Source organism: Leptosomus discolor, chromosome 25 (assembly GCF_034619465.1).
Source record: "Leptosomus discolor isolate bLepDis1 chromosome 25, bLepDis1.hap2, whole genome shotgun sequence".
In the NCBI taxonomy this organism is placed as follows: domain Eukaryota; kingdom Metazoa; phylum Chordata; class Aves; order Leptosomiformes; family Leptosomidae; genus Leptosomus; species Leptosomus discolor.
The window spans coordinates 76,812-220,990 of record NC_141415.1 but is presented as its reverse complement, the minus strand read 5'-3'; positions in this window follow the sequence as shown (position 1 = coordinate 220,990).

The window sequence follows — 144,179 nt, the reverse complement described above, 5'->3', positions numbered from 1 at the left end:
TCCCGACGTAGAGCCCAACGCACGTCCCGACGTAGAGCTGAAAGTTAGCTAACTACAGACGTAGAGACCAACGCACGTCCCGACGTAGAGCCCAACGCATGTCCCGACGTAGAGCCCAACGCACGTCCCGACGTAGAGCTTAAAGTAAGCTAAATCCCGACGTAGAGCCCAACACACTTACAGACGTAGAGCCCAACGCACGTCCCGACGTAGAGCTAAAGTAAGCTAAATCCCGACGTAGAGGCCAACGCACGTCCCGACGTACAGGCCAACGCACGTCCCGACGTAGAGCTGAAAGTAAGCTAAATCCCGACGTAGAGGCCAACGCACGTCCCGACGTAGAGGCCAACGCACGTCCTGACGTAGAGCTGAAAGTAAGCTAAATCCCGACGTAGAGGCCAACGCACGTCCCGACGTAGAGCCCAACGCACGTCCCGACGTAGAGCTGAAAGTAAGCTAAATCCCGACGTAGAGGCCAACGCACGTCCCGACGTAGAGTCCAACGCACGTCCCGACGTAGAGCCCAACGCACGTCCCGACGTAGAGCCCAACGCACGTCCCGACGTAGAGCTGAAAGTAAGCTAAATCCCGACGTAGCGCCCAACGCACGTCCCGAACTAGCGCCCAACGCACGTCCCGACGTAGCGCCCAACGCACATCCCGACGTAGAGCTGAAAGTAAGCTAAATCCCGACGTAGAGGCCAACGCACGTCCCGACGTAGAGCCCAACGCACGTCCCGACGTAGAGCCCAACGCACGTCCCGACGTAGAGCTGAAAGTAAGCTAAATCCCGACGTAGCGCCCAACGCACGTCCCGAACTAGCGCCCAACGCACGTCCCGACGTAGCGCCCAACGCACATCCCGACGTAGAGCTGAAAGTAAGCTAAATCCCGACGTAGAGGCCAACGCACGTCCCGACGTAGAGGCCAACGCACGTCCCGACGTAGAGGCCAACGCACGTCCCGACGTAGAGCTGAAAGTAAGCTAAATCCCGACGTAGAGCCCAACGCACGTCCCGACGTAGCGCCCAACGCACGTCCCGACGTAGCGCCCAACGCACGTCCCGACGTAGAGCTGAAAGTTAGCTAACTACAGACATAGAGCCCAACGCACGTCCCGACGTAGAGCCCAACGCACGTCCCGACGTAGCGCCCAACGCACGTCCCGACGTAGAGCTGAAAGTTACCTAACTACAGACGTAGAGCCCAACGCACGTCCCGACGTAGAGCCCAACGCACGTCCCGACGTAGAGCCCAACGTACGTCCCGACGTAGAGCTGAAAGTAAGCTAAATCCCGACGTAGAGGCCAACGCACGTCCCGACGTAGAGCTGAAAGTTAGCTAACTACAGACATAGAGCCCAACGCACGTCCCGACGTAGAGCCCAACGCACGTCCCGACGTAGCGCCCAACGCACGTCCAGACGTAGCGCCCAACGCACGTCCCGACGTAGCGCCCAACGCAAGTCCCGACGTAGCGCCCAACGCACGTCCCGACGTAGAGCTCAACGCACGTCCCGACGTAGAGCCCAACGCACGTCCCGACGTAGAGCTGAAAGTAAGCTAAATCCCGACGTAGAGGCCAACGCACGTCCCAACGTAGAGGCCAACGCACGTCCCGAAGTAGAGGCCAACGCACGTCCCGACGTAGAGCTGAAAGTAAGCTAAATCCCGACGTAGAGCCCAACGCATGTCCCGACGTAGAGCCCAACGCACGTCCCGACGTAGAGCTGAAAGTAAGTTAAATCCCGACGTAGCGCCCAACGCACGTCCCGACGTAGAGCCCAACGCACGTCCCGACGTAGAGCTGAAAGTAAGCTAAATCCCGACGTAGAGGCCAACGCACGTCCCGACGTAGAGGCCAACGCACGTCCCGACGTAGAGCTGAAAGTAAGCTAAATCCCGACGTAGAGCCCAACGCACGTCCCGACGTAGAGCCCAACGCACGTCCCGACATAGAGCCCAACGCACGTCCCGACATAGAGCCCAACGCACGTCCCGACATAGAGCTGAAAGTAATCTAAATCCCAACATATCGCCCAACGCACGTCCCGACGTAGGGCCCAACGCACGTCCCGACGTAGCGCCAAACGCACATCCCGACGTAGAGCTGAAAGTTAGCTAACTACAGACGTAGAGCCCAACGCACGTCCCGACGTAGAGCCCAACGCACGTCCCGACGTAGAGCCCAACGCACGTCCCGACGTAGCGCCCAACGCACGTCCCGACGTAGAGCCCAACGAAAGTCCCAACGTAGAGCCCAACGCACGTCCCGACGTAGAGCTGAAAGTTAGCTAACTACAGACGTAGAGCCCAACGCACGTCCCGACGTAGAGCCCAAAGCACGTCCCGACGTAGAGCCCAGCGCACGTCCCGACGTATATCCCAAAGCATGTCCCGACGTAGAGCCCAACGCACGTCCCGACGTAGACCTGAAAGTAAGCTAAATCCCGACGTAGAGCCCAACGCACGTCCCGACGTAAAGCCCAACACACGTCCCGACGTAGAGCTGAAAGCAAGCTAAATCCCGACGTAGAGCCCAACGCACGTCCCGACGTAGAGCCCAATGCACATCCCGACGTAGAGCCCAATGCACGTCCCGACGTAGAGCCCAACGCACGTCCCGACGTAGAGCTGAAAGTTAGCTAACTACAGACGTAGAGACCAACGCACGTCCCGACGTAGAGCCCAACGCATGTCCCGACGTAGAGCCCAACGCATGTCCCGACGTAGAGCTGAAAGTAAGTTAAATCCCGACGTAGCGCCCAACGCACGTCCCGACGTAGAGCCCAACGCACGTCCCGACGTAGAGCTGAAAGTAAGCTAAATCCCGACGTAGAGGCCAACGCACGTCCCGACGTAGAGGCCAACGCACGTCCCGACGTAGAGCTGAAAGTAAGCTAAATCCCGACGTAGAGCCCAACGCACGTCCCGACGTAGAGCCCAACGCACGTCCCGACGTAGAGCTGAAAGCAAGCTAAATCCCGACGTAGAGCCCAACGCACGTCCCGACGTAGAGCCCAACGCACGTCCCGACGTAGAGCCCAACGCACGTCCCGACGTAGAGCCCAACGCACGTCCCGACGTAGCGCCCAACGCACGTCCCGACGTAGAGCTTAAAGTAAGCTAAATCCCGACGTAGAGCCCAACACACTTACAGACGTAGAGCCCAACGCACGTCCCGACGTAGAGCTAAAGTAAGCTAAATCCCGACGTAGAGGCCAACGCACGTCCCGACGTACAGGCCAACGCACGTCCCGACGTAGAGCTGAAAGTAAGCTAAATCCCGACGTAGAGGCCAACGCACGTCCCGACGTAGAGGCCAACGCACGTCCTGACGTAGAGCTGAAAGTAAGCTAAATCCCGACGTAGAGGCCAACGCACGTCCCGACGTAGAGCCCAACGCACGTCCCGACGTAGAGCTGAAAGTAAGCTAAATCCCGACGTAGAGGCCAACGCACGTCCCGACGTAGAGTCCAACGCACGTCCCGACGTAGAGCCCAACGCACGTCCCGACGTAGAGCCCAACGCACGTCCCGACGTAGAGCTGAAAGTAAGCTAAATCCCGACGTAGCGCCCAACGCACGTCCCGAACTAGCGCCCAACGCACGTCCCGACGTAGCGCCCAACGCACATCCCGACGTAGAGCTGAAAGTAAGCTAAATCCCGACGTAGAGGCCAACGCACGTCCCGACGTAGAGCCCAACGCACGTCCCGACGTAGAGCCCAACGCACGTCCCGACGTAGAGCTGAAAGTAAGCTAAATCCCGACGTAGCGCCCAACGCACGTCCCGAACTAGCGCCCAACGCACGTCCCGACGTAGCGCCCAACGCACATCCCGACGTAGAGCTGAAAGTAAGCTAAATCCCGACGTAGAGGCCAACGCACGTCCCGACGTAGAGGCCAACGCACGTCCCGACGTAGAGGCCAACGCACGTCCCGACGTAGAGCTGAAAGTAAGCTAAATCCCGACGTAGAGCCCAACGCACGTCCCGACGTAGCGCCCAACGCACGTCCCGACGTAGCGCCCAACGCACGTCCCGACGTAGAGCTGAAAGTTAGCTAACTACAGACATAGAGCCCAACGCACGTCCCGACGTAGAGCCCAACGCACGTCCCGACGTAGCGCCCAACGCACGTCCCGACGTAGAGCTGAAAGTTACCTAACTACAGACGTAGAGCCCAACGCACGTCCCGACGTAGAGCCCAACGCACGTCCCGACGTAGAGCCCAACGTACGTCCCGACGTAGAGCTGAAAGTAAGCTAAATCCCGACGTAGAGGCCAACGCACGTCCCGACGTAGAGCTGAAAGTTAGCTAACTACAGACATAGAGCCCAACGCACGTCCCGACGTAGAGCCCAACGCACGTCCCGACGTAGCGCCCAACGCACGTCCAGACGTAGCGCCCAACGCACGTCCCGACGTAGCGCCCAACGCAAGTCCCGACGTAGCGCCCAACGCACGTCCCGACGTAGAGCTCAACGCACGTCCCGACGTAGAGCCCAACGCACGTCCCGACGTAGAGCTGAAAGTAAGCTAAATCCCGACGTAGAGGCCAACGCACGTCCCAACGTAGAGGCCAACGCACGTCCCGAAGTAGAGGCCAACGCACGTCCCGACGTAGAGCTGAAAGTAAGCTAAATCCCGACGTAGAGCCCAACGCATGTCCCGACGTAGAGCCCAACGCACGTCCCGACGTAGAGCTGAAAGTAAGTTAAATCCCGACGTAGCGCCCAACGCACGTCCCGACGTAGAGCCCAACGCACGTCCCGACGTAGAGCTGAAAGTAAGCTAAATCCCGACGTAGAGGCCAACGCACGTCCCGACGTAGAGGCCAACGCACGTCCCGACGTAGAGCTGAAAGTAAGCTAAATCCCGACGTAGAGCCCAACGCACGTCCCGACGTAGAGCCCAACGCACGTCCCGACATAGAGCCCAACGCACGTCCCGACATAGAGCCCAACGCACGTCCCGACATAGAGCTGAAAGTAATCTAAATCCCAACATATCGCCCAACGCACGTCCCGACGTAGGGCCCAACGCACGTCCCGACGTAGCGCCAAACGCACATCCCGACGTAGAGCTGAAAGTTAGCTAACTACAGACGTAGAGCCCAACGCACGTCCCGACGTAGAGCCCAACGCACGTCCCGACGTAGAGCCCAACGCACGTCCCGACGTAGCGCCCAACGCACGTCCCGACGTAGAGCCCAACGAAAGTCCCAACGTAGAGCCCAACGCACGTCCCGACGTAGAGCTGAAAGTTAGCTAACTACAGACGTAGAGCCCAACGCACGTCCCGACGTAGAGCCCAAAGCACGTCCCGACGTAGAGCCCAGCGCACGTCCCGACGTATATCCCAAAGCATGTCCCGACGTAGAGCCCAACGCACGTCCCGACGTAGACCTGAAAGTAAGCTAAATCCCGACGTAGAGCCCAACGCACGTCCCGACGTAAAGCCCAACACACGTCCCGACGTAGAGCTGAAAGCAAGCTAAATCCCGACGTAGAGCCCAACGCACGTCCCGACGTAGAGCCCAATGCACATCCCGACGTAGAGCCCAATGCACGTCCCGACGTAGAGCCCAACGCACGTCCCGACGTAGAGCTGAAAGTTAGCTAACTACAGACGTAGAGACCAACGCACGTCCCGACGTAGAGCCCAACGCATGTCCCGACGTAGAGCCCAACGCATGTCCCGACGTAGAGCTGAAAGTAAGTTAAATCCCGACGTAGCGCCCAACGCACGTCCCGACGTAGAGCCCAACGCACGTCCCGACGTAGAGCTGAAAGTAAGCTAAATCCCGACGTAGAGGCCAACGCACGTCCCGACGTAGAGGCCAACGCACGTCCCGACGTAGAGCTGAAAGTAAGCTAAATCCCGACGTAGAGCCCAACGCACGTCCCGACGTAGAGCCCAACGCACGTCCCGACGTAGAGCTGAAAGCAAGCTAAATCCCGACGTAGAGCCCAACGCACGTCCCGACGTAGAGCCCAACGCACGTCCCGACGTAGAGCCCAACGCACGTCCCGACGTAGAGCCCAACGCACGTCCCGACGTAGAGCCCAACGCACGTCCCGACGTAGAGCTGAAAGTTAGCTAACTACAGACGTAGAGACTAACGCACGTCTCGACGTAGAGCCCAACGCATGTCCCGACGTAGAGCCCAACGCACGTCCCGACGTAGAGCTGAAAGTAAGTTAAATCCCGACGTAGCGCCCAACGCACGTCCCGACGTAGAGCCCAACGCACGTCCCGACGTAGAGCTGAAAGTAAGCTAAATCCCGACGTAGAGGCCAACGCACGTCCCGACGTAGAGGCCAACGCACGTCCCGACGTAGAGCTGAAAGTAAGCTAAATCCCAACGTAGAGCCCAACGCACGTCCCGACGTAGAGCCCAACGCACGTCCCGACGTAGAGCCCAACGCACGTCCCGACATAGAGCCCAACGCACGTCCCGACGTAGAGCCCAACGCACGTCCCGACGTAGAGCTGAAAGCAAGCTAAATCCCGACGTAGAGCCCAACGCACGTCCCGACGTAGAGGCCAACGCACGTCCCGACGTAGAGCTGAAAGTAAGCTAAATCCCGACGTAGAGGCCAACGCACGTCCCGACGTAGAGGCCAACGCACGTCCCGACGTAGAGCTGAAAGTAAGCTAAATCCCGACGTAGAGCCCAACGCACGTCCCGACGTAGAGCCCAACGCACGTCCCGACGTAGAGCTGAAAGCAAGCTAAATCCCGACGTAGAGCCCAACGCACGTCCCGACGTAGAGCCCAACGCACGTCCCGACGTAGAGCCCAACGCACGTCCCGACGTAGAGCCCAACGCACGTCCCGACGTAGAGCTGAAAGTTAGCTAACTACAGACGTAGAGACTAACGCACGTCTCGACGTAGAGCCCAACGCATGTCCCGACGTAGAGCCCAACGCACGTCCCGACGTAGAGCTGAAAGTAAGTTAAATCCCGACGTAGCGCCCAACGCACGTCCCGACGTAGAGCCCAACGCACGTCCCGACGTAGAGCTGAAAGTAAGCTAAATCCCGACGTAGAGGCCAACGCACGTCCCGACGTAGAGGCCAACGCACGTCCCGACGTAGAGCTGAAAGTAAGCTAAATCCCAACGTAGAGCCCAACGCACGTCCCGACGTAGAGCCCAACGCACGTCCCGACGTAGAGCCCAACGCACGTCCCGACATAGAGCCCAACGCACGTCCCGACGTAGAGCCCAACGCACGTCCCGACGTAGAGCTGAAAGCAAGCTAAATCCCGACGTAGAGCCCAACGCACGTCCCGACGTAGAGCCCAACGCACGTCCCGACGTAGAGCCAAACGCACGTCCCGACGTAGATCCCAACGCACGTCCCGACGTAGAGCTGAAAGTAAGTTAAATCCCGACGTAGCGCCCAACGCACGTCCCGACGTAGAGCCCAACGCGCGTCCCGACGTAGAGCTGAAAGTAAGCTAAATCCCGACGTAGAGGCCAACGCACGTCCCGACGTAGAGGCCAACGCACGTCCCGACGTAGAGCTGAAAGTAAGCTAAATCCCGACGTAGAGCCCAACGCACGTCCCGACGTAGCGCCCAACGCACGTCCCGAACTAGCGCCCAACGCACGTCCCGACGTAGCGCCCAACGCACATCCCGACGTAGAGCTGAAAGTAAGCTAAATCCCGACGTAGAGCCCAACGCACGTCCCGACGTAGAGCCCAACGCACGTCCCGACGTAGAGCCCAACGCACGTCCCGACGTAGCGCCCAACGCACGTCCCGACGTAGAGCTGAAAGTTAGCTAACTACAGACATAGAGCCCAACGCACGTCCCGACGTAGAGCCCAACGCACGTCCCGACGTAGACCCCAACGCACGTCCCGACGTAGAGCCCAACGCACGTCCCGACGTAGCGCCCAACGCACGTCCCGACGTATAGCTGAAAGTTACCTAACTACAGACGTAGAGCCCAACGCACGTCCCGACGTAGAGCCCAACGCACGTCCCGACGTAGAGCCCAACGCACGTCCCGACGTAGAGCTGAAAGTAAGCTAAATCCCGACGTAGAGGCCAACGCACGTCCCAACGTAGAGCTGAAAGTAAGCTAAATCCCGACGTAGAGCCCAACGCACGTCCCGACCTAGAGCCCAACGCATGTCCCGACGTAGAGCTGAAAGTTAGCTAAATCCTGACGTAGAGCCCAACGCACGTCCCGACGTAGAGCCCAACGCACGTCCCGACGTAGAGCCCAACGCACGTCCCGACGTAGAGCTGAAAGTTAGCTAACTACAGACGTAGAGCCCAACGCACGTCCCGACGTAGAGCCCAACGCACGTCCCGACGTAGAGCCCAACGCACGTCCCGACGTAGAGCTGAAAGTAAGCTAAATCCCGACGTAGAGCCCAACGCACGTCCCGACGTAGAGCTGAAAGTAAGCTAAATCCCGACGTAGAGCCCAACGCACGTCCCGACGTACAGGCCAAAGCACGTCCCGACGTAGAGCTGAAAGTAAGATAAATCCCGACGTAGAGGCCAACGCACGTCCCGACGTAGAGGCCAGCGCACGTCCCGACGTAGAGGCCAGCACACGTCCCGACGTAGAGGCCAGCACACGTCCCGACGTAGAGCCCAACGCACGTCCCGACGTAGAGCTTAATGTAAGCTAAATCCCGACGTAGAGCCCAACGCACGTCCCGACGTAGAGCCCAACGCACGTCCCGACGTAGAGCCCAACGCACGTCCCGACGTAGAGCTGAAAGTAAGCTAAATCCCGACGTAGAGCCCAACGCACGTCCCGACGTAGCGCCCAACGCACGTCCCGACGTAGAGCTGAAAGTTAGCTAACTACAGACGTAGAGCCCAACGCACGTCCCGACGTAGAGCTGAAAGTTAGCTAACTACAGACGAAGAGCCCAACGCGCGTCCCGACGTAGAGCTGAAAGTTAGCTAACTACAGACGTAGAGCCCAACGCGTGTCCCGACGTAGAGCTCAACGCACGTCCCGACGTAGAGCCCAACGCACATCACGACGTAGAGCTGAAAGTAAGCTAAATCCCGACGTAGAGGCCAACGCACGTCCCGACGTAGAGGCCAACGCACGTCCCGAAGTAGAGGCCAACGCACGTCCCGACGTAGAGCTGAAAGTAAGCTAAATCCCGACGTAGAGCCCAACGCACGTCCCGACGTAGAGCCCAACGCACGTCCCGACGTAGAGCCCAACGCATGTCCCGACGTAGCGCCCAACGCACGTCCCGACATAGAGCTGAAAGTTAGCTAACTACAGACGTAGAGCCCAACGCACGTCCCGACGTAGAGCAGAAAGTTAGCTAACTACAGACGTAGAGCCCAACGCACGTCCCGACGTAGAGCCCAACGCACGTCCCGACGTAGCGCCCAACGCACGTCCCGACGTAGCGCCCAACGCACGTCCCGACGTAGAGCTGAAAGTAAGCTAAATCCCGACGTAGCGCCCAACGCACGTCCCGAACTAGCGCCCAACGCACGTCCCGACGTAGCGCCCAACGCACATCCCGACGTAGAGCTGAAAGTAAGCTAAATCCCGACGTAGAGGCCAACGCACGTCCCGACGTAGAGCCCAACGCACGTCCCGACGTAGAGCCCAACGCACGTCCCGACGTAGAGCTGAAAGTAAGCTAAATCCCGACGTAGCGCCCAACGCACGTCCCGAACTAGCGCCCAACGCACGTCCCGACGTAGCGCCCAACGCACATCCCGACGTAGAGCTGAAAGTAAGCTAAATCCCGACGTAGAGGCCAACGCACGTCCCGACGTAGAGGCCAACGCACGTCCCGACGTAGAGGCCAACGCACGTCCCGACGTAGAGCTGAAAGTAAGCTAAATCCCGACGTAGAGCCCAACGCACGTCCCGACGTAGCGCCCAACGCACGTCCCGACGTAGCGCCCAACGCACGTCCCGACGTAGAGCTGAAAGTTAGCTAACTACAGACATAGAGCCCAACGCACGTCCCGACGTAGAGCCCAACGCACGTCCCGACGTAGCGCCCAACGCACGTCCCGACGTAGAGCTGAAAGTTACCTAACTACAGACGTAGAGCCCAACGCACGTCCCGACGTAGAGCCCAACGCACGTCCCGACGTAGAGCCCAACGTACGTCCCGACGTAGAGCTGAAAGTAAGCTAAATCCCGACGTAGAGGCCAACGCACGTCCCGACGTAGAGCTGAAAGTTAGCTAACTACAGACATAGAGCCCAACGCACGTCCCGACGTAGAGCCCAACGCACGTCCCGACGTAGCGCCCAACGCACGTCCAGACGTAGCGCCCAACGCACGTCCCGACGTAGCGCCCAACGCAAGTCCCGACGTAGCGCCCAACGCACGTCCCGACGTAGAGCTCAACGCACGTCCCGACGTAGAGCCCAACGCACGTCCCGACGTAGAGCTGAAAGTAAGCTAAATCCCGACGTAGAGGCCAACGCACGTCCCAACGTAGAGGCCAACGCACGTCCCGAAGTAGAGGCCAACGCACGTCCCGACGTAGAGCTGAAAGTAAGCTAAATCCCGACGTAGAGCCCAACGCATGTCCCGACGTAGAGCCCAACGCACGTCCCGACGTAGAGCTGAAAGTAAGTTAAATCCCGACGTAGCGCCCAACGCACGTCCCGACGTAGAGCCCAACGCACGTCCCGACGTAGAGCTGAAAGTAAGCTAAATCCCGACGTAGAGGCCAACGCACGTCCCGACGTAGAGGCCAACGCACGTCCCGACGTAGAGCTGAAAGTAAGCTAAATCCCGACGTAGAGCCCAACGCACGTCCCGACGTAGAGCCCAACGCACGTCCCGACATAGAGCCCAACGCACGTCCCGACATAGAGCCCAACGCACGTCCCGACATAGAGCTGAAAGTAATCTAAATCCCAACATATCGCCCAACGCACGTCCCGACGTAGGGCCCAACGCACGTCCCGACGTAGCGCCAAACGCACATCCCGACGTAGAGCTGAAAGTTAGCTAACTACAGACGTAGAGCCCAACGCACGTCCCGACGTAGAGCCCAACGCACGTCCCGACGTAGAGCCCAACGCACGTCCCGACGTAGCGCCCAACGCACGTCCCGACGTAGAGCCCAACGAAAGTCCCAACGTAGAGCCCAACGCACGTCCCGACGTAGAGCTGAAAGTTAGCTAACTACAGACGTAGAGCCCAACGCACGTCCCGACGTAGAGCCCAAAGCACGTCCCGACGTAGAGCCCAGCGCACGTCCCGACGTATATCCCAAAGCATGTCCCGACGTAGAGCCCAACGCACGTCCCGACGTAGACCTGAAAGTAAGCTAAATCCCGACGTAGAGCCCAACGCACGTCCCGACGTAAAGCCCAACACACGTCCCGACGTAGAGCTGAAAGCAAGCTAAATCCCGACGTAGAGCCCAACGCACGTCCCGACGTAGAGCCCAATGCACATCCCGACGTAGAGCCCAATGCACGTCCCGACGTAGAGCCCAACGCACGTCCCGACGTAGAGCTGAAAGTTAGCTAACTACAGACGTAGAGACCAACGCACGTCCCGACGTAGAGCCCAACGCATGTCCCGACGTAGAGCCCAACGCATGTCCCGACGTAGAGCTGAAAGTAAGTTAAATCCCGACGTAGCGCCCAACGCACGTCCCGACGTAGAGCCCAACGCACGTCCCGACGTAGAGCTGAAAGTAAGCTAAATCCCGACGTAGAGGCCAACGCACGTCCCGACGTAGAGGCCAACGCACGTCCCGACGTAGAGCTGAAAGTAAGCTAAATCCCGACGTAGAGCCCAACGCACGTCCCGACGTAGAGCCCAACGCACGTCCCGACGTAGAGCCCAACGCACGTCCCGACGTAGAGCCCAACGCACGTCCCGACGTAGAGCCCAACGCACGTCCCGACGTAGAGCTGAAAGCAAGCTAAATCCCGACGTAGAGCCCAACGCACGTCCCGACGTAGAGCCCAACGCACGTTCCGACGTAGAGCCCAACGCACGTTCCGACGTAGAGCCCAACGCACGTCCCGACGTAGAGCCCAACGCACGTCCCGACGTAGAGCCCAACGCACGTCCCGACGTAGAGCTGAAAGTTAGCTAACTACAGACGTAGAGACTAACGCACGTCTCGACGTAGAGCCCAACGCATGTCCCGACGTAGAGCCCAACGCACGTCCCGACGTAGAGCTGAAAGTAAGTTAAATCCCGACGTAGCGCCCAACGCACGTCCCGACGTAGAGCCCAACGCACGTCCCGACGTAGAGCTGAAAGTAAGCTAAATCCCGACGTAGAGGCCAACGCACGTCCCGACGTAGAGGCCAACGCACGTCCCGACGTAGAGCTGAAAGTAAGCTAAATCCCAACGTAGAGCCCAACGCACGTCCCGACGTAGAGCCCAACGCACGTCCCGACGTAGAGCCCAACGCACGTCCCGACATAGAGCCCAACGCACGTCCCGACGTAGAGCCCAACGCACGTCCCGACGTAGAGCTGAAAGCAAGCTAAATCCCGACGTAGAGCCCAACGCACGTCCCGACGTAGAGCCCAACGCACGTCCCGACGTAGAGCCCAACGCACGTCCCGACGTAGAGCCAAACGCACGTCCCGACGTAGAGCCCAACGCACGTCCCGACGTAGAGCTGAAAGTAAGTTAAATCCCGACGTAGCGCCCAACGCACGTCCCGACGTAGAGCCCAACGCGCGTCCCGACGTAGAGCTGAAAGTAAGCTAAATCCCGACGTAGAGGCCAACGCACGTCCCGACGTAGAGGCCAACGCACGTCCCGACGTAGAGCTGAAAGTAAGCTAAATCCCGACGTAGAGCCCAACGCACGTCCCGACGTAGAGCCCAACGCACGTCCCGACATAGAGCCCAACGCACGTCCCGACGTAGAGCTGAAAGTAAGCTAAATCCCGACGTAGCGCCCAACGCACGTCCCGAAGTAGCGCCCAACACACGTCCCGACTTAGCGCCCAACGCACGTCCCGACGTAGCGCCCAACGCACGTCCCGACGTAGCGCCCAACGCACGTCCCGACGTAGAGCTGAAAGTAAGCTAAATCCCGACGTAGAGGCCAACGCACGTCCCGACGTAGAGCCCAACGCACGTCCCGACGTAGAGCCCAACGCACGTCCCGACGTAGAGCCCAACGCACGTCCCGACGTTAAGGCCAGCGCACGTCCCGACGTAGAGGCCAGCGCACGGCCCGACGTAGAGGCCAGCGCACGTCCCCACGTAGAGCCCAACACACGTCCCGACGTAGAGCTTAAAGTAAGCTAAATCCCGACGTAGAGGCCAACGCACGTCCCGACGTACAGGCCAACGCACGTCCCGACGTAGAGCTGAAAGTAAGCTAAATCCCGACGTAGAGGCCAACGCACGTCCCGACGTACAGGCCAACGCACGTCCCGACGTAGAGCTGAAAGTAAGCTAAATCCCGACGTAGAGGCCAACGCACGTCCCGACGTAGAGGCCAACGCACGTCCCGACGTAGAGCTGAAAGTAAGCTAAATCCCAACGTAGAGGCCAACGCACGTCCCGACGTAGAGCCCAACGCACGTCCCGACGTAGAGCTGAAAGTAAGCTAAATCCCGACGTAGAGGCCAACGCACGTCCCGACGTAGAGTCCAGCGCACGTCCCGACGTAGAGCCCAACGCACGTCCCGACGTAGAGCTGAAAGTAAGCTAAATCCCGACGTAGCGCCCAACGCACGTCCCGAACTAGCGCCCAACGCACGTCCCGACGTAGCGCCCAACGCACATCCCGACGTAGAGCTGAAAGTAAGCTAAATCCCGACGTAGAGCCCAACGCACGTCCCGACGTAGAGCCCAACGCACGTCCCGACGTAGAGCCCAACGCACGTCCCGACGTAGCGCCCAACGCACGTCCCGACGTAGAGCTGAAAGTTAGCTAACTACAGACATAGAGCCCAACGCACGTCCCGACGTAGAGCCCAACGCACGTCCCGACGTAGACCCCAACGCACGTCCCGACGTAGAGCCCAACGCACGTCCCGACGTAGCGCCCAACGCACGTCCCGACGTATAGCTGAAAGTTACCTAACTACAGACGTAGAGCCCAACGCACGTCCCGACGTAGAGCCCAACGCACGTCCCGACGTAGAGCCCAACGCACGTCCCGACGTAGAGCTGAAAGTAAGCTAAATCCCGACGTAGAGGCCAACGCACGTCCCAACGTAGAGCTGAAAGTAAGCTAAATCCCGACGTAGAGCCCAACGCACGTCCCGACCTAGAGCCCAACGCATGTCCCGACGTAGAGCTGAAAGTTAGCTAAATCCTGACGTAGAGCCCAACGCACGTCCCGACGTAGAGCCCAACGCACGTCCCGACGTAGAGCCCAACGCACGTCCCGACGTAGAGCTGAAAGTTAGCTAACTACAGACGTAGAGCCCAACGCACGTCCCGACGTAGAGCCCAACGCACGTCCCGACGTAGAGCCCAACGCACGTCCCGACGTAGAGCTGAAAGTAAGCTAAATCCCGACGTAGAGCCCAACGCACGTCCCGACGTACAGGCCAAAGCACGTCCCGACGTAGAGCTGAAAGTAAGATAAATCCCGACGTAGAGGCCAACGCACGTCCCGACGTAGAGGCCAGCGCACGTCCCGACGTAGAGGCCAGCACACGTCCCGACGTAGAGGCCAGCACACGTCCCGACGTAGAGCCCAACGCACGTCCCGACGTAGAGCTTAATGTAAGCTAAATCCCGACGTAGAGCCCAACGCACGTCCCGACGTAGAGCCCAACGCACGTCCCGACGTAGAGCTGAAAGTAAGCTAAATCCCGACGTAGAGCCCAACGCACGTCCCGACGTAGCGCCCAACGCACGTCCCGACGTAGAGCTGAAAGTTAGCTAACTACAGACGTAGAGCCCAACGCACGTCCCGACGTAGAGCTGAAAGTTAGCTAACTACAGACGAAGAGCCCAACGCGCGTCCCGACGTAGAGCTGAAAGTTAGCTAACTACAGACGTAGAGCCCAACGCGTGTCCCGACGTAGAGCTCAACGCACGTCCCGACGTAGAGCCCAACGCACATCACGACGTAGAGCTGAAAGTAAGCTAAATCCCGACGTAGAGGCCAACGCACGTCCCGACGTAGAGGCCAACGCACGTCCCGAAGTAGAGGCCAACGCACGTCCCGACGTAGAGCTGAAAGTAAGCTAAATCCCGACGTAGAGCCCAACGCACGTCCCGACGTAGAGCCCAACGCACGTCCCGACGTAGAGCCCAACGCACGTCCCGATGTAGAGCCCAACGCATGTCCCGACGTAGCGCCCAACGCACGTCCCGACATAGAGCTGAAAGTTAGCTAACTACAGACGTAGAGCCCAACGCACGTCCCGACGTAGAGCAGAAAGTTAGCTAACTACAGACGTAGAGCCCAACGCACGTCCCGACGTAGAGCCCAACGCACGTCCCGACGTAGCGCCCAACGCACGTCCCGACGTAGCGCCCAACGCACGTCCCGACGTAGAGCTGAAAGTAAGTTAAATCCCGACGTAGAGGCCAACGCACGTCCCGACGTAGAGGCCAACGCACGTCCCGACTTAGAGGCCAACGCACGTCCCGACGTAGAGGACAACGCACATCCCGACGTAGAGGCCAACGCACGTCCCGACGTAGAGCTGAAAGTAAGCTAAATCCCGACGTAGCGCCCAACGCACGTCCCGACGTAGCGCCCAACGCACGTCCCGACGTAGATCTGATAGTTAGCTAACTACAGACGTAGAGCCCAATGCACGTCCCGACATAGAGCCCAACGCACGTCCCGACGTAGAGCTGAAAGTAAGCTAAATCCCGAAGTAGAGCCCAACACACGTCCCGACGTAGAGCTGAAAGTAAGCTAAATCCCGACGTAGAGGCCAACGCACGTCCCGACGTAGAGGCCAACGCACGTCCCGACCTAGAGGCCAACGCACGTCCCGACGTAGAGGCCAACGCACGTCCCGACGTAGAGCTGAAAGTAAGCTAAATCCCGACGTAGAGCCCAACGCACGTCCCGACATACAGCCCAACGCACGTCCCGACGTAGAGCCCAACGCACGTCCCGACGTAGAGCCCAACGCACGTCCCGACGTAGAGCCCAACGTTCGTCCCGACGTAGAGCCCAACGCACGTCCCGACGTAGAGCCCAACGCACGTCCCGACGTAGAGCCCAACGCACGTCCCGACGTAGAGCCCAACGCACGTCCCGACGTAGAGCCCAACGCACGTCCCGACGTAGAGCTGAAAGTTAGCTAACTACAGACGTAGAGAGCAACGCACGTCCCGACGTAGAGCCCAACGCATGTCCCGACGTAGAGCCCAACGCACGTCCCGACGTAGAGCTGAAAGTAAGTTAAATCCCGACGTAGCGCCCAACGCACGTCCCGACGTAGAGCCCAACGCACGTCCCGACGTAGAGCTGAAAGTAAGCTAAATCCCGACGTAGAGGCCAACGCACGTCCCGACGTAGAGGCCAACGCACGTCCCGACGTAGAGCCCAACGCAAGTCCCGACGTAGAGCCCAACGCAAGTCCCGACGTAGAGCCCAACGCACGTCCCGACGTAGAGCTGAAAGTAAGCTAAATCCAACGTAGCGCCCAACGCACGTCCCGACGTAGAGCCCAACGCACGTCCCGACGTAGAGCTGAAAGTAAGTTAAATCCCGACGTAGCGCCCAACGCACGTCCCGACGTAGAGCCCAACGCACGTCCCGACGTAGAGCTGAAAGTAAGCTAAATCCCGACGTAGAGGCCAACGCACGTCCCGACGTAGAGGCCAACGCACGTCCCGACGTAGAGCCCAACGCAAGTCCCGACGTAGAGCCCAACGCACGTCCCGACGTAGAGCTGAAAGTAAGCTAAATCCAACGTAGCGCCCAACGCACGTCCCGACGTAGCGCCCAACGCACGTCCCGACGTAGCGCCCAACGCACGTCCCGACGTAGCGCCCAACGCACGTCCCGACGTAGAGCCCAACGCACGTCCCGACGTAGAGCTGAAAGTAAGCTAAATCCCGACGTAGAGGCCAACGCACGTCCCGACGTAGAGGCCAACGCACGTCCCGAAGTAGAGGCCAACGCACGTCCCGACGTAGAGCTGAAAGTAAGCTAAATCCCGACGTAGAGCCCAACGCACGTCCCGACGTAGAGCTGAAAGTAAGTTAAATCCCGACGTAGCGCCCAACGCACGTCCCGACGTAGAGCCCAACGCACGTCCCGACGTAGAGCTGAAAGTAAGCTAAATCCCGACGCAGAGGCCAACGCACGTCCCGACGTAGAGCTGAAAGTAAGCTAAATCCCGACGTAGAGCCCAACGCACGTCCCGACGTAGAGCCCAACGCACGTCCCGACGTAGAGCCCAACGCACGTCCCGACATAGAGCCCAACGCACGTCCCGACGTAGAGCTGAAAGTAAGCTAAATCCCGACGTAGCGCCCAACGCACGTCCCGAAGTAGCGCCCAACAGACGTCCCGACGTAGCGCCCAACGCACAACCCGACGTAGCGCCCAACGCACGTCCCGACGTAGCGCCCAACGCACGTCCCGACGTAGAGCTGAAAGTAAGCTAAATCCCGACGTAGCGCCCAACGCACGTCCCGACGTAGATCTGAAAGTTAGCTAACTACAGACGTAGAGCCCAATGCACGTCCCGACATAGAGCCCAACGCACGTCCCGACGTAGAGCTGAAAGTAAGCTAAATCCCGAAGTAGAGCCCAACACACGTCCCGACGTAGAGCTGAAAGTAAGCTAAATCCCGACGTAGAGGCCAACGCACGTCCCGACGTAGAGGCCAACGCACGTCCCGACCTAGAGGCCAACGCACGTCCCGACGTAGAGGCCAACGCACGTCCCGACGTAGAGGTGAAAGTAAGCTAAATCCCGACGTAGAGCCCAACGCACGTCCCGACATACAGCCCAACGCACGTCCCGACGTAGAGCCCAACGCACGTCCCGACGTAGAGCCCAACGCACGTCCCGACGTAGAGCCCAACGTTCGTCCCGACGTAGAGCTGAAAGCAAGCTAAATCCCGACGTAGAGCCCAACGCACGTCCCGACGTAGAGCCCAACGCACGTCCCGACGTAGAGCCCAACGCACGTCCCGACGTAGAGCCCAACGCACGTCCCGACGTAGAGCTGAAAGTTAGCTAACTACAGACGTAGAGAGCAACGCACGTCCCGACGTAGAGCCCAACGCATGTCCCGACGTAGAGCCCAACGCACGTCCCGACGTAGAGCTGAAAGTAAGTTAAATCCCGACGTAGCGCCCAACGCACGTCCCGACGTAGAGCCCAACGCACGTCCCGACGTAGAGCTGAAAGTAAGCTAAATCCCGACGTAGAGGCCAACGCACGTCCCGACGTAGAGGCCAACGCACGTCCCGACGTAGAGCCCAACGCAAGTCCCGACGTAGAGCCCAACGCAAGTCCCGACGTAGAGCCCAACGCACGTCCCGACGTAGAGCTGAAAGTAAGCTAAATCCAACGTAGCGCCCAACGCACGTCCCGACGTAGAGCCCAACGCATGTCCCGACGTAGAGCTGAAAGTAAGTTAAATCCCGACGTAGCGCCCAACGCACGTCCCGACATAGAGCCCAACGCACGTCCCGACGTAGAGCTGAATGTAAGCTAAATCCCGACGTAGAGGCCAACGCACGTCCCGACGTAGAGGCCAACGCACGTCCCGACGTAGAGCCCAACGCAAGTCCCGACGTAGAGCCCAACGCACGTCCCGACGTAGAGCTGAAAGTAAGCTAAATCCAACGTAGCGCCCAACGCACGTCCCGACGTAGCGCCCAACGCACGTCCCGACGTAGCGCCCAACGCACGTCCCGACGTAGCGCCCAACGCACGTCCCGACGTAGAGCCCAACGCACGTCCCGACGTAGAGCTGAAAGTAAGCTAAATCCCGACGTAGAGGCCAACGCACGTCCCGACGTAGAGGCCAACGCACGTCCCGAAGTAGAGGCCAACGCACGTCCCGACGTAGAGCTGAAAGTAAGCTAAATCCCGACGTAGAGCCCAACGCACGTCCCGACGTAGAGCTGAAAGTAAGTTAAATCCCGACGTAGCGCCCAACGCACGTCCCGACGTAGAGCCCAACGCACGTCCCGACGTAGAGCTGAAAGTAAGCTAAATCCCGACGCAGAGGCCAACGCACGTCCCGACGTAGAGCTGAAAGTAAGCTAAATCCCGACGTAGAGCCCAACGCACGTCCCGACGTAGAGCCCAACGCACGTCCCGACGTAGAGCCCAACGCACGTCCCGACATAGAGCCCAACGCACGTCCCGACGTAGAGCTGAAAGTAAGCTAAATCCCGACGTAGCGCCAACGCACGTCCCGAAGTAGCGCCCAACAGACGTCCCGACGTAGCGCCCAACGCACAACCCGACGTAGCGCCCAACGCACGTCCCGACGTAGCGCCCAACGCACGTCCCGACGTAGAGCTGAAAGTAAGCTAAATCCCGACGTAGAGGCCAACGCACGTCCCGACGTAGAGCCCAACGCACGTCCCGACGTAGAGCTGAAAGTAAGCTAAATCCCGACGTAGAGCCCAACGCACGTCCCGACGTAGAGCCCAAAGCATGTCCCGACGTTAAGGCCAGCGCACGTCCCGACGTAGAGGCCAGCGCACGTCCCGACGTAGAGCCCAACGCACGTCCCGACGTAGAGCTTAAAGTAAGCTAAATCCCGACGTAGAGCCCAACACACTTCCAGACGTAGAGCCCAACGCACGTCCCGACGTAGAGCTGAAAGTAAGCTAAATCCCGACGTAGAGGCCAACGCACGTCCCGACGTACAGGCCAACGCACGTCCCGAATAGAGCTGAAAGTAAGCTAAATCCCGACGTAGAGGACAACGCACGTCCCGACGTAGAGGCCAATGCACGTCCCGACGTAGAGCTGAAAGTAAGCTAAATCCCGACGTAGAGGCCAACGCACATCCCGACGTAGAGCCCAACGCACGTCCCGACGTAGAGCCCAACGCACGTCCCGACGTAAAGCTGAAAGTAAGCTAAATCCCGACGTAGAGGCCAACGCACGTCCCGACGTAGAGCCCAACGGACGTCCCGACGTAGAGCCCAACGCACGTCCCGACGTAGAGCTGAAAGTAAGCTAAATCCCGACGTAGCGCCCAACGCACGTCCCGAACTAGCGCCCAACGCACGTCCCGACGTAGCGCCCAACGCACATCCCGAAGTAGAGCTGAAAGTAAGCTAAATCCCGACGTAGAGGCCAACGCACGTCCCGACGTAGAGGCCAACGCACGTCCCGACGTAGAGGCCAACGCACGTCCCGACGTAGAGGCCAACGCACGTCCCGACGTAGAGGCCAACGCACGTCCCGACGTAGAGCTGAAAGTAAGCTAAATCCCGACGTAGAGCCCAACGCATGTCCCGACGTAGAGCCCAACGCACGTCCCGACGTAGAGCCCAACGCACGTCCCGACGTAGAGCCCAACGCACGTCCCGACGTAGCGCCCAACGCACGTCCCGACGTAGAGCTGAAAGTTAGCTAACTACAGACATAGAGCCCAACGCACGTCCCAACGTAGAGCTGAAATTAGCTAACTACAGACATAGAGCCCAACGCACGTCCCGACGTAGAGCTGAAAGTTAGCTAACTACAGACATAGAGCCCAACGCACGTCCCGACGTAGAGCCCAACGCACGTCCCGACGTAGAGCTGAAAGTAAGTTAAATCCCGACGTAGAGGCGAACGCACGTCCCAACATAGAGCTGAAAGTAAGCTAAACCGCGACGTAGAGGCGAACGCACGTCCCGACGTGGAGCCCAACGCACGTCCCGATGTAGAGCTGAAAGTTAGCTAAATCCCGACGTAGAGCCCAACGCACGTCCCGACGTAGAGCCCAACGCACGTCCCGACGTAGAGCCCAACGCACGTCCCGACGTAGAGCCCAACGCACGTCCCGACGTAGAGCCCAACGCACGTCCCGACGTAGAGCTGAAAGTTAGCTAACTACAGACGTAGAGCCCAACGCACGTCCCGACGTAGAGCCCAACGCACGTCCCGACGTAGAGCCCAACGCACGACCCGACGTAGAGCCCAACGCACGTCCCGACGTAGAGCTGAAAGTAAGCTAAATCCCGACGTAGAGCCCAACGCACGTCCCGACGTAGAGCTGAAAGTAAGCTAAATCCCGACGTAGAGCCCAACGCACGTCCCGACGTAGAGCTGAAAGTAAGCTAAATCCCGACGTAGAGGCCAACGCACGTCCCGACGTACAGGCCAAGGCACGTCCCGACGTAGAGCTAAAAGTAAGCTAAATCCCGACGTAGAGGCCAACGCACGTCCCGACGTAGAAGCCAGCGCACGTCCCGACGTAGAGGCCAGCGCACGTCCCGACGTAGAGGCCAGCGCACGTCCCGACGTACAGGCCAGCGCACGTCCCGACGTAGAGCCCAACGCACGTCCCGACGTAGAGCTTAAAGTAAGTTAAATCCCTACGTAGAGCCCAACGCACGTCCCGACGTAGACCCCAACGCACGTCCCGACGTAGAGCTGAAAGTAAGCTAAATCCCGACGTAGCGCCCAACGCACGTCCCGACGTAGCGCCCAACGCACGTCCCGACGTAGAGCTGAAAGTTAACTAACTACAGACGTAGAGACCAACGCACATCCCGACGTAGAGCTGAAAGTTAGCTAACTACAGACGTAGAGCCCAACGCGCGTACCGACGTAGAGCCCAACGCGTGTCCCGACGTAGAGTCCAACGCACGTCCCGACGTAGAGCCCAACGCACGTCCCGACGTAGAGCCCAACGCACGTCCCGACGTAGAGCTGAAAGTAAGCTAAATCCCGACGTAGAGCCCAACGCACGTCCCGACGTAGAGCCCAACGCACGTCCCGACGTAGAGCTGAAAGTTAGCTAACTACAGACGTAGAGACCAACGCACGTCCTGACGTAGAGCCCAACGCATGTCCCGACGTAGAGCCCAACGCACGTCCCGATGTAGAGCTGAAAGTAAGCTAAATCCCGACGTAGAGGAAAAACGGACGTCCCGACGTAGAGCTGAAAGTAAGCTAAATCCCAACGTAGAGGCCAACGCACATCCCGACGTAGAGGCCAACGCACGTCCCGACGTAGAGCTGAAAGTAAGCTAAATCCCGACGTAGAGGCCAACGCACGTCCCGACGTAGAGGCCAACGCACGTCCCGACGTAGAGCTGAAAGTAAGCTAAATCCCGACGTAGAGCCCAACGCACGTCCCGACGTAGAGCCCAACGCACGTCCCGACGTAGAGCCCAACGCACGTCCCGACGTAGAGCCCAACGCACGTCCCGACGTAGAGCTGAAAGTAAGCTAAATCCCGACGTAGCGCCCAACGCACGTCCCGAAGCAGCGCCCAACACACGTCCCGACGTAGCGCCCAACGCACGTCCCGACGTAGCGCCCAACGCACGTCCCGACGTAGAGCTGAAAGTAAGCTAAATCCCGACGTAGCGCCCAACGCACGTCCCGACGTAGAGCCCAACGCACGTCCCGACGTAGAGCCCAACGCACGTCCCGACGTAGATCTGAAACTTAGCTAACTACAGACGTAGAGCCCAACGCACGTCCCGACGTAGAGCCCAACGCACGTCCCGACGTAGAGCTGAAAGTTAGCTAACTACAGATGTAGAGCCCAACGCACGTCCCGACGTAGAGCCCAACGCAAGTCCCGACGTAGAGCCCAACGAAAGTCCCAACGTAGAGCCCAACGCTCGTCCCGACGTAGAGCTGAAAGTTAGCTAACTACAGACGTAGAGCCCAACGCACGTCCCGAGGTAGAGCCCACCGCACGTCCCGACGTAGAGCTGAAAGTAAGCTAAATCCCGACGTAGAGGCCAACGCACGTCCCGACGTAGAGGCCAACGCACGTCCCGACGTAGAGCCCAAAGCACGTCCCGACGTAGAGCCCAACGCACGTCCCAACGTAGAGCTGAAAGTAAGCTAAATCCCGACGTAGATCCCAATGCACGTCCCGACGTAGAGCCCAACGCACGTCCCGACGTAGCGCCCAACGCACGTCCCGACGTAGAGCTGAAAGTTAGCTAACTACAGACATAGAGCCCAACGCACGTCCCGACGTAGAGCAGAAAGTTAGCTAACTACAGACATAGAGCCCAACGCACGTCCCGACGTAGAGCCCAACGCACGTCCCGACGTAGAGCTGAAAGTAAGCTAAATCCCGACGTAGAGGCCAACGCACGTCCCGACGTAGAGGCCAACGCACGTCCCGACGTAGAGCTGAAAGTAAGCTAAATCCCGAAGTAGAGGCCAACGCACGTCCCGACGTAGAGGCCAACGCACGTCCCGACGTAGAGCTGAAAGTAAGCTAAATCCCGACGTAGAGCCCAACGCACGTCCCGACGTAGAGCCCAACGCACGTCCCGACGTAGAGCTGAAAGTAAGCTAAATCCCGATGTAGAGGCCAACGCACGTCCCGATGCAGAGGTCAACGCACGTCCCGACTTAGAGGCCAACGCACGTCCCGACATAGAGGACAACGCACGTCCCGACATAGAGGCCAACGCACGTCCCGACGTAGAGCTGAAAGTAAGTTAAATCCCGACGTAGAGCCCAACGCACGTCCCGACGTAGAGCCCAACGCACGTCCCGACGTAGAGCCCAACGCACGTCCCGACGTAGAGCCCAACGCACGTCCCGACGTAGAGCTGAAAGTTAGCTAACTACAGACCTAGAGCCCAACGCACGTCCCGACGTAGAGCTGAAAGTTAGCTAACAACAGACGTAGAGCCCAACGCACGTCCCGACGTAGAGCCCAACGCACGTCCCGACGTAGAGCCCAACGCACGTCCCGACGTAGAGCTGAAAGTAAGCTAAATCCCGACGTAGAGGCCAACGCACGTCCCAACGTAGAGCTGAAAGTAAGCTAAATCCCGACGTAGAGCCCAACGCACGTCCCGACGTAGAGCCCAACGCATGTCCCGACGTAGAGCTAAAAGTTAGCTAAATCCTGACGTAGAGCCCAACGCACGTCCCGACGTAGAGCCCAACGCACGTCCCGACGTAGAGCCCAACGCACGTCCCGACGTACAGCTTGAAGTTAGCTAACTACAGACGTAGAGCCCAACACACGTCCCGACGTAGAGCCCAACGCACGTCCCGACGTAGAGCTGAAAGTAAACTAAATCCCGACGTAGAGCCCAACGCACGTCCCGACGTAGAGCTGAAAGTTAGCTAACTACAGACGTAGAGGCCAACGCACGTCGCGACGTAGAGCCCAACGCACGTCCCGACGTAGAGCTGAAAGTAAGCTAAATCCCGACGTAGCGCCCAACGCACGTCCCGACGTAGAGCTGAAATTAAGCTAAATCCCGACGTAGAGCCCAACGCACGTCCCGACGTAGAGCCCAACGCACGTCCCGACGTAGAGCCCAACGCACGTCCCGACGTAGAGCTGAAAGTAAGCTAAATCCCGACGTAGCGCCCAACGCACGTCCCGACGTAGCGCCCAACGCACGTCCCGACGTAGAGCTGAAAGTTAGCTAACTACAGACGTAGAGCCCAACGCACGTCCCGACGTAGAGGTGAAAGTTAGCTAACTACAGACGAAGAGCCCAACGCGCGTCCCGACGTAGAGCTGAAAGTTAGCTAACTACAGACGTAGAGCCCAACGCGCGTCCCGACGTAGAGCCCAACGCGTGTCCCGACGTAGAGCTCAACGCACGTCCCGACGTAGAGCCCAACGCACGTCCCGACGTAGAGCTGAAAGTAAGCTAAATCCCGACGTAGATGCCAACGCACGTCCCGACGTAGAGGCCAACGCACGTCCCGAAGTAAAGGCCAACGCACGTCCCGACGTAGAGCTTAAAGTAAGCTAAATCCCGACGTAGAGCCCAACGCACGTCCCGACGTAGAGCCCAACGCACGTCCCGACGTAGAGCCCAACGCACGTCCCGACGTAGAGCCCAACGCACGTCCCGACGTAGAGCCCAACGCACGTCCCGACGTAGCGCCCAACGCACGTCCTGACGTAGAGCTGAAAGTTAGCTAACTACAGACGTAGAGCCCAACGCACATCCCGACGTAGAGCAGTAAGTTAGCTAACTACAGACGTAGAGCCCAACGCACGTCCCGACGTAGAGCCCAACGCACGACCCGACGTAGAGGCCAACGCACGTCCCGACATAGAGGCCAACGCACGTCCCGACGTAGCGCCCAACGCACGTCCCGACGTAGAGCTGAAAGTAAGTTAAATCCCGACGTAGAGGCCAACGCACGTCCCGACGTAGAGGCCAACGCACGTCCTGACTTAGAGGCCAACGCACGTCCCGACGTAGAGGACAACGCACGTCCCGACGTACAGGCCAACGCACGTCCCGACGTAGAGCTGAAAGTAAGCTAAATCCCGAAGTAGAGCCCAACACACATCCCGACGTAGAGCTGAAAGTAAGCTAAATCCCGACGTAGAGGCCAACGCACGTCCCGACGTAGAGGCCAACGCACGTCCCGACGTAGAGCTGAAAGTAAGCTAAATCCCGACGTAGAACCCAACGCACGTCCCGACGTAGAGGCAACGCACGTCCCGACGTAGAGCTGAAAGTAAGCTAAATCCCGACGTAGAGCCCAACGCACGTCCCGACGTAGAGCCCAACGCACGTCCCGATGTAGAGCCCACCGCACGTCCCGACGTAGAGCCCACCGCACGTCCCGACGTAGAGCTGAAAGTAAGCTAAATCCCGACGTTGCGCCCAACGCACGTCCCGACATAGCGCCCAACGCACGTCCCGACGTAGAGCTGAAAGTAAGCTAAATCCCGACGTAGAGGCCAACGCACGTCCCGACGTAGAGGCCAACGCACGTCCCGACCTAGAGGCCAACGCACGTCCCGACGTAGAGGCCAACGCACGTCCCGACGTAGAGGCCAACGCACGTCCCGACGTAGAGCTGAAAGTAAGCTAAATCCCGACGTAGAGCCCAACGCACGTCCCGACGTAGAGACCAACGCACGTCCCGACGTAGAGCCCAACGCACGTCCCGACGTAGCGCCCAACGCACGTCCCGACGTAGAGCTGAAAGTTAGCTAACTACAGATGTAGAGCCCAACGCACGTCCCGACGTAGAGCCCAACGCACGTCCCGACGTAGAGCCCAACGCACGTCCCGACGTAGAGCCCAACGCACGTCCCGACGTAGCGCCCAACGCACGTCCCGACGTAGAGCTGAAAGTAAGTTAAATCCCGACGTAGAGGCCAACGCACGTCCCGACGTTGAGGCCAACGCACGTCCCGACTTAGAGGCCAACGCACGTCCCGACTTAGAGGCCAACGCACGTCCCGACTTAGAGGCCAACGCACGTCCCGACTTAGAGGCCAACGCACGTCCCGACGTAGAGCTGAAAGTAAGCTAAATCCCGACGTAGAGCCCAACGCACGTCCCGACGTAGAGCCCAACGCACGTCCCGACGTAGAGCTGAAAGTTAGCTAACTACAGACGTAGAGCCCAACGCACGTCCCGACGTAGAGCCCAACGCACGTCCCGACGTAGAGCTAAAAGTAAGCTAAATCCCGACGTAGAGCCCAACACACGTCCCGACGTAGAGCTGAAAGTAAGCTAAATCCCGACGTAGAGGCCAACGCACGTCCCGACGTAGAGGCCAACGCACGTCCCGACGTAGAGCTGAAAGTAAGCTAAATCCCGACGTAGAGGCCAACGCACGTCCCGACGTAGAGGCCAACGCACGTCCCGACGTAGAGGCCAACGCACGTCCCGACGTAGAGGCCAACGCACGTCCCGACGTAGAGCTGAAAGTAAGCTAAATCCCGACGTAGAGCCCAACGCACGTCCCGACGTAGAGCCCACCGCACGTCCCGACGTAGAGCCCACCGCACGTCCCGACGTGGAGGCCAACGCACGTCCCGACGTAGAGCTGAAAGTAAGCTAAATCCCGACGCAGAGGCCAACGCACGTCCCGACGTAGAGGCCAACGCACGTCCCGACATAGAGGCCAACGCACGTCCCGACGTAGAGCTGAAAGTAAGCTAAATCCCGACGTAGAGCCCAACGCACGTCCCGACGTAGAGCCCAACGCACGTCCCGACGTAGAGCCCAACGCACGTCCCGACGTAGAGCTGAAAGTTAGCTAACTACAGATGTAGAGCCCAACGCACGTCCCGACGTAGAGCTGAAAGTTAGCTAACTACAGACGTAGAGCCCAACGCACGTCCCGACGTAGAGCCCAACGCACGTCCCGACGTAGAGCCCAACGCACGTCCCGACGTAGAGCTGAAAGTAAGCTAAATCCCGACGTAGAGGCCAACGCACGTCCCGACTTTAGAGGCCAACGCACGTGGCGACGTAGAGCCCAAAGCACGTCCCGACGTAGAGGCCAACGCACGTCCCGACGTAGAGGCCAACGCATGTCCCGACGTAGAGCTGAAAGTAAGCTAAATCCCGACGTAGAGCCCAACGCACGTCCCGACGTAGAGACCAACGCACGTCCCGACGTAGAGCTGAAAGTTAGCTAACTACAGACGTAGAGCCCAACGCACGTCCCGACGTAGAGCCCAACGCACGTCCCGACGTAGAGCCCAACGCACGTCCCGACGTAGAGCCCAACGCACGTCCCGACGTAGAGCCCAACGCACGTCCCGACGTAGAGCTGAAAGTAAGCTAAATCCCGACGTAGAGCCCAACGCACGTCCCGACGTAGAGCTGAAAGTAAGCTAAATCCCGACGTAGAGGCCAACGCACGTCCCGACGTACAGGCCAAAGCACGTCCCGACGTAGAGCTGAAAGTAAGCTAAATCCCGACGTAGAGGCCAACGCACGTCCCGACGTAGAGGCCAGCGCACGTCCCGACGTAGAGGCCAGCGCACGTCCCGACGTAGAAGCCAGCGCACGTCCCGACGTAGAAGCCAGCGCACGTCCCGACGTAGAGCCCAACGCACGTCCCGACGTAGAGCTTAATGTAAGCTAAATCCCGACGTAGAGCCCAACGCACGTCCCGACGTAGAGCCCAACGCACGTCCCGACGTAGAGCCCAACGCACGTCCCGACGTAGAGCCCAACGCACGTCCCGACGTAGAGCTGAAAGTAAGCTAAATCCCGACGTAGCGCCCAACGCACGTCCCGACGTAGCGCCCAACGCACGTCCCGACGTAGAGCTGAAAGTTAGCTAACCACAGACGTAGAGCCCAACGCACGTCTCGACGTAGAGCTGAAAGTTAGCTAACTACAGACGAAGAGCCCAACGCGCGTCCCGACGTAGAGCTGAAAGTTAGCTAACTACAGACGTAGAGCCCAACGCGCGTCCCGACGTAGAGCCCAACGCGTGTCCCAACGAAGAGCTCAACGCACGTCCCGACGTAGAGCCCAACGCACGTCCCGACGTAGAGCCCAACGCACGACCCGACGTAGAGCTGAAAGTAAGCTAAATCCCGACGTAGAGGCCAACGCATGTCCCGACGTAGAGGCCAACGCACGTCCCGAAGTAGAGGCCAACGCACGTCCCGACGTAGAGCTGAAAGTAAGCTAAATCCCGACGTAGAGCCCAACGCACGTCCCGACGTAGAGCCCAACGCACGTCCCGACGTAGAGCCCAACGCACGTCCCAACGTAGCGCCCAACGCACGTCCCGACGTAGAGCTGAAAGTTAGCTAACTACAGACGTAGAGCCCAACGCACGTCCCGACGTAGAGCAGAAAGTTAGCTAACTAGAGACGTAGAGCCCAACGCACGTCCCGACGTAGAGCCCAACGCACGTCCCGACGTAGCGCCCAACGCACGTCCCGACGTAGAGCTGAAAGTAAGTTAAATCCCGACGTAGAGGCCAACGCACGTCCCGACGTAGAGGCCAACGCACGTCCCGACGTAGAGGCCAACGCACGTCCCGACTTAGAGGCCAACGCACGTCCCGACTTAGAGGCCAACGCACGTCCCGACGTAGAGGACAACGCACATCCCGACGTAGAGGCCAAAGCACGTCCCGACGTAGAGCTGAAAGTAAGCTAAATCCCGACGTAGCGCCCAACGCACATCCCGACGTAGCGCCCAACGCACGTCCCGACGTAGACCTGAAAGTTAGCTAAATCCCGAAGTAGAGCCCAACGCACGTCCCGACGTAGAGCTGAAAGTAAGCTAAATCCCGACGTAGAGGCCAACGCACGTCCCGACGTAGAGGCCAACGCACGTCCCGACCTAGAGGCCAACGCACGTCCCGACCTAGAGGCCAACGCACGTCCCGACCTAGAGGCCAACGCACGTCCCGACGTAGAGCTGAAAGTAAGCTAAATCCCGACGTAGAGCCCAACGCACGTCCCGACGTAGAGCCCAACGCACGTCCCGACGTAGAGCCCAACGCACGTCCCGACGTAGAGCCCAACGCACGTCCCGACGTAGAGCCCAACGCACGTCCCGACGTAGAGCTGAAAGTTAGCTAACTACAGACGTAGAGCCCAACGCACGTCCCGACGTAGAGCCCAACGCACGTCCCGACGTAGCACCCAACGCACGTCCCGACGTAGAGCTGAAAGTAAGTTAAATCCCGACGTAGAGGCCAACGCACGTCCCGACGTAGAGGCCAACGCACGTCCCGACTTAGAGGCCAACGCACGTCCCGACGTAGAGCTGAAAGTAAGCTAAATCCCGACGTAGAGCCCAACGCACGTCCCGACGTAGAGCCCAACGCACGTCCCGACGTAGAGCCCAACGCACGTCCCGACGTAGAGCTGAAAGTAAGCTAACTACAGACGTAGAACCCAACGCACGTCCCGACGTAGAGCCCAACGCACGTCCCGACGTAGAGCTAAAAGTAAGCTAAATCCCGACGTAGAGCCCAACACACGTCCCGACGTAGAGCTGAAAGTAAGCTAAATCCCGACGTAGAGGCCAACGCACGTCCCGACGTAGAGGCCAACGCACGTCCCGACGTAGAGCCCAACGCACGTCCCGACGTAGAGCCCAACGCACGTCCCGACATAGAGCCCAACGCACGTCCCGACATAGAGCCCAACGCACGTCCCGACGTAGAGCTGAAAGTAAGCTAAATCCCGACGTAGAGGCCAACGCACGTCCCGACGTAGAGGCCAACGCACGTCCCGACGTAGAGCTGAAAGTAAGCTAAATCCCGACGTAGAGCCCAACGCACGTCCCGACGTAGAGCCCACCGCACGTCCCGACGTAGAGCCCACCGCACGTCCCGACGTAGAGCCCACCGCACGTCCCGACGTAGAGCCCAATGCACGTCCCGACGTAGAGCTCAAAGTAAGCTAAATCCCGACGTAGCGCCCAACGCACGTCCCGACGTAGCGCCCAACGCACGTCCCGACATAGCGCCCAAAGCACGTCCCGACGTAGAGCTGAAAGTAAGCTAAATCCCGACGCAGAGGCCAACGCACGTCCCGACGTAGAGGCCAACGCACGTCCCGACTTAGAGGCCAACGCACGTCCCGACTTAGAGCTGAAAGTAAGCTAAATCCCGACGTAGAGCCCAACGCACGTCCCGACGTAGAGCCCAACGCACGTCCCGACGTAGAGCCCAACGCACGTCCCGACGTAGCGCCCAACGCACGTCCCGACGTAGAGCTGAAAGTAAGTTAAATCCCGACGTAGAGGCCAACGCACGTCCCGACGTTGAGGCCAACGCACGTCCCGACTTAGAGGCCAACGCACGTCCCGACTTAGAGGCCAACGCACGTCCCGACGTAGAGCTGAAAGTAAGCTAAATCCCGACGTAGAGCCCAACGCACGTCCCGACGTAAAGCCCAACGCACGTCCCGACGTAGAGCCCAACGCACGTCCCGACGTAGAGCTGAAAGTTAGCTAACTACAGACGTAGAGCCCAACGCACGTCCCGACGTAGAGCCCAACGCACGTCCCGACGTAGAGCCCAACGCACGTCCCGACGTAGAGCTAAAAGTAAGCTAAATCCCGACGTAGAGCCCAACACACGTCCCGACGTAGAGCTGAAAGTAAGCTAAATCCCGACGTAGAGGCCAACGCACGTCCCGACGTAGAGGCCAACGCACGTCCCGACGTAGAGCTGAAAGTAAGCTAAATCCCGACGTAGAGGCCAACGCACGTCCCGACGTAGAGGCCAACGCACGTCCCGACGTAGAGGCCAACGCACGTCCCGACGTAGAGGCCAACGCACGTCCCGACGTAGAGCTGAAAGTAAGCTAAATCCCGACGTAGAGCCCAACGCACGTCCCGACGTAGAGCCCAACGCACGTCCCGACGTAGAGCCCACCGCACGTCCCGACGTGGAGGCCAACGCACGTCCCGACGTAGAGCTGAAAGTAAGCTAAATCCCGACGCAGAGGCCAACGCACGTCCCGACGTAGAGGCCAACGCACGTCCCGACATAGTGGCCAACGCACGTCCCGACGTAGAGCTGAAAGTAAGCTAAATCCCGACGTAGAGCCCAACGCACGTCCCGACGTAGAGCCCAACGCACGTCCCGACGTAGAGCCCAACGCACGTCCCGACATAGAGCCCAACGCACGTCCCGACGTAGAGCTGAAAGTAAGCTAAATCCCGACGTAGCGCCCAACGCACGTCCCGAAGTAGCGCCCAACACACGTCCGAACGTAGCGCCCAACGCACGTCCCGACGTAGAGCTGAAAGTAAGCTAAATCCCGACGTAGAGGCCAACGCACGTCCCGACGTAGAGGCCAACGCACGTCCCGACGTAGAGCCCAACGCACGTCCCGACGTAGAGCTGAAAGTAAGCTAAATCCCGACGTAGAGCCCAACGCACGTCCCGACGTAGAGCCCAACGCACGTCCCGACGTAGAGCCCAACGCACGTCCCGACGTAGAGCCCAACGCACGTCCCGACGTAGAGCCCAACGCACGTCCCGACGTAGAGCTGAAAGTTAGCTAACTACAGATGTAGAGCCCAACGCACGTCCCGACGTAGAGCTGAAAGTTAGCTAACTACAGACGTAGAGCCCAACGCACGTCCCGACGTAGAGCTGAAAGTTAGCTAACTACAGACGTAGAGCCCAACGCACGTCCCGACGTAGAGCCCAACGCACGTCCCGACGTAGAGCCCAACGCACGTCCCGACGTAGAGCTGAAAGTAAGCTAAATCCCGACGTAGAGGCCAACGCACGTCCCGACTTTAGAGGCCAACGCACGTGGCGACGTAGAGCCCAAAGCACGTCCCGACGTAGAGGCCAACGCACGTCCCGACGTAGAGGCCAACGCATGTCCCGACGTAGAGCTGAAAGTAAGCTAAATCCCGACGTAGAGCCCAACGCATGTCCCGACGTAGAGCCCAACGCACGTCCCGACGTAGAGCCCAACGCACGTCCCGACGTAGAGCTGAAAGTTAGCTAACTACAGACGTAGAGCCCAACGCACGTCCCGACGTAGAGCCCAACGCACGTCCCGACGTAGAGCCCAACGCACGTCCCGACGTAGAGCTGAAAGTAAGCTAAATCCCGACGTAGAGCCCAACGCACGTCCCGAAGTAGAGCTGAAAGTAAGCTAAACCCCGACGTAGAGGCCAACGCACGTCCCGACGTACAGGCCAAAGCACGTCCCGACGTAGAGCTGAAAGTAAGATAAATCCCGACGTAGAGGCCAACGCACGTCCCGACGTAGAGGCCAGCGCACGTCCCGACGTAGAGGCCAGCGCACGTCCCGACGTAGAAGCCAGCGCACGTCCCGACGTAGAGCCCAACGCACGTCCCGACGTAGAGCTTAATGTAAGCTAAATCCCGACGTAGAGCCCAACGCACGTCCCGACGTAGAGCCCAACGCACGTCCCGACGTAGAGCCCAACGCACGTCCCGACGTAGAGCCCAACGCACGTCCCGACGTAGAGCTGAATGTAAGCTAAATCCCGACGTAGAGCCCAACGCACGTCCCGACGTAGCGCCCAACGCACGTCCCGACGTAGAGCTGAAAGTTAGCTAACCACAGACGTAGAGCCCAACGCACGTCTCGACGTAGAGCTGAAAGTTAGCTAACTACAGACGAAGAGCCCAACGCGCGTCCCGACGTAGAGCTGAAAGTTAGCTAACTACAGACGTAGAGCCCAACGCGCGTCCCGACGTAGAGCCCAACGCGTGTCCCAACGAAGAGCTCAACGCACGTCCCGACGTAGAGCCCAACGCACGTCCCGACGTAGAGCCCAACGCACGACCCGACGTAGAGCTGAAAGTAAGCTAAATCCCGACGTAGAGGCCCACGCATGTCCCGACGTAGAGGCCAACGCACGTCCCGAAGTAGAGGCCAACGCACGTCCCGACGTAGAGCTGAAAGTAAGCTAAATCCCGACGTAGAGCCCAACGCACGTCCCGACGTAGAGGCCAACGCACGTCCCGAAGTAGAGGCCAACGCACGTCCCGAAGTAGAGGCCAACGCACGTCCCGACGTAGAGCTGAAAGTAAGCTAAATCCCGACGTAGAGCCCAACGCACGTCCCGACGTAGAGCCCAACGCACGTCCCAACGTAGCGCCCAACGCACGTCCCGACGTAGAGCTGAAAGTTAGCTAACTACAGACGTAGAGCCCAACGCACGTCCCGACGTAGAGCAGAAAGTTAGCTAACTAGAGACGTAGAGCCCAACGCACGTCCCGACGTAGCGCCCAACGCACGTCCCGACGTAGAGCTGAAAGTAAGTTAAATCCCGACGTAGAGGCCAACGCACGTCCCGACGTAGAGGCCAACGCACGTCCCGACGTAGAGGCCAACGCACGTCCCGACGTAGAGGCCAACGCACGTCCCGACGTAGAGGCCAACGCACGTCCCGACGTAGAGGCCAACGCACGTCCCGACGTAGAGGCCAACGCACGTCCCGACTTAGAGGCCAACGCCCGTCCCGACGTAGAGGACAACGCACATCCCGACGTAGAGGCCAAAGCACGTCCCGACGTAGAGCTGAAAGTAAGCTAAATCCCGACGTAGCGCCCAACGCACATCCCGACGTAGCGCCCAACACACGTCCCGACGTAGAGCTGAAAGTTAGCTAAATCCCGAAGTAGAGCCCAACGCACGTCCCGACGTAGAGCTGAAAGTAAGCTAAATCCCGACGTAGAGGCCAACGCACGTCCCGACGTAGAGGCCAACGCACGTCCCGACCTAGAGGGCAACGCACGTCCCGACCTAGAGGCCAACGCACGTCCCGACCTAGAGGCCAACGCACGTCCCGACCTAGAGGCCAACGCACGTCCCGACGTAGAGCTGAAAGTAAGCTAAATCCCGACGTAGAGCCCAACGCACGTCCCGACGTAGAGCCCAACGCACGTCCCGACGTAGAGCCCAACGCACGTCCCGACGTAGAGCCCAACGCACATCCCGACGTAGCGCCAAACGCACGTCCCGACGTAGAGCTGAAAGTTAGCTAACTACAGACGTAGAGCCCAACGCACGTCCCGACGTAGAGCCCAACGCACGTCCCGACGTAGAGCCCAACGCACGTCCCGACGTAGAGCCCAACGCACGTCCCGACGTAGAGCTGAAAGTAAGTTAAATCCCGACGTAGAGGCCAACGCACGCCCCGACGTAGAGGCCAACGCACGTCCCGACTTAGAGGCCAACGCACGTCCCGACGTAGAGCTGAAAGTAAGCTAAATCCCGACGCAGAGGCCAACGCACGTCCCGACGTAGAGGCCAACGCACGTCCCGACGTAGAGCCCAACGCACGTCCCGACGTAGAGCTGAAAGTAAGCTAACTACAGACGTAGAGCCCAACGCACGTCCCGACGTAGAGCCCAACGCACGTCCCGACGTAGAGCTAAAAGTAAGCTAAATCCCGACGTAGAGCCCAACACACGTCCCGACGTAGAGCTGAAAGTAAGCTAAATCCCGACGTAGAGGCCAACGCACGTCCCGACGTAGAGGCCAACGCACGTCCCGACGTAGAGGCCAACGCACGTCCCGACGTAGAGGCCAACGCACGTCCCGACGTAGAGGCCAACGCACGTCCCGACGTAGAGCTGAAAGTAAGCTAAATCCCGACGTAGAGGCCAACGCACGTCCCGACGTAGAGGCCAACGCACGTCCCGACGGAGAGCTGAAAGTAAGCTAAATCCCGACGTAGAGCCCAACGCACGTCCCGACGTAGAGCCCACCGCACGTCCCGACGTAGAGCCCACCGCACGTCCCGACGTAGAGCCCAATGCACGTCCCGACGTAGAGCTCAAAGTAAGCTAAATCCCGACGTAGCGCCCAACGCACGTCCCGACGTAGCGCCCAACGCACGTCCCGACGTAGAGCTGAAAGTAAGTTAAATCCCGACGTAGAGGCCAACGCACGCCCCGACGTAGAGGCCAACGCACGTCCCGACTTAGAGGCCAACGCACGTCCCGACATAGAGCCCAACGCACGTCCCGACGTAGAGCTGAAAGTAAGCTAAATCCCGACGTAGCGCCCAACGCACGTCCCGAAGTAGCGCCCAACACACGTCCCGACGTAGCGCCCAACGCACGTCCCGACGTAGAGCTGAAAGTAAGCTAAATCCCGACGTAGAGGCCAACGCACGTCCCGACGTAGAGCTGAAAGTAAGCTAACTACAGACGTAGAGCCCAACGCACGTCCCGACGTAGAGCTAAAAGTAAGCTAAATCCCGACGTAGAGCCCAACACACGTCCCGACGTAGAGCTGAAAGTAAGCTAAATCCCGACGTAGAGGCCAACGCACGTCCCGACGTAGAGGCCAACGCACGTCCCGACGTAGAGGCCAACGCACGTCCCGACGTAGAGCTGAAAGTAAGCTAAATCCCGACGTAGAGGCCAACGCACGTCCCGACGTAGAGGCCAACGCACGTCCCGACGTAGAGCTGAAAGTAAGCTAAATCCCGACGTAGAGCCCAACGCACGTCCCGACGTAGAGCCCACCGCACGTCCCGACGTAGAGCCCACCGCACGTCCCGACGTAGAGCTCAAAGTAAGCTAAATCCCGACGTAGCGCCCAACGCACGTCCCGACGTAGCGCCCAACGCACGTCCCGACGTAGAGCTGAAAGTAAGCTAAATCCCGACGCAGAGGCCAACGCACGTCCCGACGTAGAGGCCAACGCACGTCCCGACATAGAGGCCAACGCACGTCCCGACATAGAGCTGAAAGTAAGCTAAATCCCGACGTAGAGCCCAACGCACGTCCCGACGTAGAGCCCAACGCACGTCCCGACATAGAGCCCAACGCACGTCCCGACGTAGAGCTGAAAGTAAGCTAAATCCCGACGTAGCGCCCAACGCACGTCCCGAAGTAGCGCCCAACACACGTCCCGACGTAGCGCCCAACGCACGTCCCGACGTAGAGCTGAAAGTAAGCTAAATCCCGACGTAGAGGCCAACGCACGTCCCGACGTAGAGGCCAACGCACGTCCCGACGTAGAGCCCAACGCACGTCCCGACGTAGAGCTGAAAGTAAGCTAAATCCCGACGTAGAGCCCAAAGCACGTCCCGACGTAGAGCCCAACGCACGTCCCGACGTAGAGCCCAACGCACGTCCCGACGTAGAGCCCAACGCACGTCCCGACGTAGAGCCCAACGCACGTCCCAACGTAGAGCCCAACGCACGTCCCAACGTAGAGCCCAACGCACGTCCCAACGTAGAGCTGAAAGTTAGCTAACTACAGACGTAGAGCCCAACGCACGTCCCGACGTAGAGCTGAAAGTTAGCTAACTACAGACGTAGAGCCCAACGCACGTCCCGACGTAGAGCTGAAAGTTAGCTAACTACAGACGTAGAGCCCAACGCACGTCCCGACGTAGAGCTGAAAGTTAGCTAATTACAGACGTAGAGCCCAACGCACGTCCCGACGTAGAGCCCAACGCACGTCCCGACGTAGAGCCCAACGCACGTCCCGACGTAGAGCCCAACGCACGTCCCGACGTAGAGCCCAACGCACGTCCCGACGTAGAGCCCAACGCACGTCCCGACGTAGAGCCCAACGCACGTCCCAACGTAGACCTGAAAGTAAGCTAAATCCCGACGTAGAGCCCAACGCACGTCCCGACGTAGAGCCCAACGCACGTCCCGACGTAGAGCTGAAAGTAAGCTAAATCCCGACGTAGAGCCCAACGCACGTCCCGACGTAGAGCTGAAAGTTAGCTAACTACAGACGAAGAGCCCAACGCGCGTCCCGACGTAGAGCTGAAAGTTAGCTAACTACAGACGTAGAGCCCAACGCGCGCCCCGACGTAGAGCCCCACGCGTGTCCCGACGTAGAGCCCAACGCACGTCCCGACGTAGAGCCCAACGCACGTCCCGACGTAGAGCCCAACGCACGTCCCGACGTAGAGCTGAAAGTAAGCTAAATCCCGACGTAGACGCCAACGCACGTCCCGACGTAGAGCCCAAAGCACGTCCCGACGTAGAGGCCAACGCACGTCCCGACGTAGAGGCCAAGGCACGTCCCGACGTAGAGCTGAAAGTAAGCTAAATCCCGACGTAGAGCCCAACGCACGTCCCGACGTAGAGCCCAACGCACGTCCCGACGTAGAGCCCAACGCACGTCCCGACGTAGCGCCCAACGCACGTCCCGACGTAGAGCTGAAAGTTAGCTAACTACAGACATAGAGCCCAACGCACGTCCCGACGTAGAGCAGAAAGTTAGCTAACTACAGACATAGAGCCCAACGCACGTCCCGACGTAGAGCCCAACGCACGTCCCGACGTAGAGCCCAACGCACGTCCCGACGTAGAGCTGAAAGTAAGCTAAAACCCGACGTAGAGCCCAACGCACGTCCCGACGTAGAGCTGAAAGTAAGTTAAATCCCGACGTAGAGGCCAACGCACGTCCCGACGTAGAGGCCAACGCACGTCCCGACTTAGAGGCCAACGCACGTCCCGACGTAGAGCTGAACGTAAGCTAAATCCCGACGTAGAGCCCAACGCACGTCCCGACGTAGAGCCCAACGCACGTCCCGACGTAGAGCCCAACGCACGTCCCGACGTAGAGCTGAAAGTAAGCTAACTACAGACGTAGAGCCCAACGCACGTCCCGACGTAGAGCCCAACGCACGTCCCGACGTAGAGCTAAAAGTAAGCTAAATCCCGACGTAGAGCCCAACGCACGTCCCGACGTAGAGCTGAAAGTAAGCTAAATCCCGACGTAGAGGCCAACGCACGTACCGACGTAGAGGCCAACGCACGTCCTGACGTAGAGCTGAAAGTAAGCTAAATCCCGACGTAGAGGCCAACGCACGTCCCGACGTAGAGGCCAACGCACGTCCCGACGTAGAGCTGAAAGTAAGCTAAATCCCGACGTAGAGCCCAACGCACGTCCCGACGTAGAGCCCACCGCACGTCCCGACGTAGGGTCCACCGCACGTCCCGACGTAGAGCCCAATGCACGTCCCGACGTAGAGCTCAAAGTAAGCTAAATCCCGACGTAGCGCCCAACGCACGTCCCGACGTAGCGCCCAACGCACGTCCCGACGTAGAGCTGAAAGTAAGCTAAATCCCGACGTAGAGCCCAACGCACGTCCCGACGTAGAGCCCAACGCACGTCCCGAGGTAGAGCCCAACGCACGTCCCGACGTAGAGCTGAAAGTAAGCTAACTACAGACGTAGAGCCCAACGCACGTCCCGACGTAGAGCTAAAAGTACGCTAAATCCCGACGTAGAGGCCAACACACGTCCCGACGTAGAGCTGAAAGTAAGCTAAATCCCGACGTAGAGGCCAACGCACGTCCCGACGTAGAGGCCAACGCACGTCCCGACGTAGAGCTGAAAGTAAGCTAAATCCCGACGTAGAGCCCACCGCACGTCCGGACGTAGAGCCCACCGCACGTCCCGACGTAGAGCCCACCGCACGTCCCGACGTAGAGCTCAAAGTAAGCTAAATCCCGACGTAGCGCCCAACGCACGTCCCGACGTAGAGCTGAAAGTAAGCTAAATCCCGACGCAGAGGCCAACGCACGTCCCGACGTAGAGGCCAGCGCACGTCCCGACATAGAGGCCAACGCACGTCCCGACGTAGAGCTGAAAGTAAGCTAAATCCCGACGTAGAGCCCAACGCACGTCCCGACGTAGAGCCCAACGCACGTCCCGACATAGAGCCCAACGCACGTCCCGACGTAGAGCTGAAAGTAAGCTAAATCCCGACGTAGCGCCCAACGCACGTCCCGAAGTAGCGCCCAACACACGTCCTGACGTAGCGCCCAACGCACGTCCCGACGTAGAGCTGAAAGTAAGCTAAATCCCGACGTAGAGGCCAACGCACGTCCCGACGTAGAGGCCAACGCACGTCCCGACGTAGAGGCCAACGCACGTCCCCACGTAGAGGCCAACGCACGTCCCGACGTAGAGCCCAACGCACGTCCCGACGTAGAGCCCAACGCACGTCCCGACGTAGAGCTGAAAGTAAGCTAAATCCCGACGTAGAGCCCAACGCACGTCCCGACGTAGAGCCCAACGCACGTCCCGACGTAGAGCCCAACGCACGTCCCGACGTAGAGCCCAACGCACGTCCCGACGTAGAGCCCAACGCACGTCCCGACGTAGAGCCCAACGCACGTCCCAACGTAGAGCTGAAAGTTAGCTAACTACAGATGTAGAGCCCAACGCACGTCCTGACGTAGAGCTGAAAGTTAGCTAACTACAGACGTAGAGCCCAACGCACGTCCCGACGTAGAGCTGAAAGTTAGCTAACTACAGACGTAGAGCCCAACGCACGTCCCGACCTAGAGCCCAACGCACGTCCCGACGTAGAGCCCAACGCACGTCCCGACGTAGAGCCCAACGCACGTCCCGACGTAGACCTGAAAGTAAGCTAAATCCCGACGTAGAGCCCAACGCACGTCCCGACGTAGAGCCCAACGCACGTCCCGACGTAGAGGCCAACGCACGTCCCGACTTAGAGGCCAACGCACGTCCCGACTTAGAGGCCAACGCACGTCCCGACTTAGAGGCCAACGCACGTCCCGACTTAGAGGCCAACGCACGTCCCGACTTAGAGGCCAATGCACGTCCCGACTTAGAGGCCAACGCACGTCCCGACGTAGAGGACAACGCACGTCCCGACGTAGAGCTGAAAGTAAGTTAAATCCCGATGTAGAGCCCAACGCACGTCCCGACGTAGAGCCCAACGCACGTCCCGACGTAGAGCCCAACGCACGTCCCGACGTAGAGCCCAACGCACGTCCCGACGTAGCGCCCAACGCACGTCCCGACGTAGAGCTGAAAGTTAGCTAACTACAGACGTAGAGCCCAACGCACTTCCCGATGTAGAGCTGAAAGTTACCTAACTACAGACGTAGAGCCCAACGCACGTCCCGACGTAGAGCCCAACGCACGTCCCGACGTAGAGCTAAAAGTTAGCTAAATCCCGACGTAGAGGCCAACGCACGTCCCAACGTAGAGCTGAAAGTAAGCTAAATCCCGACGTAGAGCCCAACGCACGTCCCGACGTAGAGCCCAACGCACGTCCCGACGTAGAGCTGAAAGTTAGCTAAATCCTGACGTAGAGCCCAACGCACGTCCCGACGTAGAGCCCAACGCACGTCCCGACGTAGAGCCCAACGCACGTCCCGACGTAGAGCCCAACGCACGTCCCGACGTAGAGCCCAACGCGCGTCCCGACATAGAGCCCAACGCGCGTCCCGACGTAGAGCCCAACGCGCGTCCCGACGTAGAGCCCAACGCGCGTCCCGACGTAGAGCCCAACGCGCGTCCCGACGTAGAGCTGAAAGTTAGCTAACTACAGACGTAGAGCCCAACGCACGTCCCGACGTAGAGCCCAAAGCACGTGCTGACGTAGAGCCCAACGCACGTCCCGACGTAGAGGCCAACGCACGTCCCGACGTAGAGGCCAACGCACGTCCCGACGTAGAGCTGAAAGTAAGCTAAATCCCGACGTAGAGGCCAACGCACGTCCCGACGTACAGGCCAACGCACGTCCCGAAGTAGAGGCCAACGCACGTCCCGACGTAAAGCTGAAAGTAAGCTAAATCCCGACGTAGAGCCCAACGCACGTCCCGACGTAGAGCCCAACGCACGTCCCGACGTAGCGCCCAACGCACGTCCCGACGTAGAGCTGAAAGTTAGCTAACTACAGACGTAGAGGCCAACGCACGTCCCGACTTAGAGGCCAACGCACGTCCCGACTTAGAGGCCAACGCACGTCCCGACGTAGAGCTGAAAGTAAGCTATATCCCAATGTAGAGGCCAACGCACGTCCCGACGTAGAGCCCAACGCACGTCCCGACGTAGAGCCCAACGCACGTCCCGACGTAGAGCCCAACGCACGTCCCGACGTAGAGCTGAAAGTAAGCTAAATCCCGAAGTAGAGGCCAACGCACGTCCCGACGTAGAGGCCAACGCACGTCCCGACGTAGAGCTGAAAGTAAGCTAAATCCCGACGTAGAGCCCAACGCACGTCCCGACGTAGAGCCCAACGCACGTCCCGACGTAGAGCCCAACGCACGTCCCGACGTAGAGCAGAAAGTAAGCTAAATCCCGATGTAGACGCCAACGCACGTCCCGACTTAGAGGCCAACGCACGTCCCGACTTAGAGGCCAACGCACGTCCCGACTTAGAGGCCAACGCACGTCCCGACTTAGAGGCCAACGCACGTCCCGACTTAGAGGCCAACGCACGTCCCGACTTAGAGGCCAACGCACGTCCCGACTTAGAGGCCAACGCACGTCCCGACTTAGAGGCCAACGCACGTCCCGACTTAGAGGCCAACGCACGTCCCGACTTAGAGGCCAACGCACGTCCCGACGTAGAGCCCAACGCACGTCCCGACGTAGAGGCCAATGCACGTCCCGACGTAGAGGCCAACGCACGTCCAACCGTAGAGCTGAAAGTAAGCTAAATCCCGATGTAGAGGCCAACGCACGTCCCGACGTAGAGGCCAACGCACGTCCCGACGTAGAGCTGAAAGTAAGTTAAATCCCGACGTAGAGCCCAACGCACGTCCCGACGTAGCGCCCAACGCACGTCCCGACGTAGCGCCCAACGCACGTCCCGACGTAGCGCCCAACGCACGTCCCGACGTAGCGCCCAACGCACGTCCCGACGTAGCGCCCAACGCACGTCCCGACGTAGAGCTGAAAGTAAGTTAAATCCCGACGTAGAGGCCAACGCACGTCCCGACGTAGAGGCCAACGCACGTCCCGACGTAGAGCCCAACGCACGTCCCGACGTAGAGCCCAACGCACGTCCCGACGTAGAGCCCAACGCACGTCCCGACGTAGAGCCCAACGCACGTCCCGACTTAGAGCCCAACGCACGTCCCGACTTAGAGCCCAACGCACGTCCCGACTTAGAGCCCAACGCACGTCCCGACGTAGAGCCCAACGCACGTCCCGACGTAGAGCTAAAAGTAAGCTAAATCCCGACGTAGAGCCCAACACACGTCCCGACGTAGAGCTGAAAGTAAGCTAAATCCCGACGTAGAGGCCAACGCACGTCCCGACGTAGAGGCCAACGCACGTCCCGACGTAGAGCTGAAAGTAAGCTAAATCCCGACGTAGAGGCCAACGCACGTCCCGACGTAGAGCCCAACGCACGTCCCGACGTAGAGCTGAAAGTAAGCTAAATCCCGACGTAGAGCCCAACGCACGTCCCGACGTAGAGCCCAACGCACGTCCCGAAGTAGAGCCCACCGCACGTCCCGACGTAGAGCCCAATGCACGTCCCGATGTAGAGCTGAAAGTAAGCTAAATCCCGACGTAGCGCCCAACGCACGTCCCGACGTAGCGCCCAACGCACGTCCCGAAGTAGAGCTGAAAGTAAGCTAAATCCCGACGCAGAGGCCAACGCACGTCCCGACGTAGAGTCCAACGCACGTCCCGACCTAGAAGCCAACGCACGTCCCGATGTAGAGGCCAACGCACGTCCCGACGTAGAGCTGAAAGTAAGCTAAATCCCGACGTAGAGCCCAACGCACGTCCCGACGTAGAGCCCAAAGCACGTCCCGACGTAGCGCCCAACGCACGTCCCGACGTAGAGCTGAAAGTTAGCTAACTACAGACATAGAGCCCAACGCACGTCCCGACGTAGAGCAGAAAGTTAGCTAACTACAGACATAGAGCCCAACGCACGTCCCGACGTAGAGCCCAACGCACGTCCCGACGTAGAGCTGAAAGTAAGCTAAAACCCGACGTAGAGCCCAACGCATGTCCCGACGTAGAGCTGAAAGTAAGCTAAATCCCGACGTAGAGGCCAACGCATGTCCCGACGTAGAGGCCAATGCATGTCCCGACGTAGAGGCCAACGCATGTCCCGACATAGAGCTGAAAGTAAGCTAAATCCCGAAGTAGAGGCCAACGCACGTCCCGACGTAGAGGCCAACGCACGTCCCGACGTAGAGCTGAAAGTAAGCTAAATCCCGACGTAGAGCCCAACGCACGTCCCGACATAGAGTCCAACGCACGTCCCGACGTAGACCTGAAAGTAAGCTAAATCCCGACGTAGAGGCCAACGCACGTCCCGATTAGAGGCCAACGCACGTCCCGACTTAGAGGCCAACGCACGTCCCGACTTAGAGGCCAACGCACGTCCCGACTTAGAGGCCAACGCACGTCCCGACTTAGAGGCCAACGCACGTCCCGACGTAGAGGCCAACGCACGTCCCGACGTAGAGGCCAACGCACGTCCCGACGTAGAGCTGAAAGTAAGCTAAATCCCGACGGAGAGCCCAACGCACGTCCCGACGTAGAGCCCACCGCACGTCCCGACGTAGAGCCCACCGCACGTCCCGACGTAGAGCCCACCGCACGTCCCGACGTAGAGCCCACCGCACGTCCCGACGTAGAGCCCACCGCACGTCCCGACGTAGAGCCCACCGCACGTCCCGACGTAGAGCCCACCGCACGTCCCGACGTAGAGCCCAATGCACGTCCCGACGTAGAGCTGAAAGTAAGCTAAATCCCGACGTAGCGCCCAACGCACGTCCCGACGTAGCGCCGAACGCACGTCCCGACGTAGAGCTGAAAGTAAGCTAAATCCCGAAGCAGAGGCCAACGCACGTCCCGACGTAGAGGCCAACGCACGTCCCGACCTAGAGGCCAACGCACGTCCCGACGTAGAGGCCAACGTACGTCCCGACGTAGAGGCCAACGTACGTCCCGACGTAGAGCTGAAAGTAAGCTAAATCCCGACGTAGAGCCCAACGCACGTCCCGACGTAGAGCAGAAAGTTAGCTAACTACAGACATAGAGCCCAACGCACGTCCCGACGTAGAGCAGAAAGTTAGCTAACTACAGACATAGAGCCCAACGCACGTCCCGACGTAGAAAGTTAGCTAACTACAGACATAGAGCCCAACGCACGTCCCGAAGTAGAGCCCAACGCACGTCCCGACGTAGAGCCCAACGCACGTCCCGACGTAGAGCCCAACGCACGTCCCGACGTAGAGCCCAACGCACGTCCCGACGTAGAGCTGAAAGTAAGCTAAATCCCGACGTAGAGGCCAACGCACGTCCCGACGTAGAGCCCAACGCACGTCCCGACGTAGAGCTGAAAGTAAGCTAAATCCCGACGTAGAGCCCAACGTACGTCCCGACGTAGAGCCCAACGCACGTCCCGACGTAGAGCTGAAAGTAAGCTAAATCCCGATGTAGAGGCCAACGCACGTCCCGACGTAGAGCCCAACGCACGTCCCGACGTAGAGCTGAAAGTAAGCTAAATCCCGATGTAGAGGCCAACGCACGTCCCGACGTAGAGGCCAACGCACGTCCCGACGTAGAGGCCAACGCACGTCCCGACGTAGAGGCCAACGCACGTCCCGACGTAGAGGCCAACGCACGTCCCGACGTAGAGGCCAACGCACGTCCCGACGTAGAGCTGAAAGTAAGCTAAATCCCGATGTAGAGGCCAACGCACGTCCCGACGTATAGGCCAACGCACGTCCCGACTTAGAGGCCAACGCACGTCCCGACTTAGAGGCCAACGCACGTCCCGACGTAGAGCTGAAAGTAAGCTAAATCCCGATGTAGAGGCCAACGCACGTCCCGACGTAGAGGCCAACGCACGTCCCGACGTAGAGCCCAACGCAGGTCCCGACGTAGAGCCCAACGCACGTCCCGACGTAGAGCTGAAAGTAAGTTAAATCCCGACGTAGAGGCCAACGCACGTCCCGACGTAGAGGCCAACGCACGTCCCGACTTAGAGGCCAACGCACGTCCCGACTTAGAGGCCAACGCACGTCCCGACTTAGAGGCCAACGCACGTCCAGACGTAGAGCTGAAAGTTAGCTAACTACAGACGTAGAGCCCAACGCACGTCCCGACGTAGAGCCCAACGCACGTCCCGACGTAGAGCTGAAAGTTAGCTAACTACAGACGTAGAGCCCAACGCACGTCCCGACGTAGAGCCCAACGCACGTCCCGACGTAGAGCCCAACGCACGTCCCGACGTAGAGCCCAACGCACGTCCCGACGTAGAGCCCAACGCACGTCCCGACGTAGAGCTAAAAGTAAGCTAAATCCCGACGTAGAGCCCAACACACGTCCCGACGTAGAGCTGAAAGTAAGCTAAATCCCGACGTAGAGGCCAACGCACGTCCCGACGTAGAGGCCAACGCACGTCCCGACGTAGAGGCCAACGCACGTCCCGACGTAGAGCTGAAAGTAAGCTAAATCCCGACGTAGAGGCCAACGCACGTCCCGACGTAGAGGCCAACGCACGTCCCGACGTAGAGATGAAAGTAAGCTAAATCCCGACGTAGAGCCCAACGCACGTCCCGACGTAGAGCCCAACGCACGTCCCGACGTAGAGCCCACCGCAAGTCCCGACGTAGAGCCCAATGCACGTCCCGACGTAGAGCTGAAAGTAAGCTAAATCCCGACGTAGCGCCCAACGCACGTCCCGACGTAGCGCCCAACGCACGTCCCGAAGTAGAGCTGAAAGTAAGCTAAATCCCGACGCAGAACCCAACGCACGTCCCGACGTAGAGGCCAACGCACGTCCCGACCTAGAGGCCAACGCACGTCCCGACGTAGAGGCCAACGCACGTCCCGACGTAGAGCTGAAAGTAAGCTAAATCCCGACGTAGAACCCAACGCACGTCCCGACGTAGAGCCCAACGCACGTCCCGACGTAGCGCCCAACGCACGTCCCGACGTAGAGCTGAAAGTTAGCTAACTACAGACATAGAGCCCAACGCACGTCCCGACGTAGAGCAGAAAGTTAGCTAACTACAGACATAGAGCCCAACGCACGTCCCGACGTAGAGCCCAACGCACGTCCCGACGTAGAGCCCAACGCACGTCCCGACGTAGAGCCCAACGCACGTCCCGACGTAGAGCTGAAAGTAAGCTAAAACCCGACGTAGAGCCCAACGCACGTCCCGACGTAGAGCTGAAAGTAAGCTAAATCCCGACGTAGAGGCCAACGCACGTCCCGACGTAGAGGCCAACGCACGTCCCGAAGTAGAGCTGAAAGTAAGCTAAATCCCGAAGTAGAGGCCAACGCACGTCCCGACGTAGAGGCCAACGCACGTCCCGACGTAGAGCTGAAAGTAAGCTAAATCCCGACGTAGAGCCCAACGCACGTCCCGACGTAGAGCCCAACGCACGTCCCGACGTAGAGCCCAACGCACGTCCCGACGTAGCGCCCAATGCACGTCCCGACGTAGAGCTGAAAGTTAGCTAACTACAGACGTAGAGCCCAACGCACGTCCCGACGTAGAGCTGAAAGTTACCTAACTACAGACGTAGAGCCCAAAGCACGTCCCGACGTAGAGCCCAACGCACGTCCCGACGTAGAGCCCAACGCACGTCCCGACGTAGAGCCCAACGCACGTCCCGACGTAGAGCCCAACGCACGTCCCGACGTAGAGCTGAAAGTAAGCTAAAACCCGACGTAGAGGCCAACGCACGTCCCAACGTAGAGCTGAAAGTAAGCTAAATCCCGACGTAGAGCCCAACGCACGTCCCGACGTAGAGGCCAACGCACGTCCCGACGTAGAGCTGAAAGTAAGCTAAATCCCGACGTAGAGCCCAACGCACGTCCCGACGTAGAGTCCAACGCACGTCCCGACGTAGACCTGAAAGTAAGCTAAATCCCGACGTAGAGGCCAACGCACGTCCCGACGTAGAGGCCAACGCACGTCCCGACTTAGAGGCCAACGCACGTCCCGACTTAGAGGCCAACGCACGTCCCGACGTAGAGCTGAAATTAAGTTAAATCCCGACGTAGAGCCCAACGCACGTCCCGACGTAGAGCCCAACGCACGTCCCGACGTAGAGCCCAACGCACGTCCCGACGTAGCGCCCAACGCACGTCCCGACGTAGCGCCCAACGCACGTCCCGACGTAGAGCTGAAAGTTAGCTAACTACAGACGTAGAGCCCAACGCACGTCCCGACGTAGAGCTAAAAGTTACCTAACTACAGACGTAGAGCCCAACGCACGTCCCGACGTAGAGCCCAACGCACGTCCCGACGTAGAGCCCAACGCACGTCCCGACGTAGAGCCCAACACACGTCCCGACGTAGAGCCCAACGCACGTCCCGACGTAGAGCTGAAAGTAAGCTAAATCTTGACGTAGAGGCCAACGCACGTCCCAACGTAGAGCTGAAAGTAAGCTAAATCCCGACGTAGAGCCCAACGCACGTCCCGACGTAGAGCCCAACGCACGTCCCGACGTAGAGCTGAAAGTAAGCTAAAACCCGACATAGAGCCCAACGCACGTCCCGACGTGGAGCTGAAAGTAAGCTAAATCCCGACGTAGAGGCCAACGCACGTCCCGACGTAGAGCTGAAAGTAAGCTAAATCCCGACGTAGAGGCCAACGCACGTCCCGACGTAGAGCTGAAAGTAAGCTAAATCCCGACGTAGAGGCCAACGCACGTCCCGACGTAGAGGCCAACGCACGTCCCGACGTAGAGCTGAAAGTAAGCTAAATCCCGACGTAGAGGCCAACGCACGTCCCGACGTAGAGGCCAACGCGCGTCCCGACGTAGAGGCCAACGCACGTCCCGACGTAGAGCTGAAAGTAAGTTAAATCCCGACGTAGAGCCCAACGCACGTCCCGACGTAGAGCCCAACGCACGTCCCGACGTAGAGCCCAACGCACGTCCCGACGTAGATCCCAACGCACGTCCCGACGTAGAGCCCAACGCACGTCCCGACGTAGAGCCCAACGCACGTCCCGACGTAGCGCCCAACGCACGTCCCGACGTAGAGCTGAAAGTTAGCTAACTACAGACGTAGCGCCCAACGCACGTCCCGACGTAGAGCTGAAAGTTAGCTAACAACAGACATAGAGCCCAACGCACGTCCCGACGTAGAGCTGAAAGTTAGCTAAATACAGACGTAGAGCCCAAAGCACGTCCCGACGTAGAGCCCAACGCACGTCCCGACGTAGAGCCCAACGCACGTCCCGACGTAGAGCCCAACGCACGTCCCGACGTAGAGCCCAACGCACGTCCCGACGTAGAGCTGAAAGTAAGCTAAATCCCGACGTAGAGTCCAACGCACGTCCCAACGTAGAGCTGAAAGTAAGCTAAATCCCGACGTAGAGCCCAACGCACGTCCCGACGTAGAGCCCAACGCATGTCCCGACGTAGAGCTGAAAGTTAGCTAAATCCTGACGTAGAGCCCAACGCACGTCCCGTCGTAGAGCCCAACGCACGTCCCGACGTAGAGCCCAACGCACGTCCCGACGAAGAGCCCAACGCACGTCCCGACGTAGAGCTGAAAGTTAGCTAACTACAGACGTAGAGCCCAACGCACGTCCCGACGTAGAGCCCAACGCACGTCCCGACGTAGAGCTAAAAGTAAGCTAAATCCCGACGTAGAGCCCAACACACGTCCCGGCTTAGAGCTGAAAGTAAGCTAAATCCCGATGTAGAGGCCAACGCACGTCCCGACGTAGAGGCCAACGCACGTCCCGACGTAGAGGCCAACGCACGTCCCGACGTAGAGGCCAACGCACGTCCCGACGTAGAGCTGAAAGTAAGCTAAATCCCGACGTAGAGCCCAACGCACGTCCCGACGTAGAGCCCAACGCACGTACCGACGTAGAGCCCACCGCACGTCCCGACGTAGAGCCCAATGCACGTCCCGACGTAGAGCTGAAAGTAAGCTAAAACCCGACGTAGCGCCCAACGCACGTCCCGACGTAGAGCTGAAAGTAAGCTAAATCCCGACGCTGAGGCCAACGCACGTCCCGACGTAGAGGCCAACGCACGTCCCGACGTAGAGGCCAACGCACGTCCCGACGTAGAGGCCAACGCACGTCCCGACGTAGAGGCCAACGCACGTCCCGACGTAGAGCTGAAAGTAAGCTAAATCCCGACGTAGAGCCCAACGCACGTCCCGACGTAGAGCCCAACGCACGTCCCGACGTAGAGCCCAACGCACGTCCCGACGTAGAGCCCAACGCACGTCCTGACGTAGCGCCCAACGCACGTCCCGACGTAGAGCAGAAAGTTAGCTAACTACAGACATAGAGCCCAACGCACGTCCCGACGTAGAGCAGAAAGTTCGCTAACTACAGACATAGAGCCCAACGCACGTCCCGAAGTAGAGCCCAACGCACGTCCCGACGTAGAGCCCAACGCACTTCCCGAAGTAGAGCCCAACGCACGTCACGACGTAGAGCTGAAAGTAAGCTAAATCCCGAAGTAGAGGCCAACGCACGTCCCGACGTAGAGCCCAACGCACGTCCCGACGTAGAGCCCAACGCACGTCCCGACGTAGAGCTGAAAGTAAGCTAAATCCCGACGTAGAGCCCAACGCACGTCCCGACGTAGAGCTGAAAGTAAGCTAAATCCCGACGCAGAGGCCAATGCACGTCCCGACGCAGAGGCCAACGCACGTCCCGACGTAGAGGCCAACGCACGTCCCGACTTAGAGGCCAACGCACGTCCCGACGTAGAGGCCAACGCACGTCCCGACGTAGAGGCCAACGCACGTCCCGACGTAGAGGCCAACGCACGTCCCGACGTAGAGGCCAACGCACGTCCCGACGTAGAGCTGAAAGTAAGCTAAATCCCAATGTAGAGGCCAACGCACGTCCCGACGTAGAGGCCAACGCACGTCCCGACGTAGAGGCCAACGCACGTCCCGACGTAGAGGCCAACGCACGTCCCGACGTAGAGGCCAACGCACGTCCCGACGTAGAGGCCAACGCACGTCCCGACGTAGAGGCCAACGCACGTCCCGACGTAGAGGCCAACGCACGTCCCGACGTAGAGCTGAAAGTAAGCTAAATCCCGAAGTAGAGGCCAACGGACGTCCCGACGTAGAGGCCAACGGACGTCCCGACGTAGAGGCCAACGGACGTCCCGACGTAGAGCTGAAAGTAAGCTAAATCCCGACGTAGAGCCCAACGCACGTCCCGACATAGAGCCCAACGCACGTCCCGACGTAGAGCTGAAAGTAAGCTAAATCCCGACGTAGAGCCCAACGCACGTCCCGACGTAGAGCCCAACGCACGTCCCGACGTAGAGGCCAACGCACGTCCCGACGTAGAGGCCAACGCACGTCCCGACGTAGAGGCCAACGCACGTCCCGACGTAGAGGCCAACGCACGTCCCGACGTAGAGCTGAAAGTAAGCTAAATCCCGATGTAGAGTCCAACGCACGCCCCGACGTAGAGGCCAACGCACGTCCCGACGTAGAGGCCAACGCACGTCCCGACGTAGAGCTGAAAGTAAGTTAAATCCCGACGTAGCGCCCAACGCACGTCCCGACGTAGCGCCCAACGCACGTCCCGACGTAGCGCCCAACGCACGTCCCGACGTAGCGCCCAACGCACGTCCCGACGTAGAGGCCAACGCACGTCCCGACGTAGAGGCCAACGCACGTCCCGACGTAGAGGCCAACGCACGTCCCGACGTAGAGGCCAACGCACGTCCCGACGTAGAGGCCAACGCACGTCCCGACGTAGAGCTGAAAGTAAGCTAAATCCCAATGTAGAGGCCAACGCACGTCCCGACGTAGAGGCCAACGCACGTCCCGACGTAGAGGCCAACGCACGTCCCGACGTAGAGGCCAACGCACGTCCCGACGTAGAGGCCAACGCACGTCCCGACGTAGAGGCCAACGCACGTCCCGACGTAGAGGCCAACGCACGTCCCGACGTAGAGGCCAACGCACGTCCCGACGTAGAGGCCAACGCACGTCCCGACGTAGAGGCCAACGCACGTCCCGACGTAGAGGCCAACGCACGTCCCGACGTAGAGGCCAACGCACGTCCCGACGTAGAGGCCAACGCACGTCCCGACGTAGAGGCCAACGCACGTCCCGACGTAGAGGCCAACGCACGTCCCGACGTAGAGGCCAACGCACGTCCCGACGTAGAGCTGAAAGTAAGCTAAATCCCGAAGTAGAGGCCAACGCACGTCCCGACGTAGAGGCCAACGGACGTCCCGACATAGAGCTGAAAGTAAGCTAAATCCCGACGTAGAGCCCAACGCACGTCCCGACGTAGAGCCCAACGCACGTCCCGACGTAGAGCCCAACGCACGTCCCGACGTAGAGCTGAAAGTAAGCTAAATCCCGACGTAGAGGCCAACGCACGTCCCGACTTAGAGGCCAACGCACGTCCCGACTTAGAGGCCAACGCACGTCCCGACTTAGAGGCCAACGCACGTCCCGACTTAGAGGCCAACGCACGTCCCGACTTAGAGGCCAACGCACGTCCCGACTTAGAGGCCAACGCACGTCCCGACTTAGAGGCCAACGCACGTCCCGACGTAGAGCTGAAAGTAATCTAAATCCCGACGTAGAGCCCAACGCACGTCCCGACGTAGAGCCCAACGCACGTCCCGACGTAGAGCCCAACGCACGTCCCGACGTAGAGCCCAACGCACGTCCCGACGTAGAGCCCAACGCACGTCCCGACGTAGAGCTGAAAGTTAGCTAACTACAGACGTAGAGCCGAACGCACGTCCCGACGTAGAGCCCAACGCACGTCCCGACGTAGAGCCCAACGCACGTCCCGACGTAGAGCCCAACGCACGTCCCGACGTAGAGCCCAACGCACGTCCCGACGTAGAGCCCAACGCACGTCCCGACGTAGAGCCCAACGCACGTCCCGACGTAGAGCCCAACGCACGTCCCGACGTAGAGCCCAACGCACGTCCCGACGTAGAGCTAAAAGTAAGCTAAATCCCGACGTAGAGCCCAACGCACGTCCCGACGTAGAGCTGAAAGTAAGCTAAATCCCGACGTAGAGGCCAACGCACGTCCCGACGTAGAGCCCAACGCACGTCCCGACGTAGAGCCCAACGCACGTCCCGACGTAGAGCTGAAAGTAAGCTAAATCCCGACGTAGAGCCCAACGCACGTCCCGACGTAGAGCCCAACGCACGTCCCGACGTAGAGCCCAACGCACGTCCCGACGTAGAGCCCAACGCACGTCCCGACGTAGAGCCCAACGCACGTCCCGACGTAGAGCCCAACGCACGTCCCGACGTAGAGCTGAAAGTAAGCTAAATCCCGACGTAGCGCCCAACGCACGTCCCGACGTAGCGCCCAACGCACGTCCCGAAGTAGAGCTGAAAGTAAGCTAAATCCCGACGCAGAGGCCAACGCACGTCTTGACCTAGAAGCCAACGCACGTCCCGACTTAGAGGCCAACGCACGTCCCGACTTAGAGGCCAACGCACGTCCCGACTTAGAGGCCAACGCACGTCCCGACTTAGAGGCCAACGCACGTCCCGACGTAGAGGCCAACGCACGTCCCGACGTAGAGCTGAAAGTTAGCTAACTACAGACGTAGAGCCCAACGCACGTCCCGACGTAGAGCCCAACGCACGTCCCGACGTAGAGCCCAACGCACGTCCCGACGTAGAGCCCAACGCACGTCCCGACGTAGAGCCCAACGCACGTCCCGACGTAGAGCCCAACGCACGTCCCGACGTAGAGCCCAACGCACGTCCCGACGTAGAGCCCAACGCACGTCCCGACGTAGAGCCCAACGCACGTCCCGACGTAGAGCTAAAAGTAAGCTAAATCCCGACGTAGAGCTGAAAGTAAGCTAAATCCCGACGTAGAGGCCAACGCACGTCCCGACGTAGAGGCCAACGCACGTCCCGACGTAGAGGCCAACGCACGTCCCGACGTAGAGGCCAACGCACGTCCCGACGTAGAGGCCAACGCACGTCCCGACGTAGAGGCCAACGCACGTCCCGACGTAGAGGCCAACGCACGTCCCGACGTAGAGGCCAACGCACGTCCCGACGTAGAGGCCAACGCACGTCCCGACGTAGAGCTGAAAATAAGTTAAATCCCGACGTAGAGCCCAACGCACGTCCCGACGTAGAGCCCAACGCACGTCCCGACGTAGAGCCCAACGCACGTCCCGACGTAGCGCCCAACGCACGTCCCGACGTAGAGCTGAAAGTAAGCTAAATCCCGACGTAGAGCCCAACGCACGTCCCGACGTAGAGCCCAACGCACGTCCCGACGTAGCGCCCAACGCAGGTCCCGACGTAGCGCCCAACGCACGTCCCGACGTAGAGCTGAAAGTAAGTTAAATCCCGACGTAGAGGCCAACGCACGTCCCGACGTAGAGGCCAACGCACGTCCCGACGTAGAGGCCAACGCACGTCCCGACGTAGAGGCCAACGCACGTCCCGACGTAGAGGCCAACGCACGTCCCGACGTAGAGGCCAACGCACGTCCCGACGTAGAGGCCAACGCACGTCCCGACGTAGAGCTGAAAATAAGTTAAATCCCGACGTAGAGCCCAACGCACGTCCCGACGTAGAGCCCAACGCACGTCCCGACGTAGCGCCCAACGCACGTCCCGACGTAGCGCCCAACGCACGTCCCGACGTAGAGCTGAAAGTAAGTTAAATCCCGACGTAGAGGCCAACGCACGTCCCGACGTAGAGGCCAACGCACGTCCCGACTTAGAGGCCAACGCACGTCCCGACTTAGAGGCCAACGCACGTCCCGACTTAGAGGCCAACGCACGTCCCGACTTAGAGGCCAACGCACGTCCCGACTTAGAGGCCAACGCACGTCCCGACTTAGAGGCCAACGCACGTCCCGACTTAGAGGCCAACGCACGTCCCGACGTAGAGCTGAAAGTAAGCTAAATGCCGACGTAGAGGCCAACGCACGTCCCGACCTAGAGGCCAACGCACGTCCCGACCTAGAGGCCAACGCACGTCCCGACCTAGAGGCCAACGCACGTCCCGACGTAGAGCTGAAAGTAAGCTAAATCCCGACGTAGAGCCCAACGCACGTCCCGACGTAGAGCCCAACGCAGGTCCCGACGTAGCGCCCAACGCACGTCCCGACGTAGAGCAGAAAGTTAGCTAAGTACAGACATAGAGCCCAACGCACGTCCCGACGTAGAGCAGAAAGTTAGCTAAGTACAGACATAGAGCCCAACGCACGTCCCGACGTAGAGCCCAACGCACGTCCCGACGTAGAGCTGAAAGTAAGCTAAAACCCGACGTAGAGCCCAACGCACGTCCCGACGTAGAACTGAAATTAAGCTAAATCCCGACGTAGAGGCCAACGCACGTCCCGACGTAGAGGCCAACGCACGTCCCGACGTAGAGGCCAACGCACGTCCCGACGTAGAGGCCAACGCACGTCCCGACGTAGAGGCCAACGCACGTCCCGACGTAGAGGCCAACGCACGTCCCGACGTAGAGGCCAACGCACGTCCCGACGTAGAGCTGAAAGTAAGCTAAATCCCGAAGTAGAGGCCAACACACGTCCCGACGTAGAGGCCAACGCACGTCCCGACGTAGAGCTAAAAGTAAGCTAAATCCCGACGTAGAGCCCAACGCACGTCCCGACGTAGAGGCCAACGCACGTCCCGACGTAGAGGCCAACGCACGTCCCGACGTAGAGGCCAACGCACGTCCCGACGTAGAGGCCAACGCACGTCCCGACGTAGAGGCCAACGCACGTCCCGACGTAGAGGCCAACGCACGTCCCGACGTAGAGCTGAAAGTAAGCTAAATCCCGAAGTAGAGGCCAACACACGTCCCGACGTAGAGGCCAACGCACGTCCCGACGTAGAGCTAAAAGTAAGCTAAATCCCGACGTAGAGCCCAACGCACGTCCCGACGTAGAGCTGAAAGTAAGCTAAATCCCGACGTAGAGCCCAACGCACGTCCCGACGTAGAGCCCAACGCACGTCCCGACGTAGAGCTGAAAGTAAGCTAAATCCCGACGTAGAGGCCAACGCACGTCCCCACTTAGAGGCCAACGCACGTCCCGACTTAGAGGCCAACGCACGTCCCGACTTAGAGGCCAACGCACGTCCCGACTTAGAGGCCAACGCACGTCCCGACTTAGAGGCCAACGCACGTCCCGACTTAGAGGCCAACGCACGTCCCGACGTAGAGCCCAACGCACGTCCCGACGTAGAGCCCAACGCACGTCCCGACGTAGAGCCCAACGCACGTCCCGACGTAGAGCCCAACGCACGTCCCGACGTAGAGCCCAACGCACGTCCCGACGTAGAGCTGAAAGTAAGCTAAATCCCGAAGTAGAGGCCAACGCACGTCCCGACGTAGAGGCCAACGCACGTCCCGACGTAGAGGCCAACGCACGTCCCGACGTAGAGCTGAAAGTCAGCTAAATCCCGACGTAGAGCCCAACGCACGTCCCGACGTAGAGCCCAACGCACGTCCCGACGTAGAGCCCAACGCACGTCCCGACGTAGAGCAGAAAGTAAGCTAAATCCCGACGTAGAGGCCAACGCACGTCCCGACTTAGAGGCCAACGCACGTCCCGACTTAGAGGCCAACGCACGTCCCGACTTAGAGGCCAACGCACGTCCCGACTTAGAGGCCAACGCACGTCCCGACTTAGAGGCCAACGCACGTCCCGACTTAGAGGCCAACGCACGTCCCGACTTAGAGGCCAACGCACGTCCCGACTTAGAGGCCAACGCACGTCCCGACTTAGAGGCCAACGCACGTCCCGACTTAGAGGCCAACGCACGTCCAACCGTAGAGCTGAAAGTAAGCTAAATCCCGATGTAGAGGCCAACGCACGTCCCGACGTAGAGGCCAACGCACGTCCCGACGTAGAGGCCAACGCACGTCCCGACGTAGAGGCCAACGCACGTCCCGACGTAGAGGCCAACGCACGTCCCGACGTAGAGCTGAAAGTAAGTTAAATCCCGACGTAGCGCCCAACGCACGTCCCGACGTAGCGCCCAAGGCACGTCCCGACGTAGCGCCCAAGGCACGTCCCGACGTAGCGCCCAAGGCACGTCCCGACGTAGCGCCCAAGGCACGTCCCGACGTAGCGCCCAAGGCACGTCCCGACGTAGCGCCCAACGCACGTCCCGACGTAGAGCTGAAAGTAAGTTAAATCCCGACTTAGAGGCCAACGCACGTCCCGACTTAGAGGCCAACGCACGTCCCGACTTAGAGGCCAACGCACGTCCCGACTTAGAGGCCAACGCACGTCCCGACTTAGAGGCCAACGCACGTCCCGACTTAGAGGCCAACGCACGTCCCGACTTAGAGGCCAACGCACGTCCCGACGTAGAGCTGAAAGTAAGCTAAATCCCGACGTAGAGCCCAACGCACGTCCCGACGTAGAGCCCAACGCACGTCCCGACGTAGAGCCCAACGCACGTCCCGACGTAGAGCCCAACGCACGTCCCGACGTAGAGCCCAACGCACGTCCCGACGTAGAGCCCAACGCACGTCCCGACGTAGAGCTAAAAGTAAGCTAAATCCCGACGTAGAGCCCAACGCACGTCCCGACGTAGAGCTGAAAGTAAGCTAAATCCCGACGTAGAGGCCAACGCACGTCCCGACGTAGAGCCCAACGCACGTCCCGACGTAGAGCTGAAAGTAAGCTAAATCCCGACGTAGAGCCCAACGCACGTCCCGACGTAGAGCCCAACGCACGTCCCGACGTAGAGCTGAAAGTAAGCTAAATCCCGACGTAGAGCCCAACGCACGTCCCGACGTAGAACCCAACGCACGTCCCGACGTAGAGCCCAACGCACGTCCCGACGTAGAGCTGAAAGTAAGCTAAATCCCGACGCAGAGGCCAACGCACGTCCCGACGTAGAGGCCAACGCACGTCCCGACTTAGAGGCCAACGCACGTCCCGACGTAGAGGCCAACGCACGTCCCGACTTAGAGGCCAACGCACGTCCCGACTTAGAGGCCAACGCACGTCCCGACTTAGAGGCCAACGCACGTCCCGACTTAGAGGCCAACGCACGTCCCGACTTAGAGGCCAACGCACGTCCCGACTTAGAGGCCAACGCACGTCCCGACTTAGAGGCCAACGCACGTCCCGACTTAGAGGCCAACGCACGTCCCGACATAGAGCTGAAAGTTAGCTAACTACAGACGTAGAGCCCAACGCACGTCCCGACGTAGAGCCCAACGCACGTCCCGACGTAGAGCTGAAAGTTAGCTAACTACAGACGTAGAGCCCAACGCACGTCCCGACGTAGAGCCCAACGCACGTCCCGACGTAGAGCCCAACGCACGTCCCGACGTAGAGCCCAACGCACGTCCCGACGTAGAGCTAAAAGTAAGCTAAATCCCGACGTAGAGCCCAACGCACGTCCCGACGTAGAGCTGAAAGTAAGCTAAATCCCGACGTAGAGGCCAACGCACGTCCCGACGTAGAGGCCAACGCACGTCCCGACGTAGAGGCCAACGCACGTCCCGACGTAGAGGCCAACGCACGTCCCGACGTAGAGGCCAACGCACGTCCCGACGTAGAGATGAAAGTAAGCTAAATCCCGACGTAGAGCCCAACGCACGTCCCGACGTAGAGCCCAACGCACGTCCCGACGTAGAGCCCAACGCACGTCCCGACGTAGAGCCCAACGCACGTCCCGACGTAGAGCCCAACGCACGTCCCGACGTAGAGCCCAACGCACGTCCCGACGTAGAGCCCAACGCACGTCCCGACGTAGAGCTGAAAGTAAGCTAAATCCCGACGTAGCGCCCAACGCACGTCCCGACGTAGCGCCCAACGCACGTCCCGAAGTAGAGCTGAAAGTAAGCTAAATCCCGACGCAGAGGCCAACGCACGTCCCGACGTAGAGGCCAACGCACGTCCCGACCTAGAGGCCAACGCACGTCCCGACCTAGAGGCCAACGCACGTCCCGACCTAGAGGCCAACGCACGTCCCGACCTAGAGCTGAAAGTAAGCTAAATCCCGACGTAGAGCCCAACGCACGTCCCGACGTAGAGCCCAACGCACGTCCCGACGTAGAGCCCAACGCACGTCCCGACGTAGAGCCCAACGCACGTCCCGACGTAGAGCCCAACGCACGTCCCGACGTAGAGCCCAACGCACGTCCCGACGTAGCGCCCAACGCACGTCCCGACGTAGAGCTGAAAGTTAGCTAACTACAGACATAGAGCCCAACGCACGTCCCGACGTAGAGCAGAAAGTTAGCTAACTACAGACATAGAGCCCAACGCACGTCCCGACGTAGAGCAGAAAGTTAGCTAACTACAGACATAGAGCCCAACGCACGTCCCGACGTAGAGCTGAAAGTAAGCTAAATCCCGACGTAGAGGCCAACGCACGTCCCGACGTAGAGGCCAACGCACGTCCCGACGTAGAGGCCAACGCACGTCCCGAAGTAGAGCTGAAAGTAAGCTAAATCCCGAATTAGAGGCCAACGCACGTCCCGACGTAGAGGCCAACGCACGTCCCGACGTAGAGCTGAAAGTAAGCTAAATCCCGACGTAGCGCCCAACGCACGTCCCGACGTAGAGCCCAACGCACGTCCCGACGTAGCGCCCAACGCACGTCCCGACGTAGCGCCCAACGCACGTCCCGACGTAGAGCTGAAAGTTAGCTAACTACAGACGTAGAGCCCAACGCACGTCCCGACGTAGAGCTGAAAGTTAGCTAACTACAGACGTAGAGCCCAACGCACGTCCCGACGTAGAGCTGAAAGTTAGCTAACTACAGACGTAGAGCCCAACGCACGTCCCGACGTAGAGCTGAAAGTTAGCTAACTACAGACGTAGAGCCCAACGCACGTCCCGACGTAGAGCTGAAAGTTAGCTAACTACAGACGTAGAGCCCAACGCACGTCCCGACGTAGAGCTGAAAGTTAGCTAACTACAGACGTAGAGCCCAACGCACGTCCCGACGTAGAGCTGAAAGTTAGCTAACTACAGACGTAGAGCCCAACGCACGTCCCGACGTAGAGCCCAACGCACGTCCCGACGTAGAGCCCAACGCACGTCCCGACGTAGAGCCCAACGCACGTCCCGACGTAGAGCCCAACGCACGTCCCGACGTAGAGCCCAACGCACGTCCCGACGTAGAGCCCAACGCACGTCCCGACGTAGAGCTGAAAGTAAGCTAAAACCCGACGTAGAGGCCAACGCACGTCCCGACGTAGAGCTGAAAGTAAGCTAAATCCCTACGTAGAGCCCAACGCACGTCCCGACGTAGAGCCCAACGCACGTCCCGACGTAGAGCTGAAAGTAAGCTAAAACCCGACGTAGAGCCCAACGCACGTCCCGACGTAGAGCTGAAAGTAAGCTAAATCCCGACGTAGAGGCCAACGCACGTCCCGACGTAGAGGCCAACGCACGTCCCGACGTAGAGCTGAAAGTAAGCTAAATCCCGAAGTAGAGGCCAACGCACGTCCCGACGTAGAGCTGAAAGTAAGCTAAATCCCGACGTAGAGTCCAACGCACGTCCCGACGTAGAGCTGAAAGTAAGCTAAATCCCGACGTAGAGGCCAACGCACGTCCCGACGTAGAGGCCAACGCACGTCCCGACTTAGAGGCCAACGCACGTCCCGACTTAGAGGCCAACGCACGTCCCGACTTAGAGGCCAACGCACGTCCCGACTTAGAGGCCAACGCACGTCCCGACGTAGAGCCCAACGCACGTCCCGACTTAGAGGCCAACGCACGTCCCGACTTAGAGGCCAACGCACGTCCCGACTTAGAGGCCAACGCACGTCCCGACTTAGAGGCCAACGCACGTCCCGACGTAGAGCCCAACGCACGTCCCGACGTAGAGCCCAACGCACGTCCCGACGTAGAGCCCAACGCACGTCCCGACGTAGAGCCCAACGCACGTCCCGACGTAGAGCCCAACGCACGTCCCGACGTAGAGCTGAAAGTAAGCTAAAACCCGACGTAGAGGCCAACGCACGTCCCGACGTAGAGCTGAAAGTAAGCTAAATCCCGACGTAGAGCCCAACGCACGTCCCGACGTAGAGCCCAACGCACGTCCCGACGTAGAGCTGAAAGTAAGCTAAAACCCGACGTAGAGCCCAACGCACGTCCCGACGTAGAGCTGAAAGTAAGCTAAAACCCGACGTAGAGCCCAACGCACGTCCCGACGTAGAGCTGAAAGTAAGCTAAATCCCGACGTAGAGCCCAACGCACGTCCCGACGTAGAGCTGAAAGTAAGCTAAATCCCGACGTAGAGCCCAACGCACGTCCCGACGTAGAGCTGAAAGTAAGCTAAATCCCGACGTAGAGGCCAACGCACGTCCCGACTTAGAGGCCAACGCACGTCCCGACTTAGAGGCCAACGCACGTCCCGACTTAGAGGCCAACGCACGTCCCGACTTAGAGGCCAACGCACGTCCCGACTTAGAGGCCAACGCACGTCCCGACTTAGAGGCCAACGCACGTCCCGACTTAGAGGCCAACGCACGTCCCGACTTAGAGGCCAACGCACGTCCCGACTTAGAGGCCAACGCACGTCCCGACTTAGAGGCCAACGCACGTCCCGACGTAGAGCTGAAAGTAAGTTAAATCCCGACGTAGAGCCCAACGCACGTCCCGACGTAGAGCCCAACGCACGTCCCGACGTAGAGCCCAACGCACGTCCCGACGTAGAGCCCAACGCACGTCCCGACGTAGAGCCCAACGCACGTCCCGACGTAGAGCCCAACGCACGTCCCGACGTAGAGCCCAACGCACGTCCCGACGTAGAGCTGAAAGTTAGCTAACTACAGACATAGAGCCCAACGCACGTCCCGACGTAGAGCTGAAAGTTACCTAACTACAGACGTAGAGCCCAAAGCACGTCCCGACGTAGAGGCCAACGCACGTCCCGACGTAGAGCCCAACGCACGTCCCGACGTAGAGCCCAACGCACGTCCCGACGTAGAGCCCAACGCACGTCCCGACGTAGAGCCCAACGCACGTCCCGACGTAGAGCCCAACGCACGTCCCGACGTAGAGCCCAACGCACGTCCCGACGTAGAGCCCAACGCACGTCCCGACGTAGAGCCCAACGCACGTCCCGACGTAGAGCCCAACGCACGTCCCGACGTAGAGCTGAAAGTAAGCTAAATCCCGACGTAGAGTCCGACGCACGTCCCGACGCAGAGCCCGACGCACGTCCCGACGCAGAGCCCGACGCACGTCCCGACGCAGAGCCCGACGCACGTCCCGACGCAGAGCCCGACGCACGTCCCGACGCAGAGCCCGACGCACGTCCCGACGCAGAGCCCGACGCACGTCCCGACGCAGAGCCCGACGCACGTCCCGACGCAGAGCCCGACGCACGTCCCGACGCAGAGCCCGACGCACGTCCCGACGCAGAGCCCGACGCACGTCCCGACGCAGAGCCCGACGCACGTCCCGACGCAGAGCCCGACGCACGTCCCGACGCAGAGCCCGACGCACGTCCCGACGCAGAGCCCGACGCACGTCCCGACGCAGAGCCCGACGCACGTCCCGACGCAGAGCCCGACGCACGTCCCGACGCAGAGCCCGACGCACGTCCCGACGCAGAGCCCGACGCACGTCCCGACGCAGAGCCCGACGCACGTCCCGACGCAGAGCCCGACGCACGTCCCGACGCAGAGCCCGACGCACGTCCCGACGCAGAGCCCGACGCACGTCCCGACGCAGAGCTGAAAGTAAGCTAAACCAGATGTAGAGCCCAACAGACGTCCCGACGCAGAGGCCAAGAGAAGTTCCGAAGTAGAGCTGAAAGTGAGCTAACAATAAAATTAGAGCCCAACGCACGTCCCGACGTAGAGCTGAAAGTAAGCTAAATCCCGACGCAGAGCCCAACGCACGTCCCGACGCAGAGCCCAACGCACGTCCCGACGCAGAGCCCAACGCACGTCCCGACGCAGAGCCCAACGCACGTCCCGACGCAGAGCCCAACGCACGTCCCGACGCAGAGCCCAACGCACGTCCCGACGCAGAGCCCAACGCACGTCCCGACGCAGAGCCCAACGCACGTCCCGACGCAGAGCTGAAAGTAAGCTAAACCAGATGTAGAGCCCAACAGACGTCCCGACTTAGAGGCGAAAGCAAGCTCAAGCCAGACTTCCCGACCTACAACCCAACAAACGTCCCGACGTTGATCCCAACAGATGTCCCGACGTAGAGCCCAAGAGATGTCCCGACATAGAGCCTAACAGACGTCCCGACGCAGAGCCCAACACATGTCCAGTTGTAGAACTCAACATACGTCCCGACATAGAGCCGAAAGCGAGCTCAAGCCAGACATATCGAAGTAGAGACCAACAGACGTTCCGACGTAGAGCCAAAAGTGAGCTACAGCCGGACGTAGAGCCTAAAAGACGTCCTGACGTAGAGCCCGAGAGATGTCCCGACATAGAGCCCAACACACGTCCCGACGTATATCCCAAAAGACATTCCGAAGTAGAGCTGAAATTAACGTCAAGCCAGACGTAGAAACCAACATACGTTCCGACGTAGAGACCAACAGACGTCCCGACGTAGAGACCAACAGACGTCCCGACGTATAGCTCAGAAGATGACCCGACGTATAGCCGCAAGACGGAGGGATGGGGGGGCATAGACAGGTGCAGACGTGGTGCGCATCCTCACGGCTGCTCGATAGTCTCACCTTCAAGTCCCAGGAAGGGAAATGCGGTCACAAACACTCCTCACAAAAACCAAGTTGCCATCCTGCAGGAAGTTCAGAATTCCGGGAAAAACCAGTGCACCTAGAACAAAACAGCACCAAAACTATCAGTTAAAAAAAAGGCTATGTGTTTTAAAACCCTCCTGTCACCCCTGAACACCCCCTAGGAAACTGCCGACGTAAAAAAAAAAAAAAAAAAAAAAAAAAAAAAAAAACACACCCAAAACCCAAGCTGCATCCCAGGGCGCTCTCTCCTGTGGATGCCGCTGGACCCTGCCCAGTCCCACAGCTCTCGCCTTGCCCAGAAGGAGCTCCCTGGGCAGAGCCCGGGGCTCATCTACTCCAGGGCCCCCCGCACCGAACCGGCACTTGGGCATCCTGGAGGACTGCGGGCCCATAGAGCGCAAGTTCGGAGGACTGAGGGGCACTTCCGGCATCATGGAGGACCGCGGGGAAGCGGCGGGAGCCTGCCGGAGCCCTGGAGGAGCCGGTGAGTCCCCCGCGAAACGAGTGCCGACGGCGGCCGCGGTGGCGGCACCGCCGTCTCGGGGCCGCATCCGCGTCATTTCTCTCCGGAGCTGCGGACGGTGCTTGGAGGGGGCGGGGGGGGGGGGGGGGGTATGGCGCCGCCATCTTCTGAATGAGGCATGGACAGGTGGATAGGGAGTGGCATATACAGGTGCATACATGTTGCACATTCTAATACCTAATAATCTCACCTTCAGTCCTATTAAGGGAAAAGCTGTCAGCCAAACTAGGGAAAAAAACAAGGTTACATCCTGCATGAAGTCCAGAGTTCCAGGAAAATCCAGTGCAGCTAGAACAAAAAAAATTCAGTTAAAAAAAATTCTGTGTTTTTAAAGTATCTTGCCACCCCTGAACACTCAGTATAAAATTGCTGACATCAAAACCAACAAACCGGCATCCAATGGCACTCTCTATGTGCTGCTGGACCTTGCCCAGTCCCACAACTCTTACCTCAGATGCTTCTGCTTCTCTCCGTGTCCAAACCGCAATACCCACACAGCCCAGCCAGCTCCCAAACTGCCACCGCTGATAGCACCAACAGAGCACCCACACCACAGCAACCTCAGAGCAGAATGAGCTCCCTGAGCAGAGACCCAGACCCCGACCACCACCCTTCCCACAATCACAGGGAACTGAATAAACGGAGACACCGAGAGAGGGAGACCTAGAAATGCCATTGTCACAAGCAACGAGGAAGAATGAAATCAGAGCTGGTGGGGTGCCAGAAAGGAAGAGACATAGAAAGGAAAGGTAGAAGGTGATACTTTACAGGGCAATGCTAGCAGAAGAGCAAAAAGCTTTGGGGAACTAGACAGCCTGAAAGGCAGACAGAAGCAGGGACAGGCAAGGAGGCAGGCAGAGACCTGCAGAACCAGGGCAGGGATGGGCCCGGACACACACGAGGGGACACGTGGCTCCTGGTGCCAACGGCAGACCTTCACCGCCCCGAGGCTTTTCTCTCTGCTTCTGCCCCTTCCTCCTCCACAGTGCCAGCTGCCTGACCTTAGGAGTAAGCGGTGCGTGACTCAATGCACTTCTCTCACGAGGTTTCCTGGACATGCAGCAGCTCACACGTGTGGCCAACAGAGCCGCCAGGGTCCTGGTGTCGTGTGCTGGTGGCGTGCTCTGTTGGGGACGGCTGGGAGGGATCCTTCCTTGCCACAGGGACCGGCTAGAGACAGCTGCCTGTGGAAGCCCCTTGGTTTGACTCCTCAGCCACCTCCTGCAGGCAGGCATGCCCAGGCAGCCCCCTTCCTAGCCCAAAGCAGGGCCAGCCCCATCATTAGCCTCACTGGCCACACCTGCCCCAGCTGGAGCCCGTCAGGAACAGGGGCCTGGCCAAATCCCCACAGCACATGGCCCCCTCCCTGGCACCTGCTCACAGCCACGAGCTCTGCACCCAGGGGCTTGAATACCATCCAGGGGCACAGAGGAGGCAGGAAAAGTTTACTCACCTCTGCCCAGAACAAATCCTGGCACTGAGCTGGCTACAAGGCTCAGTGCTCAAACGCAGCAGGACAGCAGGAGAGAAGGGAAAAAACAGGAGGAAGATAGAGAAGAGGTGGGGGACAGGCAGCCAGTAAACGGGATGCTGCAAACAGGGGAGGGACAGGGAGCAGGACAGTAGCATAGAGAGAGGAGTACTGGGACACTGAGCAAAAAACCCAGGGAGAGGTGGAGGAATACATAAGAGAGAGGAGGAGCAGGAGAAAGAGTCCAAAGGCACCAGCAGGACCACAAGGCAAGGACAAGACGAGGGACAGGCAAATATTGTAAAGCAATAGGGGAAAAGAAACAGAGGCAAGAACTAACACATAGGGTCAGGAAGACAAAAAGAGGGAGCCTTACAAAGACAATGTAAAAAGTGACACCATTTCCACCCACTCTTGATTTCCACATTTTCCCTGACTTCGCACCCCATCTCAGCCTCCACTTTCTTCCAGCCCTGCCACCTCCCCCTGGCTTGAGGGGAAGCCCCAGTGCCATCGGAATGGCAGCAGGGTGCCTGGCAGGCTTCCACAGCAAAGTGGCCAGGACAGAAAGCCATCGTTGGCCCTCCCCATCCCTGGGCAGCCCTTTCCCAGGCAGCGGAAGGAGCGACAGGCAGGGCAGCAGAGATGGACCAGGATGTGCATGGGAGAACATGTGACTCACCCCAGCTCCCAGCACCGGCTCAGACCTTCAGTGCCCCAACACTTTTCTCTCAACTCCCCTCCACTGCCAGGCTGGCCAGCGGCTCACACACAGCCGATGCAGGCACCAAGCTCTTGGCAACACATGCTGGTGGTCTGCTCCATCACGGACAGCTCAGAGGAACCCTTCTTCACCACAGGGACCAGCCATTCCATGCTGGAGGCACCTCCAGCTCCTCCTCAGCCAGTTCCCCTTTACCAGCTCCCTCAGGCAGCCCCTTTATAGTCCACAGCAGGGCCAGTCATGCCATTAGCCCCACTGGCCACACCTGGAGCCCATCAGGAACAGGGGCCACAGGCAAGAACAAACACCCAGGGACAAGGAGCTCAGAAGAGGGAGATGTAGGAAGAAAACGTAAAAAGTAATGCTGCTTTTCCACTCTCCCACCCACCTCTGCCCTTGGGAAAGCCTGATGGAAACCATGAGACTTCAGGGTGTCCCTGCTGGGTGCCCCTCATTCCCCCTGACATCTACCGGTGATGGCATTTTGCGGTAGTCTTAGGGATTTGGGGCCCAAGGAAGTGCCAGAGCAAAGTTCGGAATGCTAACAGTTTATTCGTGCTGTAAACCTGGAGCAGCAATACTTTGAGAGGTGGGGGCAAGGCAGCTGCATGGAGCAGAGACAAGGGGGGGACAATGCATGCCCATGGGAGGCAGGTGCAAGGCAGAAGCACAGGGCGAGGACAACAGTGTGAGCTATGCACACCCATAAAGAGGGAACACAAAGCAGGCAAAGCACACCCATTGGAGGCAGGGACACGAGAAGTAGGGCCAGGCACACCCACCCTTGGCAAGGCCACCGAGTTGGGGGTGGCATGGGAAAAATCCCACCTGCAGCCACGGACGGAGGGATGGGGGGGCATAGACAGGTGCGGACGTGGTGCGCATCCTCACGGCTGCTCGATATTCTCACCTTCAAGTCCGAGGAAGGGAAATGCGGTCACAAACACTCCTCGCAAAAAACAAGTTGCCATCCTGCAGGAAGTTCAGAATTCTGGGAGAATCCAGTGCACCTAGAACAAAACAGCACCAAAACTATCAGTTAAAAAAAGGCTGTGTGTTTTAAAACCCTCCTGTCACCCCTGAACACCCCGTAGGAAACTGCCGACGTAAAAAAAAAAAAAAAAACCAAACCAAAAAAACCCCACCAAAACCCAAGCTGCAGCCCAGGGCACTCTCTCCTGTGGGTGCCGCTGGACCCTGCCCAGTCCCACAGCTCTCGCCCAGAAGGAGCTCCCTGGGCAGAGCCCGGGGCTCATCTACTCCAGGGCCCCCCGCACCGAACCGGCACTTGGGCATCCTGGAGGACTGCGGGCCCATAGAGCGCAAGTTCGGAGGACTGAGGGGCACTTCCGGCATCATGGAGGACCGCGGGGAAGCGGCGGGAGCCTGCCGGAGCCCCGGAGGAGCCGGTGAGTCCCCCGCGAAACGAGTGCCGACGGCGGCCGCGGTGGCGGCGCCGCTGTCTCGGGGCCGCATCCGCGTCGTTTCTCTCCGGAGCTGCGGCCGGTGCTTGGAGGGGGGCGGGGGGGGGGGGGGGGGTATGGCGCCGCCATCTTCTGAAGGCTAAGGCTGCCCGCGGCGGGGATGGGGCCGCGCGGGCAGGAGGGGACAGGCCGCCGCCCCGCCGTGCAGAGCTGCGTTCCTTGCGTGTTTCGGCAGGAATCGCTGTTGAATCCGTCTCGCTCTCGAATCCGTCTCGCTCTCCACGGCTTCCGGGCAGTTTCTCCGCCCGCCCTGCCGGTCCGCGGTTAGGCCGGCGCGGAGCACCGGTGACGGGACCTGCGGGCGTGCGGGCGTGCGGGCGTGCGTGCGTGAGGGGCTCTTGCGAGAAGAGCCTCACAATAAGCAGGCTCAGCTCCGGGGCGGCACTAGTAAATGGCGTGGTCCTCGGGCGCCGTTAATTCGTGCCACGCGTTTGAGCTGGAATTTGAGAGAATAGTCTGTTATTTAAACGGCCCGATTGAAGAGTTGACTGGTACAAAAAGCCGGTGAACGAACGGCTCACAGCCGGCGAGCGCTCCGTGTACCGCTGCTGAAGGGAGCAGGAGCAAAGCGCAGGCACCCGACTGACACAAGAGGAAAAGGTTCATTACCGTTGGAAATCACGGTTTCGGATTGTGAATTAGGACTCGAATTAGGGGTACGTTCACGACGACCGTTACCCTAAACTGCTCCCAATTGGTATTCTATTTCTGCTTCCCAAGGAGAAAATTTTCACCTGATGGTGCTGCGGGGGTATCTTTAATGCATCAGTTTAAGATGGCTAGTATTGTTAAACGGGCATTCATGATGCCCAGTTAGCGTTCGATCTGTTTCTAAAATGAAATCTAAGTTTTTGTTCGTCGGATTTAATGGGCGTCGGTTTTTTCTTTTAGCTCTACTTGGAAGGAATTGGTACCCGTCCCCTCCTCCCCCCCCAACGGCTATGTTTAAATTTTGGCAGTCGTGACTCCCTGTTGGTTTTCTAATCTTCCTTTTATTTTAAATCTAAATCTTTTAGCGTTATGTTAGTTCACCACCGCCCGGGAATTCTTTTAGTACCTACGTTTAAACGTAGCCGTTATTGAACGATTCCTTTTTTTATTTCTCTTTATCTAAAAATCTAAAGCTTCGATTACTCTTTTGGTTCTAAGCAGGAGTCACTGTTGCCTCCCAGCTTGCTTACAGCGGTGTGATCGTTTAAGCGTTAGAGCCTCCCAATTAGTTTCCAGTTCAATTGGTTTAGCAGTGGTTATGTTTAAATGGAGCTGTTAACGACTCCCAATTAGTTTTCTGTCTTTATCACTTCAAGAGGGTCTCTAAACTATTCATTTTTTGAATTGCAGTACGGACCGGGAATCATTACTGCCCGGTTCATTAAGTAACATCTGCCACTAAATTTAGTCATTACTCAACCCTAGGTAATATTTCTTCTCTTTAGGCGCGCTCTAATATTTTGTGACTTTACCACGAAGTGGATTAACTAGGACGCGTGATTTTTTTCTTTTCCTGTTAGAGTTGTTTCGCTACAGCTATTACTTCCAGTTAGTGCTCTGTTGTTGATATTCTGCTGCTTGCCCTTTGATTACATCAATGGGGAGTAAGTACTGTCTGCAAAGCGGGAAGCAATAGCTAGAGCGGACGACGGGCAGTATTTGCTCCCAAAGACTATTCTGGTTACTGTGACGGACATTTTTATTTTAAACGTTTTGACGTAAACGAGCGGTAAAAATTAAACTAATAGAAACTGACCACTTTGGAATTCCCCAGGAAAAACCACCGGAGCGCCTCGACGCGACCGGAGCCAGGACGCCTGCCGCGGTCCACTTGGGACGCTCGACGGTTTTGCACTCCGTCTCCAAAGCTTGAAGCTCCGCGGAGCGCAACCTCCCCGAGCGGCGACTCGGCCTGTAGCCACCGCCCGCTCTTCTCTCCGGCTCCGCCACCCGTTTTTCCAGAGCAGCCCAAAATCCCGGGGAAGCGAACCCGCGCACAGCAGATATGCCGCGACACCAAACCTCCGGCTGTCCAGCTGCGCCGCCCCCGACCGTCGCTGCTGCGCCAACGGGAGCCTCCGGCCGACGCAGTGCCGAGCGCCCGCGACCCCGTCGGCCGCCGGCTCTGCCAGCGGCGCGGTCCGGCGAAATCCGCGACGCTGCCGAGTCTGCGGCGAGTCCGGGGCGTGTTTTTTTAGCGAAGGAAAAGGCCATTGCAAGTCTCAAGTCCGACCTGCAAGGAAAAAGAAAGCCCGCGTAACAAGGCTAGACCCGTTCCTGTCTGTTGCAGAACTTGTACCAGCGCTACATTCTGGACGGGACCGAATGACAAAGCCGAATGACAGCCTGCAAGAATCCTCCTCTCAGAGCTCTCTGGTTGCAAAGGGAATATTGTAGATCACCAGCAGTTGTAAGACACTGAGACTCCTACTTTTCTCCATCTGCCTCCCTCAACAGAAATAAGTCCCAAAGGACAGAAAACCCCAGGATCGGGTTGAAATCAAACGGAACCCAAACCAAAAACCAAAACCAAGGAAAAACCGTCGGGGAAAAGAACCCCACAGCATCAGGAACTGTACCAAGCACCTTAAGTAACACTGAAGCGACTCGAACCAAAACAAGTGACAAAGCACCTCAGGAGAGGTGCCAGGAAAGACAAATGAGTCCACACAGAGCAACGCCCGTGTCCTTCTGAGAGGACTAGGCAGGTGAGAGAAGGCCCTTTGAAGGCCTGTGGTTCTGAGAAGGCCGCTTGTCACGCAGATTGATTCTGGTGCCTGGATGGGAAATGGAGGGGACTGAGGGGCGCACGAAGGGGAGGGAGGAACTCGGACAGCTTACGGAGATGCCTGCGGTGCAAAGCCGGGCTGCAGGATGGCTCGGCGTCGGTGCCATCGACCCCCCCCAAAAGATGCTGTGACCCCACTTGGGGACGACAACCTCTGGCCCCGGCGCCCCCGGGGCCGGGCAGAGGCAGCAGCGCTGGGCGTAGCTGGTGGCAGGGGGCCCGACGGGGGGGAACGCGTCCCGGCAGGGCCTGGCCAGGCCCAGGAGCACATCTGGTCCTCGCTGAGGGGCTGGAGCCGATAGGGGCCTGAGGAGTACAGGGGTGGCCTGGTGTCCCCGGCCGCAGCTCTTCCCTGCCGCAGCCGCCTGCGCTCCTGTCCGCGCCCGAAGCCCCATGCCCGCAGAGGCAGCTGGGTCTGGAGCTGCCAGCGCCAGCAGCCCCAGAGCAGAATGAGCTCCCTGAGCAGAGGCCGAGGCTCATATACCCCAGGCCCCGCCCCCGGGCAAGTGGTGGGGATGGGACACAAGGGGGGGCGGTGCCGGTGAGGGGGGGGGGGTGGGCAGCAAGGCACGCCAACGGGAGGGTGGGGCATGGGGCAAAAAAGTCACGCCCGGGGGGGGGGCGGTGCTGGGGTGGGGTGCAGAATAACAAAGGCAAACCCGGGAAGGGGAAGGGGGTGGGGGCCGGGCAGGGCACGGCCACTGTCGGCGAGGCCATGGGGGGGGCGGTGCTGGGGCGAGGTGCAAAGCAGCAAGGCACTCCCACGGGGGGAGCGGTGCCGGGGCGGGGCGCGGGGAAGCAGGGCACGCCCACGGGGGGGCGGTGACGGGGCGGGGCGCGGAAAAGCAAGGCACACCCACCGGGGGGGGGATCAGTGCCGGGGCGGGGCGCGGGGAAGCAGGGCACGCCCACGGGGGGGGTGGTGCCGGGGCAGAAAAGGCACACCGGGGGGGGGGGTCGGGGGGGGGGCAAGCAGGGCACGCCTACAGTGGCCAGTGCCGAAGAACAGCAGCAAGGCACGCTCACGGCGGGGGGGAGGCGCCGGGTGGATTTGGGGCCAGGCACACCCACCCTTAGCAAGGCCACCGAGTTGGGGGTGGCATGGGAAAAACCCCACCTGAAGGCAGAGACAGGGGTATGGGGGGGCATAGACAGGTGCAGACGTGCGCATCCTAACGGCTGCTCGATATTCTCACCTTCAAGTCCGAGGAAGGGAAATGCGGTCACAAACACTCCTCGCAAAAAACAAGTTGCCATCCTGCAGGAAGTTCAGAATTCCGGGAAAATCCAGTGCACCTAGAACAAAACAGCACCAAAACTATCAGTTAAAAAAAAGGCTGTGTGTTTTAAAACCCTCCTGTCACCCCTGAACACCCCCTAGGAAACTGCTGACGTAAAAAAAAAAAAAACCAAACCAAAAAAACCCCAAAACCCAAGCTGCATCCCAGCCAGGGCGCTCTCTCCTGTGGGTGCCGCTGGACCCTGCCCAGTCCCACAGCTCTCGCCTCGCCCAGAAGGAGCTCCCTGGGCAGAGCCCGGGGCTCATCTACTCCAGGGCCCCCCCGCACCGAACCGGCACTTGGGCATCCTGGAGGACTGCGGGCCCATAGAGCGCAAGTTCGGAGGACTGAGGGGCACTTCCGGCATCATGGAGGACCGCGGGGAAGCGGCGGGAGCCTGCCGGAGCCCCGGAGGAGCCGGTGAGTCCCCCGCGAAACGAGTGCCGACGGCGGCCGCGGTGGCGGCGCCGCTGTCTCGGGGCCGCATCCGCGTCGTTTCTCTCCGGAGCTGCGGCCGGTGCTTGGAGGGGGGCGGGGGGGGGGGGTATGGCGCCGCCATCTTCTGAAGGCTGAGGCTGCCCACGGCGGGGATGGGGCCGCGCGGGCAGGAGGGGACAGGCCGCCGCCCCGCCGTGCAGAGCTGCGTTCCTTGCGTGTTTCGGCAGGAATCGCTGTTGAATCCGTCTCGCTCTCAAATCCGTCTCGCTCTCCACGGCTTCCGGGCAGTTTCTCCGCCCGCCCTGCCGGTCCGCGGTTAGGCCGGCGCGGAGCACCGGTGACGGGACCTGCGGGCGTGCGTGAGGGGCTCTTGCGAGAAGAGCCTCACAATAAGCAGGCTCAGCTCCGGGGCGGCACTAGTAAATGGCGTGGTCCTCGGGCGCCGTTAATTCGTGCCACGCGTTTGAGCTGGAATTTGAGAGAATAGTCTGTTATTTAAATGGCCCGATTGAAGAGTTGACTGGTACAAAAAGCCGCTGAACGAACGGCTCACAGCCAGCGAGCGCTCCGTGTACCGCTGCTGAAGGGAGCAGGAGCAAAGCGCAGGCACCCGACTGACACAAGAGGAAAAGGTTCATTACCGTTGGAAATCACGGTTTCGGATTGTGAATTAGGACTCAAATTAGGGGTACGTTCACGACGACCGTTACCCTAAACTGCTCCCAATTGGTATTCTATTTCTGCTTCCCAAGGAGAAAATTTTCATCTGATGGTGCTGCGGGGGTATCTTTAATGCATCAGTTTAAGATGGCTAGTATTGTTAAACGGGCATTCATGATGCCCAGTTAGCATTCGATCTGTTTCTAAAATGAAATCTAAGTTTTTGTTCGTCGGATTTAATGGGCGTCGGTTTTTTCTTTTAGCTCTACTTGGAAGGAATTGGTACCCGTCCCCTCCTCCCCCCCCCAACGGCTATGTTTAAATTTTGGCAGTCGTGACTCCCTGTTGGTTTTCTAATTTTCCTTTTATTTTAAATCTAAATCTTTTAGCGTTATGTTAGTTCACCACCGCCCGGGAATTCTTTTAGTACCTACGTTTAAACGTAGCCGTTATTGAACGATTCCTTTTTTTATTTCTCTTTATCTAAAAATCTAAAGCTTCGATTACTCTTTTGGTTCTAAGCAGGAGTCACTGTTGCCTCCCAGCTTGCTTACAGCGGTGTGATCGTTTAAGCGTTAGAGCCTCCCAATTAGTTTCCAGTTCAATTGGTTTAGCAGTGGTTATGTTTAAATGGAGCTGTTAACGACTCCCAATTAGTTTTCTGTCTTTATCACTTCAAGAGGGTCTCTAAACTATTCATTTTTTGAATTGCAGTACGGACCGGGAATCATTACTGCCCGGTTCATTAAGTAACATCTGCCACTAAATTTAGTCATTACTCAACCCTAGGTAATATTTCTTCTCTTTAGGCGCGCTCTAATATTTTGTGACTTTACCACGAAGTGGATTAACTAGGACGCGTGATTTTTTTCTTTTCCTGTTAGAGTTGTTTCGCTACAGCTATTACTTCCAGTTAGTGCTCTGTTGTTGATATTCTGCTGCTTGCCCTTTGATTACATCAATGGGGAGTAAGTACTGTCTGCAAAGCGGGAAGCAATAGCTAGAGCGGACGACGGGCAGTATTTGCTCCCAAAGACTATTCTGGTTACTGTGACGGACATTTTTATTTTAAACGTTTTGACGTAAACGAGCGGTAAAAATTAAACTAATAGAAACTGACCACTTTGGAATTCCCCAGGAAAAACCACCGGAGCGCCTCGACGCGACCGGAGCCAGGACGCCTGCCGCGGTCCACTTGGGACGCTCGACGGTTTTGCACTCCGTCTCCAAAGCTTGAAGCTCCGCGGAGCGCAACCTCCCCGAGCGGCGACTCGGCCTGTAGCCACCGCCCGCTCTTCTCTCCGGCTCCGCCACCCGTTTTTCCAGAGCAGCCCAAAATCCCGGGGAAGCGAACCCGCGCACAGCAGATACGCCGCGACACCAAACCTCCGGCTGTCCAGCTGCGCCGCCCCCGACCGTCGCTGCTGCGCCAACGGGAGCCTCCGGCCGACGCAGTGCCGAGCGCCCGCGACCCCGTCGGCCGCCGGCTCTGCCAGCGGCGCGGTCCGGCGAAATCCGCGACGCTGCCGAGTCTGCGGCGAGTCCGGGGCGTGTTTTTTTAGCGAAGGAAAAGGCCATTGCAAGTCTCAAGTCCGACCTGCAAGGAAAAAGAAAGCCCGCGTAACAAGGCTAGACCCGTTCCTGTCTGTTGCAGAACTTGTACCAGCGCTACATTCTGGACGGGACCGAATGACAAAGCCGAATGACAGCCTGCAAGAATCCTCCTCTCAGAGCTCTCTGGTTGCAAAGGGAATATTGTAGATCACCAGCAGTTGTAAGACACTGAGACTCCTACTTTTCTCCATCTGCCTCCCTCAACAGAAATAAGTCCCAAAGGACAGAAAACCCCAGGATAGGGTTGAAACCAAACCGAACCCAAACCAAAAACCAAAACCAAGGAAAAACCGTCGGGGAAAAGAACCCCACAGCATCAGGAACTGTACCAAGCACCTTAAGTAACACTGAAGCGACTCGAACCAAAACAAGTGACAAGGCACCTCAGGAGAGGTGCCAGGAAAGACAAATGAGTCCACACAGAGCAACGCCCGTGTCCTTCTGAGAGGACTAGGCAGGTGAGAGAAGGCCCTTTGAAGGCCTGTGGTTCTGAGAAGGCCACTTGTCACGCAGATTGATTCTGGTGCCTGGATGGGAAATGGAGGGGACTGAGGGGCACACGAAGGGGAGGGAGGAACTCGGACAGCTTACGGAGATGCCTGCGGTGCAAAGCCAGGCTGCAGGATGGCTCGGCGTCGGTGCCATCGACCCCCCCCAAAAGATGCTGTGACCCCACTTGGGGACGACAACCTCTGGCCCCGGCGCCCCCGGGGCCGGGCAGAGGCAGCAGCGCTCGGCGTAGCTGGTGGCAGGGGGCCCGACGGGGTGGAACGCGTCCCGGCAGGGCCTGGCCAGGCCCAGGAGCACATCTGGTCCTCGCTGAGGGGCTGGAGCCGATGGGGGCCTGAGGAGTACAGGGGTGGCCTGGTGTCCCCGGCCGCAGCTCTTCCCTGCCGCAGCCGCCTGCGCTCCTGTCCGCGCCCGAAGCCCCATGCCCGCAGAGGCAGCTGGGTCTGGAGCTGCCAGCGCCAGCAGCCCCAGAGCAGAATGAGCTCCCTGAGCAGAGGCCGAGGCTCATATACCCCAGGCCCCGCCCCCGGGCAAGTGGTGGGGATGGGACACAAGGGGGGGGCGGGGCCGGGGGGGGGGGGGGGGCAGCAAGGCACGCCAACAGGAGGGTGGGGCATGGGGCAAAAAAGTCACGCCCGGGGGGGGCGGTGCTGGGGTGGGGTGCAGAATAACAAAGGCAAACCCGGGAAGGGGAAGGGGGTGGGGGCCGGGCAGGGCACAGCCACTGTCGGCGAGGCCATGGGGGGGGGGCGGTGCTGGGGCGAGGTGCAAAGCAGCAAGGCACTCCCACGGGGGGAGCGGTGCCGGGGCGGGGCGCGGGGAAGCAGGGCACGCCCACGGGGGGGGGGCGGTGCCGGGGCAGAAAAGGCACTCGGGGGGGGGGGGCAAGCAGGGCACGCCTACAGTGGCCAGTGCCGAAGAACAGCAGCAAGGCACGCTCACGGCGGGGGGGAGGCGCCGGGTGGATTTGGGGCCAGGCACACCCACCCTTAGCAAGGCCACCGAGTTGGGGGTGGCATGGGAAAAACCCCACCTGAAGGCGGAGACAGGGGTACGGGGGGGGCATAGACAGGTGCAGACGTGGTGCGCATCCTCACGGCTGCTCGATAGTCTCACCTTCAAGTCCTAGGAAGGGAAATGCGGTCACCAACACTCCTCACAAAAAACAAGTTGCCATCCTGCAGGAAGTTCAGAATTCCGGGAAAATCCAGTGCACCTAGAACAAAACAGCACCAAAACTATCAGTTAAAAAAAAGGCTGTGTGTTTTAAAACCCTCCTGTCACCCCTGAACACCCCCTAGGAAACTGCTGACATAAAAACAAGAAAAAAAAAAACCCCAAGCTTCATCCCAGGGCACTTTCTACTGTGGGTGCTGCTGGACCCTGCCTAGTCCCAGAGTTCTTGCTTCACACGTAAGAAGGAGCTTCCTGGGAGAGCTCAGGGCTCATCTACCCCAGGCCCCAACCACCACCCTTCCCACAATCATAGGCAACTGGGTAAACTGAGACACGGAGAGAGGGGACCTAGAAATGCCAGTTTCACAAGCAATGAGGAAGAATGAAATCAGAGCTGGTGGGGTGCCAGAAAGGAAACGACATAGAAAGGAAAGGTAGAAGGTGACACTTTACAGGGCAATGCTAGCAAAAGAGCAAAAAGCTTTGGGGAACTAGACAGCCTGAAAGGCAGACAGAGGCAGGGACAGGCAAGGAGGCAGGCAGAGACCTGCAGAACCAGGGCAGGGATGGCCCTGGACACACACGAGGGGACACGTGGCTCCTGGTGACAACGGCAGACCTTCACCGCCCCGAGGCTTTTCTCTCTGTCTCTGCCCCTTCCTCCTCCACAGTGCCAGCTGCCTGACCTTAGGAGCAGGCGGTGGGTGACTCAATGCACTTCTCTCACGAGGTTTCCTGGACATGCAGCAGCTCACACGTGTGCAGCCAACAGAGGCGCCAAGGTCCTGGTGCTGTGTTATGGTGGCATTCTCTGTTGTGGATGGGTGGGAGGGATCATTCCTTGCCACAGGGACCAGCTGGAGACAGTTGCCTGTGGAAGCCCCTTGGTTTGACTCCTCAGCCAGCTCCTGCAGGCAGGCATGCCCAGGCAGCCCCCTTCATAGCCCAAAGTAGGGCCAGCCCCATCATTAGCCTCACTGGCCACACCTGCCCCAGCTGGAGCCCATCAGGAACAGGGGCCTGGGCAAAGCCCCACAGCACATGGCCCCCTCCCCGGCACCTGCCCACAGCCACGAGCTCTGCACCCAGGGGCTTGAATACCATCCAGGGGCACAGAGGAGGCAGGAAAAGTTTACTCACCTCTGCCCAGAACAAATCCTGGCACTTAGCTGGCTACAAGGCTCGATGTGCAAACACAACAAACGCAGCAGGAGAGAAGGGAAAAAGCAGGAGGAAGGTAGAGAAGAGGTGGGGGACAGGCAGCCAGTAAACGGGATGCTGCAAACAGGAGAGGGACAGGGAGCAGGACAGTAGCATAGAGAGAGGAGTACTGGGACACTGAGCAAAAAACCCAGGGAGAGATGGAGGAATACATAAGAGCGAGGAGGAGCAGGAGAGAGAGGCCAAAGGGACCAGCAGGACCACAAAGCAGGGACAAGACAAGGGACAGCGGAATATTGTAAAGCAATAGGGGAAAAGAAACAGAGGCAAGAACTAACACATAGGGTCAGGAAGACAAAAAGAGGGAGCCTTACAAAGACAATGTAAAAAGTGACACCATTTCCACCCCCATCTTGACTTCCACATTTTCCCTGACTTCGCACCCCATCTCAGCCTCCACTTTCTTCCAGCCCTGCCTCTCCCCCTGGCTTGAGGGGAAGCCCCAGTGCAGTCAGGAAGGTGTTAGGCTGTCCATCAGGCTCCCACAGCAAAGGGGCCAGGACAGAAAGCCATTGCTGGCCCTCCCCATCCCTGGGCAGCCCTTTCCCAGGCAGCAGAAGGAGCGGCAGGCAGGGCAGCAGAGGTGGACTGGGACACACACAGGAGAACGTGTGACTCACCCCAGCTCCTGGCACCAGCTCAGATCTTCAGCACCCCAACACTTTTCTCTCAACTCCCCTCCACCGCCAGGCTGGCCAGCGGCTCACACACACAGCCGATGCAGGCACCAAGCTGCCAGCAACGTGTGCTGGTGGTCTGCTCCATCATGGACAGCTCAGGGGGATCCTTCCTTACCACAGGGACCAGCCATTCCATTCTGGAGGTACCTCCAGCTACCTCCTCAACCAGTTCCCCTTTATCAGCTCCCTCAGGCAGCCCCTTTATAGCCCACAGGAGGGCCGGCCCTGTTATTAGCCCCACTGGCCACACCTGGAGCCCATCAGGAACAGGGGCCACAGGCAAGAACAAGCACCCAGGGACAAGGAGCTCTGAAGAGGGAGATGTAGGAAGAAATGTAAAAAGCGATACTGCTTTTCCACTCTCCCACCCACCCCTGCCCTTGGGAAAGCCTGATGGAAACCATGAGACTTCAGGGTGTCCCTGCTGGGTGCCCCTCATTCCCCCTGATATCTACTGGTGATGGCATTTTGGGCCCAAGGAAGTGCCAGAGCGAAGTTTGGAATGCAAACAGTTTGTTTAAAACAGTTTGCATCTGGAGCAGCACTTCTTGTAGCGGTGGGGGCAAGGCAGGTGCATGGAGCAGGGACAAGGGGGGGGGGGACACAAAACATGGTAATGGGAGGCAGGTGCAAGGCACACCCATGGTGGGGGGGCGGGGGGGGGGGGGGGGGGGGGGAGGAAGGCAGGTGCACAGGGGGAGGATAGGGTGTGAGCTATGCACACCCATAAAGTGGGTACAAAAATCTGTCAGGGATAACCTGATTGAGGAAGATGAAGTTGACCTTGACAGCATTCCAGTATACCCTTGAAAAGACAGAAGAAGTGGATGAAGAATGTTGTAAACAAGTTTGAGGAAGTTATAAGAGATTGAGCAAGAAGAGACTGAGCAAGTAATACCACAGAGCAGAAACTTGGCAAGAGAACAGTAGGTACAGTGAGAAATACAGTAGGAGCTCCAGCCAATCATTATGTGAATGGAGGTGAATGGACAAAGCTATTGAGCGAATCATTTTAGCAGCCTTAGTGCATGAACAGGTGGACAGATAAGAAAGGTTATAAAAGGGTACGCTTTTTCTGCTGCACCATCTCAGCCATCTTGGTTTTTGCAACTTAATAAAGACTGCCTTCTTACATATACTCTTGTCGTTGTCCATCCCTACCATGAAAAAAAGCAGGCAAGGCAGGCCCATGGGAGGCAGGGACATGACAAGTAGGGCCAGGCACACACACGGGAGTCAAGGCCACAAAGATCGGGGTGGCATGGGAAAAACCCCACCTGAAGGCAGAGACAGGGGTATGGGGGGGCATAGACAGGTGCAGATGTGGTGCACATCCTCATGCTACTCGATAATCTCACCTTCAGTCCTAGGAAAGGAAATGGGATCACAAACCCTTGTCACAAAAAACAAGTTGCCATCCTGCAGGAAGTTCAGAATTCCAGGAAAATCCAGTGCACCTATGTCTTGGTTTGAAAGACAGGTGTCTGTGGAGGAAGGCAGGAGCCTCCCTTGAAATGGAAAGTGCAACCCCCTTCCCTCCAAATTATTATAATTTTGAAATTAACGGGCGTTCAGGCAAAGATATGGGGAATAGGAATAACAGTTCTTTACTAATATATATATATATAAATATATATATATATATATATATATATATATATATATAACACAAGGCAGGGAAAAAACAAACAACCCACTGGTTTACACTGACAGAGTCAGGAATACAACCTGACACCCTGTTAGGGTGGCAGTAGCAGTCCGATAAGATGCTGGCTGCAGTCCTCCTGAAGCGATGGATGTAGTTCTGTGGAAGCAGCAATCAGGTAAAAGAGTCTGGTCTTCCTCCGAAGGTCCAGTGGTAGGTAGGTAGCTCTTGTCCTCTGGAACTCCAGTGGGGGGAAAAGCTCCTCTGGGAATCCACTGGAAGAAGGCTGCTAGGGTGTTCAAAATCTCTGTTTTTATTTGGCATGGACTGCTTGGCTCCTTCCCCCCCGCCCCCCGCCCCCCCCCCCCCCCCCCCCCCCCCCCGGGCGGAGCATCTCACAATGGGATGGGGAGTCGTGAGGCAGTTCCTTGATGGGCCATTAACAGGAGATAGTCCAGGAGCGAGTTATCGATGAGTCAGGCGATAAGGCATTGTTGTGCCCAGTAACAGGAGATAGTCCGGGGGGGGGGGGGAGGCAGAGAGCACCGCCCCACCTGGTCTCAACAGCTCCTGAAGATGGTAATAGAATATTTTTTTCTTTTGGCACATTTTGCACTGTAACCCAGGACAACCTAGAACAAAACCACAGCAAAACTGTCAGTTAAAAAAGCTGTGTGTTTTAGAACCCTCTCATCACCCCTTAACACTCCGTATGAAACTGCTGACAAATAATAAAAAAAAAAAAAGCCCAAGCTGCATCCCAGGGCTCTCTCTACTGTGGGTGCTGCTGGAGCTTGCCCAATCCCACAGCTCTCACCTCGCACAGAAGGAGCTCCCTGGGCAGAGCCCGGGACTCATCTACCCCAGGCCCCGCCCACTGCCTTTCCAAACATCCCCAGGGGAAGGGGCCGCCGCGGGGCACAAAGGTGAGAGCGTCCGGTGCGTAGCCCACTCACTGTAGGCGGTAGCAGGAGAGAGCGCGGCAGCGCGCACCCGGAGCTGCAGTACCGTCTTTTGGTCACAGGGTGGCAGCAGGGTGCGCGGCAGCGCCGCCGGGGCTGCATAACCGCTTTTTGGTCATAGGGTGGCAGCAGGGAGCGCGGAAAGCTCCGCTGGGCCTGCAGTACCGACTTTCGGTCACAGGGTGGCAGCAGGGAGCGCGGCAGCGCCTTCGGGGCTGCAGTACTGCTTTTCGGTCACAGGGTGGCAGCAGAGAGCGCCACAAATCGGTGTCACCGCACACGCGCGTGTACCACGCCCCAGTACCCAACCCTAGTCAAATCGTGGTAGCAGAGCGCGCCGCGGGCGGCCGCCAGCGCGCATGCGCGTACCCCGGCCTGCAGTACCGCACACCCCCCACGCGCAGGCAGCACAAAGCGCCGTTTCACGCAGCACCCCCGTGCGGTCACAGCGGCGCAGCAGCACCTGCGTCTTTCTCTGACACTGGGGGTACAGGGGGACCCGGAGAGGGGTGGGGGATGACCGACACCAACGGCTCTCCCCGGCATAACCCACAGACGAGCACTCACCTGCCACAGCCCACGAGACAGAATCCATGCTCGATGCCTGCCCCCCGCCAGATCATCGACGCCGGCTGCCGCACAGCAGAGGGGTGGCAGGGCGTCCGCCAAAGGACGGTGCCATGGCTCTTGCTCGCACTCGGCTCTGCCACGTTCCCCGTCTCGGACCACGCCCGGACGGGCTCCCCAGAGCAACAACTGCCCCTTTCCCCACCGGACAGCCGTGGCAGAAAGCTTGGACAGAGACAGAGCTGGCCCCGCGGGGCGAGAGTGCTGAGCCACCGGCAGGCAAACCTGGGGGGGCGGGGCGAGCTGCTGCGCAGCACCGGACACTCACAGCAAGACATCGGGAAACAAAAGGCCCCAGCCATAGTTCAGCACATTAGAAGAACAACACAGAAGCAAGGAGAGGAATTCAATAGAACGAGGGACAGGAGAGCAGTCGAACTGAAGGAGACCAGCCCGAAATACAGACACATCCTCTACAAACCAGAGTGATTTGAATACTTAACACTCCATAGAAAGACAAACAGATACGATTTCCAACCCCTTCTTAGCAGAAAAGCAACTGCTCTTGCTCATGTTTGATGCCCTTCCTTAGAGCGCTGCTGCAGAACAAGGCTGTACACCCCCATCTAGATCTATGCTTACACCTGTCTCCAAAATACACAGTTGTTAATTGACTCTGCTCCTGCCCCACCTTGTTCTATCATGTCACATGATTAGAAACCAAGTACTTCAGAGCGCTCTGTCAAAACACAGGGAAGAAACTCAGTAACATGCAGCTGCCTCTGGCTTGGAAAGAGTTAGAGAAACCCCTGACCGCTTAAGTACACCTCATACATTACATGCTGTACTGATTCGGCAGCGAGTTTAAACCGCGTTAGTCATTCTGCCAATTATACAATTTTAACTTTCTCTAGAGTTTCATATATGACAGGAAAAGATCAGTGAAATAATAGATCCCCCACATGGTTTTACTCATTAAAAAGAAAAAAAAAAAAAAAGAAATTCAAATCCCCAGGGCTGCAACAGGTAAGGCCACCGAACAGGACTGGCAGATGCACTAAGGCTTCTGGCTGTACCAAAGCACGCAGAGGAACATTTTTTAATCGTATCTCGACCGTTGCAACCAAGAATGTAAAGACCAGCGACGCCATCCACTTTTGGAACACTTGCTGTGCTTCAGTCTTTGGAAACAAATTGACTTTGCTGTTGTTTTGTTTTTCAAAAGAGGGCAAAAAGTCTCACTGCTCATGACTTCTACAGCCAAGCACACAGAGTCCGACAGGCAGTTCGTACAACGCAATTTCTTTGAAGGAGAAAGATTTCCATTCCAGGAAAATCCCTTTTCCAACTGAAATCAAAGTTACGCACTGCAGGACAACGGTCCCTGGTCCCTCAGCTTCGCTTCCAGAGGGCTGGGGATCCGCGTCCATCCTCAGCAGAAACCACATCAACTAACCTGATTACTCCTGCAGTTGCCACGTTCCTCCTCATCGCCTACAGAAAAGAAAAAAAAAAAAACACACACACCGCTGACAGTGGTAGCTGTCACACGGGTCACCACAGACCTCCTCGAAACACCCTCCTCCTCAAAAGGAACGTGGTCTTCCGCTCAACTGCTCCGCACCGATTCCCGTGTTGGACGCTGCAGCTGTCATCGCTTGCGGCCCCCCTAAGGTAGCAACAGACAGAGAAATACCGTCACGCTTGGGAGAAATCACCAGCCCCACGCTCCTCCTTGCTGCTCCTTAGCTCACCACCTCAAAAGCTCACCCAACTCCAAAGGCAGCTGCGTAACACCTGCACAAACGCACAGAAACGCTTGACCGAGCTGCCGCAGGATGCTCCGCTCTTGGACGCCGGCCCGGCTGACAACCGCCTCGCCTCCTCAGGCCGCTGGTCGGCGCGCAGCTTCGCCCCTCCGAGGCTACGTGCGTGACCTGCGAAAGCCAAAACAAAAGGCACGTGCTGAGATACCGCCCGAAACCACAGCCTGCCCGTGCCCATTCCCCTCTCCTCCTCCTCTACCTCGGCCGCCCACCCACCCTACCTCTGCCAGCTGCCGCGTTGAGGCTCCGGTACCACCTGTAAAACACAACCCATAAGGGATGCTTATAAACTTCACAAACGACACAACGCCTGAAAAGTAACTTCTCTGCTGCAGCCCACCAGTCCCAGCTCACCTCGCCCCAGCCACCCGCAGTGCCGATACCCTGCTTCGCTCGCTACTTCGTGCCTTTGGAATACAACAAACCTACCAAGACCTGTCAGCTGCTCACACAGCCATCGGCCGCATCTGCCCGCTGACACTGCGTGCCAACCCACCTTCTTATGGCCGCTCCCCCGCCCCTCCTCTAACCCTTTGGTGCACGGCTCGTCTCACTGCATCTGAAAACGGCATCGAACGAGTCACCCGGCTGCGGAGCAACAGCTTAACGGTTCCGGAGATCTCCTTTCCATGTAGGAATACCCTCTAGACTCCAACAACAGCCAGCCAGCCATCACAGAAAACCAAAGCCAAAGCAACACCTGGCCCTACGCGTACGACCCTTAGCACCTTCCACCCCGGAAGTCAAATGCCACGGCCCCTGACGAAAAGATACGGCCGCGGCCGCAACCGCAACGGTGGACGCGCGAGAAGCCGGGCCCCAAGACCCAACATCCACAGGACGCGGAGAAGTCGTCGTCCCAGAAGAGGGCTCCGTGAGAACAGACCGCTCGACAGCGGATACCCCAGCGCATCCTGGACCACTCGTCACCTTCTCGGACACGAGACGTGCTGGACAGATCTGTGTGTGGAGCTTCTCGCGCGAGACGGGGAGCGCTCGGTCGGCGGTACCCCGGTGAGTCGAGGAGCACGAGACCCTCGGTGCGGCTACCGATGCGCCCGCCTACCGCAAAAGAATAAACCTCCGGAGCATCGAGACCTCATTAATGTGCAGTATAGCGCACACGGAACAAGCACCACCGACCGCCTCCTTACCACTGAACCCCTCAAGGAATCACAGCGGCGGTCAGCTGACGGAAAAACCACGGCGGCTGAAAGATCTAACACAGGCACCTTACAACCACAGAAACCGGTGCTAAACACACAACAGGTGAAAAACTACACGGAAACGTAACTGCTGTGACCGGCACTACGACACGTCTCATCAGGCGCGTCATGAAAAAGTCAGAAACGGAGTAATGGGAAGGCTCGCGTGCCCGGGCCTACGACAGAAGACAGACCCTGGCTGGAGACTGTTACCAGCGCAAAGAACGCAGACCCTCTTCTCTGAGAAGTTCTGGGGAAGATGCCTTCTCGAGAAACTCTCAAGCTCCGTATACAGGCGAGTACAAGATGCTCACCCTAACCCTCGCTGGACAATTTCACCATCAGTCCTATTAAGAGAGAAAAAAGAGCATAGATCAAGACATCAGCAACTTACACAGCACACAGTAAAAACGGTGGGGAAAAAAAACAAGGTTCCATCTCCCATAGTCAGGAATTCCAAAAAAATGCAATGCATCTAAAATTTAAAAAAAAAAAATGGCAGGCTATTAAACCATTTTGCCACCCCCAAACCCTCAGCGGAAAACCGCCAGCCTGAAACAACAAAAACAACTGCATAAAAGGGTACTTCCTACTATGCCTACAGCCGAACCTCGGCCGGTCTCGAAACTCTTCCCTCACACCGACGCCTCCGCTTCTTGCCGTGAGCAAACCCCCGACGCCTGCGCAGCCCAGCCGGCTCCAAGAGCTGCCGCCAGCGACCAGACCAGCGGAGCGCCCGCACCGCAGCAGCCCCGGAGCAGAACGGGCTCCCTGTGCAGAGGCCAGGGCTCGTACACCCGGGGCCCTGCTCACCACCCTTCCTGCAATCCCCTGGGAAAGGGGCTGGGGCGACCCCCAGCAGACACAAGGGCGGCCGGAGGAGCAGCGGGGAGTTTCCTCACCTGCCTCCGTGTCACGGGGTACAAAGCACTGAGCAAAGACAGCGACCCGTACCGCAAAGGCCGACACCTGCTCTTCTACTGCAGGTATCTGCGGCACCAGCAACGTGACCGGGCAGGGAATTAAACTAACGGAACCGCTTTAACTGGGAGAATAAGGACACAAACCTGAGCCAGGTGCAGTCAGCAACATCCCCGGGGAGGAACCGGCAACCAAGTCCTCAGCGCTGCCCCTGGGAGACACAAAGAACGGCCAACTGTTGTCCACAGCGACGGCCACCCCTTTCCCCAGGCAGGAACCCCTCCTTCTGCAGGAGCTCCTGGAGACGCCCCCTCCTGCCCCAGACCATTGCCAACGGCACCCGTGCTTATGGGGCAATAAAGCACGTTCACGGGTCAGCTTGCTGCTGCGAGGGCAGGGTCTGGGGTGGTCAGGGGCTACGGGACAGGTGCTGGAGCTGTGGGCAGCTGCATGGGGCGCGCAGGCTGGAGCACTTTTCCAGGGGGTGGGAAGGCCTCCAGGTGCCCGGAGGCAGCCATCTGCCCCTCTTCCTCCTTCCTCTCCACCAGCTCACAAAACCCCTGGGAGCTGCCCTGACGGGGCCCGACGTCTGCTGTCGGCACTCTCGGGCAGGCGTGCCCTAGCAGCACCATCCCCTGGGGCTGCGGCCCCATGACACAGAGCGGCCATCGCCATCAGCCTCGCTGGCTCCCTCCGGGGCTCCTCCGGCACCAGCCCGCAGCTGCAGCCATGGCCCCTTACCCCCGCTGTGTACCTGCTCCCCTGGACTCTCTGACCGCTGCTCAGCAAGTACAAAGGAGACAGAGCGAGGGTTTATTTGCAAACCCATCTAAGTGCGAGGAACACGCCTGCTCTGGGGCTCAGAGCCCGTCCACTCACCCTTCCCTGGGACCGCTCGGCAGTCCACGCTGGGGCAGCAGGTACGGAGAACGAAAACACAGCCATGGGGAGCTGGGCAGAGGAACAGAAAGAGAAAAATAAGGTGAGGGAGAGGAACTGAGGAGCAGAGAAAGAGAGGTACCGGGAAAAGAACAGAGAGGGGGAGACACAGATAAAGAAAGGACACAGAGTCCTGGTCTGTGGAAGGAAAACGGGGTCAGGGAGCCAGGCGGGTGAAAAGAGCACGCCCACCAGCCCTGTGCCCAGGGGGCAGCAGCGGCCTTTCCTCACGGGGAAGTGGCAGCGGGCACGGCGGCCCCATCCCACAGGCCCTGCAGCATCGCGCGGCCGTTACCGGCGGCGCCCGCCGGCAGGACAGCCTGCTGCTCGCCGGATGCAGCGCTGAGCATGGTGCCCGAGCCGGACGCCCGCAGGCAGCCATGCGGCCCTGGCAACGAGCCCACAGCTCGTGCGGCGGCTGTGGCGAGGGCTGGGCCGTGCCGCAGGAGCGGGGGGCCATCACTCGACCCCCGCAGCGCAGCACCTCCTCCCCTGGGCTCCCTCACAGCCCCTCGCCTGCTGTGAAGGGACTGCAAACGCAGCTGGGAGGGCAAAGGAGACTGCGAACGTTTCTTCAGTCACGCAGGTAGCGGATGCAGCGAGAGCGCCTGAGGCAGGGAACAGGATGGCGAGAGAAAGACAGGGACAGGGAGCCCGACAGGTGGAGAAAGAAGCAGCAGGGAGAGAAGAAGAGAGGCAGCAGATAGAGGGAGAAGGGAGCAGGGCAGAGACTGACAAAGGAGGACGGAGACGCAGGACAAAACTGGGACAGGCAGCACGACAGAGAGGAAGGAAAGAAGAACAGGGGCAGGAAGCTGGACCGAGACACATGGAGAAAGACAACAAAGAACAGGGCAGAGAGGGAGGATGAAACAACAGGGACAGGGAGCCAAGACAGCCAACGATGGAGGGGAGGGGCGGGGGTGGGGGGAACAACAACACGGTACAAACCACAGAGCTACACACTACAGGTGGAAGAATTAAAAAATAGAGCCGGGGAGCCAGGAAAAAAAAAAAGCTGGAGAGCAAAAAGTATAGCGATTCATACAAAAAGGGAGGGAATATTAAAATAGCGTCATCAGGGAGCCAGAGAAAGCGAGACAGAGAAAGGACAAAAGCAACAGGCTACAGGGCAGAGAGGGAGGAACTCATGAGCAGCAACAGAGCTCCGGCCAGAGAGAGACAGAAAAAAGTACAAGACTGCAGGGGCTGCAGGGCAGAGAAGGAAGAATTGACCAACAGGGACAGGGGACCAGACAGAGCGTGATCGAGAACAGAAAAAAACAGCAGCGGGCTACAGGGAAGAGGAATTCAAGAGCAGGGACTGGGAGCTGGACAAAGAGACAGAAAAAAAAAAAACAAACCACGAAACAGTGATGGGCTATGAGACAAATAAGGAGGAAAGAAAAAACAGCAGCAGGGAGCCAGACAGAAGAGACTGAGAAACACAGACAAATAGCCTGGGGCTATGGGACAGAGAATGTGGAATGAAAAGGCAGAGAGAGGGAGCCAGACAGAGAGCAGGGGGAAAACCCAGACAGGCTACGGAGGGGCAGAAGAAGGAATTAAAATCTGGGGACAGAGAGCTGAACAGAGAGGGATGGCGACAGCAGGGAATAGCAGCGGGTGCAGGAGTAAGAGGGAGAAAATAATCGATAGGGACAGGGAGCTGGATACAGAGGGTCAGAGAAAGGTGAAAATAGGGGTAGGGTAGAGGGCAGAGAGTAAGAATTAAAAAATGGGGGCACTGAGACACAGAGATGGAGAAAAGAAAAAAGCAACAGGCTACACAGCAAAGGAGGAGGAATTAAAAAACACGGACAGGAAGTGCGAAAGTGAGAAGGGGCTGGGGGGGGGGGGTGGGCCGGGGACTCCAGGACACACGACTCCTGACAGGCAACAGGACAGAGAGGGAGGAATTAAAAGGGAGGGACTGGGAGCTGGGAGAGGGGGAGAAAGAAAAAGAATCACGGCACACTACAGGGCTGAGAAGGAAGAAACTGAACAACAGGGACAGGGAAACGGCCAAAGAGAGCCCAACGAAAGAAAATGTGCCGATGGGCTACAGGACAGAGAGGGAGGAGTGAAACAACAGGGAGCCAGAGCCAGGCACAGAGAGATCGAGACAGAAAAAACAGCCAGGAGCAACGAGGCAGGGCAGGGGTGGGGGGAAGCTGCGAGGATCTGGAGCCAGACAGAGCAACAGCAAAAGAAAATGACAGCGACAAGCTCCAGGGAGGAGCGGGAGGAATGAAAAGACAGAGATGAGGGGCCGGACCCAGTGTGACACACGCAGGAAGCACAGCAACAGCTGGAGGGCAGAAAGGGAAGAATTAAAACACAGGTACAGGGCGCCAGAGGTGGAGTGGGGAGACAGATAAAGGGGGAGAGGGCAGACAGAAAGACAGGCTACAGGGAGAAGCAGGAGGAATTAAAGAAATGGGATCCACAGCCGGACAGAGAGAAGGAGAAAGCAGCACAATCACCACAGGCTACAGGGCCCAGAAGGAAGAAACTGAAAAACAGGGAAGCGGGAGCCGTCCAGAGAGAGATATGAAGAAAGGGAAGATAGCGGGGAGCCGCCACACGGCAGCAAGGGAAGGATTAAAAAGATGGGGCAGGGAGACGGACAGGGAGCGATGGAGAAAGAAACAAAGCCCCTTGATGGGCTACAGGACAGAGAGGGAGCAACTGAAGACTCGGGGAAAAGGAGCAGGACAGAGAACGGAAAACCAGTGACGGGCCACAGGGCAGAGGGAGGAACCACATATGTGGGGAGAGGCAACTGGCCAGAGAGAGATGAGGACAGACAGATAACAGCAGTGGGCTACAGGGCTGAGAGAGAGAAACTGAAAAACGGGGACCGAGAGCCGGGAACAGGAGACACGCAGAAACACCAAATCGCAACAGGCCACAGGACAGAGAGGGAAGAAATAAACATCTGGGACCAGGAGCAACCTACAGAGAGACGTCGGGAAACGGAAGTTTCAAGAACAATGCATACGAGGCAGAGAGGAAGGCATTTTTAGAAGTGGGTCAAGACAGGGACAGGGAGCCCAACAGAGACAGAGAGAACAAGAAAGCAACAACGGGCTGCGAGACAGACAGGGAGGAATTGAAAAATCCCAGCAGGGAGAGACGGCAAAAGGAATGAAATCGCAACACGAACTTCGAAAGCGACAGGCTGCAGGGCAGAGAGGGAGGAATTTTAAAAAATCCGGATCTTGTGCTGGACCAAGAGAGACCGAGCAAATAAAAATGGTGAGGCCTAAAAGGGCACACAGGAAGGAATTAAACAACAGGGACAGAGAGCCAGATAGAGAAAAGTCCTGACAGGCTTCCAGAGAGAGAGGGGAATTTAAAATTAGAGACCAGGAGCTGGACAGAGAGAGACTGAGACAGGGGAGGGATTAAAAAAAAAAAAAAAAAAAGACGGGGGCGGGCAAGGGGGAAATCACAGCACCATGTGAAAGACAGGGGGCCAGGGGAGGGGGATAGGGAGGGCCTGGGACACACAAGTGGGGCGATGGGGCCCCGAGGGCCCAGGACTCACCGCATCCCTTGTTCTCAGTGCTGCCAGGAGAATTTGCCCGTTCAGACGCTTCCTTCTCTTCCTCTCCTCCCTTCCTCTTCTGCAGCTCCGGTCACATGGTGGTTCTCCACCTAAAAGATTACATGGCTGTCTCAACTCTTGCGAGACAAGGCTTCCTAGACATGTAGCCTCGCTCGTTCATGCGTCACACGGCCGTACCACGCCGTGGGTTACGCACATGGACTCTCCGCTTGCCTGCGGTGGGAGGCAGCTGCCGGCCGGCCGGCCTCTGATTCCTTCTTCTTTACCTTTCTCTGGCCTCTCCAGCTTCAGCCGCAGCAGCTCCTGTCCACTGCCCACAGCCAGCAAGCGCTCCGCCCGCCCCTTTTTGCCCCCACGCCGCGACGAGAGCGAGGTCAGGCAGAGACAACCCAGGCAAGACCGAGGCGGGTGCAGACAACAGCATCCTCAGGGGAGGAAGAGACACCTGTGCCCTCAGTGCAGCCTCTGGGAGACAAGGAGAATCAGTGACCATTATGATCGTAGATCATCCCCGGCCAAATCGCCTCCTTCCACAGCAGCTTCTGGAGATGCCACTTTTTCCCTGCACTGCAGCTAATGGCATCCACGTTAAGGCAGAATCAAGTGCATCCGAGGGCCAGCTTGCTGCCATCACAACAGGATGACCTGGGGAGACAGGCTGCAGGGGAGGTGCTGGAGCTGGAGGCAGCTGCGCGGGGCCAGCGGGGCCGGGGAAGGCTCAAGGGGAGCTCTGGCGAGTTGGGAAGGCACCCGGCGCCTGGAGGGGCGTCCGCCTCCTTCCCCTCTTCCCTCCCACCAGCTCCCGGGAGCTCCCCGGGGCTGCCCGCCGCAGCACGGGCCTTGAGGCTTCCCGTCCCGCCACCCCCGGCGGCCAGCGGCCAGCAGAGACTCCCGCACCAGCCGAAGGAGCTCGCTCGCCTCACCGCCGGCCTCGCCCCTCACCCGCCGCCATGCTGCTCTCGCGCACCGCGCATGCGCGAGCCGCCGCCGGCGCGCCGGAAGGTCCACGCCCGGCGCGCGACCGCCGCGCTGCGGGACCGCGCTTTGGCCGCGCGGCAGCAGCGCCCGCCGGGCGGCGCGTGCCCGGGGCGGCCCCGACGCTGCAGCCCCGCGCGTTGCGCGCCGAGCGCCCGCCGGCCCCGCGCCCCTGGGGCGGGAGGACACGCCCCCGGCGGGGCGGGAGCGGGGAAGGGGCGGGTCTGAGCTTGGGCTGGGGGCGAGGGGCAAGTCGGCGGGTGCAGGCGGCACCCGAGGGGCGGTGGGAGGGCGGTGCCGAGCATGGTGGGGCGGAGGGGGCACAAGGTCGGAGGGCAGGGGGTTCGGGGGCACGTCCCGCAAAAACCTCGCATGGGGCAACATCTCCATGGGAATCACTTGGGGGGGGGGGGGGGGGGACGGGACGGGACGACACGACGGACGACAGGGATGGGGGGGGCGGGGGCGGGCAGAACAGCGGGGAGGAGACCCTCTGGGCCCCGGACTCTCCCCACCGGACAGCCCCGGCTGCAGCACCCGCAGGTCCCCGCTGGAGACAGAGCCAGGAGCCTCCGGCCGCAGGGCTGGCGCCGCCGGGCGAGCACGCTGAACGGCCGGCAGGCAAACCTGGGCAGGGGGAGCTGCCGAGCAGCACCAGACACAACACGGCAGCTCAAGAACAAAAATCCCAAGTTATGTCTCAGCATATGAGAAAAGTAACACAGGAGAAAGCAGAAGAATTCAGTGAGAATGAGGGATAGGATAGCAGTTGAGCTAAAGGAGGTCAGCTCAAACTACAACACATCTGTTCAAAGCCAGAGCCATCGGTACGCTTAAAAAAAAATTTAAAAAAAAAAATCAATACTAAGACTCATCAATACAATTTTGAAAGCATTCTCAGCATAAAAGCAAACACCCTTGATAGTGCTGGAAAACGTCTCGTCCCTTTCTCACAGCACCCCTGGGGGGAGATACACCCCCCCCCCCCCCCCCCCGCCCGTGAGACCGCATGAAGACCTCGTACCATCCTCGGACTCACCATAACAGCTACAGCCCTTGCGCCACCGCCGCTGCTGCTGCACGTCTCGCTTGCTCAGTCAATAAATCTGCAGAGTGAAGTGTAAAACTCTAAATAAACATAACAAAGTCATGTTTAAAACGTTCTTTAAAGAAAGAACAAATCTCAGTCGTTCACTTTATACCGAAAAAGCACGTGGATGTTCATGTACATCCAACAAAAACGCTTACACTACCAAAGTATTTGATTTGATGTTTGCGTTAACTGCACTCACCCAGCTGCAAGCAGATACCATTAAATCACCTGTCTCCAAAATACACCGTTCCCATCCGACTGGGGGGTTTCTTGTGCATTACACCATTAGGAGGGACATCTGGGCAGCTGCACCGCCCAGGAGAGATGCCACCAAATGGCCAGGGAAATGCACCACCGAAAGCCAGACAGAAATAAAGTACTTTGGAGTGCTCCCTCCAAATATGGGGAAAACCACCCATAACATTCAGCAGCCTCTCTTTTTAAACACATAGAAGAAATACCAAATTGCTTAAACACCCTCTTCAATCGTACCCTGAAGCTCGCGGGCGGTTACAGTTTAAACAAGGCAAGTTCATTTGTATATTACACAACATGAACTGTTTGGGGTTTTTTCCTATCAGAAATGAAACTTATAAAAAATTAGTAAGATAAGAGATCCCCATACTATTTTACTTTGGGGGACACACACACACACGACACACACACGGACGGGACGATGACGGACAGGGATGACGACACAATGCAGAAATCAACTACCCAGTTCTGCAATGCTTAAGGCTACCAAACAGGACTGGAAGATTTGCCAGAGAGAGGTGGGGGGAAAAAACCCACCAAACAAGCAAAAAAACCCCAAACAACAAAACAAAACAACACAACACAAAAAAAACCCCAACCCACGACCTTGATTGCTCTTAGTACAGATGTCAGTATCTCAGTCAGGTTTTCACGTACCCCTATGAGATATTTTAAACACTTAAGGACTGAAAAAGGAGAAAGCTTTTATCTGGAACACAGTCCATTTCTTCAGAACATCCAAACTCTGACACACAGTTTCTTTCCCCTTTCAGCACCACACGATTCTCACAGAATCGTTTCTCAGCAAGCACACAAAACAGAAAGCTACGCACGCTCTCAGGAAGAGCAAATAAACGGAGGGGAGTACACTTCACACAGGCACAACGTGCTCCAGAACAGATCTTATTTTGAGTGTTTCTGCTGAAGCACTTCCTATCAAAACTAGAGAAGGAGAGCTGGCACGTTCTTCACGTTCACTTTAAAGTCCGTACTACAAGTACCTGGGGAAAAATGCAGACGCACGGGGCAGATGTACCTTGTCCTTGCAGGCCACTCGGGATCCTCTGGGCCAGTCTTGTACCTCCAGGGCAGAAGAAAGGGTCACCATGGTGAAATGATGCCAGTTGATAGTCTGCTGAGAGAGGAAAAAAAAAAAAAACAAGCCACCTTTTAGCACAAAGCGGGCTAGGAATCAAAAGCTTCCTATTTCGGCGAAGGTTTGCAATGACTACAACCGAGTGGAGGAAAAAGCATTTTGCATCATCTTTGGTACAGCTGTTGAGACAGGCCACTAGAGATTTTGGTTTTCATAGAAAACTGGGTGCTTTCTGCCTTTTTTTTTTTTTTCTTTTTTTTCCTCCTTCTGACTCATTGGCAGCTTCAGTCTCACCAGAACTCCCTTCCTTAGATCGACACAGATAACTACGCACCTTTTCTCAAGCCTACACAGAGCCAGGGTTTCCTCACCCTAGACATCCCAAATCGAATACTATCCTTAAAATGTACAGCGACCCACCTGTCCTTGTCAACCGCCTCCTTGCAGAAACTGCCCCTTCACAGCTCGTCCCCGTCTCGGCGGATTGTCCTGCTGGAGGATGAAGTGCAGAAGATGCGTATCCCCACAGCATTTGTCTGTGAGGGTACATGTTCAGAAATACTCCGAATCTGTAAGACAGACAGGTGTCATTTCTGTGATTTCAATCATCAGAACTCAATTGTGAGGAAACAAACTAACGTTTAAATGAAGGGTCTGTACGCTACAGTCCTAGGAGAGGGGCAGGGGGGAGAAAGGCGTTACAAATTGGAAAAAAAAAAAAGGGCATGATTCGGAGCTCCCAATCATGACGGAGCGGTGGGGACAGTAACAAAAGCAAAGACAAACAGCAGCAACGTTAAGTGAAATCCAGCTTTAATTCTGATCACGTCTTTAAGAGACTCCCCAAGTCTATACCTCAGTCCTACGAAGGACTAGTTCTTTTTTTTGAAGGACAAGCTTTTTTTTTTTTAACACATAAAAGTCCCAGACTGAGGGCTCCACGGAATAGCATGTGGACTGAACCACAGGACAAGCAGTCATCAACACTCTAATGAAAAAACCAAATCGACTATAAACCAAGTTTAAACATCACTGTCCATCCTGTGTCTTTGGTTACATTTCTACCGGCATCTAGGTGCTCAAGAGTTCACTGTCCTCACACCACAGGTTACTGACAATGTACTCGGGCATCTAAAAATAAAAAGCCATCTCCACCCCACCCATAAAATCAGGGTGAACCACGAGAAGAGAAACTCTCAAGGCGGCAACAGGCAGCTCTGCACTTACCACGGAGGAAAGTCTGTTCCTCGGCCCGGAAAAAAAAAACACTCTCGACTCCCAAGAGACCTCCCGGGGAACGAACCGTGCTCCATTAACGGCGTTTTGTCTCCAGCTTCTCTGCCCCGGGCTTGGGTGGGGAGGGGCGGCGGGGCCCTTCCACTCGCCCTGGCCCCTCCGCGCTCCCCCAGCCCCACGTGGGCCATCGCCCAAGCACCGACCGCATCCGCCCGCGCGGGATCTCCCTCGTGGGACGCGGAACGCGACGCCGGGAAGAGGCGGCGGAACAGGAACCTCTTGGTCAGGTCGCCCGGCCAGCGGCGAGAAGACCGAGCAAGGTTCTGCCCGAGGGGCCGGGCAGGGCCCCCTGGAGCCCCAGCCGGCCCCTTTCCGTCCCCTTTGCCCGGCACCGAGCAGGCCCCGCCGCCCCGCCCCAGACACCGGCGAGCACCGCCCGGCCCGCTCCGGCGCACCGGCAGGGCAGCCCGGCAGCGCCGCGCCCCGGGACCGCCGCTCCCGCCGTGTCGCGAGAGGCGCCTGCCCGGCTTCCGGCCCTGCGGGGACATCGCCCTCCCCACCCTCCCCCCCACGGCGCGGCTCCCCCCCGCTCCTTCCCACACGGCGCGGCTCCGCCCGCAGCCCCCCCCCGCTCCGCGCCTCCGACACGGGCCCCGCCGGCCTGGCCGCCCGCCTCACGGCTTTCCCCGGGACCCACCGGTCGATCGCCCGCTCCCCACTCACCCGCTCCCCCGGCGGAGCCCGAGCCAGAAGAGCCCCAGCCGCAGCCCCAGCCCCAGCCCCAGCCCCGCAACGTTCGGTGACCGCGCCGCTCCTGCCGCGACTCGCACTGCCGGGCGGTGCACCGGAGAGTGCAGGAAGCCACGCGCCCCGGAGGGGCGGGGAGAGAGGCGGAAGTGACGCTTCCGGCGGCGCGACAGGATGCAGGAACACGCGCCCACCAGGACGGGGGGATGCGGCAAAGCGCGCCCCCTGCCGGGCGGGGGGAGCATGGAAGACACACCCCTGGGCGGGCGGGAGCACCGCTGGGCAGCGCCAAAGCACGCGCACCAGGGGCGGGAGAAGGGAGCGGGACGGCACCTCCGGGCCGCCGCCGACCAGGAGACCCCGCGCACCCGCCGAAAGGGATGACTCGCTCGCCTCACCGGTGGCCTCGGCCCTCCCCCGGCGCGCCGCCGTGCTGCTGCCGGGCACGCGTTTGCCCGGCACGCGCTTGCCCCGCCCACCACCGACGCGCCGGAGGGGCCGGAGCCGGCGCGCGAACGGGCAGAGGGCGAGGGGCAGAACGGCAGCGCCGGCCCCGCGCCCGCGGAGCGGCAGCGGGGCTGCCTTACCGGGAGGCAGCAGACGGCGCCAGGCAGCCCCCGCGGTCTCGCATGGCCGCTGCGGGCGAACGGCAGCGTGGAAACAGCGAGCGACACCGCGCATGCGCGGGTCGGGGCTGCAGTACCTGCCCTTGGCCGCATGGTGGCAGCAGAGCGCCGCAAAGCGAACTGAAACGCGCAGAAAGCCCATTTAAGAAGCGCGGGCTCTGAGGAAATCCGGGGGCGATGGACAGAAAAGGCAGCGAACGTGCCCCTCCAGCCCGTGTCCGGGGCTACACGGCAACAGCTGCCCTGTCCCCCGATGACCCCTCACTAGCCAGGGAGGGGCGTCGAGAAAAGGGGAGGAGACCTGCGGGTCGAAGTGAAATCGGGTTTAACGAGACAGCACCACTACCAACAGAGGCATGCAAAGTTACACTGGGCCAAATGAACGTGCAGCAGCCACGATCGACAGGAGAGGGGTCCTCGGGAGCAAGGAGAAGCAGGGAAAGGAGAGAGCCCTGCAGGAGCCCCGCGGGAGATCCCCTTCCTCAGCAAACCTTCCCGCTTTATACTGAGCATGACACAATGGTCCGGGCTACACCTGTAGCTGACTCAAACTGCTAACAGCCTGCTGAGCATTGCTGGGCTGTGATTCTGGACCAGCCAAACCGTGACAGTGAAACACAGACAAGCAAGTCTGTAGACAGAAACTTTTAAAAGTGATGGGGATTAAGGAAATAAGGGAAAAAAATAAAAATAGTAATGGAGAAGTAGAAAGAAAAATCTATAAAGCAAAGGCACTGAAGAAAAAGAAAAAGTTAAAACTTAAGATATCAAAAAGCAAAGAGTAGATGTAGAAAATACAGTGTAAGCAACAGGGATTAGGGAAATAAAGGGGAAAGATATAAAAATACAGAAAGTGACAGCCAACAAAAATGGAGACAGAGAAAGAAAAATTTAAAAGGATGGTGGTAAGGAAAGATAAGGCATAATTAAAAAATAAAGACAGGATGTGGGATAAAAGTAGATAGAAATCTTTAAGAGCAACAGGGTACAAGAAACAGAAATAATTTAAAAATAGGGTTGGGGAGGTGGATAGAAGAAAATTGAGGAAGAATTTTTTTTTTTTTTTAAGTGAGAGCATACAGGACAGAGAGAGGAATTAAAAAAGGAGGGACAGGGTGCCAGAGGGAGGGAAAATGAGAAAGAGAAATTGCAATGCAGTGAGGCACAAGAAACACGGGAAAGCATTAAGAAATTGGGAGAGGGAGCCAGAAAATGGGACACCATGAACAAGAGAGGGATGGAGAGGGGGACAAGGGTGTAGAGAGGAGAGCTGAGAGATTGCACCAGAAAATAGGGACTGAGAGACAAATGGGAGAGATGGGGAGTGAGGCAGAAGGGACTGACGAGACAGAGGCAAAACAAGGGCCAGGGACAAATTCTAAAGCAACAGGGGAAAAGAAACATAGGCAAGAAATTAAAAATAGAAACAGGGAGCCAAATAGAAACACATGTAGAACAAATATTTCAAAAAGCGATGGAGTACGGGAAACACAGGCAAGAAATAACACATGGGGGCAGGGTGACAGATGGAAGAAGCAAAACTGAAGAAGTGGTTGGGTAGAGGACACAGAGGGAAGAATTAAGAACTAGAGACAGGGAGATGGACAGAGGGAAAAGCAGAAAGAATATTTTAAATGTGAAAGGGTACAAGAATTAAAAGAATAGGTATATGGACCTGCGTAAAGGGATGCAGGCAAAAATGTGAAAAACAACAGGAGACGAGAAACATAGGCAAGAAATTAAAATTAGGTCAGGGAGGGGGAGAGCAAGAGAGAGGTTGCAAGAAAATTTAAAAAGCGACTGGGTTCAAGAGACTTAAGTGAGAAGTTAAAAGACAGGAACGGAGAGGTAGAAACTTTCAAAAGCGATGGGGTACAAGAAACATGCAAGAAGGAAAAAACAGGAACAGAGAGCCCAGTAGAAGCAAACTGCCATGGGTTGACCTTGGCTGGCTGTTGAGTGCCCACCAAGGTGCTCCATCACTTCCTTTCCTCAACCAGAGGAAGAAAATACAACAAAAGCGCCAGTGGAAACCCACCACACTTCCCACAATCAACAGGGACCTGGATAAATGGAGGCAGGGAGAGAGGGAGACCTAGAAATGCCCTTTTCACAAGCAAAAGAAACTTTACAGCAAACTGAAGTCACATCCACTTCCTGTCACCCCAGTTTTGGCAGGAGAGCATAAAGGGCCTTTAATCCTCAGTAGTCCCAGAGTTTCAGGAGCTTGCCCAATGATTGCTGGAAAGTCAGTGTCATAGGGAAGACCAGAGCCCCATTGCTAGTCCCTGCTCTGACTGGTCTGCTAACATGAATGAAAAGAGACTCAAGCAACTAAAACAGTTCATAAAATAAAACCAACTTAGAAAGATGTCCAAAGAGGAACAAATCTGAAGTAAGGAAAATCCGACAGTGAAGCACTTATCATATGCAGCTGTAGTGCACAGTTGATTTTAAGGACTCCAGAATTAGGACTGCAGTGTGCTGTGTTGATCAGCATGCGACACACTGGCAAATCACATTGAGTGCACTAGAAATCTTTTTGCATGTGCACTTGCCTTTTGGTAATAATCATATTTCACACAATAAGTGCAAAGCCTTTGGTCTTTTGCACGTGCATTGATGTGGCTTGTGCTTGCTTTGGTACTGCACGCCTGTTTCTTGTGTCATGCTGAAGTACAGCAAAACACTCGAGTATCTTTTTTAAGAACAAAGCCAATCAGATGCAAATTTGGACACAGGCATATGCATCTTTTTGAGTCAGAGTTAAGCAGACGTGTATGCTTTTCAGTGATGCAGTTATTCCCTCTGCTTTGCCTGATGCCATGAAGCTGCCTGCTTAATCCAGCGCTTTTATAAACTGTATTTTTCAGCTCCACTTTGACACCACCAGTCATTATAATCTGTTTTAAACATGTATGCTGATTAATCCAAGGTGTCTTGTTTGCAGCAACCTAGAACTTTGAATCTTATTCTCTAACTTAATCTCCTCATTAATTTTGAGGCTTAATTTTGGAATACAAATGACAGTGAGCAGGAGTGAGCCATGGAAGATGCCAGGCACTGCTTGCTGGCATAGGAAATGGTCTCCCAGTGGAAGCCTTGAGCCATCTTGCAGGTTGCTGCTTAGACTCTGGTAGCCTGGTACCTGTCAGAGGAAGGGGAAAGAAGCACATCCTAACAGCTGGACATGTATCCTGGTGGTCTGTCATAGTCATCAAGATTCCAAGCCTAAACCTGGGAATGTGCCGAGAGCTGATGGGTTAAGCTGGTGGTTAGGATGGCATGCTGCCTTATGAATGGTGCCAGTGTTACAAGTACTTCTTTTATTATAGGAGTACTGAGAGTTCCCAGTTATGCTGGATGCTGCCCAGTAATTCATGGGGTAAAAAATAGTCCACGACCAAAACAGCTGACCACGATATTCAGCAAGACAGTCAATGGAAGGTGCTTTACTTGAGGGGATGTTATTAGCTGTATTCTGCATATAGGTGAACTGAGGTAGAGGAGGGATGAAAATTACTAGTGCAGGGAGGATGTCTCTGACAGAATGGTTGAAGCGATTCAGGCTACAGCATGAAGCAGTTATGCCTGTAGTTTTTGAAGTGTCTGGCCTGGCATAAAAAAATAGGAAAACTGCTGTCTTGAAAATGAATCCGAAAGAAACATTTCCCATCCTTAATCCATTACACCTCTACATCCAGTCTGTACACTGCATTTTGGACTCCTTTGGAACCAAATCTTGCGGGTGGTTGTTGTTAGTATGAAAGGATACTTTCTGTAATAAATTCCAAGACTGCTTCTTGCTGGAAAAGCCTGATGTGGCATCCTGTACACCACTGGCAAATCTCCTACTGACTTGGCCAGCAGGATCTCACCTGAGCCATTTTTACAAAGCACAGCATCTGGCATTGAGCAGAAGCTGGTTGATTGTTTTATTTTTTTAGCTAGTTTCCCAGTCCACTCTGGAAAAAGACCAGCCTATCAGAATCGGCAGAGGACAAGGGTATGTTAGGATGGGGCTTGGCAGAGAAAAAATGGGCAAAACATGCTGCCATGTGACCTACTTCTTGCCAGGAAAATTGATTCTCTCCCTTCCCAGAGCTCTCCCAGCTGGGATGCCAGGGAGAGGAATAGCAATGGTTTTGGCATATAAATTGCAGTGAGCACTAGGATAAGCTGAGGAAGGACTGGCATCATTTGAAGCGTGCACGTTTGTCAGAGGAATAGAAACCATAATGTTCCTCCATCGCAGATCCAATGCATCCTTGCTACAAAATTGGCTGGCTCATGAACAAACTGCCCCCGACAGCCGTAACCTCTTACTTGTCAGTACGAAATGCACACGCATGCCGCCATTCAGTTTAAACCTTAGAGAAATCTTTTGCTAAGGGCCAATTGCCAGAAGGGACAGAATTTGTGACATACTTGCTCTGGACTGAAACTCTTAAACAGTAAACACTCGTGCAGTAAACCTTTCTATGGGAGTCTTCTCTAAAAGAAGGCATTTTGCAGGTAATTGGGAAATGGAGAGTCAGCAAGAGGATGAGCAAATACCTGCTGCAAAAAAAAGCCTGCCACATTTTTCCTCTAAAAATTCCAAGTGTTCCCACGTGCTTGCCACCTGGCTGTCTGTGAAGGTCATCTGTTTGCAGGAAGACAACAGACTCTGTGGGAATCAGGTATGTGTTGGCTCCTCTCTGAGCTTCCCTATTTGCCAGTCCTTGTCAGACTACCATTTGCTGAGGTGAAATGTCAGTATCTGCAAAATTCAGTCATTAATGTTGCAGAAGTAGGAGCCCTGAACTGAGTCCTCTTTGAGGTCAGACACTGTGCTTCTGCTCTGCCCCAGCAATGGCAGGAAACCAATGACTCAATACTCTCAGGAGTTTCCTCACCAGAGGGAAGCAACACAGACTGACCTGTCAGTCTGTGCACAAAAAACAGAGACAGCTTTACTTTCAGCTTTTAGCTAGAGATAGTGCTTTCTTGCCAAGCGGAAAAGGTACAGTATGAGAAGTGGTTACACATCTGCAGGCAACACTAAATTTATTCTCACAGCCCAGTTTAAGAGTAAGTGGAGTGTAGATGGGATAGACCCAGGCATACTGAAACTCCAGGTGCTCATACAACACCACAAATCACACATATCCATTCTTCCTACTGCGTGCTCTTCAGTCCTTCATTTCAGCTTCTATTCTCACTTCTTTGCTCCTTAGTTGCTTTCAGTACAGAGACCCTGAGGATCCTGCTTTATTCTCACTCCTCTTTTGGCAGTGGCAGAAGAGAGCGGTAGTGGAGAGATATAGTCTTAGTCTCGTCACGAGCAGAATTTTGGCTGGCAGGAGTACGGAGGTTGCCAGTACCAGAACTGTCCAGCATCTTTCACAGCAAGCCCTTTAGACTCTTTTGATGGCAGAGAACAAGGCCTTCGATTACTTTACAGAATTTAAGGTATGTTTTTCAAGCTGTTGAGGAGAGAAGGGGGAAGGGAGAGGCAGACTTGACCTGGGAAGCAATGTACCATAGGAGATAAATGGCCCTGCTCCAGCCAGATAAAGCGCACAAGTAACTATGTGAGAAGAAAAGATAGAAAGAGACATGGAAATCATATGTGGCTGGGGCTGGTGACAGCATTGTTCTCTGACACCTTGCTGAAAGCAGCATTCCCACAGGGAAAACATTTTCCACCCCAGTGGGTACCTATGAGAGAACACAGCAGTTGTGTCTCACTGCCTTTCTGGAAGGAAAGCATCTCTTCTTAGATTTTTTTTTTTCCCTGTCAAAGCAGAGACAGCTTCCCTGCTGGCATTGATCCCTGCTGCCCTATTGGTTTATGAAGCTTTGCCAGCGTGAGAAGAGCTATGTCTGCCATTGGAAGTTACTGCGCAATAAGGTATGATACAAATTTGCTGTGCACTAATTAATCAGCATGCTTTGTGAAGAGTGAGACTGAGGAACTGATTCCATTCAAGGGTAGTCTTACTGCATGCCAAGAACCAGACTAGCCACACACTGCTGCCCAGTGAGAGTGGTCTTCTTCCTTTCCAGTCGCCACTCTCAGTGCCACTCTCAGTGCTACCAGTTCTTTCCTGCTCTGTCCGTTGCTGACTGAGCTTACTAGCCCAGAAGAGGGCAAATCCATTTCTTTTTTGCTTGGACTGGTTTTCTGTTGGGTTGAATGATTGAATTGCCTCATGAAGTGTTCTGATGAACCCAGAAATGGCATGACACAAACAGTGGGAGTGAGGATGGTAACAGGAGACTTGGCTTTCCGTCTTGGCCACAGTGTACCATTAGATTAGATCAACCATATCATCTCTCTTAACCCCATGAGTGTCTGTATAAGGAACAGGTGTAGCATATGCCGTATGCTGCACATTCATGACCTCCCTCACTCTGAATGAACTTCCTTTTAGATGGGAGTTCCTTCCTTCGAGAAGGGTGTGCTTTTCTGGTCAAATTGCAGAAGAGGATCTTTTTTTGATTACTCCTAGGTGCATTCACATTAAATTTCCGTCTTTTTCATTGTCTCCTCTGTGTTGTCGTGTACTTCAAAGGGGATGGAGGAGAAAGGCTGCTATATTGTGTCTGTTCTTCAAAGGGATAAGATCCATTATCCTTTTCTCACTTGTGTTGGCAACCAGCCAGAGTCTTAGTCTCCTGAAAACACGGGCACTGTATGCGAGTTTTATGCTGGTCCCTAAAGGCCAAGGGAGTGTGTCCTTTAGAAGACTGCTCTTAACAAATCCGTAAGCAGAGGAGTCTGACTTTGTGGACAGTAATAGGGGCATCAGCAGAGGTAAAGCTCTATCAGTAAATGATACTATAACCCAGGAGAACTTTCCAGTTGCTCCAGAGTTTCTCAAGGCCTTGAACCTTAACATGCACTTTGCCAGTTTGAGCCCTAAAAGAGAAGGAAAAAAAAACTGGCCAGTTTTACGCCGGAACAGGAGAAGCGAGTTGCCTTGTGTGTGATGGCAGTAACCAATGAGGAAATGATCAGTATGTATCTTTTCACTGAAGAAAGAGGTTTTGCAGTCTTAGAGTATGGCTTTCCAAGTTGTCCCTGTCTTGCAGACCCATCTTTCCACCTCACATGGTCTCTCTTTCTCTTGCCTGAGAGCATTGCTCTAAGTTCCTCCTTAATTCAAAGGCATTTTGATGACCAAAAAGGACACGGAAGATGTATATGGGCAAGGAGCACTTGGAATCCTTGAATCAATGTATTGTGTCTCATTGTTTTCATTACTGTCTCAATTTTGCTTTTCCAATTGGGAAGGAAGAGACAGAATGGAAAGGTAAAAATAAAATGTGTGTTGGGAAAGGGAGCTGTTGATCCCATGGGTTACTCAGAGTGCACAGCTTTGCCCTAAACCTCATTGTTATCTGGGCCGCAGGCCAAATGTTTGGCTGAAAAAAATATGCATAGTTCCAAAACACTGTGTTAATTTATGTCCTCTATTACAATACCACTGAGTAAGAGCATAATTCTTTTTAGTAAACATCTGATAGCATGATAAATACAGTCATCTTTTCAGAGAAGCTACCCTAGCTCCGGCCGTGGTATTTATCAGAGCAAGCAAGAACAGCCAAACAATTTTGCATGTCTGGTTTTCTTCTTGAGCCTGTCTCCTCTTTAGGTCAAATCACATCTTACCCAGGAAGGTTTGGATGGATACCAAAAAATAACTCCTAATTTACCTTATGTAATGTCATTACCAAAATTCAGCATTTCTTAAAAACTGAAAGATGGAATCCAGGTTATGCTGTCTTTAGGTGTCTTTCCGCTCTTATACTTGCAATGCATTTAATCTCTCGAGCCTTACAGGCCTTTAGATGCAGCTGTCCAGGTGAAAAACAAGGGCAGTGACCCACGAGTTTTATAAAAACATGAAGGTAGAAGTTCTTAGTATGACAGTCCTCCGCTTCTTTCCTTCCCTTCAAAATATTTCAGAAGGGCAGAAACTATATTTGGCTTAAATTTTACTGAGGAGCTGCCTCCAAGTCCTATTTTCAAGCAATGAACGGATGTCCCTTCTTCACACAGGGTTGAAGTATAACGGTAGAATATCTCTCCTAGGTAGCAGAAAGACTGCTTTTTCTGCAGTCGAGTTTGCCAGATTGTTGCAGGTGACTGAAGAAAAGCTGGAGGTGATATCCCCTACCACTGAAACAGAAGAATCCTGAAGGGGACATCTGTCCACCACGTTTGATACCTACATGCTGATTCTCTTCTCATTCAGCTTTATACAGCCACAATTCCACTGAGCACATCGAATTAGTCTAGATTTACACCACAGATAAACAGAACCTGGATCAGATCTTTGGAACTAGACCGTTAACAGGCATAAGAACCCATGACTTTAAATCCTCTATATTACTGTGCTAAGCCTGTTTACCCTCTAGTTCAGTAGTCACAGTGAACGCAGTTGTAGTTTATGTCCTTAACAATTATGTTAGGAGGAGGAGGCAGCAAGATCTATGCTTCATCTCAGGACCAGCTTGCAGTAACCTGAGTAAATGGGAGTCATTAGAGTTACTCCAGTTTTAATTACAGTGGTGCACCTGCACAGAGAACGTGGCCCATGCTGGAAGGAACAAACTAGCTTTGCTCAAATCCTTTTGCAACTAAAGGGAAGAACCACGAGAAAATCACAGGCAATTGCTGTATGCAGCATTGCCACAGACTTCTTAGGGGGAGCTCCATGGAGGTATGCTAGCATCTGTGTGCGTAGAGCCCCTTTGAGAAAAGGCAGGCAGCTCAAGCATTTCTGGGTCCTATCCTATGAGAAGCCATGCGTCAGACTGTGTAACAGGGCCATGCATGTGTATGCCAATGCCTTGCAGCAGGGAACAGTCAATGGCTGCATCCAGAGACAGGATGCCTTTCAGTTGGGCTCCTTCAAATTAAAGACCTACTTAAACGGCACGCCTTCTCTGGCTACTCCTCAGCACAGATGCAGTTAGGCCGGTGTCCCTTCAACTACACTGGCCTTTGGGCAACAATGCTGAGCACATAACTCACTACAGGCCATCACTCCTCTCTCCTCGGTTGGCCTGGGCTGTAACTGTAGAAAGTAAACATCTTCCAGATGTTTACACCAAGTGAACATTTAGATCAGATCCAAAGTGTTAAAAAATTCCCTCAGTGATTTTGGAGTGAGACCCTCATTCAATGTAGCCGGTCCTTTGCGGCTTTACCACTTCATGTATATTTAAGAAGTGACCCATTAAATCTCCAAAGAAAGCACCCCCAATATATTCTTGTTCTGTCACCATTTGCCATTGAAATATATCTTTCAGCATACTCTTTAAATGCATTCTGGCAAAATGATACTATAGTTACGCGCGTATTTTTAACACCACAGTGCTATTAAAATACCATGAAAAGCAGTTTACTATGCAGTGGACGTAATCCGTGAACACTCAAGACTAAAAGAAAACTTTTTCTTTCCCAAATCTGAAGCTCAAATGCGCATGTTAAAGGGAACCTCTGGATCATTCAGAACTTGCCAACTAATATTAGCTTATATTTATTTTTGGTGCATTTTATGCCAGTGATTGAGTAATCACCTGTTTTATCACGTTCCATATATGCTAGCAAATAATTCGAAACAATGTAAAGCCAAATGCTTGGATATAAATTTGCTTACTGTGTTTACAGGAGTGGGTTCAATTGTTTGGATGAAGTTTAATTTGGATGATCTTGTGGCCTGTTTGATGTGCCAAATTTTCACTCTCAAACCACAGGGAAAACAATTTAGACCTTAGCACTAGAAATTGAACTATTGTACTCTAGTATTTTTGTACTAGAGCACTGGGTTGGTGTCAGAGATTTGAACCACTGGGAAAAAAAAATTATGGCAATGGATCAGTGCAGATCTGCCAGAACAGCTACACAGGTTTTTACAAAAACACACACACACATATATAAAACCATTGGCATTGAGCTTTAGTGTGAAGTAAAGCTTGGAACATTTAATGGGTTACGTAATACGGTGTTATTTCCTGTCCCCATCAAATAAGACAGACTTCTTTCTTTGCTTTTCCTTTTACCATCTTATCAGGAATCTTAATAGACTTGCGGAAGCGTTTCTATTCTCTGCTTAGAAATGCAAATACAATGAACTTCCCTGGGCAATGCTGGAAAAATGATCATGCAACTGTTGTATACCCTAGCTGTTCTACTGGGCGCAGATCGGTTTTCAAAAGGATTGTTAATACTTGCACGAGTCACTCATAATGCTCTAATCCATAGTTCCTGTCCAGGACCAGGGAAGGCAGTGGACTTACAGAGAAGGCAAAATGGGCATCTTGTAGCCTGTTGTACATTATCACTCCTGGTGGGGCACTAGATGGAAAGAACTCAAACTTGTTTATGGGAGCCTGTGGTGAGCATGTTGGACTGGCATTTATCTAAAGAAAAACTCAAGACTCCTCTATACAGAAATTGAGCATATTTTGTTCTGGACTGAAACATTTTTGTTCTTTTCTTAGTTTGGTGCCTGGCCATACCATTTTTCAATGACAGTTTTCCAAGCAGAACCTTGCCTTAAGAGGGCTAAACTAGCTATTTGAGAGAGGGGCTATGGAATGTAGTATGTTCCATGGATGCTGGTTTGCTTGTAGGGTAGATTAGATACTGTAGAAATGCCATAAGGCCCTTACAAGAAACATGTGATACTGCTACACAAATTGTTCAAACTATCACATTACTGTAGGCTGTTGTATTTGGACCATTGCTAACAGAATATTGACAGGGTTATCATAAGTCAGGTTTTCCTGGGTGTTTCCTCTTATCCTGCCAGGAGATTTTGCCAAATGAGGTTTTGAGGATTTTGTAGTTCTTGTCTAGGTTTCCCACATGCCAAATATCTTCAGTCAGGCTATCCTTCCTCTGGAAACCCTGGATGTAACCACTTATTCATCCTCCCCATGACATCCAGCCAAGCCGTGTTACCAGCTAATTTAGCTGGAACTTTGTGTTCTTTAAGGTTCTAAATCATGTCTGAAGGCATGCTAACTGGGACCTCTTTCTTGCTGAAAAAGAGCACCAGATACTGAGACAGAAAGAGGGAAGGACAGCTGAACATCAAATGCCTAGTGTGCCTTGGGCATCAAAACCTCTCAGGCAAAATTAAGCTCTGAGAATCTGTGTGTCATCTTTCCATCTTTGAATCATATCATTTGGTTTGGGTTTCACTTATGGTATTTACTTACAATACTATCTGTTTTGAGAGGCTTTTGAAGACTAATGTATTCCCATGCTTTGTCCAGCTGCAAGAGCTCAAAAGCAGGAGATTTCAAACAGGAACAGAAAGGGGGGTGTGGTTTTAGAGTACTGAAGTATGAAGCCAATTCCTCATCTGTGGCAGTGCAGACAGACAGAGAGAGTGAAAGTTGCACTTAAATTTGCTGCGAGGTTAGGAAGTATCTGAATTGTTTGTATCCTAACTTGTACTGTAAATTGTTCTAAATGCATGACTGAGAGGCAGTTTTAAATATACTAGGCTTTTATGATTATCCTGTGGTTGCTGAGTCTGGAAACAACAAAAGAATTTGATTTTCTTTGCTCTGATAGATCCTGCTGAGAGTGGGTTGAAACTTTTCTTTCGAAACACTTTTTGTCAGAAAACTGAACTTTCAACTAAATTAATATTCTGTGAAAAAATATAAGCTTTCCTTAGTAATTAAAAATATTATAAAAATGGAAATCTTTACCATAGGAGGAGGAATATTTTCCAAAGATTTACAGTATTAGTAGCATTAGCTGATAGCTGTGAGCTGTGAACTTTAATATTCACATATACACACACATATATATTATTATGAGGTAGGGTTGTATATGTTAAGAAATTACCTATGAGCAAGTGGTATTGACTTCCGTTACTTTTGCTGTAGGGTTTTACACATCCTGACTTAAACACTCTGCAACCTGGAGATGGGGTTAAAAGTCAAGGCAGAATGTCTCCAGCTTTCTCTGCTCATTCTAGATTTACAGGCTCAGCTATTAAGAGAACGATTGTTGACCACTGTTAAATGATGACTCTTTTTTGTAAGAAAGCACTCATTATCTTGTAAGACATTGGCATTTTTCTACAGCAGTGTTTCAATGCTGTAAAATAGATCCCACAAAAGAGCTCGAGGTAAGAGAAGGGGAGAGCAAGGAAAAGCAAGGATTACAGTGGTACTGGAAAAAAGGAAGGGATAAGTTGGTATGTAAAGTTATCGGTAGCTTAGATAAACGGGTTATTACATACAAATACACACACATACCCATGTCCACAGAGGAGCGTAAGCTTGTACATACAAAAATTATCAAATGCAAAAAGCTTTAAATGACAGTGTGCATCTTTGTCCTGCTTCACTGCTGGAGGGTTCTGACACAGACCTGCAGGGTTTATCTCTGTAGTGTTCTGGCAAACATCCAGGAGTCTAGGCATGCTTGTAAACATGTGTGTAAGTCAATGAGTTTTGCCTGTGAATGCAGTGTTCCTGACAGAAAGAGGCAATGATTCTGTAACATGGTAAATCCTGTATGGTACCAAAAAGCGCTGAACGTAAAGTGCTGAACACATATAGACTAACTGATGGTGTAAATTTGCTTAAAATATATTCCAGATTTCCTTTTCCTATGAGGCTTTATGCACAAGGTACTGCCTGGCACTGCACTAGGCAATAAAGAATAACCCATTGTGACTCTGGCTAATTTGACAGAAATGTGTATCTCATCCTCTATGCACACACACTGGATCTGCTGAGTGCTTTGGCAGCTTAGTATTAATGCCCATCAAATTGCAGCCCACGGGGAAACTCTTCAGCATATGGGTGAGCATGGTGGGTGTGGGTCCAAGTTTGTATGCGTGAAGGGACACGTCAGCCTTCAACTTGCATGTCTAAAGGTGCATGCGTGTGCATTTCTGTCTCCGTTCTGCCAGAATCACTCTCCTCTCCCTTTGCCTCAGCGCTCCCCCCGGAAAAGATAAGCTGTGCTTGCTTTGGCATTGTCACGTAAGCAACCCTAGAAACAGCAAACACTCACCTCTCCTCTCCTCACTCTCTCTTTCCCGTTCCTCCCCGACACCCATCTCCGACTCCTTCCTCTCCCTTCCCCGCACTGGCGCGGCGACCCGCTTCAGGCCGTCCCCCTCCCGCGGCCCCGCCCACAGCCCACCGCGCCCGGCCCTCTCAGCCCCGGGCAGCTGTGAGCAAGCCCGTGCCACCGCCCCTACTCCCGCCCTCTTACGCCGTTGCCTCCTGAAATTACACCTCCTCCGCAGAAGGAGCACAGGCGCTCCGCTCTCGCGCGTGCGCCGTCTGTGCCCCCCCCCCCCCCCCTTCGCACCGAGAGCGCGGGCCGTGGTCCGCCGGCAATGGGGGCCGGCCAGCGCGGGGGCCGGGCTTAGAGCCGCCGGGTGGCAGAGGGCGCCCGCCGCGAGGGGGAGAGACGGCGGCGGGAGGGGAGGCGGCCGGGCGTCCGCCGCTAGCGGCTCCTGAGCCGCCCGACGGGCCGCGCCGCGCAGCCTGCGGCCCGCGGAGGCCGCGGCCGGCGAGATGGAGGATGCGCACAGCCGGGAGGCGCAGACTGTCTGCGAGGCCCTGGGCCGCTACGAGGACACGCTGCGGGGCACAGTCCGGGAGATCCACGGCGACATCCAGGTGTTCAAGCAAGGGGTGGGCCGGCAGGTAGAGGAGGTGCTGCGCCTCGCCAGCCCCCTGGCGCGCTCCGTCTCCGAGCTGCAGCAGGAGAACCGGCGCCTGCGGGCGCAGCTGGAGCGCCTGTCCCGGCAGGTGGAGGCCCTCGGCCGGTCGGCGGGGCTGCCGCAAGAGTGGGCGGATGAGGCGGCGGGGAGCTCTTCGGCGCAGAGTTCGGCCGGCGGCGGGTTCTCCAGCCATGCCAAGCTAACGGTCACTGGCTGGAGCCACGTAAGTGCTGGCCGCGGCCAGGGAGGCGGCGGGAGGGAGGGCCGAGAGGGAGCGTGAGCGGGTGTTTCGCGGGTGTTGCCAGGCGCTGCGCTGGCATGGGGGAGCGTTTAGGGACACGGGGCTCGTTTTTTGCAGTGCAGGGTCAACGGGCTTTTGGGAGGTGCTGTGATAAATGGTCTTGGCCCTGATACCGCCTGGAGCTGTTCCTGATTGTAGCACTGCTTGGTCAAACCGGGATCTTGGTTAGAGTGGTAGCAACCTATCAGTTCAGTGTGGTTAGAAGTAAGAAGAGAAGCGGCAGCTGTCTCAGCTATCAACATACATATGTATGCGAATATCTGTGTATCCTTTCTGGACTCGATTCAGGGGGATCTGTGTGCCAGCAATGCTGTTTGGCAGCTGGCAAGCTCACAAAGGAGAACAGCTCAGCATATAGCAGGGAGTAACATGTTTTCCTAAGACAGTGATTTAATATCCTGCAGTGAGACTGTTTTGTTGCACAACCACTGACCTGCACTGCTGCAGCTCATCCCCGAGAGGTGGGCCTCATGCAAGTTGTCATGGTTTCCATGACCTAAACTACCACAAACACGCACGTTCCCCCCAGCCTTGTTACTCAGTATATGGAAACCCTAGTTAGTGGAAAGCTCATCTGGAACCGAGATGTTTTGTGTAATACTTTTTCTATGTGTCCAGCTCTATGGAAAGAATTGGGAGCTCCTGTACAATCCTTGACACCAGGAGGTGGCAGCCAGGCAGTACACATGATTTAGTCGCATAAAACTGCAGTACTGGAGACTTGCTTTTCACAGATGATGGCCTATTTCATGTAATCTTCAGTAAGCCATGTGTTAGGGTGTCTTTAAGACTGTTGGAGCATGAAAAGCTGGTCTGTAGTCTGTCGAGGCTTTGGAGCTGGAAAAGAAAAGCTTGAAAATGAAATTCAGTCACTTAAATTGGTGGGAGCGAACAGAGTCTGTATTGTATTCCAACCCTTTTCATTCCTGCTGATTCAAGAATGGGGGCATAGGGCTTCCTACAGCTGGGCGAGTGAAAAGGTAAAGCTGCTGCTTGATGCATTGTTCCAACATAGTGGTGGCAACTGCTGCCTTTTCCCCCATGTGACAAAGGTGTTCAGTACACATGCAGCTTTCAGATCCGTTGCTTTTTGTTTCATGGAGCCATCCACGCTTGTTTGTATTGCAAGGAGCAGAAGTGAGCCAAGTGACATGGAAGGGACAAGGGGGTGTGGTCCCTCACACCATCTCACCTGTTCCATCACCACTGCCTACATTGTAGTGTGTACTTCACGTTCTGTGAAAAGTCTTGCATTGAGGTTATGGCAATATCTAGCTTCAGGTATTGGTCTGTGCTAAAGCACAGAGTGTGCTTTTGTTTGAATTGGAGCCTTCCCGCTTTGCTTTAAGGGTTCAGGGAAGATCATTTGAGTAATGGTAGTTCTTCAGTGCCCTTGCAACAATTTTCCCTGGACAGTTGCACAACTTCCCAAGTTAGCATAGCTGACCGAGAAGGAATTTCAGTACTGAGAACTACGGGAGACGCAGCTAGATCTACACACACCAAATACATGCAGTGAAAACATGATTTTGTGGGTAAGGCTCTGAGGTGGCTGTGCTCAAATGGCTAAAGAGCAAGCCTTGGTCTAGTCACCCAGATTCTCTATAATGAAGAAAGTGTTCCCTCAGTTGCTTGTGATTTCTGGTTATGTGACCAAAGCACTTGAAACAGGGTACCGTATGTGTATGTTTTCAGATAAACGAGTACCTGTGATAAAATTAGTGACACTTACTAGCCTTAGTAAATACTTCTATAAGTATGAGATATGAGGAACCAATAATACTGACCTGGAAATAGCAGCGAATCAAGATATGCTATTTTGCTCTTAAAAAGATTTATTGGTTGAGTTCTTTTTTTACTGTGTGGTCAATGCAGTGTTTACCCCAACAAAACGCTGGGTTCTGTTGCTTTCAACTTTTCTAGCAAAATACTTGGGGTAAGAGTTAAGACTGTCTTGCAGATTGGATACTGGAGAGTCCGAGCATCTTCAGTGTTTGAACCATTATTTTCTAATATTGCTAGATTATTTTTCAAGGTAATTTGATTGAAAAAAGTAAAGCCAGGGAGTTCCAAACATAGCTCAGAAGTAAGGACACAAAGCTTTTAATTCTAATCTTCAGTCAGTCTCTGCTCTGCTGTCCTTGAATCTGGTATACCACAGTTTAAGTGCTGATTTAGATGTAATTTTAAATGGCTATTAGCCACTGTGATTTGCAGGTGAACCTTTCTGATATTTTGATACCGAACTTTAATTTGGCACTCTAACCAAGCCAGAATCTGACAGCTGCTTCTGCAAAGGTGGAAAATAGGGTGTTCAAAGAATTAACTTTAAAGTAGGATCCTGGAGCCATAGCTGCACTACTGAGGATTTATCCCTCACTGAGCAGTTTGTTGCTGTTTGTCATCCTTTGCAGTCACTGAGGTCTCTCTCCTACCTGCCTGTGATTATTAGAAAGGAAGATTTTGACCTTTTTTGTTGGTCAGATCTTGCATTTTGTCAGGAGCTTTATCACTTATGATCTTTCCGTGGTGTTTGTGGTTGAGCAAACAGGAAAGACTAAAAATACCGTAAGGGTGTTCTATTTTTATGCTGTCAGAAGAGTTTCTGTACAATGTGGACAGTCTGCTGGACAGACTGCTGCAGAGAACCTGCCCGCAGTGGTCAGGACAGCAGAGAGATGAGTAGTAGGTTATGACCACATGGGAAGATCTAAACAAATATTACTCGTTGGTGTCTCTCTGTGGTGACCTGATGGCACCCAACAGTCAGCCTTGGAGTAACTGCATGAGACATAATGACCTAGGGTATACAGGCAGGGAGATTAACTGTTCCAGCAATCACCTGGCGTTGTATACTATGATTCTAAACCATCTCGACTCTTCAACTTCCTATAATAAAGGAAATCTGGTAGTTCCATTTCCTTCTTACTGTTCTCTTGCACTTCCTGCAAGTGTCCTTTTGGAAGGGTGGCATTCATTCCAAGCTTGCCTTCATACTTATCTGGATTATTTTTTGTTGTGTGGTTTGTTTTGTTTTAATTCAGTGTGACGTAGCTGTGGGCACCTGCTGAAACTGCCAAGGTAGAATTGTTCCCTGCTGTCCACTTTTATCCAGTGTTGCTTCAAAAAAGGTTCTGTGAAAACTGCTTCTACTGTTGTTTTTCAGTGATTACTTCATCTGCAAAAGCTTTCCTAATAAGCTCGTGGTGTTCAAGGCTTTTTCTTCAAGCTGCAGGGTCAGTTACAGATAGAGAATTCTGGTGTTTTCTGAGGGACAATGGCTTTCTAATAGAAGAATTAAGGGGTAAGTGTGGTGCAGTTCTTGCTGGTGTCTAGGAGCCTTGTTTGCATTTCCTCAGACATTTCATCATTCCCCATTTCTGATGCATCAGTGATCTCTTTCTATGAAAGGAACAGCGTCAAATCTTGCCTTGCAGAAGTCAGTGGTGCTTTTGCTGTTCACCGAAGTGAAGCATCAGTTTCATCCAGTATGTAACAAGAGAGGGAGGTACTTCTCACAGATAAACAGCATTTCTAGATCCAATTATTTTTATTGTAACCCTTTTGATAATTGGTGCTTTTATGAAAGGCTTTGGATGACTGATGCCTCATTTGAGAGAGAGTAATCTCATTTTTCTGTCATTCTTCCACAATTTGACCTTGTTGCAGGCAAAAGCTTGACGAGATAACACATGTGCACTTCAGAGTCTCAGAGAGGAAATAAAAATTGTTTTTCTTTCTGATCTCATGATCTGGTGCTTACTCTTTTCTGAATGTGTGTGATTTTCATTACTGGGTTATGATATTTGCCAGTTTGATAGCAGCTTCCCGTTGTGGATCCCCAAGGTCCAACATCTTTGCAGTGAAGGAGGAATTCTGGCAGCCCTGTGACTATGGAAAGTATTATCACCCTACATGACATGGAGACTTCTGAGCTACTGAGAGATTAGTTCTAAGAGTAAGCCTGAGTAAGACATGCAAAACATTAGCGTTAACTTTCTTTTCTTTAACCAGTTCCTCATCATGTTGTTGTAACCTGAGTTGTACAAATGGGTGCTTCTCATTATTAAGCACGGATATAGGTATCTGTGTCCCCCGATGTTTACAATCTGTGTAGCCAGCATTGACAGAGGAAGTAGTGTTACACACTTGTCAGAATGCTGCCCTCTCCAAACAAAGTGGATTTTGAAGTACTTTAGCCTGACACCACTAAATGCATGGTAGAATCTGATCACAGATCCTCCCAGTGTTTCATCAGCACATGGGGCTTCCCTGTCCTCGAGCGTGGAATCAAGTTTCTTCCTGAGCATTGTTAGCCAAAACGTAATCAGGTTTGCATAAAATAAATTGATGCGGCACCTGTTACTGCGTTAAGAAACCAGTTCAGTGTGTAGGATGCTACATGATCTTTGGAATGACCACCTCATTTGACTGTTTTGCTCACCCCCAAAGCTTGTAAAGTAGGTTCGTGTTTATAGTCTATATCAGCATTTGACATATTCAGGTCATAATGGCTGACATGAATGGATAAACAATTCTATATACCACAGGTACGTTCTAGGGAGCTGCATTAGCTGTGCTTTACATTTCAGTTCTAGATATGGACAATAATTGTTGACTGGGATCTCAATTCCATTAAATACAGCATTAAAAGTTCTGAACCCCTGATTCTGCGTGGTTTGTATAATTAATATTTTGTGTGCTTTTCTTAGGTTAATCCTGGCAGCTAGTCATAACTGAATTTATTAGTGCATAGTGCCTCCTTCTTGACAAGTATAAAAGTTTTAAAATAATTTTATTATCTCAAATGAAAAGATCTGCATATAAGGACACAAATCCAGTTTAGCAGCAGTAAGTCAGACTGTGTGGAATGGAAGCATTCTTTGTGGGGTAGCAGATGGTATAAAAATGAAAAATATTTTTGATTATTGGAGAGACAAATGTTATTTTAAAGAAGCTGTTCTTCTGGTGATCTGTTGTGAAAGAAGTTTGGAGACTAGCTTTGCAAAAGAACTTGTCACTCCTTTTGGGCCTAAGCTGAGTAACTATCTAAAGAGTGCGGCTTTGTTGGATGTGACTTCTTCTGATAACCTGTCTGTAATGAGGCCGCCAAATGCAAGAGGTCCCACAAAAATCAGTGGAGCCTAGATACCTGAATTGTAATGCTTCCGCTTGTAAGAAAGTTTTAGATATTGGGAAAGAGTGAGAATTATGAGGGTTCCCAATTCCCCAATCTAGTTTATGTTCCTTTCTTTTTAAATAAGAAAGATAGAGGAAAGTTAAAATGAAGGAAAAGTTCTCCTTGTTCAGATTGATACACTAAACTTCATTACGGGTTTGATTTGTAGCACTTGCAGTGTGTCTTAAGGCAGGCTAACCTAGTTGTGGAATGGACATTCTAACTCCCAGCTATCTTAGGTGCACCTGCAGCCTTCGTTGGGCACCAGTGGAAATTTGTCAGTCTTATTAACCAACATTGTGCTAGAACATGGTGTTGTGCGTCTTTGCTTGTTTGAGTGGTGGTTGCTTTTAAAAAATAATAAATTAAAAAAAAAAAAAGCAGCCTCTTGTGCATTTTCATGGTAAACAGACTAAGGAATGTCTTGGCTCATCGTATAACATCTGCACTCTTATCTAGCAGAGCACATAAGTGCCTATATAACCCCAGGAAGATCATTGAAAACTTGGCAAGAGAATTAAATGAAAGCTCCTGGCTGAGAAACCTTTAAAAGTCGTCTTTTCTGAGAGTACATCTTCCACATTTTTGGAAAGTCTCCAGTCCTTTTCTGGAGAATTTTGTATTGTTTGGTTTGAAAATCATATTCAGGTGATGCTATCTCTTTTCGTCACCTAGCATGAAAAAAATTGACCTGAGAATCTGAATTTTTTTGGTTAAAAAAATAGTGTAAACCCCAATATAATAAAATACACCATCCAAGCTGAGCCTTAAAGACAGTTCATGGTATCTCAATGTCTTCCTGCCATTCCTTTCTGTGTTTTATTGTAATTCATCTTTGTAAGATGCTTCCTTACAAGGCAGTAGGTCCTCATCTTGAAGTCAGATTAATGGAGTTTTACCACACTTTAATGGTTTCTCCAAATTACGCTGTAGTCTTGAAAAGCCTGGATACCTATTGTGATCTGAGAATGTAGGGCCCAACCTTAAGGAGGGAGATATTTCTCAACTTCAGTAGTGTAGGCGTTTACCTCAAATTCTGCTCTGTACACCTGTGTTCTGTTGGAATCAGTTGAAAGTTGACACTTAAATACCTAGGAGGATCAGAATCTAAGCCCACAACTGAATAGTCTATGACAAAATTGTGTTTAGGCTACCTTACTGTAATCTAATACTAGTTAACAAATTCTTAGCAAGATCTCAGACTGTAGTTACCAGGAGTTGACTGGGATTGGACTACTTGAGGTAGTAAAAGTTCTAGTATCTCAAGTAACAGATATTAAAACAGTCTGTGAACTCTGCAGCATCTGACAAGATTGAATGCTTTTAAAAAATCTCAAAGGTGGTTAATGTTGTTATCTGGTGTTCTTAATTAAGTTTGGATGAGTGTAAACAGATGCATGGTAAATAGCAGACAAGTTCCAAGAAACTCTTTCTGTTGATTTATCTTGAATTGATCATAGGGTTTCTGTGTCTTACATGAGATGTAGTTTTACACCCTATAAATAAATTATTCTAATAATTTGTGATGAAGCTATGGAATAAATAAGTAAAATCAAACCATTGGTTTGCCTCATATTTCCTGTGTATGGAAAAGCAGAGACAAATTAAGTTATTACATGCATACGCCCTGCCTCTTTCCTTTCCTGTTATGTTCTGTTGTTTCTGTACTTACCTGCAGTGTAAAAATCTTCTTCAGTATCTATCTTCAGTCTTTCTGTCTGTCTTTAAAAACAAAACAACCCAGAACTTGTTTCGATTGAGTTTATGAGAATTTTGAATTACGTTTATAATGGCACGGTAGAATTTTTTTTTATTCATCATTTTTTTGGCCAATCTAGTAGTTAGATACTTGTCTGGAATCAATTAAAACTTTTTCTTGAACTTTGTGTTGAGGAATTTCACTCTACTGCTTCTATATGCTGCTTCTTGGAAGCTACACTTTTTTAATTGATGTAATTGTGTGTCTGTGAAGCAGTTTCTACTTTCTCTAGTTCCTGCTAAATCGCAGAGTCCTTGTGACTTTTTTTGCATGTGCGCACACACACAAAAAAAAAAAAGCCAAAAAAATTCTTGGCTGATTTTTCTGGAATTATGTTGGCAAACATTATGGGGAAAATTGGTGCTTTTCCCAGGAAAAAACTACCCTTACAGAAGTTGCAGATTATAATGTAGCGGTAAAGTTCTAGGGTCATACTTGCTTTATGTAATGCTGTTACAATATGTTATCAGAATGTTTTTGGTTTTGTTTTTCTGTAGCAAACAGGAAAAAAAAACCTGCAGAGCATTAAGGGTTTATGCAATCTCAATCAATCTCCCCACTATTCCGTGGAGTCTCCTGATTATCACCTTCACAGTGGATGGTGATACCTTTATCTAACAGAAGTGGAAGACCCTCCCTAGGTGCATGGGGTCTGTGAGGACAAGTATGTAAATATTGATGCAAGTCCTGCGTTGCCAGTGCTCGGTTTGCAGTTTTGGCTCTTGGGGTTAGATAACTGTTCCCACCTTGTGTTGTGGTCACTAACACAAGGAAGACCTGTTCTTGGCAGGTATTTCTCGATAGTCTTCTAAATCTTGCTGCTGTTTAAAATTTAGCTGTTGTGTCTATTGTCTGTTCTGACAGAGTGTAGACCTGGAGGACCACCACAAACCTGAGTTTAGAAGAGTTTTTAGTTCTTCAATCATTGAAAATGGGCGTCAGTCTTCATCAGGTAGGAACAGAGCATGAAATGACGTAGCACTCCTTGTAAAATACCTGATCCTGGCATTCACAGAGCAGCTCTCACGTGTTGGAAGCATTGGAATCTGCTATGGTTTCAGCATGGATATTGTGCTGTGGCACTAATGCCATTTAAGTTTATTTCCTACTTAGGAGTTTAACTTTTAAATTTTACGTTTATTGTTAAGCTTGCACTATAGTGTTTCATAAATTAGAAACTATTACTGTCACATTATCTTGGAGCACTAGTGATAATAAGGCCTGCTATTCTGGATGCCATTGTAGCCCTGCATCCCCAAACATTTTGCAGATTACCTGTGTGCTTCCATCCTCCTTCAGTGGAGGAAGGACTTACTCTCTCCATTTTAGAGAAAACTGAGGAAGCGTTTCATAAAACCATGAGAAGAGCAAGAATGCTGGCTTCTAACCCATGGCAGGAGATTGGGGGCGGGGGCTGCACAGAGGAAGAGGCGTAGCTTACCGAATGCAGATGATAGCGGATTAATGATCTGAAGAAGTTGTTCTTGCTGAGATTCGTGTAGGACAGGTATGATCGCTGCAAGGATCACTTACACTAGAGTTGTTTCTGCCGCGTGCTGTAAATGGTATAATGCCCCACAGGGAGAACTAGGTGGAATAATCCGAACAAAATAGAATATTGAAAAATAAAGTTGTTGCATGGAAATTGGTTTGTTAGTAACTTTGTTACAAATCTTCAAATAAACTTACTTCCTCTCTCCTTTTTCTTTTTATTCGCTAGGTCAGGCAAAAGTCTCCCGTGAACTGACCTCTTTTCAGACTCTTTTCAGACTCTTCCCCTGAAGCCCATGCCCCTGCAGTGACCTTGCAGATGCCCCATCTTCCTGTTACTGCAGTAACCAGGATATCGGAGAAGTTTTCAGGAGAGACCATCAGTTCAACAGGAACAACTAATGCATCTGCTGGCCTGCTGGAACAGAGCAAGAGCAAAAATGGAATGGCAGTGAAAACTTCCAACCAGTCAGGTAAAAGAGACAGAAGTAACTTGTTTGCTGAAGCTGTGTCCCGTTTCTTTACTTCAAGAAACTGGTGCTACGGGGTTTGTCCTGTGGTAATTATGAAACCTCCCTTCTACGGCTCCATATCCCATGGTGGGACACTGATTTAGAATATTCTGGGTCTTAGGTGGAGCTTCAGGCTATGATGTCACATCTGCTGAGAATTTTTGCTGCCTAATATAGTTGAGTGCATAGTGCAGCCTAACTTCTAGCACAGTTACTGTATCTCTTCAATGTGTCCAGCTATTTTAATAAACTATGCAGGAGTTTTTAGTGCTTTGAGACCTGAGGCCCCTTGAGAGGCTAGACAGATATTTGTCAAACGGATTCAACAGTCATTTGGGGGGAGGACTGACTGACAGCAGACTGACACATATACACAAGTCAGAATGATTGCAGAATCTTATTTATATCTAAATTGAGTTTAAAAAAAACCCTTATTTCATTCCTATTGAAGTCATTCATCTTTGAGCTGTATTTCATATACATTTAGTGATAGCGATGCTTACAGATCAGACTATATGTAGAGATCAGAAATTAGAGAGAGACCAGATGCAATTGCCAGCAAGAGATAGAGATTATTTGCAGATTATTCTTTCAACTTTCATCTTAAAGCTAAGAATGGAGCAAAGCCTTCCTTTGTCTTTTTTTCTGCTCTTTCAGTGAAGACCTGGAATTCAAGTACAGTGAGAACATCTGTGGGTTCACCTGCCACTGGAGGTGAGTGTTCCTATCCGCATGTCCTTATGCAACATAAATTGAGAGGGATTCCATGCTCAATGTCTGGGGGATTCAGATCTGAGCATGTAGTTCCAATTGGTAGGTACATGGTAATATTAAAATTGCTAACAAGACTGCATGCAGATTCAGTTTCCCAGGTATCACAGAAACTTGTTCTGCTGTATCAGATTCTCAATCAGTTCAAAAAGCAAGGGGTAGTTATCCTTGTCTGCACAGTGGTGTACATGTGTACTGTTAGGCAATCTCTGCAGTAGAAACAATAGATGCCAGAAAAGTGTGGCAGAACAGACAGCTTGAGCAGTGAGTATTTCAGCTAACCAAGTGAAAACTGTGACTGAATGCAAGGTAATGGCAGTTGGAAAGTGGTGCACCCACCCTATGGATGTTGAAGCAAATTCCTTTGAGCAGAATAGCAGTAAGTAGTCTCCTTCATATATGAATGTGTCAAAGGATTAAATGCCTTAAGGACTTCTGATTTCAGTCAAAATCGATGGGTTGAGCTCTATGCAAAAGTACTTCTGATTGATGTCACCAAGCTGTTACTGTCTATACAGTGTACTGGTATTTCACAGTGGTCTCAAGTGTCAGTTTAGTGAAGATGTAGCTCATCCAGAGTAGGGATCACACTCTTTCTCAGCTTAAAACCACTGAGATTTGTACATATATCTGGCAGTTGTTTGTGGTCCCAAATTTGTGACATCCGTATGCTGGCATTTACCAGGGTGTTTTATGTGAGAAGTCTAGTTGATCTGGATCCCTTCTATAAGTTCAGGACAGTTATGAGGTTGGATTGTTTCTAAGATGCCAGTCTTTCTTCTTTGTTTATAGAAGAAGCCTTCAATAAATGAGTTGCTGGCTTTTGCAACAAGTTTTGGTTTTAGTGTGTTAAAACTGGGCAAACCACTCCGTTGCGTTTAGAGGGTATAGCTGGAGTCCAGAGCTCAGCTCTTAAAAGGCAAAGTACTAAAGGTAGAACCTCAGGGGTAGGGGGAGGAAGATGCAAAGCTAGTTTTAAGCTACCTTTGCAACCTTTGGAATCTGTTCTACTTTACAAACTAAAATGTTTCCTGGTGGAAATCGGGTCATTTAAATTATGCTGTCAGTCATAGCAGACTTCCCAGACTCCTTATGTCTGCCAGAATGATTGTTGCAAGCTGAGCTCTATCACCACTTCTTCCTTTCACTGAAATGTCCATGACAGCGTGCCCTCGTCTGAGGTCTGCACAAGGGCCTGGAATGATCCAGCCTTCTCAATGCAGTTTTATCAAAGGCATCCTCTCACAGCCCTTTCTAGTATGTTTACACCATCCTCGCTGCAGTGCAGCAATTTTGCAGAGGGATTGAACCCCTGGAGAAAATCCCTGCCCAGCTTGTTAGCTCATGCTGGAAATTAGACAGAGACCTGCAGCTTTTCAGTGTGGTGAGTAAAAATCAGTTGTAGCTATCAGGAAATAGTTTGAAAATGTATGAGAAAAGGAGATAAAAGAAGTTTCTGCCCTGATATATCTTGTTTTTCCTGCTGTTGTACAGAGAACACCACTTCTGTCACTGAGTCTGTCTCGACTGTGAGCTATGGGATGAGTAGTGGAACCAAAACTGGTGAAAGGTACACTTTTTCTTGACATTTTGTTAGGCTGTTGTGGTCAGTATGGTCTCAAGGGACAGGTGTTCTAATGGCTTGGAGAACAGGTGAGTCCCAGATGCTGTGGTTTAAGCCCATTAAAGGTTGTGAGCTTTCCTCAGGGCTAAGTGGAACAGAGATGGGAAGGGATAAATATCTTTTGTAGAGCAGTTTAAAGCAGATCTAATTGTGGATTTCAGCGTGGTTACAGTGTTAGTCAGTAAAACTCTCAGTGCCAGCAGTGGATTTTTGTTAGGAGGAGCAAGTTGTCAGGCCCTTTGAAAACACTTGTAAAAATACTCAGCTGTGTGAAATTTGTAGTTTGGGCTTATTTTTGTAGGCCCAACATATGACTGCCATCAAATATCCTTTGTTTGTCTAGCCTAGAGTTTGGTTGGTAGATAAATGCCTTGCTGAGGACAGAAGACTGTTACGCATTCTTGATTAACTCAAAGATGCAGTTGCTTAGTATAGGATTACATGGTATCACAATTATTACTGGCATATCCAGGCATCCTCAGCATGCAAAATATCCATCAAGAAAAATAGGAGGGCAGCCAATTTAAATCTCTTAACTTGGGCTTGCATCTGCCCTGAAAATTATCCCAAATTTGCCATTATGTTTCTTCTGATTTAGTTCCAACATCAGCATTTTGATATTTGAGTCATGATATACTGAGCACCTTAGAGAACTTGCTGTCAGATTTGACCTCCAGCTGTACCAGAAATTAATGTGTGACAGTGGTGTCATTGCTCTTTGCCTCAGTTTCCCCAGCTCTGTCATGGGGAACATTTCCAAATGCTATGTGTGCCTTACTTCATTAATGCTGATTAAGTGGTTTATGGCTCAAATAAACACAAATTAGAAGATAATTCTGTATTTCTGGATCAAATTACCAGTTTGCGGTCAGTGAAGCAACACTGACATGAGCTCAAAATTATGCATACTAGAAGTAAAAATTTCAAAGGTACTTCATCGAATCATTGAATGGTTTGGGTTGGAAGGGACCTCAAAGATCATCTAGTTTCAACACCCCTGCCATGGCAGGGACACCTCCCACTAGACCAGGTTGCTCAAGGCTTCATCCAGCCTGGCCTTGAACACTTCCAGAGATGGAGCATGCACAGCTTCTTTAGGCAACCTGTTGCAGTGTCTCACCACTTCAGGGTGAAGAACTTCTTCCTTGTATATAGTCTAAACCTGCCTTCTCCCAGCTTCCAACCATTACCCCTCGTCCTGTCACTGCAGGCCCTGGCACAAAGTCCCTCCTCGGCCTTCTTGTAGGCCCCCTTCAGGTACTGGAAGGCCACTAAGAGGTCTTCCCAGAGCCTTCTCTTTTCCAGGCTGAACAAGCCCAACTGTCTCAGCCTGTCCTCATAGGAAAGGTGTTCCAACCCTCTGACCATCTCGGTAGCCCTCCTCTGGACTCGCTCCAACAGCTCCATATCTGTTTTGTGTTGGGGGCTCCAGAGCTGGATGCAGTATCCCAGATGGGGTCTCACGAGGGCAATGCTGCCTGAATTACTCTTCAAGTTACATTTTTTAAAATGTGACTTACCCTCCAGGAACCCCACAGTTGTAAATTAAAGGGATTCAGAGCTCCTGTGTGGCCATGTCTTTTTTTTTTTTTTTTTAATTATTATTATTTTTCTTTTCTGTTTTTTTCTTAAAAGTGTTTAAGTGTTGTTCTACTTAGTGCTTTGTCACAAAGCATTTGTGACTTGGCCAGCTGTGTCTCATTTGTAAAAGTACCTTAGACTCTTCTATACTTAAGTGCTGTTGTTTGTCAATAAAACTCTGACTTTTACTTAAATTGCTTTTGACTCATTCAGGTACTCTTGAGGTTGTGGGAGGTTTGGAGTAGGCAACAGTTGGACTTTTATGCTGATTCCTGGCACTGCAGAGAGTTATTTTTTTTCTTTAACCACATACTTTTCATGTTTTGTTTCTCCAGTGCCACTGGCAGCTGCTGTGATGTGACCCCCAGCTCTCGCTCCTCTCCTCCCACTGTACATCGCCGAGTTGAAAGGAGGAGAGAACTGGTGCGGTCTCAGACACTCCCACGGACTACAGGAACACAGGCCAGGAAAGCGCTTTTTGAGAAATTTGAACAGGATGGTGGAAAGTATGTCACACACCTTGTCTCCAGAATGGGTTGGCTAATGGGAAACTAATTTGTCAATTATTACCAGCAGAGGACAGCTGGGTGGGAGGACTCTCTCAGTGTAGGATTTTGAGCTAAGAGACAATATGTGGTCATGCGTGGATAGCTTCACTGACTTCACAGGCTGAGCCCTGGAAATTCACCGCTACAGATTCCTCTGGCTTTGGAGTTCTTCAGCTGAAGAAGCAGGTATGTTTTATCAGGAAAGAGTGCTGTGAAAGCTGCCTTCTCCGTTATTATAAAAGACTGGGAATATAGCGACTTTCTGTTGCCACTTATTAAGGAACAAAAGCATGGACTATTCCTTATGCACAGCGATGGGGGTATGATTTAAATAGAAGAGGGCTTGGAATACTGGCTTTAGTGAAATGAAAATGAGTTTTTCTTGGAGGACCAGCAAGTTGAAGTTTCAGCAACGTGTTTCTCAAAGATCACCTGGACAGGTGCTGACTTGGGCAAGGTTGCATAGATGTTGCTGACAAATAAGTTTAAGTTTTTCTAGAATTTAATTTAATCTCATCTCTGTTAATTTTCCAGAGGAAAAGGAGAATCCAGAGCTAAGCTGAAGAGGTCGCAGAGTTTTGGGGTTGCCAGCGCTAGCAGCATTAAACAAATTCTGTTAGATATATATATATAGATAGATATATAGAGAGATATATATATATATATATATATATAGGATACAAGGTGAAGACATGTTAGCATTTTCAGTGTGCTTTTTTTGGGAGAATTTTCCAAAAAAATATACTCAAAGTGAATGTAAAACATGCTAGACAATGAGCTAACTTCCTCAAGATCATCAAGTTCTGTGTGGGTAACACAAACATCATGGTTTGTATGGGCAGCACTTCAAGACAGTCAGTGATTGCATGAATGAGATTCTGTATGTCTGTCAAAGCAATGCATTAGTGTTTGTCTGAAAGCCTACATTTTTGTGCTTATGGATGTAGACTTCAGTATAAGCTCACATTTTTTTTTCTTAGTTTCAGGCTATTATTTTTGCATTCTTATTATATAGGGCAAGATCTGAATAACATTTTGCCAGTACAAGGAGACTATGGCCCTTTTTCTACACAGCAGACCAAAATACTCTCTACTGGTATTAGACAAGGGAATTTGTAGTAAATGGTTGAGGTTGAATCCCATGGTGTTAATGACCTAATTTCTATGAGGTAACATCAGTGTAGCTAAAAGAATTCAGCAGTTGAGATTTTTGTGATTTTTACCTGGCCTTAAACTGCAGGTGCCAAAGCAATTTCCAGGAGAAAGAAAATAGTACAGGCTTTTTTTCTGTAATATGTTTCACAACATTATTTTAAAATGTGCATTATTATTGCTAAACTCTAAATTATAGTATTCACAAGCAGAACTAGTGAAAATTACTGTTAGTTGCTTACCAGAAAAGCTGGGGCTTGAATTTTATATGACGGAAAAGCAGCATGAGACAAAAGCCCGAGTATGTTTCTTTTGAATGTGGTGGTAGAAAGTAACAATAAGCGTTTGTTCTAAGAATCTGATTTTGCAGTAGGCGTTAGTTCTTCCTATATTTCTACTGATCTGTGTAAACAGGCATTGAATTGGGCCTTACTGAAAAGCAAAGCAAGCAAACGTAGTCCTTATCTAGTGTTATTCACAGCCACAAAATGAACCATTCTTCCATTATAAATACCTCACAGGGATAAGCGGTGTCCTTGGTTTCTGCAGATACTGGTGCTTTGGGCCTGCTCCAGAGCTCACTGACATCGACAAGATTCTTCCCAGTATTTTCTTCCTGGGCTTTAGATCAGGGTCCTTGACTGTATGTCTGCTTTGCATCTGGTCATTTCAGGCAAAAAGGCTTTAATTGCTGAGTGTGCTGTTTTGGTTTTTTTTTTTCTCAGAATACAAGTAATATAATGGATCTACAAAGAGGGGAAGAGAAACATAAAACCTATGCTCTGCTGCTTTGGTTAGTGGGATAGAAGGACAGAAAACTGCAGTGAGCAAAACCAGCTCTTCCCTGTTCCCCCATGCTGCATTAACATGCATATTTTTTTCATCATGACAGCACATTGATCTCCAAAACTTCTCCTCAAGCTGGAATGATGGGATGGCATTCTGTGCTCTTGTGCATTCTTTCTTTCCTGAAGCTTTTGATTATAATAAGCTTGACCCAGTCAATCGCAAGCAGAACTTTGAGCTGGCCTTCACCATGGCTGAGTGAGTATCACATTAGATCTCTGTGAAGTACTTCCAGTTCAAGTCTAATGTGGCTGGGCAGCAGTAAAAAGTTTAATCATTCTTCTTGTAGATCCTGTATCACCAGCTTACACGTGTCATGCCAAAAAAAAGATAATAAAGCTCTGCATAGAGAAGGCATAGAACAGGTGACTCGGCAGTCTAAAATCAGAGGTGGTTTTATGAGGCACAGGATAGTTCATGGAGTCCTGGGTTCAGGCCATTCATCGTCTTCAGGCAGTACTTGAATTCTGCTTTCTCACCTCTGTGATTCTCACTAGTCTTAGCACTGACACTTGAGAAATCGGCCTCATGAGTTATACTTGGACAGAAGAGGAAAAAATGCTACTTCTTTCTGGTTTTTGTTTTGTTTTTTTAATTATTTTATTCAAGTAATGAATGATTCTTAATGATTTTGCCAATATTAATTGTTAAAAAAGACGTTTGAGTTCATAGAGCACAAGGCATCCAATGTTTACTAACCAACAGTCCATAGAAACCGGATATACAACTGGTATTTTCTTAGCCAATCCCACCTGCTTGATACCAAATTTCAACTTGAGGCATGTTAATATATCCATCCAGTCTCTCTGGAAAAACTGTGACGCCCTGAACGGCAGGGAGCAAGTAGATTAACTTTTGGAATTGGGTTTTGTGGCAGGGTTCACATCTCTCTCTCCGTTTCTTTGGTTAAACAAGAATAAAGGTTGAATTCAGTGTAAGTAGAGTTAGATCAAGGCTGAGAGCTGCTCAACCTGGTAACTGCATTTTTGTAAAACAGAGCTAATACCCTCAGTCACACTGACCTGATCCTTTCTGATGCAGTATACCAGGCAATTAAATGGTAACTTGTTTATTAAATTCATCATGAGTGTGAACTTGTCAGCTAGAAATAGTAACTTTCTGAGCCCAGTATCAACATGATTCTTACTTACTGTTTTATTTGACTTGTGTAACAGTAAACACTCCATGTGGTATGCAGCTGGGTTTGGTACACTTTCCAAATACTAACAGGATGTGGGAATACATGGCTAGTTTCCTGCAGCTTCTCATACAGCTTCAAACATTGGTACCACCACACTGAAGCTCTGGGGTTCATTCAGAGTGGTTTTTTTCTTTTTTTCAAGTAATAACTTACAGAACTGGATTTGCCATTTGCCATTCCAAAGAAAAGCTTTGAAAATTCTTAGCGTAATGTTGGCTCTCCTTATTACAGCCCCTAGCAAAGGAATTCATTTGGGAATTACAAGGTGTTAATACACACATATCTATACGTATATATAAAAAAATTTTGTTGCTTGTCAGTGAGTTGAAAGAGATTCTATGACACTTTTAGGTGGTTGATCTCTAAAGTAAAACTATCCATAACTCTCAAAGGAAAGTTGCAGTGTTTTTCTATCTCAGTAAGTATAGGGGAGAACAAAAGACAGCATGCGCACAACAGTAAGAAACATTAGGTAAGAGTATCTACAGAAATTACTACTTCATAGGTGTGATTGCCTTTAAACTAACTGTTCTCTTCTAGTGCCAGAAAAGGCTTTTCTCTGTTATTGCTGTTCACCTCAGTGTGAGCTCTGCTGATCAAATTGCTTCCTGCTCTTGTGATTTTTCATCTTGGGCCTCAGCAGATCTGTTCCTTTCTGTTGGGCCAGATCTCAGTCAGGCTTCTGCTCTCCAACCTGATCATCTGAGACTGTTGTCCAAGTCACACACACCTTGAAGATATGGAGTGGTGGAGAAGAAACAGCCCACAGCCACGTGGGCCTTCATTGGCACATATCATCTCTTCTCATGTTTTGCCATTCTTTTGGAGCTTCCTGTGTAATAACCAGAAAAACTCGTGATTTGCGAACTCGCATGACCTTGCTTACTGAGACTTGGACAGGGGAATGTGAGATTGGGCTACATGCTACAGATATCAGGGATGTGAATGGGAGTCAGTAGATGAAAAAAACTCAATGACCTACAGGGCTTTGGATCAGATCCCAGTATAGAGGAAGGAGGAGAAAGAATAGGAATATTCCATGGTCACAAAAATAATCTCCAACCTGAGCCTGACCATTTCATTGTGAAATGAAATCTTGCTGCTAAACCTCAGGATTTCTCTAATGCCTCAGTGATGCTCAGCGTGATCAGAGCATCAAATGAGTCTTGGAAGTAGTTACAGGCCTTAGATTTAACTCTTGATTCACTGTGTCTGTTTTATTATTGCTACAGGAAAATGGCTCACTGCGATCGTCTGATAGAAGTGGATGACATGATGGTGATGGGTCATAAGCCGGATCCCATGCGTGTCTTCACCTATGTCCAGTCTTTATACAATCATCTGCGACGCTTTGAATAAAATCATTGACACCTCTCCAGCCAGAAGGGTCAAGTACAGTGTGCTAGTGGGAAGAGTGACATTTTGCAAATGGAACGCAGTGTTATTTCTTGCTTTTTACTGTCCCTTTGCTTACATTCAACTGCATGGCTGGCTGACTGAAGTGTTGCTGAGCAGCGCCCAAAGTGTTGATCACATCAGCATGTCAGTAAGACAGAAATATGTTTGGAAAAAAAGACAAAAACATAGGGAAAGGTAAACGCTGTCATTTTGGTGCTAGTAGTAGGTTGGACTTTTAATATTACTGTGTTTAAAGATCCCAGGAACCTAATTTGCTGCTCGTATATCTGTTAGGCTGGGGACACAGTTTTATGCAGTGACAGGCAACTCTGCTATGAAGGTGTTCCCTCTTAAAATGCAGGTGAAACTCCAGAAGGTAGCACCTTCAATTCCACTTGTCCATTGAGCATAGCACAAAAGAAATGGCATATGGACAAGGAAATTTCCATTTCACAAATAATAACCTGAAGTACTCAACCACTAGGGCAATACTGCCTCTCCTCCAACCCTGCACCCCACTCCACCGTATATGCACACACACACATGCCTCAAACAGGCATTGTTCTGTTCTTTTAAAGCAGAAAGAGAACACGGGCTCTTACTGTGCAGACTGGGGGGACAGATAACTACCATGTTACATAACATTGTTCATCTGTAATGATTAAATCTGAAGTGATTTGCTTAGAGGCTTGCTAAAGCCTCTACTGGCAGTACTGGATTAATTTCTTGATCACAAAGGATAGCAACAGGTGGGGCTGTTCTGTATATGACATTGTGTGTTTGCGCGATTGAAGATTACAGGAAAGGGGGGCAGCTAGCAAGGTACAAAATCGTTTTAACAGTTGCATAGAAGCAAGACTGTAGCATGCTTTCATCCAGACTCTGGGTGACAGCAACTCTCCAGTGTGGACAGGAATGAAGCCTTTATGATTTGCTGGGTCCTCATGCTGACACTGAGGCGGACAGGCAATATGCTAAAAAAAGTATGGAAGATGGGGTTTTGAAATGCTTTGGACTAGCTTCTGTTTTCAGTTAAATTAGCATTAAACCCACAGTACAGTGGGATTATTCCAGATTTACTGGACAAAAATGTCATGTGTCACCCTTTCTGGTTTTCTCTTGGATAAATCAACAGAGCTTTGTTTTCACATTGAAAGTTAAAAACAAAACCAATAAAAAAGCATACTTGGAAAAAAAAAAAAGCCTATTAAAATTATTTCTTTCCTAAGAACAGGCTCATAGAAAGTAAAAAAAAAAAAAAAAATAAAAAAAAGGCGCCACAAGCCCTCTGCTCACTCTAGAGAATGTTTTTTAACCTGCATTTGTGCTTTTTGTAGCTATTTATAAAGATTACTTTGGTTCTGTATTCATGACCATTTATAATAAAATATGTCAAATGCTCTTCAGATTTACTGCTTCTCCTTAAAGTGAAGTGACAAATAACAAAGTAAAATCAGTGAAAAGAACCCAGAGCTTTTCCTTAGAAGATTTTTGTTCTAGTCGTGATGCTGTGTGCTCTGAATTCAGTTTTAAAACCTATAGATGTTCAGTGGCATTTGGAATAGGATTTTAGTTCAGCCACCCTTTCTAGTGAAGTTTACTTAAGAAACCATGAATGAAGCAACCACTTTGTTAGCAGTCTCAGAAAAACAAATGAACGAACACCGAAAGTGTACAAAGGTGAAGTATAAGTTAACTGCTGAAGGTCTGGATCATGAAGTTCTGTTTGAAGTGTAGCTAGGCTGTTGCTATTGACACTATGGAAACAGTTTGAAAGACTTTTAAATATACATCTGAATATAAGTAGCCAAAAGATACTTGGTCAAACTAGCAGGATCTTTGATATTGCTAATCTCACAGCTTTAATGCAAGTGGACAGAGGTTGGGTGGATTGTTCATATTTGTCATATGACTGCCATTGTATTCAGTTTTTGACTTTGTCTTGGATGACCATAATTCTGAGTAGTAAATGCGTGCCTGTTGCTCTACCAAATGCTCTGTAAGGATAAACACACTGTACTTTTGTTTTGGAGAAGCGATTAGAGTAAGCATGATGAGAAATCTGTCCACAACCGGCACACACGATACACATATTTACATTCTCAGAGCAGAATACCTCTCATTGACTAGCAGAGCGAAGTTCCATCCTAACTACAAGAAGAGGGACAATATGGCTTTATATTCACATTCCTTCACAGTCCCAGGTCATGGATGTTATTCCTGTGTGATGTGAGTGCTAAAGACAGAGGTAAATGCTTGGCCAGTTTAGGCCTAGTAGCAAATAATTATGTAAAAGAAGTTGTAGACTGCAAGATTACTGCCAAGTCACCAGAGGGGGGTTTACGTCTTTTCTAATTTAGCTTGTTTTCATAGCTACCCAGAAGCTATTTGTACAGGTTTTCTAAAGTCTTCCCACTTCAGAGAGGTGAAGGTAAAGATAACTGGTACTTGCCAGCAAACTGATTGCAGAGGAATGGAAGACTGTAAGCTGATTTCAGCTTCTGGTGGTTTGCGTGTAAGTAGATGAGGGAGATGGTGCTATGACACAATTTTAGAAAAAAAAAAACTACAGCTTTGTGCATTAAGAGAATATGAATGACCTTGACTATTAGATTGTATGATTAAATTAAAGTATGTAATCTATGCCCCCTGCTGGTTTTTTTAGTATTTTTAATTTTAAAAAAAAGCAGAGTTTGTGTATATATGATAGAAAATGTGTTAGCATGAGTGAGAACAATATATTAAGTTGCCATAGTGTGTATTTTACACAGATGGACTGTTGCCAGCTTTTCCAATGTTTCTGCACTGTGTCTAAAATTCAGTACTGTCAAAGGTGGTTTACTGGCAACTTGATCCTACTTGTAAAGGCTAGATTAATTTGTTCTGTGCAAGATTTTCCAAATAATCTCAGCAGAGACATCACCTAGTTTTTAAAATTATGTTTGCATATAGCTTCCCACAGCAGGGAAGTCCTCCTCCTTGAAAGTACAGTAATTGGGTGGATGACTTTCATCGCTTCTCCCTTTGTGTGACATTTCCAATAAAGCGTTTAATCTAAACATATGCTCAAACCAGTGCAAACTCTTGGATACACGTCGTTAGGTATAAAATCAGCCTACATGGTTCAACATGTGTCACTAACTTAAACCTGGCCTGGCTTACACAGATAGTTTTAAAGTGTCCAGAACAAAAATTGGCATTGCTTTAGGTAAGGTGCGCCTAAAAGGCACTTTTGGTTATGCTAAAATAGCTCTATGTCTAGATAAAGCCTCAGTGGAGTTAGTAATGCGGAATCAGAAGAGTTTGGGCTGGAAGGGACCTTTAAAGACCATCTAGCCCAACAACCCCCACCAGGAGCAGGGACATCTTTAGCTGGATCAGGCTGCTCAGAGCCCCGTCTGCCTTGGCCTTGAATGTTCCCAGGACTGGGGCATCAACCACCTCTCCGGGCAGCCTGTGCCAGTGTCTCACCACCCTCACCCTAAATTTTCTTCCCACTATCTAGTCTAAACCTACCCTCTTTCAGTTTGCAACCCTTACCCCTTGTCCTATCACCACCCTCCCCGATCAAGAGTCCCTCCCCACCTTTCCTGCAGGCCCCCTTTAAGCACTGGGAGGCCGCTATAAGGTCTACCCCGGCGCCTTCTCCAGGCTGAACAACCCCAACCCTCTCAGCCTGTCCTCAGAGGGGAATATTCTGGGCACTAGTGGAACACCAGAATTCAGACCTCTTACGTTAGCCTGCTTTGCAATTTCAGCAACATTGAAAGCAAGCAGTTGATGCTGCAGCATCAGCTCAGCCTAGAGACTTTCCCCACTTCGATGCTGCCACAGCAGTTTGGGTGACAGTCTAATCCTCTGAAGACTGAGACTGTCTGTGTTATTTTGAAGGCATCTAATAAGGAACACGGCAACATATTTAATTTAGATCTAGTCTCGTGAATGCTGGTTATTTAGACTTGTCCACAGAAAACCTATTTTTCCACACTGAAGACTTGGGCCACTTTATAAATAACGAACCCGGGTTCTATATCCAGACACAAATTGCCAAGGTGAAGACCTGCTCCTTTGCAAAAATCCTTTGTAAAAGCGCCAGTACGGGCTGTGGGAGGTTAGCCGTATTTCGGCAGCGCCGAGGCCGGCAGTCGCTCACCAGCACTTCCCGCCGAGGAGGGGTCGCTTTCCCGCCCCTGTGCCCGCTGCCCGCTCGCAGGTCGCAGCGCGAAGTGTCTCCCAGCGCCGCGCTCGGCCCTGCCCGCGGGCCCGCCCCCGCCGCGCGTGCCGGCCTGTGGCCGTTGGCGGGAAGCGTGGCTGCGGGGACAGCGGTTGGCTGCGAGCAGGTGGGGCCGGGGGCGGAGGAGGGAGCTGGGGGGGCGGGGGGAGGTGAGGGGGCAGGGGGCGGGAGCTGGGCGGGCTGTTGGAGGCGTTGTGCTGCCCGTGAGGGACCTGGGCCGGCGCGGCGCGCGGCGGAGCCCCGTCTGCCGCGGGGTCGTTTTCTCCCTTATAAACCGCTAGAGGTTCTCAGGAATTAACAAGCCTATTCGTTTTCATTCTTTTCCAACCTGTCCTCACTGCTAAGTTGGTTTTACCTGTGTTATTTGAAGAATAGCGCACTGTTGTCAGCCTCGGAAGTCTACAATGATTTAACCCCTGAAAACCATCTAAGGTAAAAATAAAAATTTCTTATGTCATATAGTTCATATTGAAGGATCAGTTGTAAGTTTCGTATTAACGGATTAAAAGGAAATAACCTTTTTATGGTAAGTTAACCATGAGGAACAGATTCAGGGTGGGTAACTACAAATTAAATACTTTATGATGGTGTTGCTCACAAGTTGGGTCAGGACAGCACCAGATACTGGGTTTTCAGAATGAAACTGCATGGAGTCCCATGGGTCTCACAACAATGTCTTGGAGGACCGTCATTCAGCGATTCCTCACCTTTCAAAGTGTCATGGATTAGGGTTGGGCTGGCCACAAACGAATGGCAGATGCTCTTTATTACGTGACTGAGCACATTTTCAGAAACCTAACACATTAATTGTTCTCAACCACCATTCAGCTATCTCAGCATTTCAGTTTATTAGAAACTATTTTGTCATCGCTCTTTAATTTGGTCAGATTTCTAAAAGCCTTGGAATGTTACTGAGAGTACAGATAATAAAATGTTGTGGAACATGACTAATATGCAGCCTGATAACTTATTCTGTGACTTGCACTGGTCAAAGTAAACAAAGTTCAAACTAATTTTTGAGTTCAGATCTACCTAAGTCATTGGAAAACTTTCAGTTGTTATGGAAATGGCTCCAGTTCCTGCTCCAGCTGTTCATGTGACAAAAATTACTGCTTTCAACTAGCTCTTTTTAGCATGTTATGTTAAGAAGCTGTTAAAAAGTACTCATTAGAGGGGAAAAACAAAAAAAGTACATCTAGTCCAAAGGGGGCCAGAATGTAGAAATCAAGGGCCAGCCCACAGGAGCATTGCTCTCTTGTACAAATAGTTGCAGGCTTCATGTGTGCAGTACCATATAAATGGATTTACAGGTCTGCCCCAGTAGTGGTCTATGTAATTGATACTAATCAGTGTTCAGCCTAGTCATAGTTTTGCTTTGCCTCATGAATTGGGAGCATGCTGAGTGTCTGTGATCACAGCTTTCCATCCTCCTGCGTCAGTTAGCATGAATCATTCACTTTCCTTGCTTGCCTTGCGCCCCATTCTTTGCTGCTTCTGGAGTCTCTAGGTCCTTCTCTGAGGCTAATGGCATCAGTAATGTCAACCCTGTTTTCTGAAGCTTGTATTTTTCTTTGTCTAACTCTGAAATAGCTGCATTTTTCTTTAAGACGGTGTTTCTTCATCTGCAACCTCTTTTTTGCTCCTCTGGAGTACATGCAGATTTCTTTTTGCACAGCAGCTGGCATGACAGGCACTGTAGTTACCAGTTTTAATGATCACTGACAGAATTTAGGTACCGTTTGAAATTAAAGATCATCATTAACAGCTTTCTAGCTTTCACCGTGCTGTATTTGCAGCAATTGCAGTTGCTTCCCACTTTTCTGTCTTGGATCAGCTGAAGATCTTTTGACCAATGCTACTTGCTGCTTTATCACGTTGATAGCTCTTTGAAGCTTGTTGGGAACTCTGAGCAACCCTGCTCTGATCTAAACTGGTAGGAGGGGGCACAACTGTACCATCTGGCGTGCTACTCTTTTTGTCTCCCTCGTTTCTTCTGCCTGGCTCCTAATCTCTTTTGTCCCAGGAAAGCTTATAGTTGCCACAAAGGTGGAGCATACTGCCAAGGATATTTTATGGCTGACATTTTGGATAGCTAGGTGTACTTAACACACCTTTCATTTGCTTTCGCTATCTTTACGCATTTCTGCAATAAATCGATCAAAAATTACTGCCCGAAGCTGTGGGAACTATCTCAATTAATGTACAAAGAATACGTTTTTCTTTCCAGGCAGATCTTAACCGGGAACGGCTGGAAGGAAGCGCCGTGGCTGCGCGGGCGTGCTGCCTGCCGCCGGTGCTGCGGCAGGAGGCTGCTGGAGGCGGCGCTGCCCTTCCCGCCGCAGCTGGTCTGCGTTCCCGTGGCAGCCGGTCTGTTGGCCTTCCGCGCTGTTCTGGGCCCCTTCCGGAACACTTCGTCACACATTTAGAAAGAAATGATGTGCTGCTGCTGTGGAGATTGAAGCTGGGACACGGCTGGGAGCAACGCCCCTCCCTGAAGGGGAACGGAGGACGTGGCCATTAGCCAGAGTTAGGCCTTGGGAGCAGCATCAGCGAGAGGTGTGTGAGGGAGAAGGGGGATGGTTTTAAGGGTACCTGTGCTGGAGTGTGGACAGAGCTGTGTGTTGCTGAGGACCAGCTGTGTGCATTTGGGGTGAGGATTTGTCTCAGAAGACTGCATGAGCGTAGTGTGAGAATAGGAAAATTGACAACCAAACTGCTGTGACTTTGCACATATTTTGGGCATTGGTTTCACCCTACATTAAACCATTATCCCGAATGTGCTTTGTTCTTTGTTCTGCTTCAGTCCTTCCTAGGCTTTTCCATTTCCTCATTTACCTGCTGTATTTCCTCCTTCAGTTTTTCAGGTGCTGTTTTCTCTCTCTTTTTTATTTTTCTAATGACCATTATATTTCTTTTTTACAACCTAGAGTTCATCCACCTCTCCAGCCATATTTTTAAAAGGTGTTTACTTCTCCAACCTATGGGAGAATATTTATATTTCATATTTGTTCACTTCTCATTTTTCTGTGACTGTCCATTTAGTAATTCCATCCTTCCTCACGGGTCTCCTTTTCTTTCTCATCTCCCTCCTATTGCAGACAACCCATCTTTTCCTCTCAGTTCCACTTTCAAGCCTCTTACCCTCTCTCCTCCTAGCTTCCATTCCCAAATTCTTCTGTTTCTTCCTTCTCCCACTTCAAACTCTCTCCCTTGCACCTTAGCAAATTCTTGGGAAGCCTTGAACGAGAAGTCTTTTCATACCTGTGTCATTTTGCAGGTAAAAGGGGCAAGAATTTTTCTCACCCTTATGGACCTGTCTTCTCCCCTTCTTGCTTCTGCAGCCAAATACAATACTATTCCCATTTTTAGGTTTCACATTCCAAGAACTGACCTGCATTATATCCAGAAACTTTCCAAAAAACAATGGCCAGACTGTTGCAAGCTGTAGAGACGTCGGAACATCTGTTGGGCTCTACATCGGGACGTCTCTTGGGCTCTACGTCTGGTTTTAGCTCATTTGCAGCTATACGTCAGGATGTCTTCTGAGCTCTACAACGGGACGTGTGTTGGGCGCTACGTCGGAATGTATGTTGGTGTCTACGTCTGCCTTGAGGTTAATTTCGGCTCTACGTCGGGAGGTCTCTCGGGCTCTACGTTGGGACGTCTCTCGGGCTCTATGTCTGGCTGTAGCTCACTTTCGGCTCTGCGTCGGAACGCCTGTTGGGCTCTGCGTCGGGACGTCTGTTGAGCTCTAGGTCGGGACGTCTCTCGGGCTCTACGTCTGGCTTTAGCTCATTTGCGGATATACGTCAGGACGTCTTCTGAGCTCTACATCGGGACGTCTGTTGGTCTCTACGTCGGAACGTACGTTGGTTTCTACGTCTGGCTTGAGGTTAATTTCAGCTCTACATCGGAACGTCTCTCGGGCTATACGTCGGGACGTGTGTTGGGCTCTACGTCTGGCTGTAGCTCACTTTCTGCTCTACGTCGAAATATCTGTTGGTCTCTACGTCGGAAAGTCTGTTGGTCTCTACTTCGATATGTCTGGCTTGAGCTCGCTTTCGGCTCTACGTCGGGACTTCTGTTGGGCTCTACGTCGGGATGTCTGTTGGGCTCTATATCAGGATTTAGCTTACTTTCAACTCTACATCGGAACGTCTGTTGGGCTCTACGTTGGGACATCTGTTGAGCTCTACGTCGGGAAGTCTGTTGGGCTCTACGTCAGGATGTCTGGCTTTAGCTCACTTTCGGATCTACGTCGGAACGACTGTTGGGCTCTACGTCGGGACGTCTGTTGGGCTCTACATCAGGATTTAGCTTACTTTCAGCTCTACATTGGGACGTCTGTTGGGCTCTACGTTGGAACGTCTGTTGAGCTCTACGTCGGGATTTCTGCCTTGAGCTCGCTTTCGGCTCTACGTCGGGACATCTGTTGGGCTCTACGTCGGGACGTCTGTTCGGGTCTACGTCGGGACGTGTGTTCGGCTCTACGTCGGAACGTCTGTTGGACTCTACGTCGGGACGTCTGTTGGACTCTACGTCAGGATGTCTGTTGGGCTCTACATCAATATTTAGCTTACTTTCAGCTCTACGTTGGAACGTCTGTTGGGCTCTACGTTGGGACATCTGTTGGGCTCTAATTTTGTTGTTAGCTAACTTTCGTCTCTACATCTGAACATCTGTTGGGCACTACGTCCGGACGTCTGCTGAGCTCTATGTCGGGATTTCTGGCTTGAGCTCACTTTCGGCTCTACGTCGGGACGTCTGTTGGGCTCTACGTTGGGACGTCTGTTGAGCTCTACGTCATGACGTCTGTTGGGATCTACGTCGGGATGTCTGGCTTGAGCTCGCTTTCGGCTCTACTTCGGAACATCTGTTGTGCTTTACTTCGGGACATCTGTTCGGCTCTATGTCGGCACGTCTGTTGGGCTCTACGTCTGTTGTTAGCACACATTCACCTCTACATCGGAACGTAGGTTGGGCTCTACATCGGGATGTCTGTTGGGCTCTACGTCGGGACGTGTGTTCGGCTCTACGTCGGGACGTGTGTTGCGCTCTACATCAGAATTTAGCTTACTTTCAGCTCTACGTTGGGACGTCTGTTGGCCTCTACGTCGGGACGTGTGTTGGGCTCTACGTTGGGACGTCTGTTGAGTTCTACGTCGGGATGTCCGGCGTGAGCTCGCTTTTGGCTCTACGTCGCGACATCTGTTGGGCTTTATGTCAGGACATCTGTTGATCTCTACGTCGGGACGTGTGTTGGGCTCTACGTAGGGACGTGTGTTGGGCTCTACATCTGTAGTTTCCTAACTTTCAGCTCTACGTCGGGACGTCTGTTGGGCTCTACGTCGGGATGTGTGTTCGGCTCTAAGTCGGGACGTGTGTTGGTCTCTACGTCGGGATGTCTCTTGGGCTCTACATCAATATTTAGCTTACTTTCAGCTCTACGTCGGAACGTCTGTTGGGCTCTACGTTGGGACGGCTGTTGGGCTCTACGTTGGGACGGCTGTTGAGCTCTACATCGGGATTTCTGTCTTGAGCTCTCTTTTGGCTCTACGTTGGGACGTCTGTTGGGCTTTATGTCGGGACATCTGTTGACCTCTACCTCGGGACGTGTGTTGGGCTCTACGTCTGTAGTTAGCTAACTTTCAGCTCTACGTCGGAACATCTGTTGGGATTTACCTCGGGACTTGTGTTGGGCTCTACTTCGGGACATCTGTTAGGCTCTAATTTTGTTGTTAGCTAACTTTCATCTCTACATCTGAACATCTGTTGGGCACTACGTCCGGACGTGTGTTGCGCTCTATGTCATCATTTCTGGCTTAAGCTCTCTTTCGGCTCTACGTCAGGACGTTTGTTGGGCTCTACGTAGGGACGTGTGTTGGGCTCTGCATCGGGACGTCTGTTCAGCTCTACGTCGGGACGTGTCTTGGGCTCTAGGTCGGGATGTCTGTTGGGCTCTACATCAGGATGCAGCTTACTTTCAGCTCTACGTCGGGAAGTCTGTTGGGCTCTACGTGGGGATGTCTGGCGTGAGCTCGCTTTTGGCTCTACGTCGGTACGTCTGTTGGACTTTATGTCGGGACATCTTTTGATCTCTACGTTGGGACGTGTGTTGGGCTCCATGTCTGTAGTTAGCTAACTTTCAGCTCTGCATCGGAACATCTGTTTGGCTCTACGTCGGGACGTCTCTTGGGCTCTACTTTGGGACGTCTGTTGGGCTCTACGTCGAGATGTCTGTTGCGCTCTACATCTGGATTTAGCTTACTTTCAGCTCTATGTCGGAACGTCTGTTGGGCTCTACGTCGGGACGTGTGTTGGGCTCTACGTCGGGATGTCTGTTGGGCTCTACATCAGGATTTAGCTTACTTTCAGCTCTATGTCGGAACGTCTGTTGGGCTCTACGTCGGGACGTGTGTTGGGCTCTACGTCGGGACATGTGTTCGGCTCTACGTCGGCACGTGTGTTGCGCTTTACATCAGGCTTTAGCTTACTATCAGCTCTACGTCGGGACGTCTGTTGGGCTCTACGTTGGAACGTCTGTTGAGCTCTACGTTGGGATTTCTGCCTTGAGCTCGCTTTCGGCTCTACGTCGGGACGTCTGTTGGGCTCTACGTCGGGACGTCTGTTCGGGTCTACGTCGGGACGTGTGTTCGGCTCTACGTCGGGACGTGTGTTGGGCTCTACGTCGGGACGTCTGTTGGGCTCTACGTCGTGCTGTCTGGCTTGAGCTCGCTTTTGGCTCTACGTCTGGACATCTGTTGGGCTTTATGTCGGGACATCTGTTGATCTCTACGTCGGACGTGTGTTGGGCTCTACGGCTGCAGTTGGCTAATTTTCACCTCTACGTCGAAACATCTGTTGGTATTTACCTCGGGACTTGTTTAGGGCTCTACGTCGGGACGTCTGTTGGGCTCTAATTTTGTTGTTAGCTTTCTTTCATCTCTACATCTGAACATCTGTTGGGCACTTCATCCGTACGTCTGTTGAGCTCTATGTCGGGACGTCTGGCTCGAGCTCGCTTTCGGCTCTACGTAGGGACGTCTGTTGGGCTCTATGTCGGGACGTGTGTTGGGCTCTACGTTGGGATGTCTGTTGAGCTCTACGTGGGATTTCTGGCTTGATCTCGCTTTTGGCTCTACGTCGGGAAGTCTGTTGGGCTCTATGTCGGGACGTCTCTTGGGCTCCACATCGGAACATCTCTTCGGCTGTACGTCGGGACGTCTGTTGGGCTCTACGTCCGGATGCCTGTTGGGCTCTCCATCAGGATTTAGCTAACTTTTAGATCTACGTCGGAACTTCTGTTGAGCTCTACGTCGGGACGTGAGTTGGGCTCTACATCGGGACGTCTGTTGAGCTCAATGTCGGGATTTCTGGCTTGAGCTCGCTTTTGGCTCTACGTCGGGAAGTCTGTTGAGCTCTATGTTGGGACGTCTGGATTGAGCTCGCTTTCGGCTCTACTTCGGGAGGTCTGTTGGGCTTCAACCCGGGACATCTGTTGTGCTCTACGTCGGGACGTCTGTTGGGCTCTACGTTGGGATGTCTGTTGAGATCTACGTGGGATTTCTGTCTTGATCTCGCTTTTGGCTCTACGTCGGGAAGTCTGTTGGGCTCTATGTCGGGACGTCTCTTGGGCTCCACATCGGAACATCTCTTCGGCTGTACGTCGGGACGTCTGTTGGGCTCTACGTCCGGATGCCTGTTGGGCTCTCCATCAGGATTTAGCTAACTTTTAGATCTACGTCGGAACTTCTGTTGAGCTCTACGTCGGGACGTGAGTTGGGCTCTACATCGGGACGTCTGTTGAGCTCAATGTCGGGATTTCTGGCTTGAGCTCGCTTTTGGCTCTACGTCGGGAAGTCTGTTGAGCTCTATGTTGGGACGTCTGGATTGAGCTCGCTTTCGGCTCTACTTCGGGAGGTCTGTTGGGCTTCAACCCGGGACATCTGTTGTGCTCTACGTCGGGACGTCTGTTGGGCTCTACGTTGGGATGTCTGTTGAGATCTACGTGGGATTTCTGTCTTGATCTCGCTTTTGGCTCTACGTCGGGAAGTCTGTTGGGCTCTATGTCAGGACGTCTCGGGCTCTACATCGGAACATGTGTTGGACTGTACGTCGGGATGCCTGTTGGGCTCTACATCAGGATTTAGCTTACTTTCAGCTCTATGTCGAAACGTCTGTTCGGCTCTACATTGGGACATCTGTTGATCTCTACGTCGGGACGTCTGTTGGGCTCTAAGTCGGAACGTCTTTTGGGCTCTACGTCGGGACGTGAGTTGGGCTCTACGTTGGGATGTCTGTTGGGCTCTACAGCTGGATTTAGCTTACTTTCAGCTCTACATCGAAACGTCTGTTGTACTCTACGATGGTACATCTGTTGAGCTCTACGTCGGGATTACTAGCTTTACCTCGCTTTTGGGTCTACGTCGGGACGTCTGTTGGGCTTTATCTTGGGTCATCTGTTGTGCTCTACTTTGGGACGTCTGTTGGGCTTTATGTCGGGACATCTGTTGATCTCTACGTCGGGACGTGTGTTGGGCTCTAAGTCAGTAGTTAGCTAACTTTCAGCTCTACATCTGAACATCTGTTGGGCTGTACTTCGGGACGTGTGTAGGGCTCTACGTCGGGCTGTCTGGCTTGAGCTCGCTTTTGGCTCTACGTCTGGACATCTGTTGGGCTTTATGTCGGGACATCTGTTGATCTCTACGTCGGACGTGTGTTGGGCTCTAAGGCTGCAGTGGGCTAATTTTCAGCTCTACGTCGAAACATCTGTTGGGATTTACCTCGGGACTTGTTTAGGGCTGTACGTCGGGACGTCTGTTGGGCTCTAATTTTGTTGTTAGCTTTCTTTCAGCTCTACATCTGAACATCTGTTGGGCACTACATCCAGACGTCTGTTGAGCTCTATGTCGGGACGTCTGGCTTGAGCTCGCTTTCGGCTCTACTTCGGGACGTCTGTTGGGTCTACGTCGGGACGTGTGTTGGGCTCTATGTCGGGATGTCTATTGGGCTCTACATCAGGATTTAGCTTACTTTCAGCTCTACGTCGGAACATCTGTTGGGCTCTACGTTGGGATGTCTGTTGAGCTCTTCGTGGGATTTCTGGCTTGATGTCGCTTTTGGCTCTATGTCGGGAAGTCTGTTGAGCTCTTTGTCGGGACGTCTCTTGGGCTCTACATCGGAACATCTGTTGTGCTGTACGTCGGGACGTCTGTTGGGCTCTACTCCGCGATGCCTGTTGGGCTCTAGTTTTGTTGTTAACTAACTTTCATCTCTACGTCTGAACATCCGTTGGGCACTACGTCCGGACGTCTGTTGAATTCTATGTCGGGACGTCTGGCTTGAGTTCGCTTTCGGCTCTACTTCGGGAGGTCTGTTAGGCTTTAACTCGGGACATCTGTTGGTCTCTACGTCGGACGTGTGTTGGGCTCTACGGCTGCAGTTGGCTAACTTTCAGCTCTACGTCGAAACATCTGTTGGGATTTACCTCGGGACTTGTTTAGGGCTGTACGTCGGGACGTCTGTTGGGCTCTAATTTTGTTGTTAACTACGTTTCATCTCTACGTCTGAACATCTGTTGGGCACTACGTCCGGACGTCTGTTGAATTCTATGTCGGGACGTCTGGCTTGACCTCGCTTTCGGCTCTACTTCGGGAGGTCTGTTAGGCTTTAACTCGGGACATCTGTTGTGCTCTACTTCAGGACGTCTTTGGGCTCTACGTCGGGATGTCTGGGTTGAGCTCGCTTTTGGCTCTACGTCCGTGTCTTGGTTTGAAAAAGACAGGTGTCTGTGGAGGAAGGCAGGAGCCTCCCTTGAAATGGAGAGTGCAACCCCCTTCCCTCCAAACTATTATAATTTTGAAATTAACGGGCCTTCAGGCAAAGATATGGGGAATAGGAATAACAGTTCTTTACTAATATATATATAACACAAGGCAGGGAAAAAACAAACAACCCACTGGTTTATACTGACAGAGTCAGGAATACAACCTGACACCCTGTTAGGGTGGCAGTAGCAGTCCGATAAGATGCTGGCTGCAGTCCTCCTGAAGCGATGGGTGTAGTTCTGTGGAAGCAGCAATCAGGTAAAAGAGTCTGGTCTTCCTCCGAAGGTCCAGTGGTCGGCAGGTAGCTCTCGTCCTCTGGAACTCCAGTGGGGGGAAAAGCTCCTCTGGGAATCCAGTGGAAGAAAGGCTGCTAGGGTGTTCAAAATCTCCGTTTTTATTTGGCATGGACTGCCTGGCTCCTTCCCCCCCCCTCCCCGGGCGGAGCATCTCACAGTGGGATGGGGAGTCGTGAGGCAGTTCCTTGATGGGCCATGAACAGGAGATAGCCCAGGAGCGAGTTACCGATGGGTCAGGCGATAAGGCATTGTTGTGCCCAGTAACAGGAGATAGTCCAGAGGGGGGGAGGCAGGGAGCACCGCCCCACCTGGTCTCAACAGCTCCTGAAGATGGTAATAGAATATATTTTTTTTCTTTTGGCACATTTTACACTGTAACCCAGGACATAATCCACCCCTTATTCTATTACCATCTACACCGTACCCAACCCAATGCCCCCTTACAGATACATATATACATATATACACAATGAAACCTTACACAGAGTTCTCACTTAAAATTAGGTCTCCTTGTGGTACACAACGGGTTTCCCCATTTTTCTGCATTACCCACCAAGTGTAACCAGGTCCTTGAGCAAAAACAACCCCACGGAGGGGTGTGCCTTTGCCTGATGTGGGATTAATCCAAACAGTCTTTCCTAACATACCTCTCGTGTGTACCACAGGGACTTTATCTCCGTCCACTGTGTGCAAGGGTCCAGACTGGGCAGGACCAGCTCGATTGATGGACCCTCGGGTATTGACCATCCAGGTGGCCTTTGCTAAGTTCAGTTCCCAATTTTTGAAAGTCCCTCCTCCAAGTGCTTTTAGGGTAGTCTTAAGTAGCCCATTGCACCGTTCAACTTTCCCGGCAGCTGGTGCATGATAAGGGATATGATATATCCATTCGATTCCATGTTCTCTGGCCCAAGTGCTTATGAGGCTATTCTTGAAACGTGTCCCGTTGTCTGACTCGATTCTCTCAGGGGTGCCATGTCTCCAAAGAACTTGCTTTTCCAGGCCCAAGATGGTGTTCCGGGCGGTAGCATGAGGCACAGGGTAGGTCTCCAGCCACCCAGTGGTTGCTTCCACCATGGTCAGCACGTAGCGCTTGCCTTGACGGGTTTGGGGAAGAGTGATGTAGTCAATTTGCCAGGCTTCCCCATACCTGTACTTCGACCATCGTCCGCCGTACCACAGAGGCTTCACCCGCTTGGCCTGCTTGATCGCAGCACAGGTCTCACAGTCTTGGATAACCTGGGAGATACTGTTCATGGTTAGATCCACCCCTCGGTCCCGTGCCCATTTATAAGTGGCCTCTCTGCCTTGATGGCCTGAGGCATCATGGGCCCATCGAGCTAAGAACAACTCTCCTTTATGTTGCCAATCCAAGTCTATCTGGGACACCTCTATTTTTGCAGCCTGATCTACCTGTTCATTGTTACGATGTTCTTCGTTAGCCCGACTCCTGGGGACATGAGCATCTACATGACGGACCCTCACAGGTAGCTTCTTTACCCGAGTGGCAATATCTTTCCACTCATCAGCAGCCCATTTGGTTTTCCCCTACGCTGCCAGTTGGCCTTTTTCCACCTTTCCAGCCAGCCCCACAGAGCATTGGCTACCATCCACGAATCAGTATAAAGGTAGAGCTTTGGCCACTTCTCTCTTTCAGCAATGTCCAGGGCTAGTTGAACGGCTTTGAGTTCAGCAAGTTGACTTGATCCACCTTCTCCTTCAGTAGCTTGTGCGACCTGTCGTGTGGGGCTCCATACGGCTGCTTTCCACTTCCGGTTCATCCCTACGATGCGACAGGAACCGTCAGTGAAAAGAGCATATCGTGTTTCCTCTGCTGGTAGTTGGTTGTACGGTGGAGCTTCTTCAGCCCGCGTCACTTGTTCCTGCTCCTCTTCGTCAGTGAGGCCAAAGTCTTCACCTTCCGGCCAGTTCGTAATGATCTCCAAAATCCCAGGGCGATTTGGGTTTCCAATACGGGCGCGTTGTGTGATGAGGGCAATCCATTTGCTCCATGTGGCGTCAGTGGCGTGGTGGGTGGAGGGAACCTTTCCTTTAAACATCCACCCCAGCACCGGTAGTCGGGGTGCCAGGAGGAGTTGTGCTTCGGTGCCAATCACTTCCGAGGCAGCTTGGACTCCTTCATAGGCTGCTAGGATTTCCTTCTCTGTGGGAGTGTAGTTGGCCTCAGACCCTCTATAACTTCGACTCCAGAATCCCAGTGGTCGGCCACGAGTCTCTCCAGGCACCTTCTGCCAAAGGCTCCAGGACAAACCATTGTTCCCGGCCGCAGAGTAGAGCACGTTCCTCACCTCTGGTCCCGTCCTGACTGGGCCAAGGGCTAGCGCATGAGCGATCTCCCGCTTGATTTGGGCAAAAGCTTGTTGCTGTTCAGGGCCCCAGTGGAAATCGTTCTTCTTGCGGGTAACCAGGTACAGAGGGCTCACAATCTGGCTGTACTCAGGAATGTGCAGTCTCCAAAAACCTATGGCGCCTAGGAAAGCCTGTGTTTCCTTCTTGCTGGTTGGTGGAGACATCGCAGTGATCTTATTGATGACCTCGGTGGGGATCTGACGCCGTCCGTCTTGCCACTTTACCCCCAGGAACTGGATCTCTCGGGCAGGTCCCTTGACTTTGCTCTTCTTGATGGCAAAACCAGCTTCCAGGAGAATCTGGATGATCTTCTCTCCTTTCCCAAATACTTCCTTTGCTGTGTTCCCCCCCACACAATGATGTCATCGATGTACTGCAGATGTTCCGGAGCTTCACCCTTTTCCAGTGCAGCCTGGATCAGTCCATGGCAGATGGTGGGACTGTGCTTCCACCCCTGGGGCAGTCGGTTCCAGGTGTA